Source organism: Myotis myotis, unplaced genomic scaffold (assembly GCF_014108235.1).
Source record: "Myotis myotis isolate mMyoMyo1 unplaced genomic scaffold, mMyoMyo1.p scaffold_m19_p_3, whole genome shotgun sequence".
NCBI classification, from domain to species: Eukaryota; Metazoa; Chordata; class Mammalia; order Chiroptera; family Vespertilionidae; genus Myotis; species Myotis myotis.
The window spans coordinates 1,107,968-1,252,146 of NW_023416335.1; the positions used below are offsets into that span (position 1 = coordinate 1,107,968).

General features: G+C 42.6%; 1 protein-coding gene across 1 annotated transcript; it reads right to left on the reverse strand.

Annotated features, from left to right (window-relative positions):
* Positions 1–9,149: 9,149 nt before the first annotated feature.
* Positions 9,150–92,727, reverse strand: VEGFC (vascular endothelial growth factor C). The gene is made up of 7 exons (XM_036300232.1): positions 92,250–92,727; positions 36,022–36,235; positions 34,448–34,638; positions 21,735–21,886; positions 14,619–14,725; positions 13,983–14,316; positions 9,150–9,659 (listed from the first exon to the last, which is right to left on the reverse strand). Exons 1-7 carry the CDS (start codon positions 92,385–92,387, stop codon positions 9,551–9,553), a joined length of 1,245 nt encoding a protein of 414 aa, XP_036156125.1. The 5' UTR covers positions 92,388–92,727; the 3' UTR covers positions 9,150–9,550.
* Positions 92,728–144,179: the final 51,452 nt, after the last annotated feature.

Below are 144,179 nucleotides of genomic sequence, written 5' to 3' on the forward strand. Positions count from 1 at the left end.
AACCTATGGACAGAAAAATCATCAGATTTCTTTGGTGGTAAAGAAAAACAGATATTTGAACCTTTGTATATTTTAGTCTGAAGAAGGGACAAACACAAACTTACAATCATGGTTAGAGATTTATTAAAAATTATTTACTAAAATGAAACTTGACAACTTAAGACTGCTTCAAGCATATGGTTCCATAGCCAACGTACACATCCTGAGTTTCAGAGGTCTCAGAAGTGTTCTCTGAAAAAGAGGAAAAATCAGGGCAAGAGAGAAAAATAAAATTTTAGGTGATTTCTGCTTTGGTCCTTCCTTTCAAATATGATTACTGTTCCTAACAGCATTATAGGAAGGAAAATACATAAAAGGTTGCCAGGTATCATGTTTTAAATTGACTGTTAGGTACAACGCACTTGGCTTCTGTTTAGAAAATGTAAACGGCAATGTAATGGGAAGGCCAATTTCATGGTTCAAAGAGGTCAAAGGTTCCATCCCAGTTCCTGGATTATTTCTTTATCCCGAGGAGCATAGCTTTGAACAGGCTTCGTTCAGCTTTCATTATTTTGATGTTTCCTAGGGAGAAGCTTCGAGCTGCTTCCTGCAGGGTTGAGAGGGGAGAGTGTGGGCTGGGAAGTGAAAAAAAAAGGACCAGGAAATTAAAGGTTGCAGAGGTTAGTCTGTTAATCTGGAGCAGGGCCTGAGTATTGCAGCTACTGGAAAGGTATAAAAGGAAAAAATCTAGAAAGACCACCCACTGACCCTCAAAATTACACTATTAGTTTCATGTCCCCCATTTGCATACGTTTGACTTGATACTTTTGTTTGTTTTTATACATTTGATGGAAATCTTGAAAAGTGAAAAAGTAGCATTTAGTTCATAGTTTGAAATCTTTTAATAATGCATGCATCTATTTTAGTTAAAAAAAGAATTGCTTTTTTTTTTAATGCTTATAGAATTATATGACACAAACTTGGTCATCTCCATATTGTAAGATACTATGTGAAATGCATGAATGCATAATTATTCAATGTTTTTCAATGAAAGTAACCATGGTATATGGAAAAATTAACATAAACTCTAGGAAAACAGAGGAAATGCTGTGGAAAAGCTCTGCCCAGGAGAGGCAATTACGAGCAGGGTGTCAGTTAGATCTGAGCCACCAACTCTCAAGGTTTAGGGCAAATGCAACAGAAGAATTATTTTTTTTTCAGATTGCTTTGTAAGTGACTTTAATTTCTCAGTCCCCTTTGATGTAATAAAAATTCCAAAATATACAAAGCATTGCAAGTTTTGTATAAGGAGGAAAGCCAATATCCAATGCCAATGACAAGATCTTGTTACTACAACAGCCTAGTGGATCATGTACATAAAAAGGAAATTATCATTAAAGCATGCTTAATGATCCTGAACCCCTTAGATTAATCAACCACCAACTAGAGTTCAGTTTATGCAGAAGTCTCTTCCAATTCCAATAGATTCCAATCTTCAGACATAAATTATACCACAAGCAGAGTCTGAAGACCCTTATTATTTCAAAGTCTTTAATTTTGGACCAATAAGCACCTCATACATTCCATACCTATTGCTAAAGTTAATGCCAAGGGTCTAATCAAAATTTGTATAGAGGAGTGTTTTATTTCAAGACCAGCTTATTTCCCTAATGTGTCATTATACGAGAGAGTATTATATGATTAGAGCAAAATAAAAGTATCACCTGAAAGTTGAAGTTTGTTAACAACCTTTAGACTTACTTGGGGTTTGTACTGTATGCAGGACAATCTATATTTTTATTAACACTAGAGTCCTGTTTTACTTTTAATTTGCCTATTAGCATTTTTAAAATTATATATGCACACACTCTTTGGCCAGGAGATTTCTATAGTTTTACTTTAAAATTATTACCTCCTCTCTTCTAAACTCTCATAATTCTACACTTTAACTTTTTGAGCAAACTGTTTTTTGAATGATATTGAGCCTTCTGTTGTTCATCTCTTAGAAAAGGTACCCGGACTTTAGTACATCTCTAGAAATGTATTTCCTTTCGAGGAGAGAAAGAGTAAAAAATGAAATTTGAATCTGCTGGAAATGGGTCAGAGTGCCCAACCTCTCTGGTTCTGAGGAATGTATTTTCCTCCAATGGCCGGTTAATCTGTCTCACAAGCAAGTGACATGTTAAGGACCTGTGCTGCCTCCTGTGGGAGCCCAGGGACAAGGGGCCTCGGTGGTGACATTTCCCAGATCATGTTATCTTTCCCAAATGCAGTGGAAATTCTCTATGAGTTAATGTTTGAAAAGCGCTGACTTAAACTGACTTTCTAAGTTGTTTTTTTTTTTTTTGAGGAAAGTGCATTTTCTTAAAAATGAAGGCAATTCTTGCCAAAATAGTATGAGAAATTCTTAATCAAGTAGAAATTTGAACACCAAGTTTATTCCTAACTTAATGTCATTATTCAAATGCATCTCAATTTTTTTCATGTTTCATTTTTCATCCTATCTGTATTTTTTTTTACAAAAATTTACTATGTTCAAAGTGCCCTTCATTCTCAGAATACTTACCTTGATCTTCTGATACTTGGCTGACTATACTGACAGTTGATCTCTCAGAACTTTGTTGTGATTTGTAAATAAGGCTGAATTTCTAAATTTAACTTTAATTCAAGTTAAAAAGAAGAGTTGGCATTTGCAACTACCAAACAAGGATGATTGAAGTTACTTCTTGAGGTTTCTTTGTGGATCAAACACTAATTTAACATGGACATATTTGCCAATTGTTCAATCAGCAACCAAAATATTAAATACTCTGAAATCAACAACTGTGGCTTTGACTCTCGGTCGCCTATAGAATCTCAGTGCTGACTGGGCTGATCAGCTTCTATCTTTCCCTTGGAAAAACCCGAGACAGCCACAGTTATCCCCAGGTGCCTTCTGCCAGTTTAATGACTGTCCTGTCATGTATGAAAGCACCAGGCAGCTGGCCAGTGGAAGCTTCTTACACTACGAAGTACCTTAATGTACCAACTAGGAGGCAGATAAATTTAAGACCCAAGTTGTGAGTAAAATCTGGCTTCTATATACAGGTATCTTATCATTTTTTATACACAGCTCAGTGAGGCTATTTTTCAACCAACTCTCTCAGGTGGAGTTTCAGGTATAGCTTGGCTGCTGTGGAATTAATTATTCTCTCTGCAGATCTTGGTTACTTTTCCTTCCATCCACACACAACCCTGCTTAGGTGCACTATCTGCCTTGAAATAAATACTTTCCTTGGTCTCAAAGCATTTGAATCAGAGTCAACTCTTTCTTAACAATTAACATTTGTCTATACAGAGGGGGCTGCTATGGACTGAATTGTGTCCCCTCCAAATCCATATGTTGAAGCCCTAGCCCCAAATGTCACCACATTTAGAAATAGGGTCTTTAGGGAAGTAACTGGGGTTAAGTTAGGTTATAAGCATGGGGCTCTGATTCTAAAGGGCTGGTGGCCTTATAGGATGAGGAGGAGACACCAGAGATCTCGTTCCCAGCACAGCACAGAGGGAAGACCTGGTGAGGACGCAGTGAGAGGGAGAGCTCGCTCGCACCAGAAACCAGCGCTGCTGCCACCTCGATCTTGGGCTTCCAGCCTCCAGAATTGTGAGGAAATAACTTGCTGTTACCTACGCCCACAGTCTGTGGTCTTCCGTTATGGCAGCTGAGCAGACAAAGACAGGGCAGAGTGTGTGTAAAAATGAGCTGAGTTCACACAGGCCCTCTGACAACAATCCGGCGTGTCTAGATGAGGGCGGCTTCTATTGTTTGCAGGTTCAAAGTCCTGGTAAAAACAACGAGACATAAGGGGGAAGAGAATCAACTCATGGGAATGTGGTCCAAGAATAATGCCTTATGGCGCACAGGGAGGAGCTGGTTGTAAGTCCAGCCCAGAGCATGCGTCAGCCCAGCTCATGTTGAGTTATGTTTTAGCTTTGGTCGAAGGCTGTTAAATGAGTGTAATTTAAAAAAACAAAACCTGAATCAAAACCTACCTGAATTTATGGCTTCTCCATACATCCTCTGTGGAGCATCCTTTAGCCAGGGCTCTTTGCGTGGGGGACTCTTTCCCTCACCTGGTGAGAGCTCGGTCGCCTCGCTTGGTGTGACCCAGGTTGGTTCCTGGCCAGGAGGAGGCGCTGGCACGCTCCAGGGTTCTGCTGAGGTTGCCCCCACAGCTGCACCGTGGGAGATGCTGGCTTTGGCAGAGAGCAAGAACTTGTTCAGGTAGTTTTAGAAGGTAAAGGTCATGTTTTAGAACACTTGAAAAAGGAATTGTCAAAGGGCCTTTTCAAAAGAAAATAAAATCTTTCCCCCTCAATATCTTGACATAAAACAGATCAGGTCAGGCAGCTCTGGTGGGATGAGGAGGGAAGGGCTGGTGCCCAGCCTGGGACGCTGCGGAACATACACAGGATGTCGCTGGAGAAGAGGAAGAAGGTGCCATGAACGATCGCCTGTCGTGTTGTCGTGTGGGCTCTGCCTGTCTCAGGAGAAACCTTGAACAGCTCAGGGCAACCAATGCTTTTTTCATAAAAATGAGAAGCCGACTGCTGTACCCTGTAGAAACACCTTAGGCCTAGTGAAACTCCTGGAATTGTCTCAGGTGCAGAGAAAAGACTGGGTTGCTCGAGAGAACTCGCACCCTCCAGCCCTCTTCCGCCTGTGAGAGCCTAGCTTCCCCGGAGACCGAAGGGGGAGCCCAGCCTCGGGAGGAAGGGAGACTTCTCATTCCTGTGCCGCCCACCCACATGCCACAGGGAGAACAGCGCCTGCCATTTGCTCACAACAGGCCACACCAGTCATGTAACTTGGGGGGAAAGTCACCATGACGTTGCCGTGTGATCTGAAACGGCCGATGAAGGCATCAGCTTTAAAGGCAGAAATGAGGACATTCTTTGTTTCCCCAAGACCTTCTCCAAAGCAACTGACCGCCACAGGAATGACGGTGACAGACGTGGCATTCAGAGTCCATGGGCACGAGTAAATGCTGCCCCGTGTCTTACATCAGGGTTTCCCCTTGACCTTTCCAGACAAGGGCCCTGGCATTTACCTCACCATCATCCAGGCAAGGGCTGCGCAAGACATCATCACCCTGCCTTTGCCACTCGCGGTCACAAGCTGCAGAAATGCCCCATGCACGTCCAGAACTGGCCTCCCCCGCCACCCCCACCCCTCGTCCCAACAGGTCAGGGGACATCTTCATTTTTTCTTTAAAATTCTAGTTGTCCTGCTTTTCCTCTCGATTTCCCTTCTGACCTTTTCTCATTTTTTCCTGTTCTTTCTTCCTGTTTTCACTTTTTCTTCATTCCCTTCCCTCCTTTCTTTTTCCTCCCTCTTAGGAGCATGTCCCAATGAGAGTCTATGATCCCTCATTTATTGGGTCCCTATGAAACGCAAGCCTCACAAATACCATCAAAACCAAGAGAGGCTGCTTAAACTGGGCATCAGAATGGGGGGAGCCCTAACTGGTTTGGCTCAGTGGATAGAGCATCGGCCTGTGGACTGAAGGGTACAAGGGCATGTACCTTGGTTGTGGGCACATCCCCAGTAGGGGGTGTGTAAGAGGCAGCTGATCAATGTTTCTCTCTCATCGATGTTTCTAACTCTCTATCCCTCTCCCTTCCTCTCTGTAAAATATCAATAAAATATATTTAAGAAAAAAAAGAATCGGGGGAGCGGCCACTCCCAGTCCTGTCTGCTTCCTGGGACAGCTTACCCTTGAGCAGTGACAGGAAACATATTGTCCACAGGAAACATCGGGGCTGGGAATAGGAGAGAGTCAGGGTTGAAGGTCATCGTTTAAGATTTGTAAGAGATACAGAGAGGACAGTAGCACGTGGGGGCGTTGTAGGGGGCTGTCAGAGAAAGGAGACAGGGAGTGTAAGCATGGGAGGCGTGGAGGGCTCAGTTGTCATTCATGAACTTGGGCCATGGGAAGTCTCCACACCCGGTACTCCCGGATGTGACACTGGCACCCAGGAAAAGGATTTGCTGGTTTTTTTCACACTGAATGACCCTGTCAGCCACCTAGTTGCATTCCTAATGATATCCTCAAAACAGAATTCCTACTTAACTGAAATCTGCACATTTGAAATAGAGCAAAATTAATTTTTAAAAAGATTAAGAAAATGTGCAGCTCCCTTAAAATGATGGAAAAATATGTCCCAGCTTTAACAGTGCACGAGTGTTCCAAAGTGAGACAGAGCAGTGTGCAGAGCACATGTGAAAGTTCTTTTTTTCTTTTAAAAGTGTGTATGCATTGTGTTCATACAGTTAAATATTTTGATTGAGGCAATTGTGAAGTCTCTGATCCAGCCACCCATTATTTTGTGAATTTAAAGGACGTTGGTAAGGGTGTGTCACCACCCTGTCTACCTAATCCACAGTTACTGTGTCAGTGTGGGCAGCCACGTCTTGTCAAGCCTGATGCGTGGTCAGCCCGTGGGTGAGCTCCCGGCAGCCTCGGCACCTGGCCCCTCTTCTCAGAGGCTGTGGACACCAGGCCCGGTGTGGTCAGCCCGTGGGTGAGCTCCCGGCAGCCTCGGCACCTGGCCCCTCTTCTCAGAGGCTGTGGACACCAGGCCCGGTGTGGTCAGCCCGTGGGTGAGCTCCCGGCAGCCTCGGCACCTGGCCCCTCTTCTCAGAGGCTGTGGACACCAGGCCCGGTGTGGTCAGCCAGTGACACCAGGCGGAGACCTAATGAAGCCGGGTCATCAGAACTCAGCTCTGCAGCCACAGCCTGGTCTGGACCAAGTGCAGTAGGTGTAGGCGCACCTGGCCCAGGTTCGGAGCAGGCGCAGCCTTAACTTTTGCTTTTTTATGAAACGTCTCGTTGCTGTATTTTTTCAACATATGTACTTTTTTCAGCAGTTGAAAGACATTTTCCAAAGTCTCCACAGGTGTCCCCTTTGATACAATTCCGGGGCTTTGAGCTGTCTAGACTAGTTAGAATTATGGTTACGGGAGATACTTTACTTATGAATTTTACATAGAACATGTTTAAAAGATTCATATTTCCTCTTAATGGGTCACTATTCTCAAGAACGGGGCCGCCCCGAGTTCTCAGCAGTGCTCTGTGTTTTCCTTCTCCCGCCGGAGGCCCCTGCTGTGGCCCAGCACCAGCCTGGTACCAGTGGGGCCGGGGGGGGGGGGGGGGGTCACAGGCATTTAACTCCACTCGCTCGTTCCTGAGACGAAGCTGCACTCGCCGAGGAATCAGGATAAGGACCTGCTGTGGTTCCCACCAGGTCCCTCCGTCCCCCGGCCTTTTCCCAGCACCGGCTTGTTAGCTGTGGAGCGAAGAGGAAAGCACGTGTGAAGCTCTGGTTTTTATAGAGATTTCCAAACCCTCAACGCCTCTAACCTTCCAACTGCATTTATGCAAGTTAACAATTACCCCCTTTAAAAAAGTATCCCATATACAAAAGATTCAAGGACAGAGAAAACCGGTATTAATTTATAAAGTATCACTGACTCCCTCAAACAGTGTTCGGGTGTACTGAAGGCATTTGTTTTGATACAATAATTGGATTTATTCAGAACTTTCTAGAATTTATCAACATGAAAACCAGACTCGCCAATGTCTCTCTTCTACCATAGCGAAGTGATCGGCTAGGCTCATCTTCAGTTCAAAAGGCAAAGTCCCTAAACAGCAGCCCTTGGTAAACCTGCCAGTGAAAGCGCAGAAGCTCACCCTGGGAGGTGAGCACGACCTTCCCCACGTGGGAGTGTCCTGACCACTGGCCATGCCCTACAGCACCGGCTGCCATCCCAGCCTCGCCTGTGCGTCTGCTTCCCTCTTACCCGCTGGGACAAGTCCTTCGGAGCAGGGTCTCCACCCGGAGGAAGACAGAGCCGGCCCTGCCTGCCTCCCTCGGAGAGATGCACCCTGGGTATGCCAGTGGGGCCTTCTCGTGGCCACCACCCACACTTCTGTTTGGAGTTAGCGTGGATGGAGAGAACAAAGCTATTTTTAGATACTCTAATACTGGAATCTGTTTCATTCCATCAGTCAGCCAATGTCAAAACCCCTTTCCAAAAAAAAAAAAAAAAAAGTCTGGAAGCTAGAGCTTATACCGCCGCTTAAAAAATATCTGTTCCCCTCGAGTCTTTTCAACTAAGGACACAGCATTAGGTTTCAGGGCATACAATTCTGTGTCCAAACTTCCAAGATGCCCACGTAGACACTGGTGCCTCAAACGCCCAGTGTTTTCTCGTCTTCGGCCTGCAGACTGCCCGCCTGGGGTCTGCAGGCTCGAGGCCAGTGTGTGGGCATTTTCACTGTATCTTTTAGCTTCTGCTGAGTCGGTCTTGCTAAAGCTCCACAGAATTGTTGAGCTCTCTCTCCAGTCCACCTCTTTCGCTGGCACCACAAAACCTCGGTTATTACCATGGAGGGAAGTGAGGTTTTTATGGTCCATATGAACTTGTCTGAGTACCACCGGCAATGTCTTGTGTCTTTGCCCATGTTACTTCTGCTTTTGGCCAGAATGATTACATCTCCAGGGACAAGTTAAATGTCTTTTTTTTCTGGCATGCTTCGCGCTTTAATATTTGGCCCAGTGGTTTTTTGGCTTACCCATATCTTCTGAGAAACTAATTGTCAACACATAGTTTAGATGACTTTCAAGCTGATAACTTATAACAGCTGTGGTATCAAGTTACATAGCCTTAGGGGCTCATTCAAAACTTAGATATATATTTTTTGCATTAGCTAAAAAATTAATGTATTTAAAAATGTATCAATACTAAAAATGACTCACCAGATCCAGAGAGAGATCACACCCAGAGTTAGAAGTCCAAGTGCTCCCGGTGCCGGAATAACTCAATCACATGGATGTTAATAAGCAGACTGCCTTTTTAGATGGTATGTTCTTTATCGATTCATTTGGTTATAAATTCAAGAGTATCATGTGCTAAAATGCTTATACTCATGAAAATGTTGAGATTAAAATGTAATAGCAACTGTTATCCTTGTGAACATTTCTTTTGTAGGTTTAGATTGTTATCACAAGCCCAGTCTGACATCTGGTTAGAGAAAAAGAAAAAGGGTGAGGGTTAGGGGGGGTGAATGGTCCATAATATCAAGTTCTACTTATGACGGAAGATGGTAATAGACCGAACTCAGCAGTTTATAATACAATTCTCATTTTATTTTAAACATATTTTGCATGATATAAAAATATTGATCACAGTGAGCTTTACCAATTGTTATTGCTATAAACATGAATGCAGAAACAATATTTTTAGTGGAAATAAATTATATAGTCATTTTTTTTTTTTTTTTTAAATCACAACAGAAAAACCTCGGCTGTTCGGTCCTTGGCAGAAAACCAGTGTTTATAAGAGGTCTTTGCAGATGAGCTGGGGCCCGTTTCCGTGACGTTATCCACGTGGCTCAGGAAACACCCACCGACCGCTGTCTCTGTCACCGTGGCCCCACACATGTCTCTCTGTCCACAGACAGTTTTAAAGGGGCAGCACAGTCTGCCATGGCAGAAACGGGGCGACGGGAAACAGTCCCATCTCAGTTCACTGTGGTCTCTTCCAGTACGCGGGCACACAGCGACACACCTCCTCACTGAACGCGAGGCCCGGCTCGCAGTGCTTCAGCCGGTTTGTGCACGGCCGTCTGTAACAACTAGGGAAATAGAGACACACACTCTCGTTAAAGGCCAAGGCGAGGAAGAGAGATCCCTCTTTTTTACAGCTGCACAGTATTGCATGGACGGGCTAAGTGAAATAAACCAATCTGAGAAAGACAAGTATCACATGATCTCACTTAGTTGTGGAATCAAGTGAACAAAATGAATGGACCAACAAAATAAGACCCGAAGCAGGGAGGCATGGAACAGACTGACCTACCTCGATGTGGGGTTGTGGGGAGAAGAGATTAACCAAATAATTTATATACTTACTAGAGGTCCGGTGCACGAAATTCGTGCACTTGGTGGGGGAGATCCCTCAGCGCGGACTGCGCCCTCTCACAGTCCGGGAACCCTTGGGGGATGTCCCACTCGGCCTAAGCCGTCAGTGGGACATCCTTAGCGCTGCCGCAGAGGCAGGAGAGGCTCCCACCACCACCACGGCACTCACCAGCTGTGAGCCCGGCTTCTGGCTGAGCAGCGTCCCCCCAAACCCCCGTCGGAGTGCACTGACCACCAGGGCAGCTCCTGCATTGCTCATCTGCCCCCTGATGGTCAGTGAACGTCATAGCGACCGGTCGTTCTGCTGTTTGGTTGATTTGCATATTCACCTTTTATTATATAGGATATGCATAGCCATGGACACTGGCAATTGGGTAGTGAAGACCTGGGGGATAGGTAGGGGCTAGGAGGAGGGGGGCAAAGGAGAGGGACAGAAGATATCTGTAATACTATCAACAATAAAAAATATATTAAATAAATAAATACATAAAAGACCAAGGGGAGGAATTCGTTATGCTATAAATACACTTTTGTGTTAGTCTAAATTTTAAACTAGAATGAAGTTACTCATTTGTCATAACAGTAGGTTTACAGGTTTTTAAATTGTTAGTTTGTGCTTACACTCACACAGTTTGAGGGGAATGGACCCTCACCCTCCAGAGTGTCTGGGTTGCTGATGTCACAAATGGAAGAGTGAGACACTGCCAGCATCGGTGTTTTTGAAGTGCTCTCTGCTTCGTATATGAAGAGGAAATGTTGGAAGTGATTGTTCCGGGTCTGCGATTCAGGGTGACCACATAAGCATGAGACTTTCAGGGAACCAGGGCTTCAAAGGGACCCAAGGACCCAAGCCAGTCATCTGCAGGCAGGACTGTGGTCCTCAGGGGCAGCCCCACCCTCACTCCCATCTGCGGGACCTGCAGCTGTGATCGTGGTGGGGGCTCACCCCCCCCCCCACACGCCCCACCTCGGCTCCATGTGCAAAGGGAGGGACAGTTTCCCTTGGGGGCCCCTCTCTGCCACTCCTGGACTTCCAGTTTCTAGCAGTGGTGAAAAAATTAATGATCAAGCAACTAATCCCATCCAAAGCCCTGTTGCTCTGAGGAATGGGAGAGATCTTTGAAGATGATTTTTTTTTTTTTTTTTTTTGGCATATGAGTTTGGTTAACATGTGGGAATGGGGATGGGTGTCCAGGGAAGAATGCAAATGGCCTGCCATGGAAATCCACAGTGCACTGCAGAAAAACTACACATGTGATGCTGATGCTATCATTTCACTTCTTGTGCTTTAGAAAAGGAAGCACATCTAGTTAAAATGTGATTATTTTAAACTTCTAAATACAAGTGCAATTTTGGTCCACTGTTATTCCTTAAGGAAAAAGACAGAATTCTCAATGAGCAATGAAAGTTACTGAATAAGGCAGTGGACCAAAGCATGTATATGCTGCCCACTACACTTTTGGAATAAATATTAAGAGAAAATGGGTGTAAATATTTTCAAAATATAAATTATTATTTTTTGCTTCAATATATACATGAAACCTGGAATTACACCCCTAGAAAAGTGAACATAGGGAGAGTTTCAGTAAATAAAAATCTTTATGAAGCATGTATACTATTCAGAGAAATACAATGATACAAATCTTTTCTACTAACTTAAAAGAATTCTAGAGAAAAAATATGATTACTGGTTAGGCTTTATAAGCATAAAATTTCAGCTTTTTAAATACATACGAATTAGGTTCACTCAGAAGTCTCAACATACAAAATGGCTCCATAAGATTTGATATTTATATTCTGCATTTTTTAAGTATCCTGGTAATTTGAGTAGAGATATGTGAGTAAAATTTCAATACAGTTATTGCTTAAAATATTCTAAAGAGAAAAAATGGTTCCAGTAAGGCATTCTGAAACAATAATGAAAAAATATGTCATCAAGTATATCTGTAGATTCAGTGAATCTCCTTATGCAGCAGCTAAAATGCTAGTGCAGACCGATCTTCAAATATAGCATAAAATGAGAGCACAGAACTTTTGAGAACAAAAAGGTGGACACTCAGTTTACTGAGGAAGAGAGTACTGATGGCATCAATGCAGAGATGCAACTGTAAATAGATGGAATGAAAGCGTGGAGTCCTGTGCATAGTCATCCTTGAAAGGCGTCATCACCATCCGCGAAGAGCAGATGAAAGAGAAGAAGAGAAGCCGTGAAGGTGATGAAGAGCAAACTCAGAGAAGCCAGGAGAGGGCAATGAAATGTCAGACAGACAAGGAAGAGAACTTAAAGAAAAGCTACAGAAAGGGCCGCTTACAGAAAGACCAACTTGTCCAGTGCATGTGGCAATCAAGAGTGTACTGATACCTTAAACAGAAATCTATCATGGAATTAATTCTAGGGCACAAACCCCATTAGTTGGTTGAAAATTCAGAGATGGCCCAGCGAGCGTGGCTCAGTGGTTGAACATCAACCTATGAACCAGGAGATCACGGTTCAATTCCCGGTCAGGGCACATGCTTGGGTTGCGGGCTCGATCACCAGTGTGGGGCGTGCAGGAGGCAGCCGATTAATAATTCTAGCTCGTCATTGATGTTTCTATCTCTCTCTCCCTCTTCCTTCCTCTCTGAAATCAACAAAAATATATTTAAAAAAAGAGAAAATTCAGATGAAAGAGGTGACTGTGTGGTTACCAGAGAGGCTGAGGAATGGGGTAGGGGGGTAAAATATATGATGATGGCAAGAGACGAGACAATGGGTGATGAGCACACAATGCAATATACAGGTGACATGTTATAATATTGTATCCTTGAAACTTATATAATCTTATTAACCAACATCACACCAATAAATGTAATAACTCAAATTTTAATAAAGGAAAGAGGTGGACCCAAATGCGGAAGGCCTAGCCTTGAGCATCTTTGGCAAGGAGAACAGATCTCGGTGGACAGCTCTGCATCACAGGGACAGGTTGATAAGATAGAAGACATCTGGGAGCTTTTATGAATTGAGGGGAAAGGACAACAGAGTTAAGGTGTAAAGGTCAGGAAGAGAGAGGCATGATGGGTGAAGCAATGTTGAAGGAACATGGGAGGACATGTCGAATGTCGACTCTGGCTTCCGTAGTCGACCACCTTATTCTCAGGATAGACAGGACCAAGTTCAGGACTCACACAGAAAGGATTCGGGTCCAAACGTGTCATGTTTTTCTTGGTGAAGAGGGAGCAGACTCAAGGTTTAAGGAGTAACCTCTAACAGCATATTCATTTACTCCTCTAATTCCATTAAACACTTCGCTTAAATATTTCTATGCCTAGATACAATTCTACAGTAATTGTCAATGTCTTATCCTTTGTAAATTTTGGACACAATTTTCTGCACTTAGAACAGTTGTTTAAATCTCATCTGATGGAATCATAATTGTGGTGGAGGCAGGTGTGCACTGCCCAGTTGTATGTTTTTTGTTGTTGTTAATCCTCACCCGAGGACATTTTTTCCATTGATTTTTAAAGAGAGTGGGAGGGAGGCAGGGAGAGATGGAGGGAGGGAGAGAGAGAGAAAGAGAAATACTGATGTGAGAGAGACACATAGATTGGTTGTCTCCTACACATGCACCTAAGAGGCCAGGGATCGAACCTGCAACCCAAGTACATGCCCTTGACTGGGAATCAAACCCAAGACTCTTTCGTGCAGCAGCTGATGCTCTAACCCCTGAGAACACCGGCCAGGGCCTGGCTGCATTTGGAAAATGCTCCCAGGTGACTGTCCTATGCACCTGTCTAGCTTGGGTCGAGAGCCACCACCTCAGCTTCTGGGACAAGGACTCAGAGCGCACTCTGAGCCTGGATCTGGTGTGCATTCCAGGCCTCCTTTCCTGCCTTGAAAGTGTGGCATTGGTTGAAACCTATCAGAACAACTCTTCCAGAATTTACTGGTTCCATAATAGCAACCAGCAGCTGCTGTTTGTGTTGAGAAAACTGCGTTTAGTTGAGAACACGATTTCCAGGAAGAGAAATACTCATGGTTCGTGACGACTGCTCACCTGCACGTCTGAGGCTGAAACTTCTTCCCTTTGAGGAAGCACTTCTGGGGGTTTTCTGTACATTCACAGGCGCACTTGGCTGGGTTGAGGGGCTGGCTTCTCGGGCAGGCTCTTCTGCACACGCACTGGCACGTGCTCTCGTCGAACTCCCTGTGGGGCCCGCACGAGCTGGGGAAGAGTTTGTTTCTGCAGACGCACTGGCACGAGTCTCTGTCCAGCTCCTTGTGGGGCCCACAGCTGGCCGGCCGCAGCCCCCCTTTGCAGACGCACTGACACGTCTCTTCATCCAGCTCCTTGTTGGGGCCACAGACGTCATGGAATTCATCGGCCGCGTCTAGACAACCAGGCGGGACATGGTTACTACACCTCACTCGGGGCTGGGTGGTGTTATGCAATAAAAGCGTCGACAGCAGCTTCCCTGGCATGTTGTTCATTATAGGGCTGTGCACGAACATGGCATGTGCCTCTACAGGAGCGGCCCATGCAATACCAATGGGAGGCAAGCAAGGGCCTCTCGCGTAGTGAGCTAGTGCATGTCATGACCTGAACATCGTGCGTGTGGGTCTGATATGAAAGTGTGTGCCGATCACAAGAGAGAGCCCCGGCATCTAGTCTCCAAAGCCAGCACGCTCTTACCGTCGCCAGCGGTGGAGGCAAACATGAAATCCTGCTGAGCGAGGCACCTGCAGATGTGGCTGTTCCACGTGTGGTTGGTGGGGCAGGTCTTGTTGGCAGCCTGGCACCTGGGGAGACAGATGGGGAGGCATTAGCATAACTGGCACGGAGACGGGGTCATCGCTTTCCTTACCTCTGTATCACATCAATACATACATGTAAAAGTGCTCCAAAATGATGTCAGAACATCGGGAATGAAATGTGGATGTTCCCTCTCAAACCACCTCCACCCCCATGGGCTGTGGCGCTCTCATCCCAGAGGTGAGCACTGTGAGGGGGATGGTTTTGAATCACTCCAGGCTTCCGCCTCTTTACTGCGATGCACTGATCTGTGCAAACATATAGCGTCCTCATTTGTGCAAAAATGGGACCACGCCTTTTACTCCAAAAGTCCTTTTCCACTAAACAGTCCATCTCATAAGACAGGCTGTGAAGGTCTGCTCCATTACCCGTAGAGGTTGCACAGGGGTCCTATAAGGATGTATCATTTACTTTATCAGCCCCCTGTTGACAGCTATTGAAGTGGCTTCCACCTTGGCCTCTTCAAAGGATTCTCCAGGAAGCATTCTTACACCTGTGCCTTGTTGACTGCTTTTCGGAAGCACAGATGCCCATACTGTCAAGGTCCATTAATGCAAAATTCCCACTCTATTCCCCACCACAAAGGTATCCGCAACCATGGGTTTTGTAGTGTTAGTCCTTCCTCCCTTCCTTCCATCTTATTTGTTTTGGTAAAAGCTAAACAGCATGAAGTTCTTTTTCTTAGCGTTTGATTTATGACTTTGGAGTTTCCTTTTGCAAATGAAAGAAAATAAGTATGTAGGTGTGTATACACGTATGTATATACGCATGTGTGCATGCATTTTATCTCATTCTCTTACACAGGTGATATCCTCCCGTAGATTCCAAACCTTGATTTTTCACTGAACACTATTTCCTGGAGAATGTTATACCTGCATAATAACTTCAGGTATTCCCAAGAGCAAGTCTCTGCTCATTACGTATTTTTGTTGCTATTTTGTAGGCTAATCACAAACCCATATTGATGCACGTAAAAGCTAGACAGTGCTCATCCATTTTCCAAAACAGTATCATTGTTGTTTTTTATTTATCTCTCTATTCAAAACGTGAGCATTCCTCCATCAAATAAGACAGCAGTTATGTTTAGCTATGTAACAGCAATGCAGTTAATCCTGGTTGAACCAAACTCATGTCACTCTTCTGTAAGTGCAAGTTGACCGTGGCCATGCTGCCTCAGTGCTGACGTGGTGTAAGTGGCACACCCCCTTGTTGGCACAGTGCCGTGGGGTCACAGATAGAACTTGCCAACATGCGCTTGAAGCTGGCATGACCTCAGCCACTGTGTTCCCAGCTGGGAGTTGTAACCCAGTCGTGGATCATAAAATTAACCACATGAATTGGGAAATGCATTTTTCAATGTAAAAGAATGGCATGTAATAAAACAGAAATTAGTAGAGTGCATGTGATATTGTTTTCTGCAATTGTATTTCAATGATATATATATATATATACATATATATACACATATACATATTTTAATATAAGTAATGTACATATACAAATATATATGTGTGAATATTAATATACAACCCCTCACACACATAACTCCCCTTTTCCCATGTGGTGTGTGTGTGTGTGTGTGTGTGTGTGTATGCATGTCTGTGATGGCAATGTCAAATATATTTGTTTTTAGTCACAGTTGGAAAAGTGACAAAATACCTATCTAAGCTATTAAAATGGCACAAAGAGGTGTCAAGAATAATCCGAATCACTAGCCCAAGTAAGACTGGTGAAAGGTGAGATTTCCAACTATAGGCATATGTGTTAATGTCTGTGCTTACATTTAAAATGGATACACAACTGTTCATCCTAAGTAGGTACAAAAATAAAACAATTTCCTAGCATGTAGTGAGGAAAAAATATAGAGTTTTCTCTATAATATTTCAACATCTTCAAAAATATAAACTCAAAAGTGTGAACTGGGTGTAGAAACGAATGTAGGGATAACTGTAGAAATATGTTTCTGGGAATGTCATACAAAGCAAGGAATCAAGTTTGACAGAATTAAATAATGATTTCATATGATCTGGCTACATTAACTCTTTAGTTTTTGCACATTTATGTTGAATAAAAATACAGCCTTCAGAATAACACTCAATTATGTTCTATTTCAAACACTGTGCCCACTTAAACTTTATATTGCTATATGGTTTGCTCAGAGTAAAGTAAATATTTTAATTTATAATACTCTTAAAACTTAAATTTCTAGAACAATATGACTTCCGAAGCTACCAAAAGTAAGAAACTACTCCTCATCAATGTTAACACATATTTCAAAGTTGAAATTTGAAATTCTGCTACATACAACTTAATGAAAGAAACATATATTTGGGTGAAATACATTTTCATAATTTCCTAGAAAAGTTCCTGATCTAAAAGTGAGACACAACTGCTTAGCATTTAAAGCTTCTCATGTGAAAATAATTAGAGACACAATTTCCAAAATACTGTCATTTTAGAATGAAAGGCAATGATTTCATGGTGGATAGGTTTAGCACAATCATATCTCATTTATCTTAATCTCCAGAGCATTTTTGTTCTATTAGAACTGCAAGTCATGAATATTAATGGGTGAATATATTAACGTTTACAAATTAGTTTGCAATTACTGGTAAAGTGGGTCTATGCTGAGAATCGTAGGTAAATATATTGACTTCCCTTTCCCGCCCATGAACACAGTAGGCCGCAGACACCAGTAAGATTAAGTCTATAAAACATATCGCTGAGAGAAAAAAAGGTAATGTCACCATTTTAACAAAAAATGTTAAACACTCAGAGCTGTGCTATATAACCTCTTGTGGCACATTGACTCACCCATCTATATATATAAAAGCCTAAGTGACTGAACGACCGAATGACTGGTCGACTGGTCGCTATGATGCACACTGACCACCAGGGGACAGATGCTCAATACACAGGATCAGGCTCCCTCCTGTCTGGATTGGGACTGCGGGATCAGGCCGAAACCAGCAGTCTGACATCCCCTGAGGGGTCCCGGATTGCGAGAGAGCTCAGGCCAGGCTGAGGGACCCCACCAGTGCACGAATCCGTGCACTGGGCCTCTAGTGTGCCATAAAAACAGAAAAGCATGAGTGGAAATAACACCGTTTCAGAGGAGTACCTCTGCGCATGGGGGACAAGGAATGGTGACTTGGGCCGTTGGGTTATATCGTAAGTAAATACAAAGGAAGTATTTGTTAAATTTTAAATGGGGGAGGAGGAATAGGTCATTTTTGTTTCTGTTGTTCTGTAATAAGTGTTTGAGTTTTTTTAACTTAAATAAGTTAAAAATGCAGTCATGACTGCAAACCCTAAGGAATGAACTGACTCCAACCTTAGTCTGCATCTCTGAAGTGCTCCTTGTCGGTTGTGGGATGTTGGAGAGAGTTACTTAACGCTGATGATGCTGCCCTTCATATCTAGCTGGGAATCAGTCTCTCCTCTCTCACTGTCTCTCCTACTTCCTCACACACTCTCTCTGTGCCGCATGGGTGCTAGATTATCAGTAAATGACAAGGTTATCTTCGTTCCAAGTCCTTCAGCTAATGAGTCAGTCCTGGCCATCCCTGGGCTTTCTTTCCCCTAACAGTTGATCCTCTCACCACTTCCTCTTTCCTTGAACTCTGTCGGCTTTTTGTAAGATCTTTGGAATTTTGTAATATCTTTCTCTCAGTTTTAACCCCTCATTTTTCTGCCTGCTCTTTCTCAGTCTCCTGCACAGACCATCGTTTCTCCAACAGTTTCTAAATATTGATGTTCCCACGGTTTTATTTTCTCTGCTACGTCCTGTATTTCCCTTGGTTGGGTTTGTCTCTTCCAATTGCTCTCACTACCAATGGTATGCTGGTAGCCACCAAATGAGCAACCTCGCCCCACCCCCACATCCAACTGCCTGCGGAATGGCCACTTTAATTTCTTTCAGATATCGCAAAAACTCACACTACGCACATAAAAACTAAACTCTTTTCAAACCCTCCTTCCCGCCTTTTTAAATATTATCAGTGAAACTTCTGTTATGCCACACACCTAGTTCCTAAGCCCTGCTTTCTTCTGTTTCCAATGTCTTCCCACCTCTTCTCTTTCCATCCCGTCTCCACTGCCTCAGTTCCCACCCTTATTATTTCTCTGATGGGTTATTTCAGAAGCTTCCTCTCCAATTTTCTCATCTCCTGTTTGCTTCTCTAATCCACCAACTACATTACCACCAGGCTGTTCTTTCTATAATATACCATGTAAATATAACACCCCTACATGAATCTCTTAGTGGTTCCTGGAGGACTTGAAGGAAAAGTTCGTCCTTGGTGAGATGTACGCACTCCTGCGCGCCTCTCGGGCCACACGCGGCTGCAGCTACGCAAGCAGCATCAGTGCCCTGCACCTATTCAGTAGTTCATTCCATTCTCTTTACATTTTGACACTTTATATAGAAGCAAACTGAGGGTCAGAGACATGAAATAGCCAGTCTCACAAGCTCATGAGTGGTGGGCCTGCATTCAAGCTGACATTGGCTTACTCTCAGGCCCAAGGTCTCTTTACTCTTTTTGTCTCTTCTCGCCTCAACTAGTGAATTCGAAATAATGAAAACATGAGTAAGATATGCAAATGATATGGGATAGAGATAAGGAAGCTGTTTTATTTAACAAGCACTTGTTGATAGTGTAGTGTATTGTTTAGCCCACAAATCTGCTTCACCTGTAGGATAAGGCTAATGCTACTGCCAATGTCATAGCTGACTTTGGTGGTTACTGAGACAGACAATGTACTCACAGGGCTGAAAGTATAGTGACGGCTCGATTACTCTTCAGTGTTGTTAGCTGGATACTGTGGAGGATACAAACCTGCCTCTCACAGTCCAGTCCTTGACTCATGTACAGACCCTAGAAACCCAGGCAGGCGAGGGCCAAGTAAATGCAGTCATCGCCGAGGGTATGCAAGAAGCAAAGGTGGCCGCGGTATTTGGAGGAGATGAGTGCAGCAGAAAGGCCTTCCCCTGAATCTGAGGAGGGGATGAGGCGTCGGGAAGGCAGCAGAGAAAGGACCAGGCCAGAATGGAAACGAGATGCAGAGCAGGAAGTGAGGGTGGTGATCAGAGAGTCAGACTTGGTGAGGCGCAGACGTGTGAGCAGTGGGGCACAGAAGGAAGGGTGCCAGACTGGAGGGGGAAACCTGAGCTCAGTTCGTGAGGCTCTGAAAGTCGCTGCCAGGTCCTGGTCCGATGAATGACATGGCGCCTTTAAAGCTTACCTGCCACACGATCCAGGAGCTGGAGACACATCTGCTACAAGAAAACCGGTACTAACACCGCTGCGTTAAATCCATGCAGAGCGAAGTGGGTGAGGGTGGCAGTGATGGGAATGAATGTAGGTTGGAGCAGATATTCCTCCCTTCCCCCAGTAATCAATAGTGTTTGGTGAGATATAAGGAAAAGAAGTAATTCATGGCCACTGTGTGAGTGCAAGGTCTCTAAGAACATTGTGATGAATAATATGGACTAAAGCAGCGGTTCTCAACCTGTGGGTCGCGACCCCTTTGGCGGTCGAATGATCCTTTCACAGGGGTCGCCTAAGACCATCCTGCATATCAGATATTTACATGACGATTCATAACAGTAGCAACATTACAGTTATGAAGTAGCAACGAAAATAATTTTATGGTTGGGTCACAACATGAGGAACTGTCTTTAAAGGGCCAGAAGGTTGAGAACCACTGGACTAAAGACATCTAATAAAGCTTAGATTTGTGTCCATGATAGCTCACAGAATTATAAACATGGCAATATAAGATAGATTTAGATAAAATATTTTAAGTCAATGGTACGATCAGGACTTGAACTGTAATTTGTACCCTCCTCACAGAGATGATGGCTGAAGCGCTGGGAATGGATGAGCAGCCCAGGGAGGCAGGCGCACAGACTCTCAGAGCCGCGAGGATGGACTCCCAGCTCCAGCAGCTCCAGGAGGCCTCTTCTTTCTCAGGCCACAAAGGACAGGTCTCTGTCACTCCAGTTAGTCCCTCCTCTCGTTTTCCCTAAAGTCCCTGGGAAGATAAGGCTCCTACCTGCTCTCAGAGGACAGGAGCTCAGAGAGATCCAGTGGGGAACCTGCCACCGGCGCATCACATGTATGGCCAATCCCCCAAAATGCAAGCTTGGTTTTCTTTTCAAAAGTAATACACACTTTGCCCATCAATTTGTGCATACTTGTGTTACACATGCTGGACTTGCGGTTTTGTTCAGATGCACACTCCGTATGTCCTAACGCACGAAGAGCTGCATCCTTGTTTGGGGGCAGAAACGGGCGCTGCCATATCTCAGGCGGCATTGCTTAATGGCTCCTTACACCCTCCTGGGGGTGGGGGTCCGTGCTTGACACTCCATCCGGCTCCTTCTGTCTGATCACATGACGCATATGCTACCACTTACCAAACCAAAAAAGCAGGGTGGGAAGGGAATCTGAATAACACGTGTCAGTTTCAATGTTGTTTTGAAGTAATAGTAAGAGAAAATTCTTTCAAGTAATTAATCAATATTCAATTCTTGCTGAAATAGAAATAGGAAGAAATATATGGAGGAGAAATAATTGAGAGTGAAGAAAAGCAACTGGATGCTCATAGGCAAAAGATAATTTATTTTTTTTTGTTTTGGACCAAAATCTCATTAAGACTTAAATGTTTTGGGCTTGAACACCGTTTATGAGTTGGCACACCTAACTTTATGGGTGCTGTATCTAAATGACTGCTAGTTGGATATGAGCGGGATGTATGTGATTCCACAGAAATACTTCTTTTGTTTTGTGAGCTACTGTGTCTATCAAGTGGGCTTCCCTGTTTCAGCTTAATTTCATTTTCTGGGCACACTATTACGTTTGCCTTCTTTTGTATTTCCATGCAAAGAATGCTACAGAAAACTTCACAAAACGGCTTTTAATAAACTATTTACTCGAACACAATTTTCCCTTAGAAGAGGAGGCAGAGAAGGTAAACTTGATTCATACTCACTGTGGCAGTGTTGCTGGCAGGGAGCGTCTAATAATTGAGTGGACTTGTCTGTAAACATCCAGCTTGGACATGCACCGGCAGGAAGTGTGATTAGCAAAACTGACTGTGACTGGTTTGGGGCCTTGAGAGAGAGGCACTGTAATTTCAAACAACTACAAAGAAGGGACAAAAAGAGAAACAATTATATAGATGCTGTACAGCGTGTTATGGTAAATGTTGGAGTCCACAAAGAGTGAGATGAACTCTTCATGAACAGGTAGAGTGCTGCATAACATAGGCAGAACATCAATATCCTTTGTCAATTAATCAATAGGTCCTATGCTTACCTCATATCACTGGTACAAAGCATATTAGGATTTTAATAATCAACTAATGATTATAGAGCAGAGATGTAGTAAACCAATGTGTTCAAGGAGAAGAGCGGTTTCAGAGACCTAAATTATTATATATATTAATTGATTCCAGAGAGGAAGGGAGAGGGCATGTGCCCTGACCAAGAATCAAACCATGACCTCCTGGTTCATGGGTCAACGATGCTCAACCACTGAGCCATACGGGCTGGGAGACCTAGATTGTTTTAAAGGGTAAGAAAGGGGCGCCAATGTACATTTCATTGTGATGGAAGAGCAAAGCTATTGGCCACCTCAAAACGTTTGGTTAAGTCCTATTGTATATAAACTGAATACACAGACAAAAAAACACATAGATGAAAAGCTGGTTTTCATTCCAAATCAAATTTCTACCTCGGGTAGTTTTACCTGTATTGAGATCTCTTATAAACTTATTATGTTTAAAAGAAAAAAAAAACCACATTCATAATTTAACAGCTAAAGCTCTGTTTCTGCTGTTTTGACAAAGGTATTAGGAAAAAAATAATCTTAGAGAAAGGTAGAGCATTTTACGTGACTGTGGGTTAGATCTCAACATTTAGCTTGACTGAAGTCTCCTTCAGAATGCCTTGTTTGTGGAGAACTCCAGTTCTCTTCCTTCTACCGAAATAGTGCTTTGAAACATTAAGTAAAGCCAAGTGGATTTGAATTCCTAAGGCTCTGAGAATCTAGATGATCTTCAGTACCAATGGCAAAGTAAAACCCTGTCCATTGTCTGCTCCATAAGATCAGCGAGCAGTAACTCAGCTGCAGGGAACCACGGGTGGTGTGGGACTTTTATGGCAATCTGGGCAGCGTGAAGAGCATGACATACTCCAGAGCCTCATGATTTGGCGCCTCGCTGCGATTTCATACCAACAGCGGAAGATCATTGAAAAGGTCGAGGGAGCAGAATTAGTTGCCCTTTTGTTCATACTGCGGCGAGATGTATTAAAAGGGCTTTTGAAGAATGAAATGCAGAGATATCTCAATTATAAGATGCATATTTTCTTCACTTGAAATGCATTCATTTCCAATTGCAGCTATTTTCTTAGCACAAGTGCCTCAGGAGGAATGGGCACAGATCACCCCCAGACAGGATACTTTTATTAGCGACCGCACTTGTGAGTTGTGTGAACTTGGAAATGCCATCTAACTTTTCAAAGCTGTTTGTTTCTTTAAAAACCAGTAAAATGAATATGATATTGGCCCATTACTTCATGAGACTGTTATGAAATTATAGAGGCTGAAGCATGAATGTGCTCTGTATACTGAGTGCTGTATAGATGTGGGTGTTTAATTATTTGCATATGTTCTCAGGTTTCTAGATATTCCCCAGAATACTGTCCATTCTCCATCGATAATTCCATAGGGCCTCAACATGTCCCAGCATGATGGTTTTGACCAGTTTCTTCTCTAAGAGACATGGGTGTATGCAGTTGGGCTGAAACCTTTGATTAGGTGACATGTCACACTGGCAGAAACCCTTTGTGCTACGTGTAACTATTTAAAGAAAGATAATTCTGCAGTGTCTACAAATGCTACAGTTTTTCTACTTGCATGACATCTGCGGACCCTACCTTAATAACCAGAGTGACAAAGGCAACATGAAGTGGCTTAGAAACGAAGCCATTTTAATATGGTGCATATGTAATTTTTACAAATGACTTGTTAAAGCTCGCAACAGTGGGAACAGGAGAGAGGTGTGCAGGTCAGCTCGCAAAAGCCTCGATTGTACGTATAGTAGGCAGGTAGATGTTTGTGCCTGGAGCTTGGAAAGCCATTGAAAAATCATCCGTATTAACATTGGAATTGAAGTCTGGGCATCGATACGATGACCTGATGAGATAAAAAATGTCTAATAACAGAAAGCTGGGGCAGGAACATTTCAGGGTGAACAGAGGCAGATGAGTGGTTCCCTAGCCTGGGAAGAGGTGTGACAGGTAGAACACCAGGCGGGGTGTTAAGTCCAGGGAAGGCACAGAATGAGAGGAGGGCTTCAAAAAGGCATGTGGTCACAGGCTCCAGTGTCTCTGGGAAATCAAGGATGTCAGGAGGGAGCAGGGACAGCTGGGCACCAGAGTGGCTCTAAGGGCTGTGGCAGGCCAGGCGTGAGGACAGGAGCAGCGATAGGGATGGGGAGACAAGAGGGGCCCCACAGGACTGGAGGGAAGGGGCTCAGATGGCTCTGGCCACAAGGGACACTTTCCCTGACAGAGTGCATGTAATTCTTGCAGGATCTGTCATCGTCTCAAGTGACACAAGGCAGGACAGAGCCTGAGAGGGAAGGCTAAGGCCCTGTCTGAGATAAGGGCTACTGCGGAGGAGTTAAGGGGGTTTCCCCACCCCTGGACCTCAGGGGCATGCTTCCTGCTCTCAGTGATGGTGGCCACTTCAGACCCACCCCACGTGCCTCCCCAAAAAAGAGCTCAGAGACCATTATCAGCGATCTCAGGCCACTTCAGCCACTCCCAGTGGGTAATGTCCACAGTCAGGACCCGCCCAAAGGCACCAAGTGTGTATTCAGGAATGGGGGCGGTGAAGAATGTTCCAGAGAGATGAAGACCAGTTAAATGCCCAGGAAGAAAGCATCTTCTTGGAAAAAAAAGACTGGCTCTACACTTTCAAAGAGCAGAAGAGGCCTGTGTTGGCAGACCTGCTACAAGGATAAAGGGACAGGTAAGGAGGCAGTAAAAAAAGTCACTGTTTAGAGAAGTTTGTTTTTTTATTTTTTTCTTAAACTTGAAGAAATCTTATGCCTTCAAATTACAGGACAGCTTGGGAGAAAAATCTACTCATAGTTTAGCCATTTAAACAACAGAAAAAAAATGTAATTATTGATGTTTCATTCCTCTTGTTTGAGTCTAAGTGGGCAACTGGCCAGCTGGAATTAGTTAATTTAATCAAAAGGAATAAATAGGTCAAAAATTAAAGTTAGAAAAGATATTTTCTTGAAACACTTCTTCTACCTCCCAATTTTGACCTGAGTTTCTCCAGTAGTTCAACTCTCTACCTGAGTGTCCCAGTGTGGGAAACACATAAGGGTCCAGAGAAGGATGTCTCTGACCAATAGAAAAAGGAGGAAAATGTCGTACTCATTGAGTTTTATTCATTTATCAATTTCAGAAAAAATGGGAACACCTGAGAGTGGGCTGCGGGTGACTTAGCTAATTTGACCTCCGCGGGCTGGTGCACAGAGAAGGGGCCTCTTCCCTCTCCCAATTTTATTCCCCGCTACTCTTACGGTGCGTACATTGATTGACATTTTCTCATGTAAAGTGATTAACTATTTCTACTACCTTTCTAATAAGTACAGTAACTTGTTTTCTTCACAGAACAAGTTGTGAATTTCATATAGCTCTATGCAATCCCATGTTACTAAGAATGTCCACATACCTTTTTCCCTAGTTAGATAATAGGTACTTAAAAATGTAAACTTTTTTGAACTAAAAATATTAATAATTAGAATCACATTATAAACTCACAGGTCCCGCTCCTAAAATAAATCAGTGCGCTTTTAAAATACCTGGAAGCTTCCCTTTTCCACTAGGGATGCATGAACAACCAAAAGCATCACCTCAAGGACAGGCAGGCGGTAGGCAGAGCCTGCACTTGCAGTTTGGCACCCCTGGGCCTTGGAAAAACTGCCCAACTGCCCTGAGCCTCATTTCTCTCTAAAATAGGGATACTACAGTGGCGATTTCATTGTTGGGCTGTTTGATTTCCCCTCATCCCCCCATCCTTCTTCAAGATTGAGCTGAATCTTTGGTAGAGGGATTACACATTATTAAGTGTCTCTTTAAAATTGTTCCTTGTTTCATTTTCAATAGCTGTGTATTGAGAACCTAGAAGATGCCAAGTGCCAGGTGCCTTACTGGACTGTCAAGCTAACAGCTATCAGTCTACAAGTCTTGCCTCCATGCAATTCTTAAGAAGCCAAATAAACAAAGGGAGGGAACTAGAGAAAACTTTACATATATTATGATTCTATGTTAGAATTATCAAAATATCAACTCGTTTACCACAGATGCTGTTAGTGAGCAAGAACCTCAGTTTACCTGTCTTATGGAAATGCATGCTGGCCATTATATGAAGATCTGAATCAACGCAGGACCTATAATTTACTCTCGAAAGAGTCAGTTCTAGCCATACACCGGAGTGTTTGAGGCAATAATGGATCCTTTATATTTGAATAAAATAAGAATCCTTATACTATTGTCAGACTATTTTGTGCTTCAATGTGTACACAGTAGTGTTTTCTATTTTAGATTTATGCTCATAGAATGCAAGATTCATGTATTAGGTTCAGCATTAGCTAATAATTCTATGTATATATGGGCACTTAGTCGATACTGATGGATGATGGTGACAATCATAATTTGATATTTTCAGCATGATGATTTTCCTAAGACAGTTTTATGCTGTGAAGTGAATTGTTCTTGAACAGTATGATATAAACTAGTAATTAACTTAAGGTTCCAGTACTAATGAAAGTCACCATGGAAACTCAGGCTGGCCATCAGTATATGCCTATTGAAAGAGTTGCTCATTTTAAAGAAGATCAAAAGAACTTATATCCAGGGGGCATTTAAACAAGGCTGGAAATTGGGGAAAATACAATAGTATATGCTGTAAAACTGCAATAAAAAAGGAAGTGGCGATCATTTCCAACTGAGAGGCTCCCCATTGCTATCAACTGGAATTTTTTAATAAGAATGTTTAATAGTCAATTCTCACCAACAAGAATGAACTTCATATCAAGCCACTTTTTGAAACAATAGCTTGTTTACCCAGCATAGCAACTGTTGTAAAGCAACAGTTCTTAACCCTACTTATCTGGCAAGCTATTCAAGAACAAGGTGTAGGACTTCCTTGCTGAAAAAGTCCTGGATTAACCAAAGTCTAAAGGAATGTCTGTGTGCGTACAAGTAGGAAACAGAAAAATGCCTTCCTCTACAACCTCTTTACACCCCAAATAGGGCCAGTTTCCCCTCAGAGCAGAATATCTCGCTACCGTATTTAATGTAAACATTCCCACCTTAGTCCATTAATTATGGAAATATCTGCAGTCCCTGAAGAATATGATTAATAACTGTAAAGTCAGAGGAAAACACTCTATAACATTTAAAGAAATAATCCCTAAAAATGGAAGAAGGTGAAAATTGAGGGTTTATTCTAAGTACTTCCACTGAGCATACCAACCACATACCGGCTTTCCCTCTTCTCTCCTGGTCCAGGAATTCACTTAGTACCAACCCTATCAGGGCTTCCAACAACGTTTATGGACCTTCAATTGAGTTTGGGGAGAACACGGGATAGTAGATCCTAACAGAGCAACATCTGGCTCTGCATTCATTTTAATATATTGTTATACATGAAATGTATGCACAGAGCTACAAATATAACAAAAACCCATCCAGGAGGTTTAGAAACACAGAGTAGAATTTGTGCACATGATCGGTACCTTGAGTTGAAAAAATAGTGGACTTATAATAGATGCATTAATTTTTTTTTCTTCAGGCAGCTGCTATTCCTAAAGAGACTTCTGATAACTGGTATTGGTGTAGGTGGAGAGTTCTTTCTCCACATCTGGATCAAACCTGATTTCCAACAACTGTATATGCCAAAGATGAATTAGCTAAAAATTCAAAACAAATCACATTCCACTCGTTGCATACATATGAATGCAATAAGCTAATTTTCCAGGCTGCCACAGAGTTCTGTTTCATTAATGGAAGAATTATCTCTGTTTGCAGCACAAATGGGCACCTGTGAGTTTCATTCCAGAGTTGCACATTTTTCTTGGGTTTAAAAAACATTGCGGTGAAAGACCATTTTATGAAGCGCCCAGTGTAACTCAGGTGTGACCTGGAATGCTTTTGTTAACGCGCCTGCTTTTATTGCCTCCTTATCGCATGCTCAGAAAAGGAGGCAGCCATTTCTTTAGAAGACGGCAATGCGGAATTTGAACAGGCACTGCTCGAGTCGTTCAGAATGAGCTGGAGACCTGCTCCCGGTGGAGCCGCCTTCCTCCATGGACACTAATGAACAGGGCAAAGAGGCTCCAGTTTCCAAGGAAGCCCTGTGACCTCAGAAGTCCTTTTCCATTGTCATCTTCAGGAAAAACATATGAGGTAAATACCAGCATGTAAATAGCTTTTTAATTCAAATGTTTGGCTCGAAAGCAGATGACTTTCTTCTACTGCTACTTCAGTCATCAAATGATTGATGTTCTGCAAAATTCACTGTCTGCTTTTTGGTTACATCTCTTAAATATACAACCTCTCATAAGACAATCCACTGAAAGCATATGTTCATGAGAGAGGTCAAAACCCATCCAATCAACTTCCGTTTCCAAAGGCCCTCAGATCTGAGCAGGGAGGTCTGAGCAGCTGCTATCGGATTAGGTCCCTGGAATGCGTCGTGCATATGGTTTTACTTTGCAACTAACCAGGCTTCCTCACACGTTCTGATAACATGCCTGCATCCAGCCCCATAAAAGAATTTCTATGAAGTTTCCACAGAACACGTGGGTTTTACATGACTTACAGTACATTGTCCTTACAATTTATGGGATTCCAATTGGTGACTTTTATTGCTAAATGATGTGTCTGGAACTCCTTTAACAAAACAAAACCTCTTTTTTTTTTCTCCTTCAGAAATTAGAGCAGTAGGAAACTGGCTTTTATGTTTGAAAGAAATCATCACATGCTCCCATTTATACGACATTGAAAATATCATAAAATAAACTCAGGAGAAGGTGTGACCTGAGTGCAAGCTTTTACAAGCTGCAATCTCAGTAAAACGTGAAATGCAAATGAACACACTGCCCTCAGGGGCTCCATGCCTGGCTCTCCCGTGGCCTGTAAACCTCCTGGATCCGCATTTGCACAAACCACTGCACTTCTCTTTCCAACACTGAGCCTACTTTCCATCACTTGATAACTGTTGATCTTCCTGCTAAACTATAAGCTCCTTTAGTGCAGGTCCACACATCGTGGGTGCTTCACCACACCTGGTCAATTAAATCCAAAATAAAACTACCCCTTTCGCTATAATAAAAAAATCTGAGGGATTCTTTACGCAGGAGAAGCACAGGAAATTACAAAGTCAAAGGAAGAAATGGTGGGCGGCCAATGATGAATGCTGGCTTTCCCTCTTCTCTCCTGGTCCAGGAATTCACTTGGTACCAACTACACCAGGGCTTCCAACAATGTTTAGCAACATGATGTTTCCTCCCAAATCTGCAGATGACGATCCCATCACTGCCGGAGAATTCTAGAAAGCCATGCCCAGTCTTTTCCTGATACCTCCATCTAAATACCACGCAGATTCTTCAAAATCAGCATGCTCAAGACTCTAACTTGGACCCCAAATCTGTTCCCTTCTATTTATTCATTCGATTTAGTGCCAAGTGTTTACTATGTGCCAACGACTGCACTTTGCCCTGGGGTAATAACCAAACACAAGCTTTGCTTTCACAGAGTTGAGAGCCTAGGGAATAAACCATCTGAGAGATAGGTAAGGTAATGATGCTAAAATACGGGCAAAAATGATGCTGTCACAGGCCTGGAAGTGACATATGGTCTTAGGTCTCAGGATGAGGAGCAATTAGCTAGATAAGAGGGATATGGGAATGGTGGGAGGAGGCATGTTTCGAACACAGGGCATAGTGTTGTAATGACTTAGAGGTCAGAGATGCTGATATGATTTAAGGAATCAAAGCACTTGGGTGCTGGTGGAAAGTAGTCTTTGGGGAAAAGGCAGTGACAATTGAGGCTATAGATTTAGGTAGCAGCCAGATCATGAAGGGCCCTGGAAACCATGTGTAAGGATTTAACCTACAGAAGAGTGAGTGCCATTCAAAATATTTAACAACTTAGAATGTTTGCACCAACCAATCAGAACTGATGCTAGCCTGAGCCATCCAATCAGAAAAGAGCAGCTTATCAATGCACCAGCTGAATGCAATGTTCCTGAAGAGTTGAGTGGTATCTGATATATCATTTAGAAAAGAAAAATCTCACTGTTAACATGTGGCAAATGGATTGGAGGGAAGAAAGAGTGGGGGTTTGAGACCAGTTATTAAGCTGGCCCAGGTGTAATGGTCTAGGTCAGTGGTTGGCAAACTGCAGCTCTCGAACCACATGCGGCTCTTTGGCCCCTTGAGTGTGGCCACGAAGTTTCAATCGCACTGTATGTGTGTGCCCGCACGTGGTATTTTGTGGAAGAGCCACACTCAAGGGGCCAAAGAGCCGCATGTGGCTCGCGAGCCGCAGTTTGCCAACCAACTGGTCTAGGTGATTGATGAATGTGGCCTTTGCCAGAGTGGGATCGGCAGAACAAAGGTATAGGGTGTGATTCTAGAGATGTTAGAAGGTAGATTTAGCAGGAATATTTGATTAACCTTTTAGTGAAAGGAATGGCCAGGTAGATGAACAGTGTCATTTACTGAGACAGATGTTACTGGAAAAAGAAGATTTATTTACTTGCTTGTTTAATTGTGAGGGCGAGGTGGGATGGGGAGAATATATAGGTCACAACCTCAGTGTGACACAGATTGACTCTGACCCTTCTGAGGGACAGCCCACGGGTTAAGTATGAAACCAGGAGACTGTGACCTGGGGATAAAGACTGGGGAGGAGTCGTCAGGAAGAGAAAGCATAGGTGAGGAAACCTAAGGTATGTGTGTGGAATCAGAAAAGAAGGTAGCTTAGGGAAGAACCCTGAGGACCCGGTACCTTGTTTTCAAACAACCTAAAATTTTTAATTCCAAAAATCTGCAAATCTAAAAGATGGTCATGCCAGCTCAGCCGGTGTGGCTCAGTGGTTGAGCATCAACCTATGAACCAGGAGGTCACTGGTCAATTCCTGGTCAGGGCACATGCCCAGGTTGCAGGTTTGATCCCCAGTAGGGGGCATGCAGGAGGCAGCTGATCAATGATTTTCTCTCATCATTGATGCCTCTATCTCTCCCTCTCCTTTCCTCTCTGAAATCAATAAAAATATATATTTTAAAATGCACATGCTCACATGAAAACTACTCTGTTAGTATAATGATATACATTTAAAAATATGACTGCAATAAATATTTGAAATAAAGGACCAAAATAAAACTGAAAAACAACATAAACCAACAAGAAACACCAGGTTGACTTCTAAAATTTTATAGATAAATCCTGACTCTATGAGCAGATGACTGAGAGGAAGCAGGTGAAATTATCAACACGATCAATCTATTACAGCAGAAGGAATCCTAAGTTCTCTGAGAGAAGATGAAAGAGAATGAGAGCTGATTCTAAATGACATAAAGTAGACAATTTTCTTGTAGAAAAACATGTAAGTACTAGGCTACTGACCAAATTCCATTTCATCTGCACATATCTTAGCACTAAATGCTCTTCTAACTTGGCCCTTAAGCCTTCTACCTTCTAAGCCTCAACCCCTCCGAGGCCCCCTACCTGGTTGTATGCTGCCCTGAATACACACCTACCCGTAAGTAAATACTTCTATTTACCAGTTAGGAAAATATGGGGCCCAACGAGAACAACATAGGGAAATAGAAAGTGGTGACGGAAAAACGGGTGACAGGAATGCTTAACTGAAGACTGTACGTATTTCTCTTGTTTACTAACAATGAGCTGTGTGCTGTTTTCTGAATTTAGATTTTGCCTAAGTGACTCCTGTTACCTATTTGGCCCATGTGTAAAGTAGGCATGCATTTAGCAAACCAGTAGTTGTTAGAGGATTGGAAAATTGACTTTCGCTCATTGTAACTATGAATGAAAAGAAGGGGGAGAATTTTCTCCCTGATAGGTTAAAGAAACAGCTTTTTTAAAAAAGTTGAGCTAAAATTTAGAGCATACACTTTAGTTAGGCAAAGGGATCAGTTCATTAAAAGTTACCCGGGTGAGTTAATCAGCTATTCTATTATGATTAATCTTGAAGGCAGTAATTTGAAAATCTGGCTCAACACAAATGCGTAGGTATCAGAGAACCAACTTCCTAAAACTGGGAGTGTGTGCGGAAACTTGGGGTAAATGCTGTGGATGTATCCATATCTTCATTATTGTTTCCCTGCTGAAGGACCCATAGCTTTTATGTGATTCTCAAGGGGTTGTTCACTAAATCTGTGGTAGGCACTTGGGTTGCTAGTGAACAAAACAGACTCGCTTTTGCCGTGGTGGAGGAGATAGATATTAATCAACTAATGGTGACTATATTATTATAACTATAGGATTATAAGCTATAGTAAGTGTTTCAAAGAAAAGTATGAGAAATTATTAAATAGTTAAAGTAAATGCTGGGCCTATTTCTGACCTCTTATCTCACGGAAATCAGAAAAATCTCCCAGGAGGACTTCCTTGTGCCACCTCAAACTTGAGTTGAGACCTGAAGAACTGGTCCCGTAGCCAGGAGGGGACTGGAAGGCCAGGATAATCTAAAGGTATGTGCAAAGGCTCTGGGGCAGTGAGGGTTCCCAGAAACTGAAAGAAGCCTAGAGCACTGGGAGACAGAAGGTGAGGTCCAGGGGCTGCTGCCACTGCAAAGGCAGCACAGGCAGACATTCGAGGCTGAGGCAAAGATTTGGGGCTTACTCCAAGCACCATGGGAGGTCCCTGAGAGGCCTGTATGCCTGAGACTGCCCACATCAAATGTGCAATTTTTAAAATACCACACTTTGGGCCAATGTAAAGAAAGGATCAGGAAAGGGGAAACAGAGGCAGGAAGAGCAGAGAGAATGCTATTTCATTAGTTGGAAAGAGTGTCAAATTCTTCTGGACTATACGGATGGTGGTGGATATGGGAGTTCAAGACACTTGAGGGATGGAATTAACATCTGACTTGGTGATGGACTGGATTTGTGATGATGAAGGTGCCCGAAAGGACCCTATGTTTCTGACTAGAAATGATGTCACATGATGAGAGAGGTAAGCTAGAAGACCAGGATGCTTTGTATGGTGGTGGTGGTGTTTGGGATGAGTTTGGTTTTGGGAGAAAAAGCTTGTCTCAGGAACTAGTATACAAAACATGTGGGCATCCGTATCTAAACAAGGCATATTTCGAAATATTTAAATATGAAAGTAGTATTTAATTTAAATATGAAAGTCCTATTTAATAAATTGTATGATAGAGAAGTTGAGACGTTTTTAAACGAAAATTCATTTTAAAATATTTTTTTGTATTAGCAAGGCAAAATAAAATTTATGGAAGAAATTAGTAATAAAAAGTAGCTTTGGATATTGTCAGTTGGCAACTGATTTTCACCAGGAAAATAAATTAACAATTAACAAACACAAATTTATGTAAAACTTTCAACAATAAAGAATTAAAAACAAAATGGGAATTTAAAGAAATAAGTGAACAAAACAAGAAATCCCAATGCTACAATGATTATTATTCAACTCTACATCTTTAAAATATGAGCACTTTGAAAGTGAAATTTCATCTAACAATTAAATCTAACAAGTCCTTTATAAAATGATGATTAATGAGCTCTGAATAGACAGATTTGATGGAATAGATGTTCAAAATTCATCTTTGAGTCTATCCCAGGTCATTCCATTACTAAAAGAAACATGACCCTTCAGTATTTGGAAAATGCAATTAGGATATCAATACCTTTGAAAGATCCGCCACAGTGCTATTTGATTTAAACAAAACACCATAATAATAAACAGTATAACCTAGGACATATATCATATTGCTCAACTGAATTATTTAAAAATATACACTAGCAAATGTATTCCACAAACTTCTTTTAATTCCTACAACACCCATATTTCTTTTCTTTTTAAAAATATGACTTTTTTTCCCAAGAGTCTCAGAAGGCCAAAAATGCTTTCATTGAGTTTGGCTGACTATAAAACCAGCAAAATTTTAATATTAATATCTTTTTTAAAGTAACTTTTTTTGGAGACTATCCTACTGGCCTAAGTATTTCTATTTGATAGAAAAGAGATTTTTAGTTTCAACACTTATTAAAGGATTTAAAAGTAACTCATTGTCAAATGAAAATTTTTATCCTCAAAGATTAACGTGTGTGTATGTGAGTGTTTGTATGTGTATATGCACATGTGTGCACACATGTGTATGTTTGTGTGTGTGCAAGTGTGCATGTGTGTGGACATGAGTATATGCTCACACACATTCATATGCATATTTATTTTCTTCACTTGGTTTTGATCCCACTGCGTGAGTTCATAAAACATCACTTTCTTGGTGAAATGCTCATCAAAACCACAAAATATTGAAAGCTTCACTTCATCCCCCCAAGAAAAGACAGGCCACTCGGCATGGCAGTAGGTCGCTTTAGGGGGCGGGAGTGGAGGCGGGGACACCTACCGTCTTGCTGAGGTAGCCCGTGCTGGTGTTCATGCACTGAAGCCCCTCGCTGTTGCAGCAGCCCCCACATCTGTAGACGGACACACATGGAGGTTTAAAGAAGGTGTTTGTGGCTGCTCCAAACTCCTTCCCCACATCTACACACACCTCACGTGGCATGCATTGAGTCTTTCTCCACTCATTATCAATACCTGCGAGTCATAGGGAAGGCCAGAGGTTACACAGAGCCACCAGGGGGCGCCCCCAGCAGCGGGGAACCACTTACATTTGATCTCAGATTTTAAGACTCAAGTTTCATAGGTAACTTTACAGAAATCACTGACGGTGCCTGCACTGCCCTGAGAGCTGGAACATGGTATCATGAGAAACAGCGGCGAAGGATATTTGCTAAAAGAACCAATTTCTACAGCCCTGTCACCAGCTGAAGCAGATGTGCTTCCTTAAAACAACACCGGTATTCCACAGCACGAATGTCTGGTTTTAGTAAGAAAACGAACATTTGCTATATAGAGGTTCCCATGGTCTGCAGAGGTAGCCATGCTCATCTGCTGTGACATGCATGGCTTCCCTGGGCTCCGAGCAAATAGGAAATGCTGGGTTCCTCCTTTAAGCTGAGATGTCAATGAGATGATGGCTATCGTGTGGGACTCCCTTCAACAATGACGGTCAGGCAGGCTGTGTGGCCATTTGGGGCAGTGCCATGGTGGCAGCTACTTGAAATACAAAGGTATTTGCAACTGGGAACACGGATCCTGAACTGTTTCCTCAGCAAAGTGCTCTCTCTTAGAGTTCCACCTGCAGTGACTTCACGTTTTGCTTTTAGCCCCGCTGACTCATTAAATGCTGCGTTACAAAGCGTGTACGTCTCCAATGTCCCAGTTCCTTTCCCCCTTTAAAACCCTGTTCTTTGGGGAAAGAGTACGTACACGATTCATGACTCAACCATGAAGCCACTTTGGTTGGTTTTGTTCTGAAAATGCTTTGCAACCTCAAATCTTTACAGGAATTAATATCTAGTAACTGAAGGGAATTACTTGTGAAAGGCAATGCCCCCATTTACACTACGCCATGCTGTGCAGCATCCCGATTTTGGTGACACTCTCTGCAGGGTCCCTTGGGGGCTTCCGCGAAGTCCCTCTCTGAAGCCAGTGACCGTGAGAACACAGGGCAACAAGTGGCACTTGAAAAGGTGAGCTGGAATGAGTTAGGAATCAAACACTTCTAACTCCAAACCAGAAAGAAAATGCGTGTGCAATGGTTTTGTAAGCTACAGAATGTTTGCATGGTTAAACTCACAGGCTGTGTAAAATATCCTTATGTTTTAAGATTCTGCAATGAGATATCACCTAATATTTGAAAATTCAAGTGTGTGGTAGGCATACACTCTCCTCTATTTCAAGAAATCAGCCTCACCACTCACCGTGAAATCCTAAAAATGTGCCTTTGGAAAACTGCCTTTACTCTTGGCCCTAAAAACATTCGGTGGTCTTGGTGCTAAAATTCAAGGCACGGGCTGGCCACCCTCCCCTGTGTTGCTATGGGACCCTCTTGTGTCTCTTTTTCCCCGTACTTACTTTTCAGGATCTCCGCGTTATAATGCGCGGCGGCAAATTTTACAGTGTCTTCTGTCCTCAGATCGGCGCTGGGCTGGCCTGGGCTTTGCTGCCAGCCTCCCTTCCGTAGCTGGCACTTGTACATTTTCCAGTATTCCGGGTAGAGCACACTCATGAGCTCGTCCACGCTGGACACCGCCCGCAGCTGCTCCTCCAGGTCTTTGCCCGCGTACGCCTGTCGGGGAAACACGCACGATCAATCGCCCATCGGAGTGAGGGATGTGGAAACGGACGCACTGGAAACCGGTAGGTTTCACAGCATGCAGGCTGGATCCACATTCCAATGGGATGCATGGCCCCTGGATGAGACAACTTTCCCTGGTAACAGTCATACTTTTCATTTGAATCAATAGCACCATAAAAATGAAGTTACATCTCCCTGTGAAAATATAAAATATATATTGGGTTTTCAGACAAAAGTCGTGTGGTAGGTATAATGTTTAAAATAATATCTGCAGGAGCTGGTTTTACTGACAGTTCTTTTACATAAATGGGTAACTCAAAAGTTTGGAAATTTAGTCAAGGTTGTGTTCACTTCCAACATAAATAAAATTAAACTAAAATCCACTCTCATGCTTTGCTTCATTTTTAATTATCGGCCCCGATAAAATGCAATTAAGCAGGATGCTTGAAATCAGTCTTACAGAAGCCCTTTTAGCATCAATAATCACATGAAGAATGGGATTCCGACAACATCATCACAGTAAGGTTTACATATTGGCCAACGCGCCAGTATTTCAAAAAAATTAAGCATTGAGGTTTAGTCTGGCATGAGAAAGACACGGAAGAGACCAGAAAGCATTAATTCCGCTTATAGATAGGCAACTGTCTACACTAGTGCATCCAATTAAGTGGAGCATCCTATAGTACAACCAAGTAGTTACTGTACCCGAGAAAAATACATCATTTTTCTAAATTATACTTTGAAATTATGGAAACTGGTACATTAACTTTGTCTGCAAAGTGAAATACAAGATGAAATGTTTATTTTATATTGCCTTGATTATTCCAGTTTTAGCGTCTACATATAGAATACTTCGGACACTGGGCATCGCATCTGTTAACAATGCAGGTAATCGCCTCCCACACCCCCAGTCGCACATCTTGGATGAAGAAACTACATTCCAACTAGTAATAGTTTTATCTTTCTAATTTTTGAAGAAGAAAATTAAGAAATTTGCTTTAAAATATCAGCATATTATCTAATTGAAAGACTTTTCACCACTGTTTTTAATTATCCAAGATATTCTGATGTAGGTAATCTTTATACAACATTTTGAGAAACATAATCTAATGCAGGTTTCCTATTCAGTACAGAGCCTACCCAGCAGTGGAGTATGAGATGTGTCCCTTCCTACTACATAATAAAATTGGCTGTGAATTTTGGGGTTTCCCTTCCTCCCTTTATTGTGTGAATTGAGCATAATAAAATATCACATTATGAGCATATTGATATTTCTCCATTACCTTCTGGAATATATGTGATGATTCTTGATATACCATACAGCTATACTACATTTCATTCCATTGACTACATGGCAGATGGGGGTGGAGAAACGATCTTAGCTTCAAGGAAAGTGACAACATACCCTCACACAGTTTCCTAATTAAATGTTTATGAGACACGTGTCTCAGGAAATCTCAAATATGACACAAAATGCAAGAATCAAAAATGTTTCAGAATCGAAAAGGACTGCTGCTGGAGAAAAGCCTCATTGAAGTGCACGAATGTATCTGTGGTCACTGCTCCCTGAAGGGCCATGTCACAGAGGGCTGGCCTCTGTCTGCTTGCCTCGTGCTTGCACGCATGGCCCTGTGTGCTTGGTGGGTCCCTGGGTTCTCTTCCCCAGAACTCAGCTGGAATTAAAGTCAGCTTGTGACCCAAGTTGGCCACAAGAACCTCACATGAAACAGGCATGAGTGTTCGCTCTACCAAGAGCAGGCGCACTATAACCACCCATGTTCTACAGCACAGGAAAGATGCGTACCGAATACTAAGAAAGGGTGGTGGTGGAGAGGGGCTTCCAATGAAGTGTCAGTTGAAGTTTTAAGGCAAATAAGGTCTGTACTTTAAAATCTAGGAATGGGAAATAACTAACTATATATATTAGAGGTCGGTGCACGAAATTCTTGCACAGGTAGGGTCCCTGGGCCTGGCTGGCTATCAGGGCCAATCAGGGCCTTCTGGCTGCTGGCCAGGGCCTCCCTTCTCTGGCTGCTGGCTGCTGACCAGGGCCTTCCTTCGTTCTGCACCACCTCCTTGTGGTCAGCTCACATCATAGCGAGCGATCAAACTCCCAGTCTCCGGTTGAACTTCAGAGGGAACAATTTGCATATATATATACTCACACACACACACACACACACACACACACACACACACATATTAAAACATTAAGATATCCAATAGATCAACAGGAGAAAAAATAATCATAATAAGCATACAATTCACAATAAAATATAATATTAAAAAATGGGAAAATACTATAGAAAATAAAGGTTATTGTACATATTTATATTCTTAGGCAGAAAAAAGGCCTCTCTAAGGGTGAATATAATAGTAAAATATAAACTATCTGTATGGTAGAAAACACTGTAAGCAAAAGACAAACAGTAAAGTTAGAAAACCATTTGCTATACACATGAAAGATGGGCAAGGACTAATAATCTTAAAATATCGCAAGAACATGTTAATGAGAAAGAATAAACAGGCACTTCAGTACAAAGTGGGAAAAGAACTTGAACTGAATATTCACAAAGACTAAATATAAGTTATATATATATTACATATACATATATATTTTTTTTTTCAGTGATGGCAAAAGTGAAGAAAAGTAAAATTCCTTCCAATCATGGTGAGTATATAAATTTGTACAGCTATTCAAGAAAAATGTGCTATTTCAAGTCAAAGGGGCTTAAAACAAGCTCCATTTTAGACAGCAAATTCACTTTGGAATTAAATTTTCTATCCAACAGAAATTATAATATAATTATAGTTATATTATACTAGTTATAATATAACTAGTATATTCTGCCAGATATACTAGTATGTACAAATTTATCATGAGGCTGTTTATAATAGTGAATTTAAATATCTATACAGATAATAATAAAGAATTGATTAAATAATGTGTAGAATAAAAAGAAATTAGCACAGAAAGTAATGCCAGGAGAGTATGAAATAATGATAGAGATTTATAATTTAGACATGAAAAGAGTATATTCTATGCAAACGTAGAGTACCCAGTTTATACACAGTATATGCATACACATAATATTCATTACGTAGTACTTTCTGTGAACCCTGAGAAAAAAAGACGCCTATTAAGAAGGGCTCCTGGTGGGGTGGCTAACTGGGATCAAATTTCAAAAATCAGAGCCTAGCAGCCATTTCTTCCCAGGGGCCTCTCACACAAACCACACTTCAGGGAGAAGCCGGCACTCAACTGCCTGCCTGCACTGTGTTCCTGCCTGCTGAGCCAGCCCTTACACAGGAGTTTCTGGGATCTTATTTCCACCAACCAATAGAAGCTGTGCAGGTCTGACCAAACACAGTGGCTCTATTCTGACCAATCAGGATAGTACCTTTTGGACCAATCAAACATCAAGGATTTGGAGTCCTCATTTGCATGAGGACAGACCATAGAGCAGTGATGGCGAACCTATGACACGCGTGTCAGAGGTGACACGTGAACTCACTTTTTTGGTTGATTTTTCTTTGTTAAATGGCATTTAAATATATAAAACAAATATCAAAAATATAAATATTTGTTTTACTATGGTTGCAAATATCAAAAAATTTCTATATGTGACACGGCACCAGAGTTAAGTTAGAATTTTTCAAAATGCTGACACGCCAAGCTCAAAAGGTTCGCCATCACTGCCATAGAGGGAATAGGGGCAGGGACTTTTGTCCATAGAGGCCAGCTCCCCTCAGGCTCTAAGAGCACACTTTCCCTTTCCATGGAAGACTGAAGCCTGCACGTCCCTGGCTGAGCTGAAACACGGAAGAGATATCAGACGCAGAGCGGAGCAGCCCAGCACGGACCAGCAAGGAGCAGAGCAGAGCAGTGCACAGCAGACCATCCTAGAGCAGAGCTGTCTCGCTGGGAGTGGCCTGGCCTCAGGACCACCTGGCCCTGCCTCACAGTGGAGCTGGTTTGCACTGAATGAATGAAGTTTCCTTCTTCACTGGACCTCAAACTGGGGATTCCTGCTGGCATGGAATTGATGCCTAGGATCATCGGTTGACAAATCTTTTCACATATGTAGATACAGTCTTAAGAGTAAAAGATAATGCAGCAAAAACAACAGTCTTATTCCCCTAACTGCAGTATTGAGGTAATTATTATGTTCTTTCTATATTTCTATATTTTAAATTTTAAATAATGAACATATATAACTTAACACATTGTATGCCGGAAATGTATTTATACGTTTTACTTATACGTTTTACGTTGACTGGTAGTAGAGCGCGGGACACGTATTAATACGTTTTTCATAGACTAGCGGTAGAATGCGGGTAACGTATAAATACATAAACTAAAGTTATCGTAATTTTACCGAACGTTGCCATTTGCGCAAAAAATTAGCAAAAATGGCCCGCGCCACCTGTTAGCGCGCGATAAAAACTACCCGCAAACAATGTGTTAACATATTTAAGTAATCGTGTCTAAGCATATTGGCAGGCAGTTCATAGTATTTGCTCATCTTAGTTTTTTATATACTTTGTTCTTATTTCTGCATAGCGCATGCCTTCAATGTGCTATCTATATATATAAAAGGCTAATCTATATATATAAAAGGCTAATATGCTAAATGTCCCTCCATCTGACCAGTTGCTATGATGCACACTGACCACCAGGGGGCAGACACTCAATGCAGGAGCTGCCAAGCTGCAGTGACTTGACATCAGTGGTTCTTGGGTGATGCACCCTGAAACCAGAGAGGAGGGAGCCCGATTCCTCGCGGGGTCACACGATCCCACCTTCATGGACGTGGGTTATGTTGTTGCTGGGGCACTGTCGGCCCCAAATCTGGTTTATTGCACACTGGGTTTGTGTTCCACACCCTGTACGACAGCAACTTTGCAGAGTGCCCTCTTGCACTCTGGGACCCCTCAGGGGATGTTGGAGAGCTGGTGAAACCGATCCCCGCAGGCCAGGCCGAGGGACCGCACCTGCCAGAGGGACCCCGCTCACTCCACAGATGCCTTTCAAGCCACAGTGCCACCCCAGGTGTGGCTGGCCAGGGAGGAACTGCAGGAGGTTGGCTCCAGGGTGTGTCCGGTCCATCTCACCCAGTCCCGCCCTGCTGGCCACCTTCTAATTAATTTCCTTTCAATGTGCACGAATCCATGCACTGGGTTGCTAGTTTAACTCATAACAATCATTGGTGAAAGCTATCACAGACAAAAGGCTTAAAAATAGCTTGATACTGAGCAATTAATTTACTTATTCCTACTAGACTTTAGTTATTATACTTGTGTGGAAGAAAAATAAGCTTTACTAGTACTTGTCAAAAGACCCAGTTTTCCATCTTGGCTATACACCTTATTTAATTGAGTAACATTAGGTTTCATTTCTTTGAACACCATTTCACTCTGTAAAGTGGGAATACAGTGGACCCTTGACAACATGGAAGGGGGTCAGGAACACCCACCACTGTGTAGTCGAAAATCCACGTATAACTCCTGACTCCCCTAAAAGTTAGCTTTCCCTCAGTGTCCACGGGAAATTGGTCCGGGCCCCTCCAGCAGACACCACACTCTGTGGGTGTTCCAGTTGCCTATGAAATGGCACAGAACAATGCACACCGCAGACTGATAACAGGACAGGCATTTGCTGAAAAACATCTGTGTATAAGCGGACCTGCACAGTTCAAATCCACTTTGTTCAGGGTCTACAATAATGACCTCTGCCTCTCCTCGGAGGTTTTGTGATAATTCAGACAGACATTTCCTATAGACGTGTATTAGAAATTTTGTAGTCAGCAGTGGGATTAGTCCGACATCAACAGTCCCTTTAAACAACAATCAAGTTCATGGCTATGCCGTATGTCAATTTCACACTCATTTAATAGTTTTATGATGGGGACAATGCACGGGGAAATGCACATGGTTGAATTAAGGAAAATTTACTCTCACTTAAAAGCATATACTCTTGCCAAATACTCATAATCAGAACTAAAAGAATAGGCAAGAGTCCACTGAAGAAAGGTTTGGTCACACTACTTCATTTTCACAAAGTGGCCAAAAAGGGCCATGGGCAAATCTGGCTAGTTGTCCAATAAATCTATGTTTGGGAGAAGAGGGAGGAAATAACTTAATGTTCAAAAAGGAAATAAGTGACATTTATAATTTTCTTAAAATGCACATACATTATCTTTAGAAGTCTGGCTTAAGTAATATTTTATATTTGAAAAAAATGTATATTGTTATGAGTAATCTCATAAAATGTAGGAAAAGGATGATTACTTGGTCAAATTATCAGTTTTATAAGATAGGAAATGTACTAAAAGATTTTGTGTGTAATTATTTTATTTTTTAATTAAATTTATTGGGGTACCATTGGCTAATAGGGTCATATAGGTTTCAGCTGTACATTTCTATGGTACATGATCTGTATATTGTATTGTCTGCCCACCACCCAAAGTCAAATCATCTTCTGTCACCATATGTTTGTCCTCCTTTAACCTTTCCAACCCCCACCCCCTTCCCTCTGGTAACCACCATACAGTTAGTTATCTGTCTCTCTGAGTTTCAGTTTTATATCCCGCATACGAGTAGAATCATATGATTCTTGTATTTTTCTGACTGATTTATCTCATTTAGCGTAATAGTCTCAAGGGTTTCAAAAGGAAATATTTTTCATGTTATTCATCATCTTTGTCATCTCTTTGTCCTAAAAAAACAAATCATCAGGAGGAATCAATGTATCATAAGGCAGTGGTCAAGGCCAATAGCTACACGACCATTAGTTTTTCTTTCTTTGGAAAGAGAGTCAGGGCCATTATTAGAATCGGCGGTGGCTGAGTTATTCTTCCCCTGAAACGTCAACGGGCTCGCTGTTCATCCTTCTTGCTCAACCACGGTGGTTGCATGGCAGATGAGCTGTGGTTGCTCTGTCTCCTTCCGCTAACAGTCCTTGCTGGGCAAATTTGCACATTTAATACGAATACCCTAATGACTTAAAAATCCCCTTTTAAAACAAAATTTGGGCTCAGTAGCAGAATGAAGAGGATTTTGGATTTGAAAAATCATCCAATACACTGTGATAAAATTAAATATTAAAATGACCCTTTGGTAGGGAATCATACATGAATATGGGAAACCCAATGAGTATTCTCCTAAGGAATAGAAGCATGTGAATGCTTGCAGAACCTCAGCAAACCATTTTACCTAATGTTTCAGTGACGGTGTCAGGGCAGGACCCTTGTGTCCACAGGGCACCCATCATCCATGACTACCCCCACCTGACGTGCCTCAGACAGAGAACCCTGGAGGCAGAGACAGATTTCAGTTTAATGTTGGACGTGTTTGATTGGAACTTTTAAGTTTTAAATTTTAATTTATATTGCCTAATCCTCTGAAATGTTATATTGTAAATGCTGAAAATAATGCCATAATAAAGAGTGAATTACCAGCATAAATTATTTATTTTTAAAAATAAAAGTCACTTTTTAAATTTATCACATATATGAATTAACTAAAAGAAAATCAAAATTATTTAATCCAAGTCTGAGTTTAGTAGACTCTTAGAACATATTTTAAATATTCATTTTCAATTATGTTATTGTTTTAGATAAGTTTCTAATTTAATGCCAAAGTAGATAACTGGTCATATCTGCCTATTCAACGCAACGGACAACGAGATTCTATACACACTGACTTCTTGCCCTGGACCCTGAAAACCACTCGCTTGCCTCTTGTTCATCTATGGAATTGACTTCCGTTCCTTGCAGAAGGGCAAAATGATCTCAGAAATGTTAATTCCCACTTTTTCCCCAGAAATGATTGCTAAAACAGCACCAGGTAGGTGAAGCCAAGAATAACAAGCACATTTACTGCCTACGAAGGAAATGCCAGGGAACCAAAGTAGATTACTCAAATATTCCAACGTGCATCTCTGAGAGTGGGCTCTGCGGGCATGACTTCCCCCCCGCCCCACACACACACACACCGCCCCCTGTCCTGACCCCCAGCGTCACTGGGCGATGTCTGCGGACATGTTTGCTTCCAGACTGCGGGGGAATGCTCCGGGCCCCAGTGTGTAGACCAAGGAAGCTGCTCAGCATCCCGTACACAGGAGGCCCCAGGGAAACAGCGTGACCCAGGCCCGCGTGTCCACAGAACTGCTGCTGGGAGCCCTGTAGCTGAGGAAGGGCAGGCCCTGTCACTCGGTAGCCTCTTGGGAACAAGTGACAGGGTTCAAAATGTGCAGGAGTTTCACCTTGTGAAACGCCCAGAGGCAGCAGGAAGAGGGAACGCATGGCTGGAAGACACAGCGTCTGGGCTTACGCTCCAGGGAGACTTACTTCTAGGCCAGGGTAACCCAGTGCTTTGCTTTTTACACGGGCCTCTTCTCAACAGCGTTTCTTCATTTCATGACAGACGAGAATGGGGTTTAGACACAGGCTTCCCAGGTAAGTACATCGGAGATGTTTCAGAACTATTTTTTCTTTCATTGCTTGTAATCATTTTGCTGAAGATTCAGCTAATTTCAAACACAACTTTTACATATTCTTTTCAAAATTGCTTATTCAGAAAATTATTTTGAAATTAAAAAATGTAATGGGTTATTATAATACTAGAGGCCCGGTGCATGAAATTTGTGCACGGGGTGGGGAGGGTCCTTCAGCCCAGCCTGCACTCTCTCCAATCCAGGATCCCTCAGGGGATGTCCGACTGCAATTAAAAAATGTTACGGGTTATTATAATATTTCCTTCTCTGATGTTTTAAAGACCAATTTTTGTTAATGCTGTTTAATACTGAAAGCAATAATGATGCTTTTTAAAAAAATCTTTAACCAACAAAGTATATTCACACCTATAAGTGAGCGAATCACAAGAACACAGTTTGATGAATGTTTACAGGTTGAATGAACCCTTGTAATCACACCTGGACCAAGACACGGAGCACTGATCACATTCTAGGATCCTTCTTTGTTCTTAGTCCTAACTCTAGTTCTAACTCTCCACCACATTACCATTGGTTTAGTTCCGTTTTCGACCAACATAATTCGTTTTTGCTCCTTTCAAATTACACATAAGTGTCATCTGACAGCATGTCATAGTTTGTGTTGGCTTTTTTTCCTCAAGTTAATCTTTGTGACATTCTTCTCTGTTATGTGAAGCAGTTGGTTTCCTTGCTGTCTCCTTCTCTCCTCTATGAACTACTGCAATTTATTGATCTAGTCTACCCTCTACATGGCTTCCCTCGACATGGCTTTTGATGGAAGGAGTATACATTCCGGGGTGGGTATATAAGTAGAAACAGAATTGTGGTTCCTGAAGTATGCATATATTTACCTTTACACATATGGCCAAACCATTTTTGCAAAGTAATTGTACCAATTTACACGCCCTAGAGTTGTATATAAAAGTTTCCTCGCTCCCTATCTTTGCCAACAACTAGGAGTGTCGGTTTTTAATTTTAGCTATTCTGACAGATATATGGCAGTATCCCACTGTGACTCTAGTGTGTAGTCCTTGCATGACTGCTGATATTGAGCACTTTTGTGTTACATGGACCTTGGTTGTCGTCCTTAAAGAAATGCCAATTAAAAGTGTGCTATTCATTTCTGTTGGTTGTCTTATTTGTTACTTGTTTGTAAGAGTTCTTAATGTACATGTATGTTCTTTGTTGGGTGTGACTATTGCCAACATATTCTTCCACTATGAAACCCATATTATTACTCTCTATGGTGTATTTTGATGAATTAAAGTTCAGATATAAATGATGTCTGGATTTTCTCTATGGTTAGTGCTTTTGGTACATTCTTTTAAAAAATCTTTACCTATGAAAAAAGTCATGAAATTTTTGTCCTATGTTATTATCTTCTAGGAATTTTATTATTTTACTTTTCACATTTGGACCCACAACTAACTTAGAATTGATTTCTGAGTGTAGTGTTAGATAGAGGTAAAGATTCCGTTTGTTCTCATATGTAATTGATGCAGGACTGTGCATTGAGAAGCCCGCACTTTCCCCAGAGTGCTGCAAAGTCCCTTTGCCGTGAATCACATGACTATTCATGCTGGGCTTTTGAACTTGTACCATTGGTTTTCTTTTGTCTACCCTGTACCAGTATCACACTACAACAGCTTAATAATTAATCTTGAGATTAAGTATATTATTTAGTTTATATCTCTGATAACCCAAATTTTATCATTGATGGACAAAAATTAATTGCAATTTCATTTCCTTCCTCTTCTAAGAGTAATTTCAATAATGGTTTGTCAACACATTTGAGGTTCTCGATGACATTGAATAACATAAGTCAGATACATTGCCAGTGTCTGCATGTACTAGTACTAGGCACTCAAGGAGAGCAGTATAGCGTGTCAATAGCAGTAAACACATGGACAATAATTATGTTACGGGATATTCACTAAACTACATAAAAGGTTCAATTCTCAATTCTCAAAGCATACTTTGATATTAACTCTTATTCTCTTAAAACCTCATTTTAGCCTATCATATGTACATGTTACTTAAAGCCACACAATGCATACACAGAGATACGTTGCTGATAAAATGACTAACGGGCTCTGAGTTTTCTAGCGGAGGTCATGTTTTGGAGAGTCACATGTGTACGGTACAACACAATGCTGAGAGCATGGGATGGGGTGTTTGAATCTCAGTTTCCCCACTTGCTCTGAGTGTGGCCTCTGAGGATCATATCCCCATATGAAATATGAAGATTGCGCCATAGTGGATAGAGCATCGGCCTATGGACTGAAGGGTCCTTGGTTCGATTCCGGTCAAGGGCATATGCTCAGGTTGTGGGCTCGATCCCCAGTAGGGGGCATGCAGAAGGCAGCCGATCAATGATTCTCTCTCATCATTGATGTTTCTATCTCTCTCTCCCTCTCCCCTCTTCTCTGAAATCAATAAAAATATATTTAAAAAAAGAAATATGAAGACTGCTGTAACAATTACATGAGCTACTTTGAAATAAGGTATGTAAGTAGCCCAGAGATTTTTTTATGCTAAATTTTTAACAAGTGTAGATAATGATATTAAAACCTCAAGTCTATAAAATGTAGATAATAAAATATATCTTATAAAGCTACTGTGTTAATACTTGTAGAACACGTAGGAAGAAAGCTGGTACACTAAGAATTCACCTGTCTCTGATAATTTAATTTAAATAAATAGCAAAGGAGGGACATTTTTATGACTTTATGACATTTATTGAAGGATTCCTATGTCAGACTGTCCTAGGCATGCTGGTTGTAAACAAGGTCTCTCCTTCCATTGAGTTTACAGGTTAGAAATTATATAAATTTATTTTGAGGTTGGAGAATATTAATTACAAGATTCTTAAAGTTGTTCTTTCCATGGAATGTGTGAGTTTTCAGGCATACCTGTTTTGTGTATTGCAATTAATTCCAGATGCACTTGTGTCTAAAAGATTCCAGATTATGTATTAAAGGGGCAAGAAGTGGAATTGTAATTTGTTGCTATGAAACTATGTTGAGAAAAAAACAAAGTTGAATTATTTAACCAGAAGCACTGTTGTCTGAAACACAAAAATTCCAGTTTGTATTTTTACTAGCCCTTGAGCTGTAAATTTTCTATTTATAATTAAAACCTATTACAGAATTTATTTCAAAGTTAGCAAAAGCATAAATCCTATATGTGCTTTTATTTTAAATTCATGTACTGGTTGTATATGCTACTGATTTTGGAACACAAGTGTACTCTGGAAGGGGTGTGTGTGTGTGTGTGTGTGTGTGTGTGTGTGTGTGTGTGTTGAATGGCTGGAGTATCCTGAGGATATTGGAATAACTCTATAAACAAGGATACTTGTTTACACTCAGTAAACAAGTAAACTAGAGAACGATGAAAGGTTAGCACCTTATCTAACCCACCACTGAGGAATTGGCAAGTGTTTCTTGGGGCAGAATCGCTTGCTAGCTTTGGGGAAAGCACAGACACTCCCTCATCAAACCACTGACCCTGAACCCCTAACTGTTTACTTTAGGAACAACTCTGCTCAACTGGACAAAGTCCCAAAGCACAGACTTCCTTTGGCATTTTACCAAGTATCAGGATGGTTTTTCTTTAACGTTGTTCGCTGCCAGTTCATTTGCTCTATGCCAATATGTTCCGTCGCTGATTTCACATCATCTCCGTCCTCCATCCCTCATCTCTGCATTGGCTGGATAAACCTGACTCATCCGCCATGAAGACAATAGAAGATGTTGGAGGGCAACTCACTTATACACACACACTCTCCCAATCTGTCTTCCTCCCTCAGGGAAAACTAGTAAAATACTTCCTCTCATCCTCTCCAAAGCTGGAAACTCCAAGGGGCTGTGTCCTTTCTGTTCTGTGTAGAGCAACTCGCTAATCCTTTACCTTATTCTTTTTTAAAATATATTTTTATTGATTTCAGAGAGGAAGGGAGAGAGAGAGAGAGAGAGAGAGAGAGAGAGAGAGAGAGAGAGACATCAATGATGAGAGAGAGTCATTGATCGGCTGCCTCCTGCACGCCCCGCACTGGGGAACAAGCCCGCAACCTGGGCATGTGCCCTGACCAGGATTCAAACCATGACCTCCCGGTTCATAGGTCAACACTCAACTACTGATCCACACCAGCTGGGCTCTTTTACCTTATTCATTTCCTCTCCTTCTCTCTCTCCCTCCCTCTCCCTCTCCCTCTCCCTCTCCCTCTCCCTCTCCCTCTCCCTCTCCCTCTCCCTCTCCCTCTCCCTCTCCCTCTCTCCCTACCCCAATTTTAGTCTTCCTATTAGCATACAGACCTGCTGTTCTCTCAAATTAAAAAATACAAACATGTGAGCCCACACCCCTCCTGAGCGCCACCATCTCTGCCCCTCCGTAGCTTCGTGGTCTGGGGTGCTCTCTGTATCTGCCCTGTTCGGCACGCCCCAGTCACTTGTCCACACTCCGGCGCTTTGTGTCCACTGTTCCAGGAGAACCAGGTCTCACAAGCCCCCTGGAAGCTACTCTTGGCCCCACCACCCTTCCTTCTGTCCTGTGACCACCTTCCTGTCACTGCATCACAGCCAGGGGCTCTCTGTCCCTGTCACCACACTTTCTGCTTTCCCTTTTCTAGAATGGCCGCATCCTCAGTAACCTATGCCGACTTCCCTTTACAGAGTCCTCATGTTGGAGCTCTCAGTGCCCAGAAATCGTCACCCTCACATCCTTCCTGTGCCCCTTCAGGGGACCTTCATCATTCCCTCTGCAAGGAGGGGCTGCATCTGAGGACTGACACCCCAGCTCGCACATCCAGGCCGCCTTCTCCTCCAAGGAACCGGCGTCAGTCCTCAAGGTCCCATTGCTAACACATCCGAACTGGGATTCACGAATTTCCTCTCCAGATCCATCGCCACCTCAGCTCCTCCCGCTTCGTTAACCAAGGCTCTGGGAACTCCACCCCTCGCCTCCTTTTACCTTGTTTCTAAAGAAGATCCACCAGCACGTGCTGAGGATCTTACCTCGAAAATACAGCCATTGTCTCCAGGTGCACCCCTAACCTGGCTGGAGCCTTTGCTACCTCCGGCCTCATTCACTGCATCTCCTTCACGCCCTGTCTTCTGGGGGGCCCTCTGACTCTCCAGGGGACAGAGGATCCTTGGGGACACTCGCTCAATGGTGCCACTTTCCCATGGAATCTGCTCAGTGGCTTCAGAGGGTGAGGCTCCAGCCCATAGCATCCCGCCGGCACTCACAGAGCACGGGGTCTCCGAGGCTGTAAGCCCTCTGGGAGAATCATGTTGTCCTGCACAACACGTGGTGGTGAAGTTTCCACGGAAACGCCAGGACTCCCTGCCGCTTTCTAGCCACTCCGCCCAGAGGACCTCAGCCTCCTGCTCTGTTTTAGCCCCTCCCCTGGCTTTCTTTTCATGTCATTCAGGCACTGTACACACTAACTTACTGACTCCAGCTCACTCCCCACAGGCCCGCTTTGTTGCCTTCTGTATGCTGTTCTATGGCAGATCTGGCCCCGCTAAGAGTGAAGGGATAAAGGTGAGCGCAGAAGGGGTAGACGCAGTATTCCTGTCATTTTCCATGTCATGGAATAACTCTAGAAAGAACACTTTCCTAAAACCAAAGGGAAACATGAGGGGAAAAAAAGTTAAAGGTAATTTCACTCAAATTTGATTAAAATTGCCAAAAAGTAACTACTGCTAATGATGTGCTTGTTTTCTTAAGGCGACTAAGGTTTCATTTAAGAAGCTGTTCCTTGTTTAGTCTGAATCAAGAAATAAGAAAATAAACACAATTTTCTTTTTAAAAATAAAAACATTCTAAGAGACAGTATAATACTTGCATTTTAACTAGCTATTTTATCGTATTAATATTTAAACTCTTTGACTAGGTGAAGTCCATAGTAGATATTGTAAACACAGAAAACTCACATCTCTTTAATCTGAACATTTTTCTCCATTTTATTTTCACACTAAAGATATGGATAGTCAGCTTTTAAAAAAAGGTTTTAAAATCCTATCTTTAAAGAAAATAGAATGCAAGAAAGACAGGAAAGAAGGAAGGAAGGATAGAAAGAAGGAAGGAGGAAGGAAGGAAGGGAGGGAGGGAGGGAGGAAGGAAGGAAGGGAGGGAGGGAGGGAGGGAGGGAGGGAGGGAGGGAGGGAGGGAGGGAGGAAGGAAGGAAGGGAGGGAGGAAGGAAGGAAGGAAGGGAAGAAGGGAGGGAGGGAGGAAGGGAGAAAGTCTCTCATACAGACCTCATGAAAAGTAACAAAAGAAGTGATTATTCCTGCCAAGACTAATTAACATGGAATTCATGAAGATCCCCTGCATTTTGTGATTTAAGTGAAACAATTTTATACACGTACTTGCATTTTACTTCCTTTCTGTAAGGCATGGTGCATGAAAGCGTTGGTCTCAGAACTATATTCTGAGGCAATCGTTTGGGACATGAAAAGGAAAGGCCGCTCCCTTGCAAGTGAAACAGTACACCTCTAGCTCCTTCCCCCACCACGAAAGCTGCACATGGCTGCGAGCTCTGTAAGGGAGAGCCCTTGCTACCGCCTCTTCCTCAGACTCCACAATCTGAAGTCCAGGCCCTCGAGAGTCGCCTTCCTGGGCCCATGCCTGTGTCTGCAGGACGCAGGGCCTCACTGGACTGGCACGGACCTCTCTTGGCCCCTATCTCTTATCAGGTAAAAAATAACAGTTTACACTTATTTTGGAATGTCTGGGAAATATTTGTGGTAGGGACAAGCAAACAAAAGTAAAAGTTAGTTCCAAATAACTCCTGAAAAAAACTTGTATTAAAAAAAGAAGTTACTCAAGAGTAAATAATAGAACCTCGTGATAAAATAAATAACAAATACATATTTACCCACAAATTCAGGTATGCCATACCCCCCTTAGGTGAAAGATGGAGAAGTGTGTATATGGACTGAGGGGAGGTAGAGAAGAATGAGTAGGTGGTGATAGGACAATAAAAGGAGGGATAAGAGAAGGGATGCAGGCCAGATCCTTGTCTCCTATAACAATAAGCCAATAGATTAAATCTAAATGTAAGAAAGTCAAGAAAGTACCAAAATTATAATATGAGGGTAATTACAAAAAGTGACCATTAAAAGACTAGAAAAAGGTTGTCCCTGGAACCCAGAACTTAAGGACAGGAAAGGCTGTGGTGGGGTAATACTATTATACTGTTAACTATTCTCATGTATCATTTAATTACAAATGATCTAATCTTCAACAATTCAATAATTTGTTTGACATGCATAACCCAATATTTTCACATGTGTAATTGCACAATAGTAGGAAAATTTTAACATCTTCCATAATTAAGACCGGACTCTTTAAACAACTTATCTCCCCCTGTTCCCAACATGCATCTGTGGCAAACAATTCTCACTGTCCACATGTGTAACTAGCTTTTTTATTTTATTTTAAGGGGATGCAATCTCTTTTATTTTTAAATTAAATTTATTGCTCTAGCCGGTTTGGCTCAGTGGATAGAGCATTGGTTGGCCTGCAGACCAAAGGGTCCCAGGTTCAATTCCAGAGAAGGGCATGTACCTCGGTTGCAGGCTCCTCCCTGGCCTGGGCCCTGGTTGGGGCCCTGGTAAGAGGCAACCAATTGATGTGTTTCACTCACATTGATATTTCTCTCTGTCTTTCCCTCTCTCTTCCACTCCCCCTAAAAATCAATGGAACAATATCCTCAGGTGAGGATTTAAAAAAATTTATTCCCCAATAAATTGTTTAATAAGAGCACATACATTTCAATTGTATATTTCCAGAATACATCTCTATAAATTGCACGGTGTGTGTACCACCAGATACCAGCAATCTCTGTCTCTCTCTCTGCTAATGACTTCATTCCTCTTCTCATCCATCTATCAAAATGGTTCCCCTTGCTCAAGGCCGTGTTTACACAGTCATTTCCGCTTGAATTTTTCTTTGGTCATTTAAGTCATATTTTGAATTTCATATCGAGGCCCTTGATTATTCACTCTTTCAGTAAGTGGCAGTTTCCATCATCATGAGTCAACGGGTTCCTCTTCTGTGTGAGGGACTGTTGTGTGTGTGGACATGGAGACTGTAAACAAGCTTGAGGGCTATACACAAGAATTTCTAAAACAAACATAATGTTTATATTTTTTCAAACTAAAATCAACTACTTTTATGGGTTACAAAGCCTCATGTGAAGGCAGCATTAGCTAACTGCTTTTGGGAAAACTGCGTGAAAGGAATTTGTAAAAAATTGTGAAAGCCAAGTGGGAGAAACCGAAAAGCAAAAGTATTTGAAAAGAAAACGTTTAGAATGAATATGCCTCTGTCTGTATGCATAGATACATATTCATTACAAATTACATATTCACGCTCTTTCAGGTACAAATGAAAATGTCTCCCGTTCTTCCCTTCCCTTCAGATACTGCTCAGACTTTCTTGTATGAAGCATTTTTATCCATATTTAATGGTACATGATACATACCGTCTGGTACCTCCCTTAGATGTAATGTAAGATGGCTTTGCAGTCTTGTTACGTTACCACTGCAAGATCAGTGTCTGAGTATGGTTTTATTTCAACAACTTAAAGTTTGACGTTTAGAATAACTTTTGTCCATTTTTATATGTAAAAAGATAGTCTTCTAACTCGCAGTTGACCCAGTTCTATTTTTTACATGTTACAGAACAGGAAAGAAAAGAAAAAGAAACAAAATCCCAGTAGATATACACCACTACCTTCTCTTTTTTCAGCACTAGAGGTTTTGGACAGAGGCTCTTCAGGCAAATCTTCCCAGAGATGAAATAAATGCTTATCTTTGCCTATAATCTCTGCCCAGTTTGGTGCATAGGAAGAGTTTCTTGGAGCAAAAGATTGTGAAAAGTCACATTTAAGGGGATGCAATCTCCTTTATTTTTAAATTAAATTGATTGCTCTTACAGTGGTTCTCAACTTTCTGGCCCTTTAAATACAGTTCCTCATGTTGTGACCCAACCATAAAATTATTTTTGTTGCTACTTCATAACTGTAATGTTGCTACTGTTATGAATCGTGATGTAAGTATCTGATATGCAGGATGGTCTTAGACGACCCCTGTGAAAGGGTCATTCGACCGCCAAAGGGGTCACGACCCACAGGTTGAGAACCGCTGCCAGGTTTGGCTCTGCTGAACCGATGCAGGCTGAATGGTGACACGCTGAGCCGAACACCGCCAGGTTTAACCTTAGAGGACCTAACGCTGACTCACCAGTATGAGGGGACACTGGCCACGCAGCATCACGCTCACTGCTGCAGACAGGTGCCCGCCATTTGCCACACGGTTAGCATCACCTTTGGAAAGGACTAGGGAACTGTTTCAATGAGGTACATAAAAATCTTTCTTATAATCTTCTGAAATCTATCTGACGGAAACTGGCTCATTTAAATACCCCCTAAAATGTCTGAAATAGCAATGGCTTTGGAAACTAATTGGTCTCAAATGAGATAGATGGACCTGCTCATTCAAATATGGATTCATGTCCATGGTTTCCTGCTAGAAAAAAAGGCATCAGCTCCACTTTGGACCATCGTCCATCTCCATGGAAAATCATGCCTTAATTTTTGTAAGCAGAGAATTCTGTCAGGGCTCCAGGCCTGAAAATTATTTCTTAAATAAGAAGGGAAATATGGGAATAATTTGCACCTAAATCACTCACACAGAAATAAAAGGCTGCTTGCTTTGGACGATGATATCTCTGGATGTCATTATTTGTTAAGGTTCACCCATATTTCATTGTTTGCGTGCTGCTTTCTCTTGATTTGTAACGTTACACAACTCCTCGTCTGCCTACGCACTCCATATAGAAGGCGAGAGTGTAGTTTGTAGATCTGGCCTCCGAGGTAAAGCTCAGCGGCAGGCACATTACTTAGGCTCCTTGTGCTGCAATTGGTTCTGCTGTAAAGAAGGTATAATAAACGCACCTGCCTCACACCGTCCGGTGATGTTTCTAAGAGATCATGTATGCACAGAATTCAGTACAACTCCTGGTGGACATAATGAATACTTCATAGGCATGAAAATATCTTCCCCGAGGCTCCAAGAAAAGCAAGCATTTACTATTACTTTTATTTTTCAATTATCATTTCCTTTCAATATTATTTTGCACTGGTGTCAGGTGTGCAGCCTAGTGGACAGATGCTTACATCGCGTATGAAGTGATTCCCTCCGATAATTCTCGGACCCACCTGGCACCACACATAGTTATGACCGTCTTACTGACTGTATTCCCTGTGCTGCACTTCACACCCTCAGGACTGCTTTCTGACTGCCAATCTGTGCTTCTTATCCCTCCCCTTCTCCAGCCGGGCCCCCAACCCTCTCCCCTTCAGTCCTCCCTCTGTGTGTCTGAAGTTAAATTTGTACACATACGAGGAATGAAAGGCTCTAGCATCATGTCAGTGAGAATATCTTTTGTGATTTTTAAAATGTTTCTTTTTTTAAAAAAATAAGCATTTCCTAATTGCTCCAATGTTTCTCATATTTCTAAATAGGGTACTGTTCACCAAATTAGAAACAATTCCTAGTTAAACACAGAGAGATAGAAACTACAGACTAAATATTTACCAGTGGGCTACATGGTGAAGCATAACCCATTTTATTCTTGAGGATGCATTTAAAAGTAAGAATCCGTCTAGTTTAACGAATGATAATTATTTTTAAAACACTATCCTTAAACAAATATCTGATGCATCAGCATCTGAATTTTAAATGGTTATATAAAACATGCACTACTTACAAACATGAGTGGGGATATTAACAGATTCCCCATTTACTCACATTATCTAATAAACAACCTAAAATAAAATGAAGAGCAACATTAAAGAGGAAATGTAAACGACCATGAAATTCAGAAATATGTTTTGTTAAAGGAGGGAATTATTATAAAGATGTTTGTTTGGAAATATTCTAAAAATATTATATATTTGTTCGTTTAATATCAGAATGTTAAATGCGAAATGTTTCCAGATAAAAAAGATAAAATACAGCCTTCATTCAATGTTTCTAAAAATAATTTGTCTTTTAGTGTTCATATAATGTGATGCTCAGAATTAAAAATTACCTAAGAAGGAAAATATATGTTTCTTTACTTGATAAAAAAGGGCCCCCAAAACTATGTACAAGTGTTCTGAACAGAATCATCATTAAAAAAATAGTCTAATTATAAAACTTTTAAAGGATAACTATGCTTTTACCCACTAAAACTCTCCTTGGAAAAATCACACAATTCCTCATAATTCATTTCATAACATGTTATTTCTTAAAATAACCCATGGATCCCATTATGCATAATTACCAAATTTAGCTTAAAAATCTCTTTATAAATTGTTATAAGCTGCAGACAAGGAAAACAGAAAATGAGCAGAATATGTTTTGCAAATGCTCAGAGGTTGTTCTACCTTCTCTAGTTGCCGATGAAAGGTTTATCGTTATGAGGATGATAAGCTGAATAGAAGATTCTAACATGACAGAATCCAATGCTCAACCCAGGCAAGAGGTGGGAATGCACTACAGCTTAAAGCCACGAGGGAAACATCTGAAATCTCCTAAAACATAATATAGGTGAGACAAAGTAATCGGTTGAAGCTTTTGAATCCAGATGCCAGGCTAACTTGAGGCGATGTTTTGTGATTTTGTAACTCGATGGGCAGGTGACGGGGAGAACTGCACGAAGTCAGCTCTGGGCCCTAATAGCGCCTCTGCATGTAGCTGGAATCACATATTCAAAAATGTAGAGCCACGCTGTGGATCAACTTATCAACACGCAACAGACACGAGAGTTTGGTAAAAACCAGTTAAATGATGGGGTGACTGGGTCGTTTCCACACTGATGTGTGGCCCTCACTATTTGCTCATGGCCTGCGGACAGTGAGGCTGGCCCTCAAGGCTACTCATCTTGTGCAGAAAAATGTACGTGAGCCCCCAGCCAGCAGCAATGACCCCGCTGAGAAGTTGTTTGGGGGCACTGTCCTCAGGCTGAGAACAGGGCCAGGGACATGCCAAAACCATAGATCTGAAACTGTTTTCACAAGAACACACAAAATGATCATTTCATGGCTACATAGACACTTTAATCAAAACCAGCCTTCTCTAATAATTGGAATCCTCAAAATATTTACCAGACTTGGCTCCAATGGACTCTGGCTGTTAAAATATTTGGCATCTCTTAGAATATTCAGAAGAAGAAACTGCTACAGACCATGGAGACATTTTCAGAAGTAAATATTCCCAAAATGTCTTGAGCAAAAGCAAAAACTTCACATTTGTCCAAAGTTCAGGTAAATTTTTTTTTCATTGCACCTTAAACAGTACTTTACATCTAGTAGGACCTCAATTAACACTGACTAATTTAAATGAATAACTCAATGATCAAGGAGTCAATAGCAGACATTCAACAAATGTTTGCAGTATTAAGTTATTTGTCCATTAATTAACAAGTCAAAGAGAATTCTCTAAATTCGAATGATAAATACAAAAAAGGAAGGTAAAGAGTAGATATCTGGTTTTACATTCTTTTTCAAATATATATTTTTACTAGAGGCCCAGTGCATGAAATTCGTGCACTTGATGGGGGGGGGGTGTCCCTCAGCCCAGCCTGCACCCTCTCGCAGTCCAGGAGCCCTTGGGGGATGTCTGACTGCTGCAGAGGTGGGAGAAGCTCCTGTCACCACCACTGTGCTTGCCAGCTGTGAGCCCGGCTTCTGGCTGAGCAGCACTCCCCCATGGGAGCGCACTGACCATGAGGGGACAACTCCCGCATTGAGCGTCTGCTCCCTGGTGGTCAGTGTGCATCATAGTGACTTGTCATTCTGCTGTTCGGTCAATTTGCATATTAGCCTTTTATTATATAGGATTGATTTCAGCAAAGAAAGGAGAGGGAGAGAAAGATAGAAACATCAATGATGACAATCATTGATCGGCTGACTCCTACACGCCCACAACTGGGGATCGAGCCTGCAACCAGGCATTTGCCCCAACAGGGAATCAAATCATGACCTCCTGGTTCATAGTTCGGCGCTCAACCACTGAACCACACTGGCTGGGCTACCTTTACATTCTTAATGTATCAATGTCACTGACCAATATCTCCTGTGTTGGCTCATTTGTGCCCCATGGAAGAATCTATGTACTCATTTTTAAACCAAAAGCTCTATTTGGATAGTATGTCTTTCCATAAAATCATCATCTTACAGAAACTGGAAAGTTCTAGAACACAGGGAAGGTCGTGTTTACTGGACTTAAAAATCTAACATTGTTGCATGGAAACATCCTTAATGTAAAAACACAGAACAAAAGCTTATGCTAATTGCAGTTGATTTAACTGTTGAAGAAGTGACTTGGTTTGTATAAATCACTTGAGTGCCCAGGGCTATGGCAGTTGGACAATCAGAGTTGATGCAAAGTGTATTGGGACACTCTGTAGGCACATTAAACCTGACGAATATTCCAAGAGATGCCAGGCCAGGGTCTCCTTGGGGCTTGATTTATCGGGTGTGGTTGCCTTTCGTATCACAGCCATTGAGAAACTGTCAAGTGGCAACTGAATTATGCTGCCATTGTCATGCCTTAGACCTCTAGTTCCTAAGTTCAAAGTAAGAAGGTACACAGTGTCCCATACACCCCGAAACACAATAGGTTGGTGAATCATCAAAAATATAAAGTGTAACCTTTACCAGAAACACCACTAATGCGCAGTTTAAATAGAAATCTTTGGTGCAACTGTTACAGGTGTGCCGTTTATTAGGGAAAAAAGATTCTGGACTCTTCCCAATATCTACTCAGGAAAGGGTGAACTGCGGAGACCATGATGCTTTTTCGGGGCTTCTGTCCATATCCACGAAGAAAAGCTATAAATGATGTGGTAGCAAATCAATCCCCTGATTCAGTTAAGTGTTCCTTCATTTTCTTCTCTTTCTCCATCAACTCTAAGTGCATGGCTTGAGGGAAGATCATGAGTTTGGGATCAGACAGACCTTGGTTCAAATCCTAGTGTCACTTGCCTTTGTTTGTTTCTTAATCCTCACCTGAGGATATTTTTCCTTTGATTTTTAGGGAGAGTGAAAGAGAGAGGGAAAGACAGAGAGAAACATCAATGTGAGAGAAACACATCAATTGGTGGCCTCCTGCATAAGCCCTGACCAGGTCCAGGCCAGGGAGGAGTCTGCAACCAAGGTACGTGCCCTTGATGGGAATCAAACCCGGGACCCTTTGGTCCACAGGCCGACGCTCTATCCACTGAGCCAAACCAGCTAGGGCTCCACTTGCTTTTTGATTTATCTTTAAATAATTACGAAGAATCATTCTGAGTATCAGTTTTGTTATTCTTAAATGTGCTTCATAATAACTGTTTAGGGTTGTTCGGAAGATGAAAATGCTCAACGTGTCCCATACCCGCAATCATGCATTTTCTTGGCACTAGTTCTTAAGCTGTCAAACTCTCAAAACAACTCTCATCTTAAGTCTGTTCAAATCCTTCTATGATTGGCGGTATACATCTTGTCCATAGAAATGCTAACAGGCCAAAAATTAAGTTTATTCCCACAAATATTGGGCAAGAACTGGACCAGGGGCTGGACATGGCAGGTGGACAATGGGTCCTAATTTGCGACGGGAATGATGCTGCTATCAAAGCAACCAGGGTCAGCTAACCGCAGAAGACTGCCCAGGTGGGTGCGGGCTGAAGGGAAGAGAATCAGGCACCGCGGGCTGGATTTGATCAACAAGGACTGGCCACCCACGGGAAGGAGAAGGGTAAGATCAGATCCAGAGGGAAGTCAGGCGGACAAGGGCCACAGACTCACCCCCATGTTGAGCCCGGCCCATTCTCCTGTCCTGCTCTCCTTCCTGTGCCCGGAAGCCCACCTGAACCCAAGGACGGAGAGCAGAGCATCAGAGTTGGTTTGCAAAGTGTTAATTTTCATCCAACAAAATACAAGTGCTGAAAATATTTGGGGGGAAATCTGTAATAAAGTATATATGCAGTATTGATATGCCCTAAAAATTGAAATGATATCCAATAAAAATTATACAATAGAATTGTAAAATAAGGCTAAATGATGAAATGTCTTATAATGACAATAGAAATTGGGTGTATCATGAACAACTTTGGAATTATTACTAATTTTATATAATACATTATTTATATTATTTATATATTATATAGAATTTGTACTGAATGATTATGAAGAATCATTCTGGGTCTCAGTTTTATTATGGTTAAATGTGCTTCATAATAACTATTCTTTGTAATTATATATTATAAAGTAATACATAAAATATATATGAAATGATATAATATGTAAATAATACATACAGTATATAAATCATATGTAGTTGAAAAATCTTCCAGCAGCATGGGATGTTATCTTACACTTATCTTTCTACTGTTTTATTCACACACATGGCAAATGTGTGTAGGCATGTAATAGTGTATGCTATGCAGAGATTTTCAAACATTTACTCTGCAAGCTAAGTGACTAGCACCTTTCTGCACTCCTCCCTGGGCCTTAGCAGCGTAAATGTGGAGCAAACGCTACTTCTCACCTGTGGCCTCAAACCTCTACACTACACTTACTAGTAAATCCACAAAGACTTCTCAAAATTTAGAGTTCCAAAAATGCTGGTCACCTCCAGAAAGGAAAAGATAGCCACAGTTTCCAGAAACCTTTGTTACTTTTAAAAAATATTTGTTATCATGACAATACTTTCCATGCATAGGGCATTAATAAAATTTACACGTAATAAAAACCCCACCCTAAGAAAGAAAAACCACTCTCTGTTAGATATGTCTGGCAGTGAATTGATCTTGAAAACTCATTGCTGTGAATTCATTGGCTCTGTCTGGCCATAAAGTCACTGGTTATGTGACTATCTTAATGAATTAAGTTGTCCAATCCCAGCCTCTACATTAACACATGCTTTCCTGTGAATGGGTGGATCCGGGATGAATGAGGCTTTAAGCTGGAACATAAAGAACGATCACACATCGAGAATCAGGGAAGCATATACATAATTTAAGAAGAAAGAAATAGCGCATTTTCTAAATGAAAAAGTAGCTCTTCATTCTCTTTACAACTTAGGGTCCCCACACGAGGCAGAGCAACAGGCCTGCGGGGGACAAAGAGCAGTAAGACAACACGACTTTTAGGGTCAAAGGTGATGCCTGCAGGAGCGAGTTCAGCATCAACATCCCAATAGTTTGGTGATACACAATAAGGACAAAGCTGTTGATGAGCCAGAGGAAAAGCAGCATCTTGAGTATCACCTGGGCGTTGGGGGCTGTGCTAAGACGAAGACTGCCCAGGCCAGATCTGAATGATGGGTCACATTTTAGGGTCACATGTAAGAGTAATTTTACTGTAAGAGAAGACTCTCTGTCTTTCAAAAATAGCTCTTCAGTAGCTGTTGAGGTGGCGAATAATTCCTTTACGGTAACAAATTACTAGGCAAATTGAGCTTGTAGGGAGAGCAGGTTCTGGAACGCACAAGGCCTGACTCCCCGTGGGAGCTTTACCAGGCTGCATGCTGGGAAGCCCACTCTGTCCTGCTCTTGCCTCACTTCATTATGCCTCAGTTGCTTTAACCATAAAATGGGGACAATATCCATAAGCAGGAGTGACTCAGATGTCCCCTGGCCTCCCCCTCCCGCCTCCGCCCGAGCCCAGGGAGCTATGTGACAGCTTGCAGCTGTGGCGTTGCGATGGGCTGTTTGATGGGGGTGCTGCCTCGAAACCTAACAGCCATTGCTTCTTCTGCTTGTGTTCGGGGGTACTGGGGAGGGGCAGGTCATAGCGGGCGGTGTCCCAGAGTGATGCACAGCCGCTGGAGAGAACCTGACCGCCCAGGCTTGGGCTGCAAGACTTCAGAGAGAAGTGGCAACCACACCTCCTGGGCTTGATCAGCGGGGATTCCTCCCCGGTGACTGCGGCCCGGACCAGGGCTGCACAGCTGCCCGGCAGGCAGCTCGCCCTGATCAGCGGAGCCGACACTGTCATCAGAGGGGGCTTGTTTGCTCTGGCCCCCAGAGACTCTGCGGAGACAGGTGCGAAGGAAGGCACTGCTTTGCCAGGGAGAGCTAGAATCAGAACCTAGTTCCAGGGCTTCTCCGAAGCAGACGATGCAGGGCCGAGTCCCCAGCGGTCACTGCAGTGACTGTATTCCCACCTCAGTGAGTGGCCTAAGGCATCGCTAAGCAAGGGGCAGAACAATGCAATTTCAAGTGCGCGAGAGACAGAAAGAGAACAAGGCCCTGTTGACTCTCAGGCAACCTTTCATACGGAACGAAGGCTTCGTCACTGTAAATACAATACATCCCTGCTCATTTGATTCAGAGAAGCTGAGAAATCTATCAACTGACGAGAATGATGTGGCCTGACCTCTGTCTTTTGAGTTTGGGGTTTCTGGGATGAACGCTTTGGCAAGGCCATTAGCTAACCAAGCCAATGAAGGCTGCACGCACGATCTCCTGGCCTGGAGAGTGCTTCCGCTCGGACTATCTCAATGGACTCTTACCACAAACTCCCACGAGGAGCAAGACAACCCCATTGCCCCTCCGTTGCAGAGGATGAGCTTAAAGCGTAGAGATTCAACCGCGACTGAGATCAAATGGAGAGCCATTAGGCAGGATGCCAGACCAGTTCCGCTTCCCCAAACCCCAAATTCCTTCCAAAGTTCATCACCATGTGTTTAGATTGAAAAATTTCTAGGATTTTCTGTGTCACTCTTTTTTTAAAAAGTAGCGCTGACACACAATATTATATTAGTTTCAGGTGCAGGGCATACTGATTCGCGTCATGTGTGACAACATGGAGGGCCTAGCGGCACAATGATAAGTGACATGAGTCAGACCCAGAACTCGCTTATATGCGGAATCTGGAAAACAAACCAAACAATGAATGAACAAACAAAACAAAACAGAAACAGGCTCACAGACCAGAGGGCGCACTGTTGGCTGCCAGAGGGCAGGGTCGAAGGGGGCTGGGTGAAAAGGTGAGCGGGAACCAGATGTGCAAACTCCAGTTTTAAAGTGAAGTAAGTCAGGGATGGAATGTCTTCTGCAGGGAATCCAGTCCGCAGTCTCACAGTGTCTTCATACGGTGACCTCTACTATGGTTTTGAAATACAGGCCAACATGTTTTTACCTGGTGACCTGGCATCTCTGTGTTTCATGTGAGGTCCATGCATTTCATTACAGCCCTTCGTTCCCTGTTGCTGCGGGAGGAAGTTACCACAGACTTAGATGCAATGTATTTATATATTAGCTTACATTCTGGAGGGGAGAAGTCCCACGTGCCCTCACTGGGCTAACACCAAGGTGTTGGCAGGGCTGTCTTCCTTTCCGAAGGCTCTGAAATAAAACCCATTTGCCTTTTCCAGTTTCCAGAAGCTGCCACGATCCCTGGCTCATCTCCTCACTGTCTCCAAAGCCAGCAACGGCCAGGGGAGTCTTTTCACGCCACATCACTCTACTATTTTTAAAAAAAATATATTTATTGTTTTTAGAGAGCAGAAAGGGGAAAGAGAGAAACATCTATGTGAGAGAGACACATCGATTGGCTGCCTTCCCTACGCACCCCAACCAGGGATTGAACCACAACCTCGGTGTGTGCCCTGACCAGGAATCGAACCCACAGCCTTTTGGTGCACGGGATGATGCTCCAACCCTCTGAGCCACCCGACCAGGGAACACCCCACATCACTCTGAATCTTCCTCTCCCACCTCTTTCTTCCACTTATCAGAGCTGTGGTTACACTGAGCCCCCTCAGATCATCCAGGAGAATAATCTTTCCGATTCCAGATCCGCAACCATATCTCCAAAGTCCCCTTTGCACGTAAGGTAACGTATTCTCAAAACCTGCGAACAGGACGCGGGCATCTTTAGGGACCACTATTCTGCCTACCACACAGGTAGGTCTGAGTTATAAAAAAAACAACTGTTTTTACCTCAATGGGACCTGGGGTGGATGAACATACAGGGAGTTATGAACGTTTGTCAGGGGCCCTGCTGATATTTTGTACTAAAGAGGGCTGCTACATGAGTAAATAACTTAGTCAGGTGTTCCCACAATTCCTAAAATACAGACTGTCACCCGACTACACCAACATGTACATTCAGAGAGCAACCAATTTACTGAGTATTCCCTGTATTGTCTACTCCTACTATTACAGCTAAGTACTTCCTAGATTTTACAGTTTGCCCTTAGCTGCGTTTCATCTGTTGGTCCTTAATTCACAAAGACATAAGCACATATAAATGCATATAAATGACCAGATGCAAATGAGTACTTTGGAAGACCCTGTCACTGCCTGGGCCATGTGTCCCTGTCCTCACTACATCGGTCACTTCCAGTCCAGCTGCATGTATAGCTAGCCGCCTGCTCTGAGGGCCAGGGCTCACTCCGCACACCTACGGCCGGCCATGCTGGCATGCTGCTCCCAGACAAGCCCTCGCCAAAGCCTAACAAGGCAGGGTGTGCACATAGAAACAGCCCTGTCCCCTTCCCCTCAGCTGGGGTAACTGAGGGGCACGCTTTAGGGTGAATCCCAGGGGTCCCTGGTGGAATGAAACACCAGATGCAGTGGTAGCTCGCTTGACAATGAGCCATTTATTGGGCCCTATTCGATCCCATTTCATCTTATCACTTCCTTACTAATACACCTCCCTTACTTCAAATCCCCGCAATCCTAGTTAAGGGATTCAAAAATAGCATGATGCCATCGATACACATATTCACAGTCACATAACGATGAGTACCCAACCCATAAGTCTGTCTCTCCATGAGAATATGCCACAGCACTCTTGGTGGCCAGCCTGACATTGTTAGGTTGGGTGCTGGACTACACAGATGGAGCATGTAGCCAGGTAATTTGTGCTGACTTAGTGTAGGACAACTACATGCCCGGTCCCAAAGGTTATTTGGTAGATGTAGTCTTCATGTGTAACTTGCTAGAATAAGGCAGCTCACCGGGGCATCCTGTAGCGCAGGTTAAAGACTACAGGTGAGGTTCCAATGTCAGCAGAGCCAAGTTCAAAGTCAGACTCTGCCACTGAACTCACTGAATCACCCTGGGCGAGGTGCTGACCTCTCAAATCCTGCATTTTTTATCTGCTAAGTAACAATAGCAGAATTACATTTATAATAGTATTCTGAGAATGATACGACATAATATTTTCTTAATTAATGAAGTGTTCTAAGTGCTTATGAATGTCTTTTGAATGTCAGGCATTATTAGGTTCTGGGAGTTCAGCTATGAATAAACACCCCAAAGCCCCCCGACTTTCTAGTAGAGAGAGAATCAATTATGAAATAAAGCAATAAATAGATTTAAAAACACGAGGCAGGGATGGCAATAAACTGAGGCTCCCGATAGGCTCTGGGTGGCCACTTGAGAATAGAAGGTGAAGGAAGAGAGGTCCCTAAAGAATTGGTATAAACTAAGAAGCCCAGAGCACCAATTCGAAAGAATATATGCACCCCTATGTTCACTGCAGTGTTATTCACAATAGCCAAGATTTGAAAGCAGCCCGAGTGCCCATCAGCAGATGAGTGGATGAGAAAGCTGTGGTACATGTACACAGTGGAATACTAGTCGGCCATAAAAAAGAAGGCAATCCTACCTTTCGAAACAACATGGATGGACCTGGAGAGCATTAGGCTAAGTGAATAAGACAGTCGGAGAAAGACAAGGACCATATGATTTCACTCATAGGTGGAATCTAATGAACAAAATAAACTAACAAATAAAATAGAAACAGACTCATAGACACAGAGAACAGACTGACAGCTTCCAGCGGGGAGGGCGTGGGGGCTGGGTGTAAAAAGTGAAGGGGAACAAAGAAAACATAACAATTGGTATTGAAGCTGGGATTTCCACCAAGAAAAGGAGCCAGCCATGCTTGTCTAGAGAACATTCCAGGCTCTATGGAAAGAATGTGTTTACGTGGCAGACAAAAAGGGGGGGGGTGCAGTCTTTCAAAAAGGTGGGGGGTGGTGGCACAGTGTAGTGGGATGGAGCCAGAAGCACTCAGGGCCGGATGGTGACAGGTCTTACTCACATTACAGTCCACGCAGGGGAGTCTGGGTTTTAGTCTAACTGTTATGGGAAGGAGCCATTGGTGGGCTGACACTGAGGAGTAGTATTATCTCTTTTACAATTTTGAAAACACGCCCTGGCTGCAATGAGTAGATCAGAGGCCAAGGGTAGAAAGAGTGGAAACAGGACAGTTAGATTGTAATAGAATTGCCGAAGCAAGGGATGGTGCTAAACTTAACTAAGCTTTTCTCATTAAGGTTTATTCCTCATCCCGTAAGAAGCTACACTTTAGTTGTCATGCTGATCTGAAATCCTAAATAAATACCCAGCAGTTAAATTTCCTTCGCAGCAGTGAGTTCATATTCAGATGCACCAGGACCAAGCATCAATCACAGCAGACCCCCTCTGGGGCTGGGCCCAGCGCATCCTTTCAGCCTCAGCAGCAGGAGCTGGGAGCCCCTCTTGCTGACTAGCCTTGAATTAAGTGTGGCTATCAATCCCCAGCCATGCCACCCAGATGTCACGCACATGAGTGAGTAGCTTCCCAAGGAGGCTCCATGCAGGACTTGCTGCTTTTTTCTCACTTTGGGTGACCTGTCCCGGAAAATGCCCTCCTCTTCCAATCCTGGTTATTAGCAGGTGTAGTTTGCATCTACAAGTCTGAAACATTTCAGGATGTCCACCCGTTGCCTTGCACTGCATCAAATAGCAGACTTTATTCCTATACAAGCTGCCAATCTCTTTTTCTCTGTAGATTTCCAAGCTCTAGCCCTTTCTGCACTCACACTAGCACAGGGCCACGCCTGAAACAGACACTGGTTTCTTCATGCATTTAGTCTTGGCTGGCCCTCGCTGGGAGTCCCAGCTCTTGTGAGCACATCCCACTGCCATCCACGCCCAGTGACTAGAGCCAACATCAGCACCTTCAAACCCACTGTTAAGTTAAATGTTAAATACCAGAGTTTCCCTTCGATATGACTAGGAGACTTCCTAAAAACGCTATGAAACTCCCTCCAGAAGGCAGTTTTCGTTGTTATGAAAATTATCTCACTTCCTTAAAAAAATAACACAGTAAAACATCACAACTGAATTGTAAAAATTCACAAATAAAAAGCTAAAATAACATCTCACAGAGGTAAAAACTCAATGACTATGCTATACTGCTTGCTGAAATTTAAAATTATTGAGATACATTTTCCATGTATACTTAGAAATGAACGTTAATGGCTTTCCCTTCGGAAAGACTTCTTAGACTTGGCATTTTGCAGGTTCAGCCAATTCATCTAGGAGAGTGGAAAGAGGTACTTGTGGAAAAATCTAAGCATTAAGATATTTCAAACATTATTTTTAAAAGAGTGGCATATGGAAACAGCCCATCATATTGATACCTAGTTTTTTGCTTTGTTTTACTTTTGCTTTGCAATCCTATACATAACATACATAAATGGAGGCTTGAGTACATATTTCTAAGTCCATTCATTCAAGATTCTCTTTGATATAAAAATATATATATATATGAGTTTTAATTGCAAAAATATTGTACATAAAGCCAAAAGAATTCAAACTCCTTCAGCTGTTTTGGATGTAAAATGTTCTATCAGACAAGCACTCACATATCCTCTAACAAAGTCCACCAAACATCTACTATTGACAATTTTCATTCACTTATAAGGATGGGAATCATAGAAAAATCACCAGCTGTGAAAAACACAACAGTTGCAAAAATTCACTTTGAAAGCTAAAATAAATTAATTTTTTTTATCAAGTACTGCACAAGATATTTATTTAAAAATTCCACAAAAAGGGCCAGAAACAAAAGATAAATGAGAAAAGTTGACATTGAGTTAAGTATTGGACTACTTCATTTAAAACTGCTAAAGAGGTACACTGTGCAAAAGATCAGTGAAGTAAGAGATAAGCCTTGCAATTTCTTCCAGAATTCCGAGGTCTTTCAAAAGAGCAAGGCTATACAAATAAGAAAAAATTAGAACAATTAGGAATAATTCCAGGAGATTCAACACAGAGGGTAGGAATTCCAGAGGAAATAAGAGGGGCTAGAGGAGAGAACCAGGTCGGCACCATGTAAACTCTTTAGTGACTCTGTGCACATGAGTGTTCTGGGGAGCAGATATATATATAGCTTTTATAGGTACTCCCTAAAAAAACTTATGTCACAATTAAACGTATAGAAATTTGTAATGTTGACTGTTGCATCAAGGAGAACAATAAATGTGTGTGTGTGTGTGTGTAGTCTGTCTTTGTCGGTCAGCTTTCCTACGCTCATTATCAAAGGCCCAAGTAACATTAGAGAAATAAACACCTACTAAGCACTTCTGTTAATTTTATCTTACGGGACACAAAGGCAAGAGAAAGGAAGTACTTGCAGGCCCAACACAGGTAGATGGAGGGGTCACAGAGGAGAGAGAAAGGCACAGAACACACAGTGAGCTGGCAGAAAGCACTAGAATTCACTCCAAGTAGAAGGAAGGCACCAGCCTGGGAAGGAAATCTGGCCAGAGACAGAGCAAGGTAAGAAAGTGGTAGGGAGCAGCCCCTCTGTCTCTGACCTGCTTGTTAGTTTTATTCAGAATAAATGTATTCACTATGACCAAGCAACTGTCCATTCTTCTGTGCCAGCCATGCTCGGGAGGAAGTGAGTCTTCTGTTTCCCCCTGTCGCCATGACTACATGCCCTTGACTGTGCAGCCTGTACCACTGCAGCAGACGTCAGATGCAGACCCAGGACATGAGACCTTCTTGTCACCAGGTCGTAAGGACAACCCTAAAATCTCCTGTAAAGCATGCTTTAGTTACTTCTGTTTCTAACAGCTTGCTGGAAGAGATTCTTCCTGAAAAATGTTCCTTTATCTATCTATCTATCTATCTATCTATCTATCTATCTATCTATCTATGCTCTTGTGTGTGTATGCATGTATGTATGTACCTACACACTTGTGTATGTATGTATCTATCCATCTATATTTGCACTTGTGTGCATATGTATGTATGTATCTATGCACTTGTGTGTGTATGTGTGTATGTATGTATGCATCTATCTATCTATGTATGCACCTGTGTGCATATGTATGTATCTATCTATGCACTTGTGTGTGTATGTGTATATGTATGTATCTATCTATGCACTTGTGTATGTGTGTATGTATGTATGTATCTATCTATGCACTTGTGTGTATGTGTGTATGTGTGTATGTATGTATCTATCTATGTGTGTGTATGTGTCTCCATGTGCAGTGAACACCTAACCTAATCAAGTAAAGACCCTAGGATGCCCAAAATGAAGTGAATGAGGGAAGCCAGAGCCTAAGCAAGCACTCAGTCATACTCAGCTTGGGAGCAAGAGCTCTGACATGGACCTGTCACAGGAGAGGGAGCTCAGAACTCCCCTAGAGTGGGGCATCTAATAGAAAACCCATGTATTTAGCCAGAACCCCCAAATCTACAGTGTCTTCTCAAACCACACACAAACTGGGGGGCGGGGGGAATCTCATGTCCACAGGAAACAACAAGGAAATTGGACGTCTCCACATTGGGTCTAGGGCAGTGGTCGGCAAACCACGGCTCGCAAGCCACATGCGGCTCTTTGGCCCCTTGAGTGTGGCTCTTCCACAAAATACCACGTGGGGGCGCGCACGTACAGTGCGATTGAAACTTTGTTGCCCATGCGCAGAAGTCGGTTTTCGGCCTGGGCGAGGCTATTTTGAAGAAGTGGCGTTAGATGAAGTGGGGGTACGTTCGCTGAGGTCGACCCCTCAGATTGAGGACGTTTTTAGCAAAGGCCAGCTTAGGAGCACCCTAATTAAGTTAATAACAATGTACCTACCTATATAGTTTAAGTTTAAAAAGTTTGGCTCTCAAAAGAAATTTCAATCGTTGTACTGTTGATATTTGGCTCTGCTGACTAGTGAGTTTGCTGACCACTGGTCTAGGGGAAGAAGGGAAGAAATCGCCTGCTTGTGACATCATCACACGGAAGCTCTCAACCCGGTCTGTGTTCTGAGATAATCTGCCTTGTGGTTCAAGCAGGCTTAAGCCAGAAATACCTTTGAAAATGGTATGTGTAGGCCCGCAGGTGCCTAACACAGCAATATACCTGGGCTCTAGAGAAATTCACCTTCAACCCACACAAATACAGTTCCAAGAAGAAAAAAAAAAGCCCAAAGTGAAAGGTCAGAAAACGTACCCTTTCCACTCATAGGAGAATACGTAGGTGGGTAATATATGGACAATGCAATCTTACTATATTGAAAAGTGAGGGGAAATGAAGGAGCTACAGCTCCAAAGTATCCACATGGATGAATCACAGGGACTGGATGTTAAGCGAACAAAGCAAATTGCAAAGGAATGCATAAACATCATTCCAATTATATGAAGTTCCAAAGCCAGCAAAACTCAACAAAATACTTATAAGGAGCACACATATTCAGCACTCGAAGGAACATGTTCTATTTTTAACTTGAGTGGGGGTACACTGGTAGTCTTGTTATTGTCGTAACATGAAGATACACACCATAAAAAGTCTTTTCAAATGTAGTCAATATTTAAAAGAAACATCTTCAAATGAGTTTGTAAATATTAATCCATTGGGACTAAACTAGTTATGCTATTTCTAATTTCAGAAATGTATTATTTAGTCTTGTAGATGTCATAAGGTTTCACATTATTTTATCACATTTGTTAAATTTTTTATATGATGCTTGCTATAAAAAATTACTCATGCACATTTTTTCCAATTAATCCTCACAAACATCTTATAAAAAAGGCCTGGTTTTCCGACTATAGATGATAAAACTGCATAGCCCATGTTCATAGACAATAATTTGGTGAAGGCCTAGGAGGGGCAGGGGTAGGTTGGAGGGAGGTGAAGGAGGGGATGGGGCATATCTGTAATAGAGTCAACAATAAAGAAAAGAGCTTTCAGTGGATAAGTATCTCAAACACAGTAAGTGAAATTTAAGCCACAGGCCTACCCCAAAACCGTGCCCCCGTAGTCACTAAGCCAGGCGAACCCCGCCACAATGATCAAGATGGCTTATTTAGGGAATCCCACTTCTAACCACGATGGAGCAGTTGGTGACGAAACAATGCTTCCGCTGAGAACCGGAAAATATGAGGTAAAATTAAAACAACAAACACCTATTTGATGATATAACTGTAAGAGACAGCCAAGGCTTTAGTGGCCAAGATCTCGGATAGAAAAATAATCTCAGAAAGGTGACATTTGAGAGCTATATTTTTTCCTTAGGCCATATGCCAGTCCTTGTGTGGGCGAGAGGCTGGGATTCAGGCAAAGAACAACAAAGGGGTTTTTTTAAGTAAGACTTCCAGCAATCTATGGGGCTGCAGACACAGAGCTTTGCAGCTTGGGGCTGCAGGTCAGTTAGGGTTTCAGGGGCTCTGGTCCTGGACAGAACGTAAGGCAAGAGATGCAAGACAGACACTTACGTTTTCCACTTGAAGTGTTGGCTAAATGTTCAAACTGTCCAAGGAAAGAAGCAAAATAGTCACACACGCTCACATACACATACACACACACACACACACACACACCAAAAGAAAAAAATCTGAAAAGTACAAAGATGTTATCAGCAGCCTCAGAGTTCTGAAGAAACAAAAATTGGGGTACAGAACCTGCTGAGGAAGAAGAATGGCATAACTTCATAAACTTGTGCCCCTCTTGTGTCTCTTGTGGCCACACCTGACTGACCATCACATCATCAGATGAATCTCTGGAATGACAGCTCCCTGGGAACGTGGGTGAACCAGAGCAGACTGTCCATACAAAGATGCCGGACAAGCCACTGGTCCTGCATGCTCAGGCTGAACTGGGTGACCTGTCCCCACCTTAGCTGACTCTGGGAGGGTACCGTAAGCCCTCTCTGGGAGGACACAGCATCACTCGGGCAGTGATCAAGTCTCATACACAATGTCAAGCACTCAATCAGATAGTTTCTGCCATGCAGATCAGACCAAGGGAAAACAAAAATGAAAACAAGAAACTCAGAAAATAAAAAAAGAGAAGGTGAGTCAGACTCTGAAACAGGTATTGGGAAATACTGTGACTGGTATGTTTAAGAAAACAGAAAGCAGATGAAGAATGTTACCAGAGCAATGGAATTTATTTAAAAAAAGAAAAGACAAGAGAAATTTGAGAACTGAAAAATGTCATGACTGAAGATAGATCTCCATAGATTGGACGAATAGCATTAGACAGGGCAAAAGAGAGGATTAGTGAACTGGAAGATAGGTCAGTAGGACATGTCCACAGGAAACAGCATAACAGATGGAGACAATGCAGAAAAGTGACCCAAAAAGACAATGAAGAGGTCAAATATCCATTCAACTGGAAGACAGAGACAACAAGACACAAGAAATGTCTCAAGAGATAGTCTAGGAATTTTCAAATTAATGAAATCATCAAGCAAATAGTTCAAGAATTGCTATGAACTCCAAGCAGAATAAACACAAAGGAAGCTACACCTAAAAGTGTAATCTAACCACTAAAATCCAAAGACATAAGATGTTAAAAGCCAACAATAAAAGTCATTTATTGTTCAACGGAGTAATAATATTGACAGTGAAAACAATGAAAATCAGAAGAGGATAGAAACAAATCTTTAAAATAGGGAAAGACAATAAATGCCAATCTAGAACACTGTTACCCAGAAAACAGACAATGAAATGCAAAAATAATTACCCCTTGCAATTGCTTAAAAAATGCCAAATACCTAGGTACCCATAAGAAAGACGCACAAGGCCTCTACAGAAAAAGAAAACTTAAGTTTTTATATAATTGAGAGAAATTATAAAAAAAATCATGGGCAGTGGAGAACAAGAAAGCCACCAGTGAGATCAAATGCTGCTAATTTAAGGTACAGAATATATTGCATATATCTTTTGTCTGTGTATTAGAATACTTTGACCTATTAAAGTTAAAACAAAAACAAACAAAAACCACACCCTTCTGGCCAGGGAGAGACTGGCCAGTATTTGGAGATAGGGCTGAGTCACTGGGAGCAAGCCTTTGATGAGCAAACTGCCCATGGGAGCCACACTCCTCTACGGGGCCCCTACACCTCAGGGCACAGTGCTCCTCTGCCTCAGTCACCCCGAGGCCAGGTACCAGGCAACAGGAGGCCACCCTCTAGCTGAGAGCCCAGGGAAATGATGCAAACTCCCATCCTGAACTTCATCCTGCCCCAACTGTCTCTCCCTGGGAAACCTCAATAAAGACTCCTAGCCTCCACTTCCCCCTTGTTCCTGCTCTTTCCACATCTTCACCAATCATTCCCCTGTGACCCTGTGTGACCCCTTCCTGGGAAAATAAGAGACTTTCTTTTGGTTTCCCTTTTTTTTTTTTTTTTTGAGACTTTGTTTTCTTGTGTCTCTTCTTGTGGCCATACCTGACTGACCATCACATAGAACACAGAACAAGGAGTTCTGAGAACTGTTCCCTGGTTTTTGCAACCCTGAGGTCACCACTGTCTTGAAAAGAGCCACGTGCTAGTCAGTTTTAACCCCCGTGGATGTAGCTGGCAGATATCACATTGATAAATGGATTTAGATTAACTCTATTCCATCGGTGAGTTTTGGATCACAGACCTGAACTGAGGACTCTGAAGGCAAATGCGTGAGCCACAGCGAGGGACTCAATGGTTCTGACAGGCCCCCAAGAGGGAACGGATGCTTTATTAGGAGCTAATGTGAGGCAGCACTTTAAATGCATGCTCTTCCGCCCTGGCTGGTTTGGCTCAGTGGATAGAGCGTCAGCCTGGGAACTGGAGGGTCCCGGGTTCGATTCCAGCCAAGAGCATGTACCTTGGTTGTGGGCACATCCCCAGTGGGTGTGCAGGAGGCAGCTGATCGATGCTTCTCTCTCATCGATGTTTCTAACTCTCTATCCCTCTCTCTTCCTCTCTGTAAAAAATCAATAAGATATATTTTAAAAAAAGTAAATGCATACTCTTCCGATGCCCTAAGACAGACACTGTTTTACCCAATTACAGTAAACTCACTCAGAAACATTGAGATCACGCAGCTCCCAAAGGGCAGGGCTACATTCAGGTCCAGTTCCGACCCCAAGGTCCATGCTATTCCAACTCCCCTGTGCTCTCTAACAATAAAGTAAAACTAAAGGACTCAGGACGGCTCACATGCATATCTGGGGATCCATCATGGGCCCCTGTGCTCCCTGAAAGACCTTTTTCTGAAACCCATGCTAATGAGACAGCAACAGAACATATTCCTGCAAAGCTTAAGAAGAAACATCTATTTAGCAGGAGGAAGTTATCAGACAACTTAACAAATATCTGATTGTGATGTTTGATCTTGAAAACAGTCATTCTGAAAAAAACAGCATTCAAGTAGGCTAACCACACCAACTTCCAACTGTGGCTGGCTCTTATTCCCCTTTCCCATTAAACTGAAAATGTTTTTAAAAAGTTACACTAACCAAGAGTAGGTTCACTCACTGCCCTCCCCAGCTACCCAAAGACATCAATCAATATTATTGCTTAAAATGAATAGTCTTGTTAAAAAAAATTATATTAGCCAAAATCTTTCCCAAACACACTTAGCAAGTATAATTGGCTGCCCTGTCCAAGCCTCCCTTCAGACTCGGCAGGTCAAGGCCGCTGCAAAAGGGAAAATCCTGTTACCCACATGGTTATTGTGGAAACAGTTGAAGCTATTACTCCCTGGAATGATCTTCTAAGCATCATTAGCGGGTTTATTTGGCTACATGTGAACTCTCTTTTCAAACCTGACGTGTTGTTTCCAGTGCCCTGAGCCGGGCCTTTCCCTGAGAAAGCCAAATGGAATAACGTCAGTGCACACTTTCCAAGCCGGATAAAAATAGAATCTCAGACATTTTCACCTTGGAAATGATCTATTTCCACCAGAGTGTCCCCTGGACCACTGCCCCCGAAAAGTAACTGAGCTCCCGTGTTAGCCACAGGCCTTCCCCGGGTGGGTTTAAAGCGAAGAGGAGACAGAGTTCACTAGAGGCTGGCACCCACTGAGGCCTGTTATGTAATCTTGGTTTTCTGTTGTTGTTGTTTTTGGAGTCTTACCTCCTCTTTTTTTATTTTTAATCTTTATTGTTAAAGTATGACACAGGTCCTCCTCTTCCCCCATTAACCTCTTCCAGCCCACTCCCGTCCTCCCCCCACCCCACCCCACCCAGGCCCTCACCACCCCACTGTCTGTGTCCACGGGTTATGCATCTATGCATACAAGTTCATTGGTTGATCTCTTCCCACCCAGCCTCCCCTGCCTTCCCTCCTAATGAACCAAATAAACTGCTAATACAAAATAGACCCAGAGTCCCAGAAGCATGAACAGACTGTAATCTTGGTTTTGACACCTGGGGCACCTCCTCCCCGCTACCATGCAGAGTGGCTGATTCTGATTTGGTTTCCAAGGTACCCGTGGGGCTGTCCATTTCTTCCCCCCCTCTGCCCTAACACAATAATGCTCTCACCTTTCCTAAAAGTGAAAGTTCAAATAACCAATGAACATGCAAAATTCACTTTTTTCAAGGAAATTTACCTAAAAAATTAGCCGATACTTGAAATCCAATGCATTCTATGTGAACTCTGAAACATCAGCATATGTGACAAGTGCCTGAGAGGTGCATTCAGAAGAATAACTCAAAAGATTAAGGACAAATAATTCAGTTGCAAGGGAAAAATGTTACGCAGTATAAACTGATCAAATCTGGTTAGTATATAAGATAATATGGAAGGTAAACAAGGTCGAGCTCAAAGTTTAAATGCTCTTGTCATAGCTGCTTCCCTCCCTCTTTGAAATGTCTTTTCAGGTCAAATTTCCATGAAGTCTGAGATATGGACAAATTACTGAAAAAATATGCTTAACATATAGGGTGCCCCCTCCCCCCCAAATGTACACACACTTTAACAGCTGATAGCTCAATTTTGAAAACAAAATGTATTTTAATAAACACTGCCTTTATAATTACTAACAGTGTGTGTACACATTTTTGGGACACTATATATGATTACACATTTGAATAATAAAGTCAATAGGATGAACTATTAAGGACGACAAGGGAATAACAGAAATGTTTCCACTAGCATCAGAAATGTACTAAGTACATCTTTTGAGTGGCTCACCTTCCCCATTCTCCTGTCTCCGTGAGAGAACGTACTAGTATAAGACACAGCAGGAGGCCAGGCAGGGCACTGCAGAACCCAGGTGAGGACAGGTGCTCCCTGCTGGTAGTGATGCCTGGGACACTCCACCTGGGCCACGACAGAACCTGTAGTGCGTGTTTGATTGGTAGTGTGGAGACAGTTTAACCACTCATCTCCCTCTTCTGCTTAGGTTTGTCTTTATCACATGGTGTGTGGTCTGTTAATCAACACAGGGAAGTTAGGACCACCGGATTCTCTGTTATCAGATCCGACGACACTGTTTCCTCACACGTGTTTCATCCTAGACACAGGTGAGGAAAAGGAAAGGACATCTCCAGAAACACCAAATTGGTCTCACAGAAAAGCACAGCCCATTGAACAGGAGAGGAGCATGGTGGCTGAAGAAAGCCCTGTTACCCTTCACATGTTAAGCAATGGAGACGAAGCCATTAGAAAAAAATAAAATCTGAAAATGTTCTTTGTCCAACTTTACAAAAAATAGAGAGTAAAAGGAAAGTTAACACCCATATATTAAAGACAAATTTATAAAAAACTTGAATGTTCTATTTACTTATTTGATATTATTTCATTTGTCTTAAACCAGAATCTACATTACTCAAATACTTTTCAAAAGCACTAGCTTACCCAAGGTTTTCTGTTCTTGGTGACTGCACTTAACTTTGACACAGTAAAATTAGCAGGCTTGAAAGTCTCATGTTCTATAAGTGTTCTGTGTGAGAACTATATCTCCAAAGTAGTCAGGTGTACAGCTTGATAATATGACATCTCTCTACTCTGTGGTGTGCTCACCACCCGAATCCTCGTCGCTTTCACCCACCTTGTGCTTCTGACTGGATGGAGCAACTGTGCTTAGCCACACCACGTAGTCCACGTGTGCTGAGCTTGCCCGACACTGATTTTTGTGGCAAACAAAACATGATCTCTGCGTATATCAGATGGCTACAACACGTAAAAACACATGATGAAACTGAAAAGTTAAATATTAGAGAATCAAGAAATGGAAAAATATGGCCAATTCTAGAAATAAAAATGATCTCCCTATAGAAACTCACTAAGTAAAATTACACTTGAAGGTCCAGATGATGTCTTTTTTTAAAAAATATATTTTATTGATTTTTTACAGAATGGAAGGGAGAGGGATAGAGAGTTAGAAACATCAATGAGAGAGAAACATCGATCAGCTGCCTCCTGCACACCTCCTACTGGGGATGTGCCCGCAACCAAGGTACATGCCCTTGACCAGAATCGAACCTGGGACCCCTCAGTCCGCAGGCCGACGCTCTATCCACTGAGCCAAACCAGTTAGGACCAGATGATGTCTTAAAAGGAATATATTAGAACACATGCTTTTTAAGTCTTGCAGCCTGCACATGACATGTGCTGATCTGTACTCTCTAGACTGTAGGGAAGAATATTCTAGAAATCAATTGCTCCAGCCTCAAACTAGAACCAAATTTCATATTTACTATTTGACAGTGACTCTCCCCTCCCCCAATGTTAAGCACCAGTATGGCGGAGGGATTGTGTACATGCACATTTTGTGGTGAACAGAACATTAAGAATGACTCCTCTGTGTGTTGGAAAATCACATTTTTGGAATCACAGATAAACATTCCACTGAGTTTTACAATTGCAGTTAAAACAATTCGAGGGGCATCTGCAGCAACTTGTTGACAGACGAGGAGATTCGTGTATACGCCATGTATTCTATCTAGTCCCAGCTGTTTTACATCTGCGCTAGCTTCTCTCCCAGTTTCCCATGCTGATACCACGATGGCAGTTCAGGCTCTGCAAGCCTGGAGTCCAGCACAGCGTGCGGTCCAGGTGTTTACTCTTTAATCTGTCTGACGATAAACATATCTTCTCGTTTGCACACTTTTTCCTGTCCTTCCTGAGACTGCTCATCGAACTTTCTCTCTAAATTCTAGGAGGATTCTCTTTCTCTCTGTTCTAGTTACCATTTTCAAAATAATTAGAGCTGGTCAGGGGTGGCGCCTAACGTAGTAACGTTTTTAACAGCTAAAAGGGACAAAATCTATAGTCTTCCTAATAAACAGAACTTTCATTTATTTGAAATGTGGCTACTTCTTAACATCTTTACAGAAGATAAACAGAGAATTTTAAAAGGTTCCATCAGCTGGCAAAGAATGTTGGCTATAAAGATTGTATCCGACTTGGATATTAAATTATTTTAACTCGAGGGGCAACAGATTAAATACAAATTTAGAAAGGCGTCTCATATTCACTGGCTGCCATTAACAACTATAAAAATCTTAGTCCACATGAGTCTAAAGGTGTTCTTTTGATAAGCATAAAGTACTTTGTTTAATTAGAAGGGATTTTCTGATTTCCAGGGAAGAAAATAAGATAAGAAAGGCAGTACCGATGAGAACAGCAAAGTTTCCCCATAAATCCCTACTACGTTTTGCCTTGTATTTCATTGGCCAGAGCTATCCTATGGCAGCACTAGCTGCAAAGACAGCTGGGAAATCAGCTTTGTCTCTGACTGCACACGACTTCAAACCCTGCTTGGTCGCAACTACATTTAAACTTTCCTTTGAACCCTTTGAATCACACTAAGAAGATGAATAGCAACCGGCAGAACCCAGGCATGATCACAAGCACAAGACACACACGCGACGGGTCTGTGCGGAGGGAGAAAGCAGGACGTCCGTGCCCGGGGTGGGCTACGTCCCAGGTGCCGCCAAGGCCAGGAGCTGCAGCACCAAGGACAGGGGAACCTGGAGCGACAGAGCAGCATCTCTGATCCTGACCCCAGCGGATCAAACCGGAACCCCGGGGCTGTCTTTTATTACATAAAACGTGATGCTATGACCCAATGATTAGGGAAAACATAGAAAACTGCTAACATGCACAAGGCCTGGGTTTTGCCTTATTTTGTCTTTTTGTACATATCAAATGAACAACTTGGATTTGTCAAGCTATAAAAGCTTCATGAAGTATTACTTTTGATAGTTATTAGATTATCTTTAACTAGAGGCCTGATGCACAAAATGCAAGAGTAGGCCTTCCTTCCCCCGGCTGCCAGCACCGGCTTTCCTCTGGCACCTGGGACCCTTGCAGCCTTGGCATCATCTGGAAGGTCATCTGGAAGGACGTCCGGTCTAATCAGCATATTACCCTTTTATTATTATAGACTAGAGACCTGATGCACGAAATTCATGCAAGCGTAGGCCTTCGCAGCTGCAGGCAGCTTCCTGGATCCCTCCCTCGCAGCCATGGCGGCTACAACCCTGGCTTAGTCCGGAAGGACGTCTGGTCTAATTAGCATATTATGCTTTTATTATTATAGATTAGTGTTTTAAATTATAGACAACCCAGTTAGTGATCTTAATCTCATTCAAAATGTCATACTTCGACATGACATTTTGGCCTTAACAGTAATGGAGTGGTTGTAAATTCATTGACTTTTAACAGCCACTGCGTGAGCTTTGTAATAGCTTTTTCACTGGCCTAGAGAACTAGTTGCATGTCGCTTAAGTCTAAGTCCTTGTCTATATCCACATCCCATAAAAATTAATTGCTATTATATATATAAAACTTTAAAATATGTACTGGTAAGACACTTGATATCTTGGAATTTTATACAATTGTTTTCCTCAGATTTTATTCAATAGTTTAAACACTAACAGACAGAAAGCAATAACTACTTGGTAAAGAAATAATGTTATAAAGACAGACACAAATATAAAAGTATAGGACCTAGGACTTCCTAGACACTGATGGTCTAGCTGTGGCCAACTCCGTTTTCTCTGGGAGACATATTTTTGCTGGTAAACTTTGATAACTAACCAAGCTAGAAGTTACAAAGAATTTCCTATTGATATTTGCTCACATTTATAATTGGAAGCAAGAAAGACAATGCCAAAAAAAAAGGCATACCTATAAAAAAAAAAGCAAATAAATAAAGGACCTTCTTCTAGAAAAGAATGCTACTGAAGGGAAAAATGTTCCTTAAGATGCCTTTAAAGTAAATAAAAAAATAAATATAAAATAAATATTAAAAGAATTAAATAAATAGTAGTGTCTCTCCAACAGTTAATTGAATGCAAAGGGAGCATGTTTTCTTCTATGTGGGTGCGTGGCTGTCCTGTGATGTGAGCTGGTCCTATCTTGTGTGCAGTCCATCTTTTCTTTTTAATATGTTTTTATTGATGTCAGAGAGGAAGGGAGAAGAGAGACAGAAACATCAGTGATCAGAGAGAATCATTTATCGACTGCTTCCTGCATGCCCCGTACTGGGCATCAAGCCTGCAACCTGGGCATGTGCCCTTGACCAGGGATCAAACTGTGACCTCCTGGTTCATAGGTCGATGCTCAACCACTGAGCCATGCCGGCGGGCAATATGTCTATCTGTACCTCCTAGCCTAGGCGGCACAGTGTGCAGGATGACAGCGATGTGACCACGCCATGCGCCATGACTCAGGGTGCACTTTCTGCAGCAGCACTGGTCCCCACCCGAGCAGGCCTCCTTGCTGCCAATGTGTGGGAGGAAAAAAATGTGTCATCTGCACTAGAACTTATGACATCATCATATGCCCAATCTGCATAGCATAAAGCGCCTTCAAATGACCCAACTTTAAGTGTGATGCCGCGACCCATGGGTAATGCAGGCCTCGATACATAGCACTCTAATTTGGCACGGACAGACACCAAAGTTAATAGACCCAGGATTCAAAGAGAACAAACAAGGAAGGAATCACTGCCATCCCCAAAACGGGAATCTGGCTCTGAGACAAAATCCTTTGTTTTTTTAGGGAAGTCATAAATATGGAGACCATAAGCAAACATGAAAACCTAAATAAGTGTTCGTTTTTCAAAACACAAACTTGGGACAGTGCCTCGGCCGTCCCAGATCTGTCTCCTGCTTCAACGGTGTTTGGACGGAACAGACCCAGGGACACCCCTTCCTCCAGCCTCTGACCACCCTCCACTCCCCACCTTCGGGGCCACCTCCCAGACCAGCCAAAACACCTTTTTTTCCTCCCTTAACTCCTATCGCCAAACAACCAGGAGCTCCCAAATTTGCCAGAATTACCAGTATTCCACCGAGGTGGAGGCTGGGGTCAACCTGCATCTGAGGGCCTCCCACACCCACCTCCCTCTGGGCTTCTGTTTCCATGGCGACCATGGTACCTGGAGGGCAGCCCCTTCTTTGGAGAGCTGTTGGAGGAGAGGCTCCAGGGAGTCTCTTAAATGAGATGCAAAACCAGCTCGGTGGCCGAATTCTCTTCCAGGACTCCAGGAGCCTCCCCAAGACAAGTGGGTGAAGCTCAGGCCGCCCGCCTTGGAGAGGAGCCTGAGCCAGGCCCTTTTGCAGCTGCAGCCCCGGGTTCTACTCTCAGCTCTGTGACTTCCTGCAGAACCACTTCCGGGGTGAGGAGGGGAAACTCATCAAGAAGAGGGGCCACACCTGACTCACCTCCGCAGGCGGCCGGCCCCAGGCTGGGCTGGGCGAGCTCCTCTTGGAAAGGCTCACCCTCGAGCAGGACTAGGAGCCTTTGGAGCCCGAGGCCTCTGAGGGGCCCTCTGCACCCCCTGGTGTCTGGCTTCTGCCCGAGCCTCTCCCCGAAACTACTAGCCATTCTTTAACCACCCTGGAGCCCTCTCCCATGCATGGGGCCAAATGGAAACAATAAAGCTTTTTGCCTCAAAAAGAAGCAAACAAACAAACAAAAAACATAAAATTGGAAGAGGACTTTGAAAAGATAAACTAAATACACACAAGAGACACAAACAAGAGGAGAGAATGAAACGTACACGGTGGAGGCCAGGGTGCTGCAGTAACGTGAACTGTAGCGGCTTCCAGCAGCCTCACGTCTGTCTGTGAGGCCAGTGGCTCCTCCCAGGCACGCTGAGCACTGAGTGCCAGGACACGGCAGTTCCCTTAGGGGTCCTGGGGCTCCACGCCAGGTTCATGGGCGCTGTGCTCACACCAGGTGAAAGCAAGTCAAGACCATTCCCTTTTTTCCCAATGTCAACCCAACAAATTCCACAAAAATTAAAAAATAAACAAAACTAAAAAAAAAAAAAAAAGAAAGACCACCCTAACCAGTTTGGCTCAGTGGATGGAGCGTCGGCCTGCGGACTGAAAGGTCCCAGGTTCGATTCCGGTCAAGGGCATGTACCTGGGTTGTGGGCACATCCCCACTAGGAGGTGTGCAGGAGGCAGCTGATCGATGTTTCTCTCTCATCGATGTTTCTATCTCTCTCCCTTCTTCTCTGTAAAAAAATCAATAAAATATATTAAAAAAAAAAGAAAGACCATTTTCTTAAAGATTTCAGTCTGATTAAATTTACCGAACTTACCCACTCTTTGGTGTGTGTGTGGGTGAGGGTGCGTGTGTGATGTCACCGAGGGGAAGAAAAGACCCTCTTTAAGCATCAACAAAGAAAAGAGAAGTAGTTTTCTTGAGAAAAGGTTAGAGGCCGTGACCAGCACAAGGCAATTATTTTTGCCATTTCAGAAAGAGGCGCTCAAGCTTGGAGCACCAGTCGGCTGAGGCAGCACTAAGCAGTCGGTGCCAGGAGGGAGGAGGAGTGGCTGTCCCAGTGCCCCCTCACGGGGCAACGTCTGCCTTTTGGGTGGGAGAGGGAAGGGGAGAGTGGGATTTTTCATTCTTTCTAAGTATTTTATCAAGTTGGAAGAAAAGTAGTATTAATTTCATGAACATTTCCTCTATGCACAAAATAATATTAAATAAGCAATGTTATTTTAATCCTGTTTCTGATCCCCCCATAATAAGTACAGCACAACTATTTAGAAAAAGAAATTAGTATGAGAATGAGAAATCACTGTGAAGAAAATCACTTTATATTAAAATTCAAACAGGGGAACCATAACAAGCACTTAAATATAAAGCTTCATTTTATATAATTACATACGGTTCTAATCCTGAAATAAAAATATAAAAATCATTTTAAGAGAAGATCATACCAGTATTTGCATGTAGATTCGTATGGTTAATGTAAATGGATATGTATAAATTTGTATAGAGAGTGTATTACCTATATTATCCGATTATTTATTCACTTACACATTAGCAGAATATCAATTTAGTGTTCAATCATTGTTCCAGATTCAGTCAGGAAAAAATTTCTCTGTTTAGAAATATGTTATCTGATCAAAAGTTCCTAAAATGCTCCAACCAACATCTATATTGGACTCCTAAGGAAGTGAATACTTAAAAGGTGATTCTGAATAAAAAATGTTGTTTGCTCTTATAGAGCAGGGAATTGTGTCCACCACTTATTTTGAATTTCCTCCTCGAGTCTGCTCAGGCACCTCCAATGCAACCTGCCTCCAATGCATCGCCATCCCATGCTCAGCACCAAGAAATTCAGTGTCACTGGCAAACAGAACCATCAAACAAAATCAACCGTGGTAAGCACACCAGAGCACTCAAGTGACCAGACTTACCCTAGGGGTAGGGTGTTTCTCAAGGATAGCACAGAACATTCTGGAAAAGCACCCCAACAGAGCAGCGCAATCCCATTGTTGTCAACAAGTTTACACAAGTTTAACTCTTGCACAAGACATTTTACCATTATGTTTTCTTCTTTATCCTCAACCAAAGGATGTGTTCATTGATTTTAGAGAAAGGGAGGGGGAAAGAGAGAAACATCAATATAAAAGAGGAACATGGATGAGTTGCCTCCCTTATAACACCCGACTGGGGATCAAACCCACAAGCTTTTAGTGTGAGTGTGAATGCTCCAACCAACTGAGCCACCTGGCCAGGCCTACATTTACATTTTCTTATATTTAACTAGAGGCCTGGTGCATGAAATTTGTGCATGGGTAGGGTCCCTAGGCCTGGCTGGCAATTAGGGCCAATCTGTGGGGCGACTGGTGGGGTGATGGAGGGGGGGGGGCTCCCACTGGCACCTGCCTTGGCTGGGCCAGGGCCTGCGGGCTGGGGGCAGCTGCTTCATTGAACATCTGATCCCTGGTGGTCAGTGCACATCATAGTGACGAGTTGTTTCATCAGCAATTCGGCTGTTCGGTTGATTTGCATATTATGCTTTTATTATATAGAATTCAATGAGAGCATGTTTTCATCGTTTAGCTATTCTGGGGTGATTTCACTGTAAATTTAGAATGCGTATTGTAAGCCACATCTCTTTTAACGACTCTAAGGTATCTGTTTCCTCCCCACCTGTCCAAGCAGACAGGACTGAAGCTGAATGTGTTGAGAAGTTGGCCTTTTACACTCTGAAGTGTTGTTAGTTGCACCCAGCTGCACATGGGGGCATTTCCTCTTTCAGTAGGTCCATCTTCTCCTAGATGTCCTTTGAGTGTGAGTATGTGAGAGTGAATGTGGCTGTGTGTTTGTGTGAGTGTGAATGTGTTTGTGTGTGTATGTGTGAATGTGTTTGTGTGAGTTTGTGACTGAGAATGTGTGTGTGTATGTGTCAGTGTGAATGTGTTTGTGTGACTGTGTGTTTGTGTGAGAGTGTATGGCTGTGTGTGAGTGTGTGAGTGTGTGAGTATGGCCACTGTTTACACTGCTTCGTATGGAATGCAAGCCAGACATTTATGAATACGCTTTATAAATGTTTCCAGATAGGAGGGAGCTGGGTGTTTGCATGAGTCAGAGGGGCTGTCACTGTCACCCTCAGGACCAGGAGCCCTCACACACACTCACACCCACCGGGGTGCTTTAGACGGCTTCTGACCTGCTTGTGTAGACACGTCTGCACCGGGAAGCAGAAGCAGCCCTTCCACCGCTTCCAGCCTCTCGTCGGGGAATCTCAGAGGCTCCTGGCGCTTTCAGCCTGAACTCTGACGTGGGTCTCAGGGTCTCCCACTATGTCCCGTTTCCCTGGAAGCTCTGTCCCCAGCCCCCCAGCACCCTGACCGCACCCATCACCACCTCTGGGCTTTGCTTTCACTGCCTGCCTCCCTGGTGTCCCTGACCTCACATCTCCCCGCCTGGCCCGCACCTTGCCCTGACCTTTCCCACACCTGGCCTGCACCTGACCCGCACTGCCCGCACCTTGCCCACACGGCCCAGGCAGCCTGGCCAACAGCTCTGGGAGATCAGGAGACTCTTACAAAATCTCTGACATGTTGGGGCATATAGTTAACTCATCTCTGGTACTTGAATGAGCATGTTTCTCATGAAGGATGAGATGCTTGCTATGGACAGGACTCCTCCCTGGACATCCTCTGCATCGCCCACCGCCTCGGCATTGCCTTCCTGGCGCTGAAGCCACCACTGGTGAGAACAAATTAAAACACCCGCGTGGAAACGGATTGCAACGGGAGAGTTTGGATTTGAAAGAACAGAAACCAGGCACTGACAGGTGGGGGGAGTTGGCAGCATCCAAACGGTCGCCTGCTGGGCCCCTCAGCTTCCCTCCCAGGAGGTCAGGGGACTGAGGCCTGAGAGCCGCCTTTGCGAGCAGGCCCTGCAGGCCTCTCCTTGGGACCAGGGGGCACTCAGGTCCCAGTGCCTCCAGGGCACCCAGGCCACACCCATCTCACCACTCACCCGCCCCAGCAGGGCCAAGGGCAGCATCTCACACATACATACCTGGTATTTAACCAAAACACTCGGATGTGATGGATAAACAAAGACTGTAAACAGCTCTAAGTCAGATCAGATCAGATCAGGGTGATAACCCCAAATCATTCAGGAAAAAGAGCTTCAGGGTTTCAGGACCCAGGGGAGTCCCGCTTCCCTCTCACAGGGGGGCCTGGGGCACAGTCAGCAGGGGCTGTGAGAGTCCCTGCAGAGCGGGTGAAGGCCCATCCGATGGGCTCGGAGGTGGATGCCAAGGAAGCAAACCGAGGAACCACCTCTTCTCTCCAACAGGGAACTACAGACCCCAACAGAGTGGCCCAGCTGAGGGCGGAGCCCCCGGCTGCTCCCTGTGAGAAAATATGAGAAGGAGCCATTGCTCTGCCACATGAAACATTGGTGGAAAAGTTTAGAATCACCTTGCAAATCAAAAGCACCGGCATCTCCCCCGGGTTCAGGTGCTCCGCTACTGACACCCTGATTCACGAGGGATGCAAACCCGTCACAAACCTGGTTCCGCAACACCGTGGAGGCGTCTGTGCATGTGCGGAGCGTGTCTCCACCAGGGTGAGAGGTGAAACCATAGCCGCATGCAGGTGGGGGAGGTGTGAGGCTGGCACCAAGCAACGCGTGTTCTTTCCAAGCCCCATTGTCTGTGAAAGGTCCCTGGGCACAGGTCCCACCAGACTTGCACTGCGGCTGGATGAGTGCAACCGGGAGAACGCTGACTTGCCGCCGGGAGTTCTGGTGGGCCCTCCTTACGTGGCCACCCTTACAATGGCCAGGGAGAAGCCGGTTCCGACCTTCCCTTAGGAAGGGGCTCCGTGTGCAAACCTGGCGGGGGGCGGGGTCCCAGTTCACTGCAGACCGTCCTGTGGGACCTGGGATAGAAATCAATGTACCGCAGGGGCCGCACTGCAGGCAGAAGCCGCGGCCTGCACAGCTACCGCTTGTGGGAGGCAGGAGGATGGGTCACGGGCGTCCGAAAACCCTAAAGGCCCAAATGCATGACACACTTTTCTAAAACGGATGCTGACAAGGTTTTTTAAAAGGGGTGAGGGGGTGGAGGGGGAGAGCAGCATTCTTGTTCCTGGCTAAGTCCTTGGAGTCTAGGTTCATTGTCTTTAATGACATGTGATCGCATCCATCCCACGGAGGTGCAGTGACAAAGGAAACGTCAACTTGTGACGTGCAGGGCACACGTGCTCAGGGTGCCGCAGGTGTAACCTACTTATTATGGAAGCACCTGCTCAATACACGAAGGTGTGCCTGGTATCTAGAGGCGATCTGAGCCTGCAGAGTCCCCTCGGGCTGCCAGAGGTGACCCTGCTGGGAGCACAGGGACCGCTCACCGCACTCACACCAGCTCCCGTGTCCCACGGCACCAGGTGAGAACAGGAAACTGCACACCACGTGGACCCAGGCTGCCCACAAGGAGGTCCAGACACCCCCTCCAGAGCCCCAGACTGGGAACCCAGAGTGAACTCTCCCAACCCAACCCCCTTCCCAGCCCAACGCAGAAGGACAAGAGGAGATGCCCACTGGGGAGCCGCCCAGACCGGCAACAAGCGGCTTCCTAGACTGCAGTGTTGATGATCACCATCTCGTGGATAAACGGCCGCCAGGCAGGTGTTCAAAGTTGATAAGAAAGAACATAAAGAAGCAGAAACCAGAACGAAAGATGCATAGAGCTTGCGATGTCCAAAGCCACCCACCCCAGCATCTTTCAGAGTTGGGGTCAGAGAGCTCTTAGCAGACAGGAGGTGGACCAGGCACTCATCACACCCGCTCAGGAAAAACAGTAACCGGGGCCTCCACAGACTTGCTGTGGAGGCATCAGATCCGCGGGGGCGGGGACAAGAATCCAGCCCTTTGGTGGCGCAGAAAGGGCTGAGAGGGGGTCAGATGCCGAGGCCCTCGCACGGATTGATGCAGAATGAGCTGAAGAGGGTTCCACTTCCACAATCAGGGCACCTTTCCCTGACAGTGACCCTATCTTCTGAAGATTCATGGTTGGTCGCTGCCCAAAAGTATGGGAATTTGGAGTACATCAGAGAAAGGCCCCAGGTACATACCACCAAGCCAGAGGTGGCTGCGAGTAACTAGCTAAATACTAGTATCACAACCCATTTTACTGGAATAACACTTACCTGCTTATTTCTAATGCCTTGTAATGGGGTACGCATTCTGTTCATTTTCCTTTAGGGATTGTAATAACGCTTGTCAAACACTTAAATACTTTTGCTCTATTATGCAGCTTAAGTCCGGCTGATCCTAGACAATTCTTTCCCTTTAGTGAGATGGATTGGTAGAGCTTAATTTGCTTCTCCAAAGATGGCTTCGTTTAGTAAAATCTTGTGATTTATGGGACAATGCCTTCATCTTCCACCACGCGTCCATGAAAACCAGTCTCATCGCTCTCTGAAGTGCCCTCATCCTACAAGTAGGCTCAACATGTCCTATTACAACACTGATGTCAAGGTCGTTTTCTCCCACTCCCGTGTCTTTCGTGTTAGTCAGTCACCAGATCTATGGATTCTTCCTCTAACAGTTTTTCTTCTGTTATCACTGCACCTGCTGCACTATTCACGGCTCCCCTTCTACACTGTTGCTGTTGCTTCTTAACAAGACCAATGCCCGCCCCCCACACACCCCAGCCAACGTCCTGAATTATCAACCCCATACACGAGTTAAATAACCTTTTTCCTAGCTGTCTTTCAGGCACTCAGATCATGCACAAACAACCCCCCCCCCATGACCACAGCATGATGGTCACATTCCTGAAACTGGCCACATACAATGTGACCCCATCCATCTCTACAAACTTGTTCTTACTTAAGAGCCTTCACTCTTACCCTACAGAACCCTCAGTCCTATTTGCCTTCTTGCCCCTTCTCTCCCGTCTAAGACACAAAAGGGGCCCCTGTGCTTGATGGAGTCGTCTGCTAGAGCTCTCATTCAAGTGACAACTCAAGTTCTGCCTCATGTCCAGGCACCCAGACCATTGAGGCCTCACAGATGCGTCTCTCGCACAACTTCCGCACCCAGAGGAAGCTCTGGTGCCGTTCCCTGACAGCTCACAGAGGGGCTGTGCTTAAGCCTCTCTCTGTTTCTACCTGAGCTGTGAGCTCCTGGAAGAGAGAATAAACGGCTTCTGTGCCTGAAGTTCCCCATGCCTAATGCCTTCCCTCACTAACTCGACAATCATATAATGAAGATGATAAAAACCAATGAAAGTAATCATTGTTACATGCCATAGATTGGTGACTCCAAAACTCATTGTGCATGAGAGTTACCTTGTATGCTAGTTAAAACAGTATATTCCTAGGCCCGAGACCAGAGATTTGATGAATGTCAGGTAAGAATAAAAGCAAGTCAAGACCTCCAAGGAATTCTGCTGCAGTCAGCACACAGATGGTATTTTGAAAAAACATCACTACAGATGGATTTGAAGCAGTAAATAAAAAAATAAAACAAGCCTAAAAGTATGCAGAATTATAAGTGGTGGAGGAAGAAAACCTGGCATGCTGCAAACTACTTGTCGTTATTATGAAGTTTTCTGAGATAATCACCATAAGCTATATGTGCTTTTATTAGAGTAACTAAAAATAGCTATTCTCATTAAAGCAATTGATGTTGTTAATATTAAGCTAATCTACGTAGTCCTTTTGCATTTAAATTATAAATGTAAAGATATTTGAAGTTGTGTAAAATAGAAAATAAGACGCTATATTTGTGTATTCAATATTTCATTTTCCACATTATTCACTCAGTTGACAGAGGTTGTAAATTTTATGTTGAGTTTGATCTTTTTTTTTTAAAAAAAAAAATACGTTTTTACTGATTTCAGAGAGGAAGAGGGAGAGAGAGAAACTTCAATGATGAGAGAGAATCACTGATCCCCTAACTCCTGCACGCCCTCTACTGGGGACTGAGCACTCAACCAGGGCATGTGCCCTCCGGGGAATTGAACTGAGATCCCCCTCAATGACTGGATCACACCAGCCTGGCTGAGCTTAACTTTTAACATAAGTATCTGCAATGTAAAATATGCTCTCCTTGCATGTATTACTCTAAAAACATATAAGGATGTAGGTGTTTATGCTCCAAGTCCAACCCAATTCATGGAATAAAAGTCCTGTAAAGTATAAGTTCCATAAGTATATTTCACATGACGTAGTTCTTCCTTTTTGTTGTTTCTGTAAACCAACTTTTCTCTTAAAATCAAAGTTCTCAAATCCAACCAGCCAGAGTGCACTCTCCCTAATCAAGGTGGGAACACGATCGTAGATAACCATCTGGTGGTTTGCTAGGATTTGCAGTGTTCTTCAGTGGGATGGTAGTGTTAAATATTTCCTCTTTCCCCCCATCGTGTCCAATTAACTTTAATTGCATGATAGGCAACACGTCACTTGCCTCACTTTGCTGATGCGGACTTGGTTGCACTAACACCCTTCAGAGCAACAATTCAGGATTTTTGAGTTCGTCATCCAACCAGATAACTAGAAAGAGGGACCCAATACCACATAGAAGGGGAAGAAAAGGGTGTCTGTTTCCAGTTGTGATTTTACCTCCAGTTTTTTGCATGGCTGGGGGTGCGGGGAGGAGAGGATTGGCCGGCTAACCTTGGTTCATAGTTTATGAGCTGTTTTGCATTTTTTGAATATAAAAAAAAAAAGCATTTGAAGTGTCAATTACCAACAATTTGCCTTTTTTGGAGGTGGAGATTATATCTACTTAGCACCTTCTTTTTACCTTCTCAAATCTCCTCTTGGGGCTCACGTAGTTCACAGAAAAGTAACCGTCAGCTCCTCATGAGGGCTCATGTCTAAAGGAGGCAATTGTTTGGGCCACAAGGGAGAGACAGAGAGTCTGGATCTTGTCTCTAGGCGATTCCATGGCAGGGACACATGACACACGCCTCGCCACGCCTCTCCTCACCCCCTGGGGACACTTCAGTGCAGGGATAACCAATGGGCTGCCTTGTGGTCTATGGAACTCAGAGACTTAACCTGATGCTTCATCGTGTGGCAAAGAGTCCGTGAGGGATGCAGAAAACCACCCCACGTTCACCGTACAGAACATGAAGGATGGTGAGCTATGAAGAGCGAACACAGAAGCCATGAAGATTTTCAAAGGGGAAATGTGATTACTTCACCAATGAAGACAATTTTGAAATTAAAAATGAATTACCTTGTATCGTCCAACAGCACGCCTGCCTACACATCACACACACATGCGCACACACACGCACACACACACACACACGGGGCTGTCCAGCAGTGACAGCCTCCCAGGGGCGCTCAGCTTATCAGGAAAGACCTCTCTTTTGACCTCCTACCTCCCACGCCCCTCCTGTGAGCCGAAGGGAGTTACCACGGGCCATACTGCCCATGGTTTGACTTTGCAGAAACAGGAAGTGAAACAGCAGAAGTGCCAGTGGGCCCCCTGCTACATTGGGGTGGCATTTAAGGACAGGGAGCCACTCTCGCAACAACAGTGATACCTGTGTAACCATGTGCGTTAAAAACTATCCTACAGTTCACAGAATGCACCCTGTTCTGCAACTGAACACATACCTTTTTATCCCAAAAGTGTTTTTTTTCCTTGACCCCTTATATTCTGTATTTGAACATCCCCCCCCAAAAAAAATGTAAAGACAGAAGTAACCTCGTATTTAAAAAATTAGTCTACTCAACCTTAAAACGTATTCCAAAATGTAACTGGGAAGGCAAGTTAATTTCCACCCGTTCAGTGTCTGTGAGTCAGTAAATCAGTTCCAAGCGGACAACTTCCCCTCTGGCCCTCGCAGCGATGAGGCGACGCGGTCCGGGCCCTGCAGGGACCACCGCGTCGGAGGAGCTTCCCAGCGCATCTCCCGGGCGGCCTCCGGGAGGTCAAGACCGCGGGGAGCAGGCGGCCCACCTCCCTCAGACCCGAGCTTTGTCGGTGAATATTCACCCGAGGGAACACGCACACGGCTCCTTCTTGCGGATCCGAACGTCTCACACGGCTCTCGGCAACATTTTAGGCAAAGAGTTAAGACGTCGCTTATTTGAGAAACAACAGCCGCGCACGATCCACCTTACTGCCCGGCGCTCCCGGCAGGTTTCAGAACCCGGTCATGGGGATGGGCGGTCGCGCCGGGCTGGGCCTGCGGGACCCCCCGTGGCACCTCCAGTTTGACCACCTTCACGAACTGGCTCACGTCCCGGCCCCCCAGCCCGGTGGCCAAGTCCCCGCGTTTCGGAGAGCTGCGCCCCGCGCTGCAGGCTCCCTGTGCCGGGGCTGTGCGGGGAGACACCGCGGGGCTGCGTCCCAGCCCGGGCTGCGCGGCTCCCGCAGCCGGTGGGGGGTCCGCCCCGGCCCCAGCGAGGCCGGCTCTCCGGGCGGCGCTCCCCGCGCAGGTTCCCGACGGCGCGGGACGGGTCCCAGCGGCTCCGCGGTCCCTGTCACCGGCCGCTCCGGCCCTTCCCGCCCGCGCCCCGCGTTTCTCCCGGCACCAACTTTCGGTGGAAACAGCGGGAAACTTTCCTCCCGGGCGCGGGCGGTCCGCTCCCGAACTTCGGGTGCCACCAACACCCGGTGACCCCGGGACGCGCTCGCCGCTCGGCGCCGGGTCGGGGTCCTCCGCGCCCCGGCCCCCTGACCCCCCGGCCCCCCGACCCCCCGCCGCCCGGCCCCGGCACCCACCTGGGCCTCGCCCGCGTCCGGCTCCACGTCCGAGAAGCCGAGTCCCGACTCGAAGGCGGCGGCGGGCGCGTGGCGCGGAGGGAGCAGCGCGGCGGCGAGCAGGGCGCCCGCCAGGCACAGGGCGCGCAGCCGGCGCATGGTGGACCGGCCGGGGCGCGGCTGCCCGCCGCTCGCCCCGCGCCCGCCCGAGAGCCCCGCGCTGACCCCCGAGGGCGAGCCGCAGGCGGCGATCCCCACGGCGCGCGGCGCGGTCGCAGCGGGTGCCGGCGAGAGGCGCGGGGCCAGGTCCCCGCCTCACAGGAAACCGGACATCCGAGCCCCCCGCGCGCTCGGGCCGCCGAGGGGAGGCCGGGGCGAGGCGGACGGCGGCGCGGCCCGCGTGGCGCTGGCGCTGGCGGGAGAGAGGGGGCCGGGCCCAGAGCCCCCGCGATGGTCGGCCCCTCCAACTCCCGGGGGCCCGCGTCCCCTCCTCCCCGCCCTTCCCAGGAGCGGAGCGCGCCGGGCGGGCGGCGGGCGGCGGGCGGCGGGCGCGGGGCGGCGGGGCCGGGAGGCGGCGGCGGGCGCGGGCGCGGGGCAGGGCATGGCTGATGCGCCCTCTGCCTGCGCTTATGTGAGAGAAAGGCCGAGGGAGGGAGCGTGCCGGCCGGCCGCCCTCCCCTGCGCTCGCCCTCGGAGCGCGCCCACTCCTGCCCCCGGCGCCCGCGCCTCCCCCTGAGCCCCACCTCCCACCCCCGGGCCCCTCCATCCCTCCCTCCCCTCGGGGGCTGCGGGCCCAGGAGCCGGCTTAGTCCCGGGGCTCGCGGGCTGCAGGCCCAGCCTCAGGCGACGCGACCACGCTGGGCAGAGTGGCAGCGGGAGAAAGTACTTATTGGGGCGCGGGGAGCCCCTTTGCCCTGGGCAGCCCCGGCCGCCTGTCCGACTCCAGCAGGCCTGGCCCGCTGCGCCCAGCGCAAGGTCTGGAAATAGCCCCAGAGCGCTGACCTGTCCCTGAGAAAGTCATCGCCATGGCGGGGACCCAGGTCCCCCTTTCCAGCCGAGGTCCCCCTTTCCCTGGGAACTTGGTGTTGCTGGTGAAGCCAGAGCTACGGGGAACTCTGCGTGCAGCGCGGACCACTGGGGTGCGTGCCTAGGATCCTTTGGGAACCCCAGCTTCTGGCCAGAGGCGCCATGGACTACAAGAGGCCCAGTACTCTGCAAGAAGTCAGGTTAAAGCGAGAAGGGGCTGATAGAGAGACATGTGGCCAACAGATTGTAGGAAGTGACAGCAATGGAGCGACTGCGTTCCCCCCAAGGAGCACCACCCAGGGGCTGCGTGGCGCTGCTGCCCCGGAGGTCCCCCTCCAGGGGGCGGAGGGGACAGGTCCCAGACAGGGAAGCTGAGGGTCCAGTAATGTACCAGATGAGAAGGTTCCCTCTCGCTCCCCAGCTACTTCTAGAAACGCCCATTTTCTGCATCTAAGATCCGAGATGCAGAGGACACTCTCTTAATCCGAATCAACTCCACAAGTTGGGAAAGTGCCCGCAGCCACCAGTCACTAGGAGGCTTCAAGGCCTCCTGGGACAGAGGCCTTCTGCTGCCCTGCCCATTCCCTGTGTGGATGGCCAAGGCTGCTGCTGAAAAGCTCCTTCCATCGCCCCATTGCTTCTGACTTCTGGAACTTTCCACGATGAATCGACGCTCACGTCCATGTGTGATTCTTCAAATACTTTGAAAAATGTGTTACGCTCCCCCTGTACTAGCCTTCCTCCCAGTAAAACATCTTTTCTTAGGACAACTCCCAGGCCCCTCCTGGGCCATGATCTAATCTTAACTGGTTCTACATTTAGCAAACCGCTCAGCACAGGACTCAGTCGGTAAAGGGTTCCAGCCAGCACGGAGAGAGGGTCTCCCTTGTCCAGAGTCAGTGCATTGGTTGGCGCAGCCTCAGATGGAGTTTATTCTCTGGCAGCAGAATCAGCGCTGACTCACATGGCACTTAAAATCGACTGCATTTCTCAAGGACACTTCCTGTGTACGCTGGTTAGTCAGGCCTGCGTCACTTACCCCGCATTCGTGAACTTGGTGGACTGTGCCCGGGATGTGAGCTTTGACATGTATCTTTATTAAATCTGTCCTCCCAGAGACAGTCCGTCGTCACAGCTTGTTGGAATGAGTTGGGATGCGGGCCCTGCCAGTGTGTTAGTCCTCTTGCTGTCTTTCTGTTAGATGCACATTTGATCAATTTGCCATATTTGTCTTCAGTATGATAGAGGGAAGAGCTGAGGACTCGCTGGGGAAGGATTTAAGTAGAAGCTGAGCTATTTTAAATATATATATGTGTGTGTGTGTGTGTGTGTGTGTGTGTGTGTATTTTAATTGATTTCAGAGAGAGGAAGGGAGGAGAGAGAAATAGAAACATCCATGATGAGAATCACTGATCAGCTGCCTCCTGCACGCCCCCTACTGGGGATTGAGTTGCAACCAGGATATGGGAATCAAACTGCCTTCTGGTTCATAGTTGAAGCTCAACCACTGAGCCACACTGGCCAGGCTGGACCTTCTTTTTTAACCACCCCCTGTTTCAGTGTTTCTCCACTTCGATTGCACTTGGAATAACAAAAGGAGATTTCACGGGATTAAGAAGTACAAACTGGCAGTTTGAACATAGTCCCGGGGATGTAAAGTACTGCACAGGGATGACCCTCGCTTCCCTGAACCAACCAGTCCTCAACTACTTCCCCAGGACCTTGGCCCAATCCTACTCAGCCCCCCCACTTGGAAAGACCTACCTGACCCTATCTGAGTCCAGACCCCAAAGTCCTCCGGTTATTCTAACTCTGACTTACCTCTTCTGAGACACAGTAAGACTGTCAAAATGGTGCTCTCCTTTCCTGCAGAGAGTTCTGCTAAATATACGTTTGTTCATTACAAGGTTTTCTGGCAAGACTTTGGGGAGTTCCACAACCTGCCAGTCCCACCAAGAGCCTACTGCCACCTCCCTTGGTGCTGTAACCAAGACCCTCAATTCAGAACCTGGAAGCACTGGGGCCTGCAGGGATGGGGTGAGTCTCAAAGTAGGTCTCTGTTCCGATTTCTTTTTATCCAGCTGCCAAACACTAAGTGTACTTTTCCCCTAAGATTTTGATTTTTTGATAGATTTGAGAGCACCCATGCCTGGTAGGAGGCTGCCTTGTTACCAGCAACATTGCTTTTTGTCCTTACTCATGGGCACTTTCTGTTGGTACTTGACAGCAGGAAGTTCATGTCCAACCCTTGTATTTACCCGGAACTTCAGATTTGCCATTGGAGACTGCCCAGCCCTTAGGATGGGGAGCCTAGGACACAGGGGGAACCAACCACTGACTTGACCAACCACCCCAGATGGTCACGTGCCTGTCTCAGACTAAACCCTAGTGCATGTCTCCTGCAGACCAGATTCCAGCCTCGTATGTGTATTTACACACTAACACAAACGCATCTCTTTCTAAATGGCATAATTGGCCAACAGTAGTTTAGAATTGCAGTGGCTATTTTGGGAAACTTTTTATAAGAACAAAATTGTTCATTTGCAAAGTGCCTTAGAGTGAAAAGGGAGGAACATTGCAACCATTCGATGACCGGTGTTTTCTTGGTAGATAAGAGAAAGCATGTGAGAGAAATTCAGATTCCGCAATTGCCTCTCTCAGTATTCTGCGGAAGAGACACGTGAAAAATGTGAAAGGCTGTCTCTCTTTTAGATCTGCCGGCATCCTAACTGGAACCTACAAGCTTTTATCTTCTTCCACCCTGTGGCCCTCTAGCGTCCCTGCCCCAGCACTCTTTCGGACTAGCTCCCCTTCCTCTGGGCAGCCAGAAACTCTGAATGTTAGCCAGGTCAGAACAAGACCCTGGTGGTAGAATTTAATCCCTGATCGTGGTCTGAGCTGAGAGTGATTTTTGAAGACTTTCCAAAACCTCTAATTAAGGGTAGGTTAGTACTTTGCAGTAGTTCAAGGAACATTTAATCCAGGGTTTCCAGATATACATCAATGTATTTGTGTTATTATGAACCAATAAAATTAAATGGAAAAGGCTCTGTGACTACCCTCAGTGTGATTTGACCCTAAATTCCATAATAAAACCAGAGGAATTTAGAATAACTGTAGCTATTAGACAATATATTTGGAGACCATGCACCCAAACAAACAAAAAGATGGCTACGTTGGAGACTGTAGGGATAGGCTCTTTACCACCTTCAGGAAACATACGGGTGCAGAGCTTGGAGCAGGTATGACTGAAGCTCTTTCCTCACTCTGTCTGAATAGCCTGCAGTCAGAAGTAGGGGGTTAATATACAATTGCCAGGCAATGCTCCAAAGGATGGTGGTTTTATAAATTTCCATCAAAGGAGGAGACATATGTGGGTTACATGAAATCCATTGGTGATCGATTAGGGAGGCGGGAGAAAGCAGCGTGGAGATACTTCTGGAATTGGATTAAAGTGAAGTGATAGACCTATGCTTCTTTTACACATGTGGGTGCAGGATAGATAACCGTCAACAATTAACAAGATGACAATAACAATGAGGGAGTTTGTGGTTTCAGTCCTGGCACCATTTGTTGTGCCCTGAGGGGTCCGAAAAAAGGGAAGTTCCAAAAGTTACCCTGACAGTCCACAGGTGTGCTATCTTAGATGCAAAAAGACAATAGGCTCAGTAAAGATCAAAGTTGATCTTTGTCAGGGAAGATACTAGCCTAGGACATGACTACCCACCATAAACTGCTTTTTAATTAGAGATTTTGATTTCAGACCATCCTATGAGGTTACTTCAGTCTCTTCAGTTTGCAAGGCCGCCACGCAGGCCTCCCCTGAGATAGTCAGGTTAGCAGGTGGCCCCTTTTCGTCCACAAGATCAGATACTGGAATGGAAAGTATTCAAACCCTTGATAAGTAAACTAAAGGGGGGAAAGGAAGGGGGAAATCCAGGAGGCTGCTCCAATCAAGGACCAAGCACTCACTTCCTCTGGACCCTTGAAGACTTGCTGAGAAATACTCTTTGGGGCACAACACCTGTTTTGGAGTTTGAACAGAGTTACTGAGAACCATGGCATGAGGATGGCCTCCCCCTTTGGAATGGCTGCTTAATGCCGCCAGGAGCCTTTAAGTGGAACCTTGCAAACATTGTATATGGAATTCCCCACCCCGAGGGGGACAAATTGATTGCAATATTTTATCAGTGTTGGTGAGAAAAGTTTATTAAGTTTGCTGAGAATGTCTCCAGATGCGTGTTCCACCTGACCCAGATGCATCCTGGTAACTGCAGATGGGCATGGACAAGAACCCAAGTCTAAGGCACATTTGAACACTTACAAATGGGCTCATACACCTACATTTTGCGATGGAGCTTGAATATCGCAGTCAATGCATGTTAGTTTTCAAGGTGGAACAAAACTTTTGTTTGTTGGAAAGGCATGATTCTGACAGTAGCAAAACCTTTCTTGAATTCCAACCTAACTCACCACTAACACAGGTATTCCTTGTGCTGGGATAGGTACTAGAGAAGTTTGCAAAGCTTTGCTGTTTATTCAGAAATTTTATTGTCCTGAACTCTCTCAAACTTCATAAAAAGCAAAGAGTCAATGGTATTTTTAAAAAATATATTTTATTGATTTTTTACAGAGAGGAAGGGAGAGGGATAGAGAGTTAGAAACATCGATGAGAGAGAAACATCGATCAGCTGCCTCCCGCACACCCACTACTGGGGATGTGCCCGAAACCAAGGTACATGCCTTTGACTGGAATCGGACCTGGGACCCTTCAGTCATCAGGCCGATGCTCTATCCACTGAGCCAAACTGGTTAGGGCGGTATTTTTAAACTCGAATGAGCAATCGTTGACTCTAACCATAAGAACATGGCACAGGCCTCCCTTTAAGCTTCCATATTTCTCCTCCTGTCTGGGACTCTACCTGGCTTTGGGCAGGTGTGGCAGGACACCACAAGGGAGTCATGAAATGTAATCGGTCTTATCACCGACAGATAAAAGTTGCATTTCCTTCATATCCTCCCAAGCAGCCTCTGCATAACTAAACAACAGAGACATTATCATCGCAAAAGACACCATTAAAAAATGCCAGGGAAGCACAGTGGAAGGAGCTCCCGGGTAATGTTGACCACCAGAACGGCAGCCAAACTCCGGAGAACCTGAGGGAGTGACTATCTACATTCATGTGTCCCAGCGAAAAAGACACAAGGTTTCCCCTCCGACCATCCCATGGACATTCCTTTAGGAGATTTAAAATGAGGGATTCTTAAGAATTCTTTAGAAGTGATGGTCCTTGGGTAGAGAGAGCGTCCACCACAGAGCTCTGTGTCCAGATGGCAGCGGTAGGTCATGGCCAGTTCCACCCAATCTGCAGAACTAGATTTAGATGACAGTGCACATGCTTGAATCTGCATGCTTTGTTTTGTTTTTTTCTCCTTAGCCATCCTCCCCCCCCCCCCCCCCATGATTGTAGGCTTAAGGTTCTGGGTGGTTGACAAATGATTGTTGTTCCTTAACCAGGGAAAAGTCAAGGCCTCCAACTCTAATACCGCATTATCTACCTGTAGTCATTCTTTGCTGTGACTCAAACACGGGAGAACCAGGTGCAAGATCTGTCCAGAGAAACAACGAAGCTCTGTGTTCTGCACACAGAGTGCTCACCAGCTAGTGGAATATTTGGTTTCATTCACAACTGGACTCAACCAGGAATTGGTGTTTTATGTGAAAGAGAACGCGACAGGACAGGTAACCAACATCAAAGCTCCTTGGAAAGAAAGGGCTCTGCTTGCACTGAACCCGCACTCAAGGACCCTTTCTCAGAGATAAGGTCTGTAAACAAACGTCCATGGACTCCCTCCCAGAGACTCAGAGAGGGAGCCAGGACAGATGGTTTGGATTTAAGGCCCATCTCACATTCACAGGCCTCACAAAGAAGGCTTACCATGGAGGTCACTCTTGTTGCCTATCAGCTCCACCCTGATGACCTTTGGTGGACCTCTCTTCCCCCCATGGGGCTCATGTGAATACTAAATGAGCTAATACACATAAAGAACTTAAAAGAGTACTTGACATTTAACCATCTCTCAATACACTTTGCATAGAGCATGACAAGTAATTACAAATTAATACTAATATCTTTATTAATCTTTATTTCTTCCTTACATTTATTATGTTTTTTTGTGTTTTATTTTTTTTCAATCTTGTATTTATTGACTTCAGAGAGAAAGAGAGAGGGAGGAAGAGAAAGAAACATCAATGATGAGAGAGAATCATTGATCAGCTGCCTCCTGCACACCCCACACTGGGGATCAAGCTCACAACCCCAGGCATGTGCCCTGACCGAGAATCGAACTGTGACCTCCTGGTTCATAGGTCAATGCTCAATCACTGAGCCACACTGGCCAGGCTACCTTGTATTTAAATGGTTATTCAAATGGATATGAAATTCTCATATCAACTATCTTTCCTTAAGCAAGCACTTTGACAATTTTATTCTATTGTATTTCTCCACCAAATATTGCTACCAAGAAATATGAAAACAAATATAGTTTATAGTCACAGTGTGCCTATTATGTATCTGGCTGTATTTTGATGGGTTTTACATATTTTATTGCACTTAGTACTCCCAACACTCTTATGGCAAAAATATTAGTATGATCTATGGGATGTAAATGAGGAAGCTGAGCGATGGAGGAGGTGATGATGTTGTTTAATGTTCAATGTTCTAGAGCAGTGGCTCTCAACCTTCCTGATGCCGCGACCCTTTCATACCGCTCCTCATGTTGTGGCGACCCCCAACCATAAATTATTTTCGTTGCTGCTTCATAACTGTAATGTTGCTACTCTTATGAATCGTTATGTAAATATCTGATATGCAGGATGTGTTTTCATTGTTCGCGACCCACAGGTTGAGAACCACTGTTCTAGAGCTCGAGTTTGGGAGACCCTGGATTGAGAGCCATATGGATCCAGTGCTCCGTAGGTAATGCGCCCTCTGCGGCCTCTTTCAAAATGTTATGATGCTTTTCCTCTGTAGACATCCTGCCATTTTTTGTTGGAGAATTTGAGAATGTTCCTTTATCTTTGATTTTATTAAATTTTGCCACAATATGTCCATACTGATTTATTTGTTATCTCTGGCACACTTTTGGTGTTTTTGATCTGAGTTCATGTATGTTTATCTGTATGTATGTGTTTGTGTGTGCAATTTCTGTGAAATTATGGGTCATACGTCCATATAATTGGTTGAGACTGTCTTTCCCCTTATGTTTTTTTTGGATTTCTTGTATACAGGTATAGACATTTTACCTTTATTTTCATATGTAAACTTTTCTTGTATTTATTCCACGTATTCATTTTTTCCTAATACATTCTAGAATTTCCCTGATTTTGAACTTATTTTTGTTGTTTATATCAATGATTCTTCTCTTTCTCTTTATGCATATATCACATATGAATTTTCTTATGTGATACATTTACATGATTCACTTTTTTGACACTTTTCTGTGATTGCTACAAGGATTATGGGAAGTCTACCACTCACCAGTTGTAATTCCACATCCACATTCTACCTCCTGCCTCTTCGAGTTTCTCTCCTCCTCTCCAGACCCACAGGAAGTCTAGGAATATTCCAGATCATTTTTTTTTAGCCATAGGCATTACTCTATAAACTTCTTCATCCATACCATTGCAAAACCCCATGTCTGCTTATGTTTCTCTCTTGCTTAAACCCTGTCAACAGCTCCTTATCACACACAAGATAAAATATATGCATGTTTGCATGGCTGTTTCCTCCATAGACACTCTCCACTCTCCCCAGCATGCTCTATCTTCTAACGATATTCAACCACTTGGAATTCCTTGAATAAGTGTTGCCTTTGTTAATGTCTAGCACATTTTAATGTCCTCAGAAGTGTTTCTTTAATGACTAAATAGGGCTATAGTTTAGTGTGTTAAAATATAAACAGTGAGATTTCAGCTTGGGCTAATGGTGGGTGGCTTGGTTAGACTAAGCCTGCTGCAGATAAGAGCTATAAAATTGGTCCCATCCCCTAACTCCCTCAAAAACCCCAACTATTTGAAGTCACTCAGAGAATTGCCAAAATCAGACAAAAACTGGAGGAATGTCTACACTTGAACCACAAACGGAGACGGACCTACATGACAAGAAATGATAACAGAAGCCTGTCAGACTGAAAGGAAATTACACAATAGGTAGGAACCTGGATCTAAAGAGAAGGATAAAGATTACCAGAATTGTAAATATGTAGTCAAATATTTAAACATTTAAACATACATAAATGCATATACATTATTTACTAATTTCTTTAAAACACACACCACAATAATTATAACATATTGAGGGATTTATAATGTGAACAGTTGTAACATATATAACAAGAATAGCACAAAGAACTATAGCAAGGTTTCTTTATTTTATATGAAGTAGTACAATATTAACACTAAGTAGATTATGTTCACTTAAAGATGCATATTATAGTCTCTATCGCAGCCACTTTAAAAATAATGCAACACACTTAAATGCTAACTGAGGAATTGAAATTAAAAACTAAAAAGGAATTGGATTTTCACAAAAGAAACCAGGAAATGAGGAACAAAGGAGCAAAATAACAGATAAAACCAAAAGAAAATGAATAGCAACATGGCAGAGCTAAATCAAACATGTTAATAATTACATTAAATATAAATGACTAAACACGCCAATTAAAAGGCAAAGATTTTCAGGTTGATTAAAAAAGTAAGACCACCACCACCCCCCTCAAAAAAAAAGTTTAGTTTTCAACAAAAAATTATGAGACATGTGGAGAAACAGTAGAGTATGGCCCATACACAGAAAAAAAAAAAAGCCATCAGTGGGAATGCCCCCTTAGGAAGGCCAGAGGTAGGGCTTACAAGACAGATAACGTTCCCTTTATTATCTTTTCTATTTTGTACGGTGAGTAGTGATGGAAGTTCCCTTTTTACTTCCAGGTTTTAACTGCTTTGATTTTTTTCTTCCTCGGTCTAGCTAAAAGTTTGTCAATTTTGTGATACTCTCAAAGGCTATGATTCTTTTGTTGATTTTCTTAATTGTTTTTTATATTTCCCATTTATTTTATTTTCACTTAATATTTATTATTTCTTTCATAATAGATGAATTTCTTATCATTATAAAATGTTCTTCTTTACCTCTAAAAAAAAAGTAAGACTCAACTATGTGTTTTCTATAAGAGAGATACTTTAATTACAAAGACACAAACAGTTGAAAGTTAGAGTTTTGGAAAAGGTATACCATGCAGACTCTATTAATAAGAAGCTGGAATGGCTGCTTTATATGCTTGGGAAAAGCCACTCCTAGACAGCAAGTTTACCAAAGGCAAAGAGGACATTGAAAACGGTAAAAGTATCAGTGCATCAGGAAAACAGGAAAGTTATAAATATGTATGATTATAAAAACAGCTTCAAAATACATGACAGAAAAAATGACTGGCCAAAATAAAAACAGACACATCTACAGTTACTGTGGAAGGCTCCAACACCCCCTTTTCAGTACAACAATTAGATAAAAATAATGAATAAGGACATACAAGATGTGAATGACACCACCAAACATGCTGGGTAATTGACCCTATTAACCATGTTGATAGCTATATCTATATCTATATCTATATCTATATCTATATCTATATGAACTTTTTTTTAAAAATAAACATGGAACATTCACTAAGATAGACCATAACCTGGAACCCTAATTTATTTTGTGTCTCAATACATACATTTTCAAATATTGAAATTTTATAGTGTGTTTTTTCATCATAATGAAATTAGATTAGAAATCATTAACAATTGATATCTTTTTTAAAAAGTAGAAAAGTCCAAAATATTTGGAAATTATAAAAAATGAATTTTATAAAACCTTTATAAGAATGGCAGATTTTTACAATTATTGAAACTGAGTAATGATAGGTGGAGATTCTTTATATTCTATTTATTTTGTATATGTATGATATTTTATATAATTAAAACATATAAACAATGGAGAACATATAAACAATGACAATCTCAGACTTTTTAACACCATTCAGTAATTAGATCATGAGAAAGGTATTCTCAAAATTAACACAAGGGAACTTTAATGGCCCTTTTAGCCCCTAAATTCCTTCTATGGGCCCAGGCATTTTTCTATTTTGTTTCAGGAAGCTGTTTTGTTTCTGGGGAGTTGAGGTAAGATTCTCAACAATAACAACAACAAAAGCTAAGTTAATAACCTAAGGATGAACTATCCAAATTTATGTTGAGATATTCCAGAATAGGCCACATACACATTATATACAAATTCACCTGTACTTCACCCACTATTTTATAAAGCTAAGCTGACCCTTCGGAAAGTTCTGTAGTAAACTGTTTTTATTACCCTTTTTCCATTTAACAGAGACTAGTATATGGTACAGAAATAAAAGCTTTGTGAATGGTTGTGTCAAGAAGTATTGAATTTATCACCGTTGTTCAAGCCCTCTGGGTACTTCCTTTAATTATGGAAGTGAATTAGATTATACTGACTTCCTTGTCCCTCACAATTCATAATGATTACTGCCCAGTGTATAATTCTGTTACAGATGATGTCTAATTGAACATATAATTCCAGTTTGCAAATTTAAGAGTGTGTTGCATAGTTTTTGATTTCTAACTGTTTATCTTATGCTTTAGCCACAACCACTACTTGATACCTTATGACTAAGGACTAAATTGTAACTTACCTACCAATGACCCACCTGATATAAGACAGGCATGCTATACAGAAAAAAAAATAATAAATTAGCCTATAACAGAACCAGAAAAAAAAATCAATGGGTCATCATTTCTGAAACAAATTGTGAGTCATGCTCCTTATTTGCGAACTTCCTCCTTCTCTCCATGTCTCCTGTTTGCTTTGCCCTCAGCATCCCAGCTGATCAGGCTTCCTAACCTAAACCTTCATTCCAGGAAATTCTGAGCATCGTTGGTCCTCCCTGTGTGGAGTTGAAGTAGTCTTCAATGAATTTCTGCTTTAAGGAAAAAAAAAAAAAGACTATTGAGGTGGGGAGCAATTTGAGCCTTACAACAAAAACAAAGGATGGCTCAGAGATTTCCCATCAACCCCTGTCTCCACATATGCATTGCCTCCGGCGTGATCAGCATCACTCATCAGAGTGGTACATTTTTCACCAAGGATGGGCCTGTATTGACACATCATAATCACTCAGTGTCCATCGTTTACCTTAGGGCTCCCTCTTGGTGTTGTACGTTCCATGGATTTGGACAAATGTGTAATGACATGGACTCACCCATTACAGCACCATACAGATTAGCCTCACTGAAGGTTTAGGTTATGAAGCCTGATCAGCTGGGATGCTGAGGGCAAAGCAAACAGGAGACATGGAGAGAAGGAGGAAGTTCGCAAATAAGGAGCATGACTCACAATTTGTTTCAGAAATGATGACCCATTGATTTTTTTTTCTGGTTTTGTTATAGGCTAATTTATTATTTTTAGGTAAAAATCCTCTGCTCTTCCTGCTCATCCTCCACCTCGCCCCACCCCTGGAAACCAATGACATTTTTCTGTTTCCATAGTTTTGCTTTTTTTCCCCCTTCAGAATTGCCATCTAGTAGGAATCATACAGTATGCAGCCTTTTCAGATTGGCTTCTTTCACTTACTAACTTGTATTAAATTTTCTCCATGTCTTCCTGGCTTTTAGCTCATTACTTTTCAGTGCTGAATAATATCCCATTATCTGGGTGGGTGGACCACAGCTTACTTATCCATTAGTTACCTCCAAATGTTGGCAATTATGAATAAAACAGCTATAAACTGCGTGTGCTGGTTTTTGCGTGGACAGCATTTTATAATTCCTTTGGGTAAATACTAAGGTATGGTATCTCTGGATCGTCGGGTAAGGGTATGTTTCAGTGAATTTCTTTCCCCAGGTCACATTTACTAGGAGGTGCCTTAGAGCTTTGCTATCCAAAGGGGAGTCCTCCAACCAACAGCCTGATCATCATGGAGGAGCTAGTTAAGAGATTTGGGATCCCATGCCCTGACCCAGACCCACTCAGTCTGACTCGCATCTTAACCTGGTTCCCCAGGTGTTTCATGCCCTGTTGTCTGTTTCATAAACTCGGCCCATAGAGAATCACCCGTGTCCTTCAAGTTGACTTCCCTGCCCCTGTTGCACTGCAGGTACCCCGTTCCCCTCCGTAGTCCTCGTACACCGTACCCAGCACCACAGCTCCCAGAGCCCCCATTCACTTTCCGCTTCTGGGACACCTTATGCAACATAGAGGTTAGTGGAGCTTCTGGTCAGAGGCAGAGGGGCACCCCTGGAGGTGGGGATCTCTGAGGGGTTAAGTCTTCATGCGTCCCCACTGTCTCTGTAGGAGTTTGTCATCCCTTTTGCTTAAGGGGGTGGTGTTGAACCAACACTCTATAAATGCTGGGGTGTGGCTGAGGGTCCTCACAGAGGGCGAAGGTCAAAGGCAGAGCAAAGGCTGGCTGGACTCCAGACCCCCCAACCCTTAACGTGGGCAGCTCCTTCTGTGCGTCTGAGACATCAGGGGCCCACTTTGCAAAATAGAGAAAAGCAGTTTTTGCTCCATAAAAGCAAAGCTTGACGTATAACCAGAAGCCGTTAAGTTAATCCAGGTCTCCGGAAAGGCCACTTATTAACCCCTTATCACTTACTGCTTCCGGGAAAGGCTCAGTTTATCAGATGAGTTACTTAGAGAGACCAGGGTGCTGAAAAGTTAGTCTGGAGAGTTAATTTTTAATGGGCAAAGCATGATAAGGCCGAGGCCACTTTAACATGGGCCAGGGAAATTGAACCATCGGAGAATTATTTGTGTAAGGCCAACAAAAAGAGTGATGAGGGGACTGTGTGTGCGCGCGCACGTGTGCTCAGGGATGTAGATATTCCATTACAGATTTTTAAAAACGAAATTCCTCTCGGAATCAATAAACAATATCACGTAGTCCGTTCCTTTGAAAGAACCACAGCAGGGATCACTCTTCAGGCTTGCTGCTAGGAAAACACATAGTTTGCCAAGGTAACTGGTTTATTCTGCTCTTCCGGTCACTATGAATATTCCATTGGACTGTGTTCCCTCTTTTCTCTGGGGCTGTAAAGCTCCTTGCCAAGTACCTGACCCACCTCGAGCGGCGAGAAGTCAATCATGGAGGACTGGCCAGGCTTCTCCTCGGTTCGCTTCCTGTTGTTTCACGACCATTGTTTTCTCCCTGCTTCCTTGTCCTCCTTGTCTGGCTCTTAAACTGATGGTGCCTGTCACTGTAGGTTTCAGTGTGCCTTCTGTTATCAGTACTTACCGCTAAAGATATGTCGCCACACAGAAAAAGGTGTCTGCTTCAGAGGACATCGTCTATGAAGCTATTCTTTGTGGAGCCATGCTTTTGTCTGTAGTACGGAAGCGCATGTGTGAAGAAAAATCACATCGGTGTGGTTGAGAGGGGGGATGTTCTATCCTCTGTGAATGTGAGGCATGACTCAAATTGGGGGAGTTGTTTTAAAAGAGTGGTTTGGCCCAGCCAGTGTGGCTCAGTGGTTGACCTTTCACCTATGAACCAGGAGGTCAAGGTTCAATTCCCTGTCAGCATTTCAGGCTCCATCCCCAGTGGGAGGCATGCAGGAGGCAGCAGGTCAATGATTCTCTCTCATCGCTGATGTTTCTATCTCTATCTCCCTCTCTCTTCCTCTCTGAAATAAATGTTTTAAAAAAGACTGGTTTGTATTAGAGGTTGCAGCTTAAAGTCTTCTGACATCCCAAATCAGACATGAATTCTATTACACCAGTTGAATTGGAACTGTATACGTAGTAATAAATATTATTTATAACTTTATTTTTTTTTAGTTTAAAATATCATATTAATATATAAAATTATCTGTCACATGATGTGTGACCCAGCTTGACACCCTCCTCCCAGGAACCTGTGTGAGGACGAGGAAGCAGGAAAGGGATGAGTAGTGTTCATTGTAGCTTCACAGTAATCCCGACCCAGACTCTAAGAAGGGGTGGGGGGCTGCAGCTTGGTCCCAATATGAGTTCCTCGCCAGCACTCATCTATTTTTAATAACTTCATGTTTTCTTCCTGTATAACAAGACTCCAAATCAAATCTATGAACAGAACTAGGTCCGGCTTTTATGGCTCAGCACCGAGGAGGAAGAAAGGATGGAGTGATTATCTGACATCCTGTAAGCTTCTAGACTAGCTCTGACCATGGAAATATAACGTGAGCCACATGAGTGACCACAAAGGAAATTTTAGATTTTCTTGTAACCATCTTCCAAAAAAGTAAAAGAAGCAGGTGAAGTTCATTTTAATAATATACGTATTTTACCCAATCTGTCCAAAATATCTTTATTTCAACATTAAATCAATATAAAATCGTTAATTGGATGCTTATTTCACAGCCTTTTTATTGTACAAAGTCTTCAGCACCTGGCATGTCATTGTTATTGACACAGCTCAGTGCACCTTCCTCTGAAGTCCAAGTGCTCAGTAGCCATGGGAAGCTGGGGGCCACCAGAATGGACAATGCAGTTCTAGACCATCATTCCATGCCCCGTGGTCAGTCCCACACCATCTAGCAGTCTTTCTTTTTCTCACCGCCATGTACCATTTCTTAGGGAGCTCCCCAATGCTGAAGGACCTTGCTTACCCATAATCCCAGCTTCAGCTTTCATTCTAACTCTGAATTAGATACGTGTGGACAGCAACTCACATGCTCATGTTCAATCCCTTGGTCTCTTCCAACCAAACTCACGTCACCTGCCTTCCGCTTCTCTCCTCTGTGGGAACCACACCTTGGACTTTGCATTCAGATGAAACCGTTATGCCCTTGAAGTCTTCCACTTCCCAGGTGCTTCTCTCAGACTATAGCCTCCCATCTTTTCCACTTGGCCAGCCCCTCATCTTTGCTCCTTGGCCACACTGGGGGCACAGCCCCTCAAATCCTTCACGTTCTCCCTTTAACCTCTCTTTTTTGCCCAGTCACACTGATTTCCTGACTAACTGGCACCAGCACACAGAGCCAGGTCTGAGGGTGGTTTAAGGAACACAGGTATTGCAGAACTCAGAATTGCCTCCAGTGATGTGATGGTCCCTCAGAATGGGTGCTTAGTCTGTGTTCTTTGTTTCCTCTTTATTTTTTTTAAATATATTTTATTGATTTTTTACAGAGAGGAAAGGAGAGAGATAGAGAGTTAGAAACATCGATGAGAGAGAAACATCGACCAGCCGCCCCCTGCACACTCCCCACTGGGGATGTGCCCGCAACCAAGATACATGCCCTTGACCGGAATCGAACCTGGGACCTTTCAGTCCGCAGGCCAACGCTCTATCCACTGAGCCAAACCGGTTTCGGCTGTTTCCTCTTTATTAATAGACCCCAAGGAGACCTGCGTCACAATATTTTACATCAAAGGTGCTCAGACACATCGACATGCTGGGAAGAGCTCACCCTCATTTCCAGCTGCCTCGTGCCTCCATTCATGCTGGGGGATTCCATCAGCTCTGTGGTTTGGTGTCAGCATCTCCAGTCCTGCCTCATCGCTTGAGCTCACATATTTCTTCTCTTACTTGAATTCTCCAGATGCTGTTGCCTCTGCTTGCTTTTTGTGCATTTTCTCTCTTGCTAATGTCTTCACTATCAAGAAGTTAATCTTTACAGCTCTATCCCCTCACCCCTGACCTTGTGCTTTGTTGCTGATTTCAGCTCCCTCTCTAGCAGGATGGGGTCTCCCTTAGGAAATCTCGCCTACTAATCTCTGTTGGGATTTCCTCAAAAGGCACAGGAAATGGAAGTGTGATCTCCTCCACGCTCCTTTGCGGAGTTTCCTTGCTCGTTCACAGTAAATCTTGGGGTGCTCTGTACACAAGGAGCGGGGCGGTCGGCAACCTTTGTCAACACCAAAAGCTTGTTCCTTTGGGCTGACACACGTACCTACCATTGTTCTTGTCCACGTGATTGATTAGTAATTTTACACTCTGTGCTTGGAAACTATACACTAGAGGGTGTACTATATTGTCTATAAGTGGACATGACTTTTCTTTCCAAAAAAGATTGAGCATTAAGTTGGACGTTTGATTTTTGTCATTGATTTAAAATAAATATTCTAAAATAAGGTATGGAGTCTTATCTCAAAGAAAATGAATTTAAACAAAAGCAAGGACTACATCTTGCCTCTAAAAGCAACTGCTGGCCTGCTAAAAGCAGGGCTAGTTTGACCTTTGGCCCCTAAATGTTCCTGCAACTAGAAACAGTGTACCTGTCATCAGTGCCCATGCTTTGTGATGATTTAAATGGCAAAATATGAGAATGCGATGTGCCTGCTTCGCAATGCCCATTATATTTTACTCTTCACATGTATGTACATGGAGGAAATGGAGGAAATGGCACCTGCTGGTAATCACAAGGATGCATTTTAGGAAAGACCTTAGGGCACTTGTCCTGGTCCTGATTAGGTCATGTTCATGGTGCTGGACCAGCCAGTGACATTCACGTCAGGTCACTTCCCATATGTGTAGCGAGACAATGGAACCATAGATGAGGAAAGAGCAGAAATCCTTGTAGTCTTCTCACCTACAGTTTTAAAGGCAAAGAAAAAGTGGAATTCTCTAAAACTGTCACCGCCAAAACATCTGAGCTTAATTCTTGTTAGTAAAGGTCAAGCGAGGAAGAGTAATCTTGTTGTCTAGACACTCAGCTCTCTTTTTCCTGGGCATCTTTACTTCCTATTTTTGCCTGAGAGTTTCTTAAAGGGAAAATCATAGTTCAAAGTGACTATTTAGCGACACAAACACAATAGTCTCAAATACATCAGTGTCACGGTAATTGTGTTCAGAAGTGAAGATAAGCTGACCGCTACAAAGCATGCTCTGAATTCCTTCCCCCGAGTGGCATTAATACTCATAAAGCCACACTCTTAGTGACACAGTCACTGGTATTTATCTACAGGCACCATCGAAAGACAACCCGGTGGAATGGGAATATGAAGAGATGCATCACGAATAAAAATCGGAAACATAGTATTTTCTTAAACATGTATGGGCATCAGCGATGTTCCATGAAAACGAAAACTGTCCATGTACACACTCCGTGTGCGCAATGGGAACAGAGATCATTCCTTACTGATGACATTGACATGCTTTTTCCATTCTGCTGTCTTCACTAGCATTTTTTTTTTTTTTACTCTCCTAGGACTTTCCCAATCAGTGGTTTAATTATTTGCAGAGGAACTTCCCAAAAGACCCTTCAGCTCTTCAAAGAAAACCACTCTAAGGTTCTTTGAATCCCTCTCCTCAAAACCTGAGTCTTACTGTTTCTAGCAATCCTGGACTATAGCAGCTTAATATATACCCAACCCTAATCAAAAGTTTAAAAGTTCAGGTTCTAGAATGAACTCTAGACCAGGTCATATCTAGCCATGAGTACAAGATACAGTTAATTTAATTTAAGACTGTTTCTTTCCCAGCTCCACCCTCACCCCACCCCCCCAAAAAAGGAAAATTCTTACTAGAAAGTGCAAATGCTTGCCTTCATGAGTATATAAGAGATCATTATTTTTGGATTAATAGACACTTCTACACATACACAAACTACAGTGCACCAAGTGTACAGTGCAAACACAATGTACTCTTTTTAGTCATTATGAAACTTACTTTGTGTGTGCTGTTTTGAATTTAGTATTTTCAATTTTGTTTAATTCTGTACCAAAATGCTTTAAACATTTGCCAAAAATTCTCATCTTGAAAGGTGTGAACCAAAGACACTGTGTAGAGAACCACTTATGAAAGTATTGCAATGCATGGCTTCAAAAAAATTTAAAAACAACACCTATAATATTGGGTCTGATCATAATATTAACTCCAATTATAATACATTTATTGCTTACTGTATAATGAGATATTGAAAAAACAGGAACTGAATTACTAGAATTCTAGTAACTGAAGATCACTTTTGCATGTTTATACCAACACATTGTATTTGTTTTTTATCCATGAAAGATTGTCAACAATGAACTATTGTAGTGAGCAATCTAGGCCAAAAATTTATTTTTGGCATGGTTCTCAGGTGAGAGTGTGTTGCACACTTTACATACAATCATGCTAGAATTATTTATTTTGTGTCACATATTTTTAATAATTTTTAGAAGGTCAGTGACTGATTTTAGAAAAATGAGTAAATTGTTCTATGCATTGCTATTTTCTCTAAAGTGTTCTGTAAAATTCAACATTCTTTCTTGACTAATAAAAAACAAAACAAAATCATAGGATGTGAGTAAAACAACAACACAACACTTTAATAACTCACATAAACCTCTGCTTGGCTTATCCATGTGTAGAGATTTTGCTTAGAGAATGTCAGAGAAAATGGTGCAGTAAAAAACTAAAAAGTTGATCCTTTCTAAAAAGCTGCAAAAATCCTGGCAAAACCTGTCAGAATCAATATCCTTGGAAATCTGGAATATAACCAATAGCTTTCAGTAAGCAGTGGAATGCTTAAATTAAAAATTAAAAAAAGGTTGAATCTCAGTAAGAACACAGAGCTTTGTGGTGTTTTAATTTACCCTGGTCCCATTCCCTACTCACCACCCTGGCAGTGGCCTTGAAGATAACAGCCCACATTCCTGGTACAGATGCCAGTACTGAAGGGAGCAGAATAGACCTCATTTGCAAAGAACTGGAGTTGGTTATTTTTTTACTTGTATGGTGGTTCCCTGGAGAACTGGCTAAAAGAACAATGTTTGTCAAAAACATTTATAGGCAAGTGTATTATTTGCTGCTGCCTGGGACAGTGGATGAAAGTTGAGGTAAAAATAGACTAAGCAAAGAGCTTAGGAGGCAAGTCAGGGGAATGCGATGCTTTGGGGAATAGGGACTTTAAAAATCTCTGACATATTCCTGAGGATCTATAAGGCCATTCGTAGGTCCAGAGCTTTGTACTTACTCTCTCTGGAGAGTCCTGAAAATGCCATAAACTCTCACCTCTGGCTGACCTTCAAGCTCTGCAGAAGTGGAAAGTGAAGGCGAAGGCCAGGTTAAACTGCCTCGCGGAGTGTGAAAGGCATGTCCTAATACACACACGGAGTGGATCTAAAAACACTGTCTAATCACTACATTCTTTTTTGACTAAAAAACAAAACAAAATAATAGGATGTGAGTAAAGCAACAACAAAAGCACTGTTATGTTGGTGACCACTAAGCTAACAGAAGAGAGACTTCAGTGGCCAAATAAGACAAACATACAGACTTTACACATTTAGCTCAAATATCTAAACAAGCTCAACAACCACAGTAACTAGCAGAGAACAAACCCCGGGGAGGGGAGAAAACCCGATTTCCAGGGTTGCCACATTACAATATTTTAAATGCCCAGTTTTCACAAAAGCAGATGAGGCATCCAAAGAAACGAGAAAGAATGGCCAATACACAGGAAAAGAGCAATTAATAAAAACTGCTCTGATGAAGCCAGTAGTTGAACTTAATACATACAGACTTTAAGTCACCTATTTTAAATCTGTCAAATAGATAAAGGAAACCATGGCCAAAGAACTAACGGAGGTCATGAGCCTAAGGTTTCACCAAATAGAGAATAGCAGTCAAATGACAGAAATTATAAAAAAGAACCAAACAGAGATGTGGCCGGTGTGGCTCAATGGTAGAGCACCATCCCACATACCAAAGGGTGGCGGGTTCATTTCCCAATCAAGGGGACATACATGGATTACAAGTTCATTCCCGGCCCAGGTTGGGGTGTGTGAAGGAGGTAACTAATTGATGTGTCTCTCTCACATAGACATTTCTCTTCTCTTCTCTTTCTCCCTTCCAATTTCTCTACAAATAAATGGAAAAAATATCCTCAGGCAAGGATTAACACTAACAAAAAGAACCAAATAGAAATTCTGGAATCAAAAAGTACAATAATTAAAAATTCACTAGAAGGTTTCAACAGCAGATTGGGATAGCAAATGAAAGCATCAAGAGCTTGAAGATAAGTCAGTTGAGACTATCTAATCTGGGCAATAGAAAGAAAAAAAATAGTGAAGAGAAATGAACAGAGCATAAGAGACCTGTGAGATACCATCAAGCATATAAGCATAGTTATAATGGGAGTCTCAGAAGAAGAGAGAAAGGGGGGCAGAATAGATATTTGAAGAAGTAATCATGGAACACAAAGATATATACTCAAACTGTCAAAAACCAAAACAGAGAATCCTGAAAACAGCAGTGAGAAATTAAGCATATACTAACTGAAATAAAGAATAATTTACAGGGATTCAACAGTAGAGTAGAGGATTCTGAGAATCAAATAAACCAATTTGGAACATGAGGAAGCAAAAAACACCCAATCAGAAGAGCAAAAAGAAAAAAAAAATCCAAAAATCTGAAGATAGTGTAAGGAGCCTCTGGGACAACTTCAAGCGTACCAACATTCACAGTATAGGGATGCCAGAAGGAGAAAAGAGGAAGAGCAAGATACTGAAAACCTATTTGATGAAGTAAAGGCAGAAAACTTCCCCTACCTAGTGAAAGAAATAGACTTACATGTTCAGGAAGTGCAGGAAGTCCCAAACAAGAGGAACCCAAAGAGGTCCACACCAAGACACATCATAATTAAAATGCCAAGGGTTAAAGACAAAAGGGAGAATCTTAAAAGCAACAAGAGAAAAGCAGTTGATTACCTACAAGGGAGTGCCCATATGGCTGTCAGTTGATTTCTCAATTTGTAGTAAATGAAAGAAGCCACAAATAACAAAGTCTAAGCCACAACAGGTCACATACTGTTAGATTTTGTTTATGTGAAAAACCCAGAATGAGCACATCCAGAGATAGGCAATTCCAAAGCAATGGGAAGTGGTTGCCAGGGTCCCAGAGGCGAAGGGAATTAGGAATGATGACTTACTGGGCATGTGGTTATTTTGAGGGAGGATGAAATTTATTCAGAATTAGATAGTGGGGATGGTTACACATTTTTGAATGTACTATAAACCACTGAAGTGGTACACTTTAAAATGGTTCAAATGATGAATTTATGTGAGTTCTATCTCAATTAAAAAATAACAACTATTCTGCTTAGAGGAATGACCTTGCCCTGGCAGGTGTGGCTCAGTTGGTTGGGTGTGGTCCTGGGCACGATAAGGTTGCCGGTTCAATTCCCAGTCAGGGCACATGCCCAGGTTGTGAGTTCCATCTCCAGATGGGACGTGCAGGAGGCAGCAGATCAATGCTCTGTTCTCACATTTGTCTTTCTCTTTCTCTTCCCCTTTGCCTCCCTCTCTAAGAAAATCAATAACAATATTTAAAATAAAGGAGAAGAAAATGCTCTGTTCATTTCTCTTCATTATTTTTTTCTTTCTATTACCCAGATTAGATAGTCTCAACTGACTTATCTTCAAGTGCTTGATTCTTTCATTTGCTATCTCAACCTGCTGTTGAAACCTTCTAGTGAATTTTTAATTATTGTACTTTTTGATTCCAGAATTTCTATTTGGTCCTTTTTGTTCTTGTTAATCCTCGTCTGAGGATATTTTTTCCGTTTATTTTTAGGCGTTCCATCTTTTTTCTAGGTCCGAGGCCCTACAGCCTCCTCTTCTGAGTAGTTTACATTTTCCTACAAATAACTTTTGAGAAACGAACTGCTCATCCAAACATCGTTCAGCTAAAATTCAAGGAAGTGAGAGTTTCGTGTTTTGCTTTGCGTCAGCTTGGAGGTATGTTGTGACGATGAAATAACTTTGAATATTCCTGCGAAAATGACTGTAAACCAATGGCCTGGTTGTTGATTAGATGCAGGGAAATAATGAACTACATTTGGACCCGGAAAGCGGCTCTTGGTGCTAGCTGCCAGACTCGCTAGTCATGTACCATGGCTCCTCAAGGTTTCTCTCTTTTAGTGAAAGATGTTTTCCATCCTCTGATGTAAGCGCTGCACCTGACAAAGGCCTGTGTGCCTGGGCCTCGTCCCGAACACCTCCCTTTCTGCAATGTGGGTGGGACCCTGTCATCCTCTAAGCTACGCTCAAAAGCTGCATTCAGGCCCATGGTCAGCTGGGCTTCAGCCAACAGATACACCGGAGTGGAGTGCTGGGAGCAACTCACCCTGGATGACTTCCAGGTGAGCAGCGCTCATGCTCGCTGCGCCGACTCTGTTTAGCTCGCTCCCGATGGCACAAATGCCTGTTTGCCTTTCTTCCTCGTGTCCTGTGTCTCTTCTTTCTCTCTCATAGGCCAAACCATTCTGCAGATTTCTTTTCCACGGTGAGACACGATCGTCACTATTTGAAGTAGAATTCTATTGCTGTAGATTCATAATATATTTTTCTCAATACTCAGAAAAAGTAATGATGATAAAAATTAGTGTAAAAGATTCTAGTCACCATCTATGTAAATTTCTCTCTTTACACCGAATGGCTGAAGTGGTTTTTTTTACTCCACTTGCCAGCCTCTCAAATGCTTGAGTCTTTTAGCTCCCACAGAGAAATTGATTGAGCCATCAAGAAACAGGTTATATTTTATAAAAGTTTGAACTTGACCTTCCTATTTTATTACCAAGGAAGATATGATGTAAGTATAAATTCCTTTTTTAAAAATTATTTTATAAAGAGAAATAACTGTTTGATTTAAAATTCAATTTATATTGTAGCAATAAAAATAACAAAGTTAAATGTCATATGGATATGTAGGGATAGCATGGAGTCTTAAGTAATTAATGAGCTGTTTGGGAAATAAATAGCCTTTTTAGATTAAATATTCTCTTTTGGAACTAGTTCAATATTATCTTTTAATACCTGAAACGGAGGGGTCCCAGAATATTGCTGAAAATATCTGGGGACTAGACTTCTGCTCAATATTAAACAGTCAGTAATAAAAACATATTCTTTTAAAAAATTCTCTGTATATGTTTTTTTCAATATTTAAAGGAACTCTATTGCATACTTATTTCTAATATTCTGTACATACTACTCCAGCTATAGTAGTAGGACAGTTAACAGTTACGTGTAAATTCAGAAAGATCTCTATATGCTATTCTAAATCAGATTCTACTGTCTCTTCATTAAATACCTCACTCCCAACTACTTACATGTAAATTACCTTTATTGTTTTTTGTCTGAATTTCTCAGTCTCTCTGTGCTTATGGTCTTGGTAGCTTGGGACCATCATGATAGTGAAATTACCTCCATGAAGGGGAGATAGTGTGATTGCCTATTTGTGAGTGGATTTTCCCTTGCTTTTGATGATCAATTTTGTTAGCCAAGACATTAGAGAAGTATTTTACAGCAGTAAAAAAGTATGTGCAAATATTCTCTTTCATCAACGTATTTGTAAACTTTCTCAATTCCTTGATAATGTTACTTACTTCCACTGATAAAAATCTATTGTTTGTAATTGACTGAACTAAAACTTTTTTTCAACTTCTATATATAATTTTTTTACTTGTCGATTACAGTTGACATTCAATATATTTTACATTTATTTCAGGTTTATAGGATAGTGGTTATTTGCAATTGAAGTCAGTGTGTGATTGACAACTTTATTTTCTAAGCACCCCTATAGTATTAAAAGTGATTTCTAAGGGTTTTATTTTTACAGTAAGTTAGCTTAGTCACTAGACTGTGAACTACTTAAGAATGTTTTAGACATCTTCATAATCTCTAGATTGCCCACAGTCGGCAGTCAACGTTTGCTGAACAGAAGTTACACATTTTATAATCACTACACACTATATGCTTGACATAAATGGACTTTCATATGTTAGAACCACTTAAAATTGCATTCAAAACAAGGCTCTCTTTTTGCGTCACATAGAGTGAGGCAGCTTGCTTTTTAAAGATTATCTTAATGACGCCATTCTGCCATGTCCCAGCTGAGCCCTGAAATCCATGTTCCAGCCTGCTCATTGCCTGCCCGGCCTCCCTGGAGGACAGGGGAATTCTGTCAAGTCTGGCGCACACTGTAAACACACTCCTGTTTATCCCAGCTAATGAGAAGCAGGCGCTCTGGAAATGTGGCTCGGAGGAAATCTTCAGAAAATAGAACTCTCTAGATGGATTGGAAAGATAACATTCGGTAACATGTAAGCCAAACATAGTACCAAGCGGAAGAGAAAGCAAATCAGATAGAAAATGTGCTTGGATGTGTCAGCGTGGGCTTTGGACTGAGATTTCTGCATGTCTGCAGGCATCGTCCCTTCTCCTTCCCTGGCAGTGAGTTTTATGGCCACCTTGCCCTCACCGCCTGCCCCAAGTTTGCTCTCCAGCTGGGAATCCCATCTGGTCTTGTTATCTGTCCCTGGGATCAGCCGGCTGTCTCTTCCTCTCTCTCTTCTGTTTTAAGGTGTCTAATAGTTTATAGTCTTTAATCTGTGGCTCTTCCTGTAGACAGTTTCGAATAGCTTCTGTGGCTGCTTCAGATCCTTTCATTTGAAAAGCACTACCTTTTGACAGTCCTCATTATTGCAAAGTTTGCCAGGTTATGGCATACTGAGTATTGAGGTGTTTCCCCCTTGGAGAATACTTTTATCCCAAATATAGATGATTTCACTTAGAGTGGGCTGTACAATAGTAAACAAGGGAAAAGGTTTGTTTACTTTTCCATGGTTTCTCATCAAATTTGGAATCTCCTGAATCTCTCTTCTCTATCATCTACAAGTCCTCCAGCAGACATGAGCTACCTACTGGCCATTGGTTCATGCGAGCGTGCATGTTTCAGGTACATTCACTAATGCATTCTCAGTCTGCTTCTGTCCTCCGTCCTCTCTGTCATGTGCCATCACTGAAGGTTTGTTTTCCTGGTGCTACCACAGAGCAGTATTGGCAGTGCCCCACATTAGTCAGATCATCTTCCTCTAGAATATATATATATGCGTTTTATTTTTCTATGGGGAGATTAAAAAGCCCATATCAAACTTCATTTAAACAATATTATTATGTTTTCCTCTTATTAAAAATACCATGTGGTATGACACCAATTTTCACTGATTTAAGATTTTTTCCACTTTTTAAAAAATATATATTTTTACTTATTTCAGAGAGGAAGGGAGAATGTGCTTCCTACCTTTAGTTGCTCAAATAATGCTTTTACTTCTACCTCAAAAAATGTCTCACAATTTGTACATCCTTTTATTCCCATCACCACTGCTATGAACAGGTCCTTGCTATGAACTGAATTGCGCCCCCATCAATTTCACATGTTGAATCTCAAATTCCTAATGTGATGGCATCTGGAGGCAGGGCCTTGAAAGAGGTAATTAAGTTTAAAGGAGGTCGTAGTACCATATTGGTGTAATCAACATGCCTGGTATCCTTATGTGATGAGGAAGAGACGCTAGGATGCGCCTGCACAAAGAGACGGTCACATGAGAACACAGCGAGAAGACGGCCATCCTCGAGCCAAAGAGAGAGACCTCAGGCTACACTGCACCCACAGATACCTTGACCTTGTGCTTGCAGCCTCCAGAATTGCGAGAAAATACACATCTGCTTGAGCCACTTGGTCTGTGGTATTTTGTCATGGCAGCTCTAGCAAACTAACACAGTGCTCAGAATTTATCATCAAGGAAATGAAAATCATCTCCTAGATATTCATTCTCTTTATTTTATTATTAGGAGGGAACGTCTAATTCCTCGGTCTCCTATCTTAGTGAGGTGACCTCCCATTGAGGAGCACAGCTGGATGCATATTGTTTGATGATCAATTCTTTATCCCCTATGACCGTTTCCAGGAAGGGCTCAGCGCATTCAGAAATACTGACTCAGGGGCATAGCCCAAAGTCTTCTAGATCACTGCTAAGATCAACCTCTTCCTGTGTCTTTTATTACAGTATCTTTCATTGACATAGTAATTGTGTTTTTAAAAGCATCTGTATGCAGTTGTCGCATGTGACTTGATTCAAAAAACAAATCTGTAAGATAGACCATATATAACCCTGCAACGCATAACTGAGGAAATATATTTTGAAGATGAGTGATTTGTTCCATGCCTGACACACACACAGTGCTGCCGATTCAGAGCCCATCGCTCTTTGCACTCTATCGCATTGGAGAATGACATCAGATTAGAGTCATTTGCTACGCACAGTGGAGTTTCAGCAAACATATATCTAATTTATTTGAATTAAACTGCAGGAAAAGGCCCAAGGTAGAAATCATTTACATTTAACTTAGACAATTGTGTCAGACATCTCACTCAACAGGCATGCATCCCAGGCAATGGAGTCAATGAAGCTTGAAAGAGTAATTTGAGTTTGGTGAATCCTAGGTACAAAAAGCTTTGATTCATTTCAAGGGTTTCAACCATTGATAAAGCATTAAAATGTCTCACCCAACCTTAAGTAAGTTGATGGTGACAGAGAAACTGAATAAATTTATTCAGGGCTATAGAGAATCATTGATTAAGGAAAAGATATTGTGTAATTGGTCAAGTAGAGCTATTATTCTCTCATTATAAATTCCCCTTAGAAAATTAATAAATTGACATTCTGACCTCTATATCTTCGGTTTCTTTTGAGTGAGACTGTTTGAATAGTTTACATAGACAGGTTTTTCTGGTGCTTAAACACCTCCTCCTGTTGAGCCAAAGTAACAGTGATCAAATTCTCACCCTACCAGCCCAAGGACTAGACTGGCTTGCTGTTAACTTGCCAAGACATACATGCCCCTATGGTAAGCCAGAACTCCTCTATCATATCTACTGTAATCAATAAGCCTTTTGTATAGAGAAGTTTCCAACCAATTTTTTTCTTACAACTTGTGATGATTAATTTTACATGTCAGCCTGACCGGGCTAAGGGATGCCCAGACAGCTGGTAAAACATTACCTCTGGGTGTGTCTGTGAGAGTGTTTCCAGAAGAGATTAGCAACTGAATCAGTAGACTGAGTGAAGACCTGTCCTCACCAATGGTGGATACCATCCAATCTACTGAGGACCGCAGTAGAACAAAAGACAGAGGAAGAGCAAATGTGCTCTCAGAAGTTCATTTTCTAATGCCTGTGGACATAGGAGCTCCTGGTTCTCAGGCCTTCAGCCTCAGACTGAATTATAGAATACTGGCTTCCCTGGTTCTCCAGTTACATTCAGCGGACTTCTCAGTTCCCATGACCATGTTAACTGATTCCTATAATATCTAATGGATAGCTCTGCCTCCGTGTGCTATTGGTTCTGTTTCCCTTGGAGAACCCTACTATCCTGCTTGTTATTCCAAAACTATTGCTAGTTTGTGGTACTTATCTGCTGTACAATCTAGTCCTTGTGTCTTTGACATTTGAGGTTTTAATATTATTGTTTCAATAAATAACTAATGAGAACAAAAATAGAGGGAAAAGCCATATTATGAATTTCTAATTCTTTAAAAGGACATGTGTAAACATATAAAAAAACCACTGGATGGTATTAATAAGGATCTAACTCCTTTTTACATGTCATCTATTATCTTCCTAATTTTGTGTGTGTATAAAAGCACAATTAAATTAAGGACAACAACAAATCTGTATCTTAATCTACTTTGAAAATATGTAAGTTTTTGTTATGAAGGATTACCTTATAATAGACTTCTCATTATCTGAGGGTGGTAGCCAAGGAGTAAACATTTTAGTGCTCTTTAATAACCCATGTTTTAGAACTTAAGGCATGAATTGTTCCTAAGCTTCCATGGAAGACAGTCATGACATGTCACTTATTTCCAGTTGAAAGCATTCCACTAGAATTACTCTGTTTTTCTTTGTGGAACAACCAGGAGAAGTTCACCTCAGGGTAGTGTGGTAAGTGTAGAAAGTTTTGGCTGATTGCAGTACATGGGGACTGCATTTGGCCTCTCACAAAAGGACGGCGTGGTCCAAAAGTTTCAGCACTCAGCATCTGGTACTCAGGATAGCATCGTGTTTTTCTAAAAGCCCTATTCTGGCTGAGTAGCCTCCGGAGTATTTGCAGCACTTTTGCCAGCTTTTCAGCCTACACTGCACTGTCATGCCAAGGATGCCCAGTTAATAGTCTACTCCTTCTGGTAGGCTTGAGAAAGCGAGGCCTTGGTGGGAGAGGACTGGTGATGAACAGAAACTATAATTAATTAACAGCCCATATGGATTGCCATGAACATAATTGGACTTGGGTCCTCAAATCAAAGCTGACAACAATCTTTCAGGGCCGAAGCAACCTCTTGGAAGCAGCTTGGGTTCATTTGAGATTAGATAAGTTAAGGCAAGCATCTGAGCTTTCCTTTTACTGAATATAAATTCCAAAATGTGGAAAAATGACTTTCCCCATGGTTTTTGTGATGGGTGGTCACAATGGAAAACAGTTCCAAGGTATTTACTGATTCAATGATGGATCATCTTTGAAAGCCTATAGTTTTAGTGTTCCGTAGTGAACCCAAGTTTCTCATTATTCTTAAAGAAGATATATGCACAAACCTTTCATTGAATTCAGTGACAGCAACAACAAAAAAGGCCTCTGGATCAAGACAGGCCTGGTTTTAAATTCTGTGTCCCTGACTTGTATTAACCCCTCTAGGTGCCCTATATTAACTCTTCCTAATATTGGCTTAATACAGGGTCACTGTCCTTTACTCACTATTCTGAAACCCAAAAACCACTACTACTTTTTTTTTCATTTGGCAGCAAAACCTGGCTTGACATGAACCCATTGTCTGCAAACCTGATCAGAACTGACATGAGTTTATTTATAGCCTTTACTTATTTCACCCTGTGTAGTTATGCAAACATTTCACTGAGGAAGTATTAATGTTGATGGCAAGGAGATACCCCAGACCTAAAACTTGAAGATTTATGAATTCTGAGACATATTTAGCCCAAGGGATTTCATGCAAGGTATTATGGGCCTGTAACACCAACTACGAGTGTTGATATGCAGAGTAAGAAAGCAATGGATATTAATTAGTAATTCCTGGCACAAGATAGGTATGCTACGAAGACTTTTTCCTTTATTCCTTCTCAGAGAAATGCCCTCTGAAAAATTATATTGATGTTGGATGATTTACTTCCCTCCTTATGGATTACTCTAACACAACATTGCAGTGAAAGAGAGGGCTAAGGGACAGCCTGGCTAAAGGAACCAGGCAGCCTCGATTGCCTGCCTCGTTAGGCTTTTATTGTAGCAGTAGTTTGAGATAAAATTTATCCTTTAGATACAATCAACAGGGTAAGTAATCTTGGGAGGACACGTGTGTTTGTGGTGTCTTTTAAGTAAGGACACCCAAAAGATTAAGCATAGGATTCCAGTAAACACCCTGGGTCTGCTCATGCACAGACTTGTTTGGAAAAGTTAAGGAATAATTAGGAGCACCACCTTCGGCACTCCCCTAAGTCAGAATTCTCATAAACAGTGCAGGCGGCCTTCCACACACTTCTCTTTTCTTAGAATGTCCTCCTTAAAAACTTTCCAACCAAGTCTTGTGTGCTCCCCAACACATTATAGGTTAAAAATATACAGAGACACTTTGAAAGGAAATTAAAGGAATATTTTCTGGCAATTCTTTATGATTTCCAGATAGACTATTGCATATAGCAATTGTGTCAGTAGTATTAGTGTTTGGCCAATTAACACTTCAAGAAGTTCACCAGAAAATCAATATAGAAAATTTCAGACTCAAGGAATGGGATACATAGGCTGCTATCTCTCCCCATAGATGAAATGAAACATTATACTGTACATATAATGGGATTTTCACTGAAGATTATATTTTTAACTAGAGGCCCGGTACACAAAATTCATGCACTCGGGGCGGGGGGAGTCCCTCAGCCTGGCCTGCTCCCTCTTGCAGTCCAGGAGCCCTCGGGGGGTGTCCAACTGACAGCTTAGGCCCACTCCCCTTAGCGCTGCTGCAGAGGCAGGAGAGGCTCCACCACTGCCTCTGTGCTTGCCAGCTATGAGCCCGGCTTCTGGCTGAGCGGTGCTCCCCTTGTGGGAGCACACTGACCACCAGGGGGCAGCTCCTGCCTTGAGCATCTGCCCAGTGTGCTTCAAAGCAACCGGTCCTTCTGCCATTTGGTCGATTTGCATATTAGCCTTTTATTACATAGGATGTTAAAAAAATGCTCTTTTTTAAAAAAAAGAACATTGACTTGAACAAATAATCCAACTATAAGAAAACAATATTAACAAATTTTAGTACAGTGAACATTTGACAATGGCATTTTATACCATAGAGAAAGGATGTCATGACATATTCTTAGTTTTCCTTTACAGAATATCAGGAAATCTTATTGTATCTTTGTAGAGAGCAGAAAAAGAGTAAGCTAGATGCCTGCTCATGAGGAGATCAGACTTGGTCTAAAAAGAGAACGGAAGTCAAATGCTTGTGGGATTAAAACAATACAAGAGGACATCAGTCTATCTGAAAAGAGATTTAAAAAATGCTTTCATGAATACCCATCAGTTCTTTAACTTGGTGACTCTCAGACATCTAAATAGCTTTCTTACATACTCCTAGGAATGTCTTAATCTGTACTTTGAGAAATATTGCTCTGAATCAGTGTGATGCTTAGTTTTATGTGTCAACTTGGCTAGGCTATAGTTCCCAGAGATTTAATCAAATGCTACTCTAGGTGTTGCTATGAAGGTATTTTGTCCATGTGGTTAATATCTACAATCAGGTGACTTTAAGTAAAGGAGATGACGCTAGTGAAATTGCGGGGATCTCATCCAATTAGTTGAAAGCCTTGAGAGCAAAAACTGAGATTTCCTGGGGAAAAATAAAATCTGTCTCAATACCACAATAATGCCTGAGTTTCCAGCCTACCACCCTGCCCTACAAATTTCCGTTCTGCAAGCCCTTCCCTCCTATGAGGCAATTCCTTCATTCTGTATCTCTGGAGAACCCTGACTCCAATTACTTTCAATCACTACCAATCATTTCATTATATTTTGTGTTTAGGAACTGTATAGACAGAAATCATAGCAAATTTCAAATGCTTGGCAGTAGCACTATACTCAGTCTTTTATATTATTGATTAATAGCTTAAAATTATACTACATAGAAAGAAGGTAGGTGTACTAGTCATTCTGACTGATCACTGAATAATATTATTGAGGACTTACTTATCAATCAACATTATCTTTTGAACACATGAGAAAATTTCTTCTATTAGTTATGGCTTTTTGTGTGTTTTTAAATGGTGACAAAAACTGGCAATGCAAGTTCCTGGCTACATGGATATAATGCCAAGCATCTGCAAGAAAACGAAATACTCAATGCAGGTACATTGCACTGACTCAGCATCCAAATAATATAAACATTGCTACAATTAATTTAAGGCAAATTAAACAGAAACACATTTTAAAAAGTAGTTAGTCTACTTTCCAAAAGTTTTCTTATTCAACTTTTCTTAACTGTTCTTCAGCACAAATCATGCAATAACACACAGACTCCCATCTTGTCATTGCTCTGTATGTGACCATTAGAGAAAGTTTTGAAAGTAAGGAGGCCCAGGATTTAATTCTAGGTGGCTATTTTCATCTGAGTAAACCAAGTGAGACAATTAGTTCAGGCTCAGTTCTCTCATCTATAAAATGGAAATAATAGCACCTACCTCAAGGTATGGTTGTGAGGATTGATGAAATAAAATCCTATATAATAAAAGCCTAATATGCTAAGTGTCTGGTTGTCCAGTCGTCTGTTCAACCAATCAAAGCATAATATGCTAATGATATGCTAAGGCTACTCAACCGCTCGATATGACGTGCACTGACCACCAGAGGGCGGATGCTCCAACTGGTAGGTTAGCTTGCTGATGGGGTCTGGCTGATCAGGATTGAGCAAGATGGGCCGGACATGCCCTGGAGCCCTCCAGTGATCCCTCCCCACCTTGCCAACCTCCCGCGGACCTCCTTGACCCCGATCATACACCTGTAGGGTCCCTCGGCCTGGCCTGCACCCTCTCGCAATCTGGGACCCCTCGGGGGATGTCAGAGAGCCAGTTTCAGCCTGATCCCACTCAACACAGGAGCTGTCCCCTGGTGGTCAGTGAGCTCCCACAGGGCAAGCACCGCTCAGCCAGAAGCGGGCTCACAGCTGGTGAGTACAGCGGTGGTGGCGGGAGCCTCTCCCGCCTCCGTGGCAGCGCTAAGGATGTCGGACATCACCCGAGGGCTCCTGGACTGCGCAAGGGCGTAGGCCGGGCTGAGGGATCCCTCCCCGCTGAGTGCATGAATTTTGTGCACTGGGCCTCTAGTATGCAATAAGCACTTCATAATGATAGCTTTTACTCTAGTGTCTCACTCTGTATTTGCTAATTTTACAACCTCTGTCTAAGGCTTTGACATATGAGTGCAGTTCCCTTGGGTGGACTCTTTTCCTGCCCCTTGTTTTGCTTTATTCATTTGTTGTTATTATTCTTCCTGATATGATGCAGCTGAAATGTAGCTCAAGATGCAAGACATTTTAAATTTCCATTCAAGATTACGAAATGAAAACTTAATAGTCTTAAGTTATTCTTGCTTTACATTTCATTATGAACAAACCCTAGATTTTTAATATTTAAACTAAATGGAAAATCTACATGAGCCAAGCACAAATCATATGTGTGCAGTAAGGAGCAAGTATGTTCAGTGTAATCTCTGCGGTGGTCACGTACCATATGTGCACAGTTGTTCTAATACATAATGTTTAAGTTATATATATACATGTGAATATATACCCAACACACTATTCTTTTTAATAGCTATGTAAAAACATCATTAGTCATTTCAACATGGACGGTATTCCTTTTCCCCCCAACAAATGTCTTCTTAAGGTGAGCCTTTTGCTCAATGTGGCTAAAATACTACTAATAAACAAGCTATTTAAGATATGCAGCAACCAAGAGATTAATGATTCTTCATTATTCCCTACTTATTTTTTCTCCTTATATATTCTTCTAGCATTCTTTTTTATTTGAAAATTCAGCCCTAATTAAATTAAACATTTCCCAATCACCTCGTCCTCATAATCCTATGCACGCTAGCCATATTAGTCCAAAAAAAAGTAAAATTTTTCTTCGGTGAAGGGGTTCCAAATCTTAAACCAAAAATGTTATATTAAATGTTAACCTTTAGCATTCAATATTTCATTTTGATAGAAAAAAGTAACCAAGAAGTTCTTTTCAAAGGGAAATAAAAATATTGGGGGTAATATGAAATAAAACATAGCAACATAGCTGAAATCATTATTTGATTATTAAAATTTATTGAAGAGGCCAAATGTTTATGTCTTCAAAAAATTATTTTTTCTGGGTCAAGTGTTATTAGGGCCTTTGGCCTCCAGGCAATAGATTAATGTGAGGTTTGGGAGATGGGGTTTTGATGGAATTCAAACAATGATGGCCAGGACTCAAGAGTAATTGAATTGTATCCTGCCAATTATTCTTTTTCCCAGAGGGTTCCCCCAGGAGTTAGAGTATATAGAACATATATGACACTAGGGACATAAGATTTATAAAAAACAATTATATATATATTTTTTCATCCCTTCAAGACACAAGCTGCAGAAATGAAAACTGTAACTAAAACTAAACATAACGTGCTCCTTTTCATATTTGAGAAAATAATTGATGATGGACTATTTTGCCTCACCAGGGTACTGTCATTAAAATAATAATAATAAATAATAATGATAATTAATAATAATAATATGTGCATTTCCATTGCTGGCCATGATGCAGTAATGAGGACTGAATTGTCTCTTCTGCCTAAAACAACCATTAAATGGACAAAATGTATGGAAAAATGCTTTGCAAGACACTGGACATCAGACAAAAGACAGTGATCTCTGAGAGACAGAAAACAAATAAGGAAATCCATGCAATTAACTCAGTTTACTGCTCTGATTGAGTTTCTGGCTGAGTGCAAGGAGGAGAAACCAGGCAGAATGCTGCGAAGTCCCTCAGTTGAGGAGAGCGAGCTAAGGGTCCATGGAAACCCAGGCACCTAGAGTTTCCAGACCGAGTACTAGAGATAGATAACTGAGTCAATAAAGAGCCCTGGGGTCCTGTGGGGGTCTTCCCTAGTATTCAACTGTAGACTGACCAGGATGAGCTTGCCTGTGAGGAAAACTGGGGAAAGGTCATTAAAGACCTACAAGTGTTGAAATAGTGCCCCTTCACCAAGCACACTGAAAAACCTCAGGATTCCTGGGTTATTGGGTAGAGTACATACAAAGGCCTTGGGTCTAGAGAGTGAGTAATCTAGTTCAGTGTAGCTCTGGTTCCAACTAAAAAACTTAAAAAACCTGAAAGGATCAAACTGTTTCCAAGTAATACAACTGTGTCCCATAAGAATGCACAAGTACATTTAGAGGATTATAAAAATGTCTAGCCTTCGATAAGATAAAGTCACAATCTCAGGCCATAAAAAATTACGAGACGTGTAAAAAGTAGGAAAGTAGGAAACATGAGAAGAATTAATTAATCAAAATTGCTCAGAAGAGTCAGAGATGTTATAATTAATACAAAGATATTAAACAGTTGTTATATATTGTATTCTATTTTAACCAATAAAAAAGTTAGAGAAATGGAAGTTATAAAAAAAATCTGCAGTCTGACATGAAAAATTATACTGGAGAGTATTAAGGGCAAATTAAAATTTTTAGAAGGAAAGATTAGTAAATTTGAAGATATAGCAATAGTAACTACCCAAAACAAATACACAGAGAAAGAGAATTTTAAAAAATAAACACAGGGTCAGTGAGTTGCGGCACAGTTTCAAAACAATGTGATTGGAATTCCTGGAGAAGAGAAGTGGGTAGGGAAGAAAACTATTTGAAGAATTATTGGCTGAAAATTTCCAAATTTGATAAAACTATATACTCATATACCAAATAAACCCCAAATATGGAAAACAGTATGAAAGTTCTTCAAAAAATTAAAAATAGAGATTTTATCTCAGAGGCAAGAACTAACCATGTCAGCAGATTTATTGCTAATATCTGACTACACTTTCACTTTTAGGTACATCCTAAATGTAGCCTGGAATGTGCTTCATAGATTGGAACTGTATCAGTCAAGTGACGTGTACATGCAAGAGTAAAATCCATAATAATTGATGGTGATTATGAATGCTCTGAATTTTAACTACAAATTATTGAGAAATTTCAAGTAGTCAAAAAAATAGAAAAGTATACTGACAGTTAATTGGTATATAATGAAGGCAAATATACATGGAAGTTCAGTTTTGGTTTTCATGAAATCCAATTTCATTGCTTCTGTGCAACATTGCTACATCCAAGATATATTGGTAATTTTTTCCAAGTGATTGTGTGACATGAGAAATTCAAGAAGAGAGTAAGATAAAAATAAACAACCTAAATGAGAACTGTAATCTTAAATCTGCTGCTGAAAATACAGTGGGGCCTTGACTTATGAGTGTCCCAACTAACGAGTTTTTTGAGATACCAGCTGTCTCTCGGCTGATTTTTTGCATTGAGTTGATAGAGTAATTTGAGTTAATGAGCTCCTTAACGAGCTCGGTCTCAGAACGAATTAAACTCGTAAGTCAAGGCCCCACTGTACTTAAAAAGTATTTTCCTCAAACAGGGCAGATAGTCTTAGTGTGTGGTATAGCAACAAAGGAATACTTATGATCATCAACTTATTTTCAACTTCCAAAATGAGAACAGAAATAAGTCTACACTAGTCACTATTCTTGTAGAGAGAAAGGCAAATACAACATCTGTATTGAAACATTACTGAGAAGTCTTGTGGACTTGAAGATGTATGACCCTTGGAAAGTTACTAGCTCACTTTCTGCAACTGTGATAGGGAAAGAATAATTTCCTCGTGAAACCCGAGGTGTCCCTGTGGGCTGACCCTCCCTCAGCACTTAGCCCATCAATACACAGACCAGATTAGCCATATCATTCATTGTCCAGAATCTCTCCTTGTCCAACCACGGACCAACAATTTAGCTTTTATTTTCAATGAAGACTTTAATTTAGAGACAAAAAGATTTTCATAGCTCTGTTTTCTTATCAAAACTACTTCCAGACCCTCACCTCATTATGTCCACCCATCTAAACGTGTATCTGATGAATTTGTCTTATCTTCATTAGGTCCTTGAATGGAGAGACTCTCCCTAAACCACCTGATCCTGGACTTCCAAAGCCTGTATTAACCCAACTTAGTCTTCCTCCTTGAGACACAAACAAGGCTCTGTCTAGGCGATGCTCTTCCTTACCACAGTAGGTTAATAAACAGAACTTTGCTTAACCACGGGTTATTCTGGAGGTCGTTTTAGAGCAGCGGTTCTCAACCTGTGGGTCGCAACCCCTTTGGGGGTCGAACGGCCCTTTCACAGGGGTCGCCTAAGACCATCGGAAAACACATATATAATTACATATTGTTTTGTGATTAACCACTATGCTTTAATTATGTTTAATTTGTAACAATGAAATTGGGAGTCACCACAAAATGAGGAACCGTATTAAAGGGTCGCAGCATTAGGAAGGTTGAGAACCACTGTTTTAGAGAGTGAGCAGTCCACGTTCATAAACAGAAGAATCACAATCACGGGCCACCCATGCTAGACACATAGTGTACACCTGTCTGAACAAGACTTTCAGGTCAGGCATCCTAACTTACTTTATACCTGGCTGATGGGCTTATGAGAACTGAGGCCCCCAGTATCCATTCAGCTTCACTTTCAGGACTGAAGACTGATGTCACCATGTCAGCTTTACCACTTGTTCTAGAAAATAATACATGAAGAGCTTCACTGTTTGATACAGAATATTCTTGAGAAACAAGAATATTCTTCCTCAGGACAGTATTTTCCTCACTAGAGCTAAGAGCGAGAAGCAAATTCAGGGCATGGTCTTGGCTGCTTTTGCAGGGTGTCCTCATGAAGGTGGACACTTACCTCTACTTTCCATTTGCTGTCTCTTTTCTCCAGCATCTCAGTCCCTTTGCCAAACAGGAACCCTTGCTGGTCATTGTCTGGTGGAGGAAACAAACTCGTCAACTGTCCCCCAGAACGCCTTATTTCCTTCTCACTCAGTGAGTGGTAGCACTATTTACCCGGGCTCAAGTGACAGACTTCCCAGCATTGTTGCGATGATTAATTAAATGAATATGTGTCAAGCTACTAGAAGACGGGCAGTAATAAAGAGTGTTTGCTATTGTAATTATGCATAGCTAATTAATGTGTTTCAGTTCTGATTTGCATAATCCCACCCAGAAGTCAGCAAAGAAGGGGCAAAGGGAGACGTTTAATTATGGGTGAGCAACTATTCTATTATTTTAAAAATAATTAAGGTAAAATATATGAATGTATCTTGCCCATGTGGCATAACCCATGTTTCCATATAATGGCAAATAGGATTTAAAGTCAGAAAACACAGTGTGAATTCCTGAATTTTGAGGCACTACACACACACACACACACACACACACACACACACACACAATTAATCTTTCAACCTCATGGATTTCCTGTGAAAGTAGGAATAGTAACACCAAATTCATAGACCGGGGGGCCAGGGTAAATGAAATAACACATACAAAGTAAAAATGACACTACATGAGTGAAAGATTCATTTCATTCTCTTCCTGACATTCTTAAACACTTTCCTTGGGTCATTGAACACGTTTAATGTATTCATCGAAAAGCATAGCAAGGGTGCGCTGTTCCAAGGTCCTAGTGATGGATTGTAATGAAAAGTATAATGGAGACGTCTCCAGGGCTGAGCCTCCAGCAGGAGATAATAGAGTGCAGGCGAATCCATAAAGCCAGTCTCCGAGGCTTCACACCTTCTGGCTTAAATGCTGTTATATCATTTTATTCTTACTCCGGCTCAGTTAGAAATTTCTCATTTCAAAAGTGACTGAGGTTGGCATTTTTGATAAATCGCATATTATCTCTTACTTCCTAACCTTTCTTTCTAAGTTCAAAGTCATGAAAATGTAAGAGATAAAGGATCAGCCTTGCTAATAGGTATAGATGATATCTATAGAAATAGATGATATAGATACAGATGCAGATATAGGTATAGATAGAGACAGAGGAAGAGATACATATGGATCTAGATGACACAGATACAGCAGAGATATAGATTTAGGCATAGATATAGATCTATAGAATCATTTTTGACTATTTAAACCTGGGGGAGAATCTGGGGAGGGAGGATCAGGGGAGTGGTCGACTTCAGATTTATTACCTTTAACCTTGTACGGATACTTCCCTCCCACTCTCACTGTTTCAGAGCTTAAATATGAATCTTGGATCTTGTACATCATGTGTGATAGCTAAATGGGGTAATGAATCATACTATATAGCAACTAACATTTATCAAAATAATTATTAAAAATAATACAATATATCCATTTTTTATTATTTGCTTACAAAATTATCACAAAATTGTAGATTTGGTATAAGGCTGTTACAGTTTCCTAAAAATTCTTTGAGATCAAATAACCAGGAGTATCACCTTAAATTAAACATCCGCCTGCATGTGGAGAATATTTTGCGTTTCATGTTGTTTACAACGTTCCCAAACTCTAAGGTTAAAGGGTCTCACCCAGAACTCTTAAATGTATTCTTCCAAACAAAAAGTAGAGTTAATAAGGTGGCCAGAGCAGCACAAGGGAGTCGACTGGGGGGTTAGCCAGGATTGCAGGAGGTAAGGTGGGAGTCCTGGGGGACATCAGTGAGTCATTGTAAGCATGTGGGGACAGAGGACAATTTCCATGGAAACATGAGTCACCTGCATGAAGGCCTGGAGAGCACAGAGAGTATGACGCTGGTGAGCACCCAAGCAGGTATAGGGAAGTTAGAGCAGCGGGTGTCAGTGGAAAGAAGCAGGGGATGAGCCCTGAGTGGTTAGCAGGGAACTGATCCATTTCCAGCTCTATTAAGAGACAACCATTAGGAGTCATTTCTATTGTGAGCAGGGGAGTGAAAGCACATGAAACCATATTTTAGGAAGATCACTTCATGTGGACGGTGGGGAATGGGGTGGAGGTGAGCAGGCTGGGGCAGGATGCCCAGTTCAGAGACGATTGTAGTGACCCAGGAGAGAAATGACGATGGCCTAGTCTAGAAAAATGTCAGTGAGTTGGGGGAAAAGTGTCCCCAGAACCCCGAGATGTTTGGGTGGTGGGACGAACAGACTAGGTGATGGAGGCTCCGTGAAATTGGAGGAGGTAAAGGAATCAGAAATGCCCATTTCTGGCATGAATGACAGAATACAGGACGATGCCTTTCCCTGAGACAATGAAAGGCCCAGTAGGAGGTTGGGGGCAAGGAGACATGATTTCTTGGTTGGACTTGTGGCACGTGAAATGCCTCTGAGGCATCTAGGTGAGATTGTCTGTTCGCGCAGATGCAGATGCGAGTGTGAGTGTGAGAGAGAAAACCAGAGGGCATATAACAGAGCCCCGGAAATACCAGCGTGACAGGAGTCTGCTAACAGAGAATGAGGAGGCTTTGAGGGAGTATTCTGGAAAATGACTCAGACATTAAAGTCAGAGGCTGATGTGTGTGAACAGAGAGTGAGGAACTTCTGGAATTCTCTTGCTAAGTCAATAAGACAAAACACATGATCAGTGGCTTCCATTAAGTGGACCTCCTGCTTAAGGAACCACAGCTTGCTTTCTCAAGTGTAGTTTTGAAAGGGGGTTTCATATGGTGATGCAGGTCATTTTATTTTCCAGTCTTATTGTTGGGAGTATCACCGAACTCCCTCTCTGCTTTTTTCCCCATTGCCCTCCTCCACCAGGATCCTGCCCCACCCTATTGTCTGTGGCCATGGGTTATGCATAGCTGCATATAAGTTCTTTGGTTAATCTCTTCCTGCCCCCTCCCACCTTCCCGCTGACATTCTTCAGTCTGTTCCTTGTTTCTATGCCTCTGGTTCTATTTTATTCATCTGTTTATTTGGCTCATTATATTCTTTATTCATTTATTTTTATTTTTAGATTCAACTGTTGATAGATATGTATTTATTTGCCATTATATTATTTTTATTTCTTCTTCTTCTTCTTCTTCTTCTTCTTCTTCTTCTTCTTCTTCTTCTTCTTCTTCTTCTTCTTCTTCTCCTTCTCCTTCTCCTTCTCCTTCTCCTTCTCCTTCCTCTTCTTCTTCTTCTCCTTCTCCTTCTTCCTCTCCTTCTTTTTCTTTTTCTTCTTAAAGGAGACCTTTTAACATTTTATGTAATACTGGTTTGATAGTGATGAACCCCTTTAGCTTTTTCTTGTCTGTGAAGTTCTTCATATGACCTTTAGTTCTAACTGATAGCTTTGCTGGGTAGAGTAATCTTGGTTATAGGTCCTTGCTACTCATCACTCCTGTCTAATAGAAAGTCAATAGTGCTTGTAATTATAGGAGAATTAGCAGAGACCTGTCTGAGGCAGAAAAGAAGCTGAAATTGGTTTGCACTTGCAATCCTCTTGTGTAGATTCATTCAGTAGATTAGAGAAAGATCTCAAATCCCTGAGATTTTTAAATCTCTATTTACTGTTAGTTTTAATAGGGAACAAATTCAATTCCCGTAATTAATATGCCAAGTCTGTAGATTTAAGACAAATAACAAGTTTCCAGTTTTTATGATTTTTTGGGGAGACATTAAAAAAATGTTTAACAGGGAAAAACAAAACAGCAACCAAAAATAATGAGCTTCAAATCCATTTTCAGCAACAGAGATTGCATTAGCTCAATCACCTTCTGTGTAGTGGAGTCTAAACTCAGTGTTCCTTTGGCATGCCTTGCCCCGGATTTATAGAGTTAATGAATGTCAGATGATGTAAGGGCAGGCAGCTCAGCCCTGGAAGCTCAAGTATTAAGTAAGGTTGTTTGAAAGACTATTTTTATGAGCTAAAGGAGAAAGACCTTTTCACAGGGAGATCTAATTTCTTTTCATCTCACTTATTTGGTCCCTCCTAGGAGTTTTTTCTAGAATTACCGTCAGGTCAGGTTCTGTTTGTCTTACACTCCTTTTCTTGCTTTGATTTGTCCATCTAAATAATTGGATCTTAACAACAATAAGTCCATTTTAACCAAACTCCTTTTTTTAGAGTCTTCAACAACAGGGTAAAGAAAAAGAATTGGCAATGCTTTTAACTTTAGAAGTAGCTCTTTTTAGATGATAAGCTAGGAAAAGAGGTAACTTCAGAGTATAAATCGGGCTTGTTACAGGTCCACTCCTATCCAGTAGACGGATTCTTCCTGACGAATCCTCCCACCGCTCCCTGCCCAGCTTACACAAGGATCCCTGGCTTGCTTTCTGTCTTCACTTCGGACTTAGACACTTCCCAACCAAGTAAAATTCACAGCAAAAAAGCATTGCCTTCAACTCATTGTTCTGTCTTTATTTTGTCACCCTTATATCTGCTACCACCTTCTCTTCCCTCTAAGTTTATTACATCATGGAAATTTTCTTCAGAAAAAGAACATCTTCTATAAAGCATCCCCTATCTCAACAGAAGAAAGACCTCGTTCAGAATATTAAAAGGCGCACACAGCGTGTGCCTGCAGTTCCAAAGCCCAGGCTGAAGAGGGGGAGTCCCACCCAGCCATTTGGAAATCTTTGCTGGTGTTGTTTAATTTTGTTTTCATTGAGTTGGAGGATTTGGCAAATTATTTTATGTTCTAGGCGAGGCTGTGTCTCTGCATTGCCAACCAACTGGTCAATTCATTAAGCAGCGGTTTTCAACCCTTTTCATCTCATAAACCTAATTACTAAAATTCTGCGGCACACCAAAAAATATATTTTTTGCTGAATTCACAAAACTTAGGTATAATTTTGATTCATTTACACCAGATGGCTATGGTTGTGTTGGCTGTTGTCATTTTTATTTGACAATCTAATGGAAAAGAGGTCAGTGCCCCTGACTAAATAGTCAGAAATTGAATGTTTTAAAAATTCTTGTGGCATACCGGTGGAAAATCACTGCATTAAAGAATCACTCTGATGGGTTTGTTATTGTCACAAAGACAAAATAATTTGTTTATGAGCCCCTTTATTTTTAAATCAAGGTGCTGGATGTCATATTTGTATCAAAAATATGTGGAATGCTTGCTTTTGTTATAACAAAAGACTTTTTAAGCACTGGTCTAGCTGTCACACAAATTTCTTTGTACCACTGTTTGTTTGTAGTGTTTCATTTTTTATAACTGTGTTTACAAACAGCATAGCACACCTAGTAGATGCTTACTAAATATTTATTAGGGTGACAACAATATGCCTGTCATGCTGCTCTGACCCACTGTGGACTTTAAACTGCTAGACTGTGTCTGTTAAAACTGCTTCTCAGACTCCTGAATAATAACCAAATTCTCAGTCTCCTACCCAGAAACGTTTCATTTTACACGTTTCCGATGATTCACCCAGAATGTCTTTGACAAATGTTGATTACATGAATGGAAACTTTGCCTGCATTATATTTTACTAATCTTTTTAATCCCTGCATGTCACAGACATGCAAACTGAGGCTCAGAGAGATCAAATGAATTGTTCACTGTCAAATAATTGTCTGACAGTGATGTGTGTGAGCTTGGGTTGTCTCCTTGTAAGTGTAGAGTAACATGGGCATAATAAAGCCACAGTGTTTCTTGATTTCAAAGCAGAGAAGACCTTGTCATCTCCGTGAAGAAAGTGGCACTATTTAAACTGAAGGGCAGGATTTCCAGAGACTGGGCAGCGTTTGCATATGTTTTATAGGTCTTTCCTGGGAAGATAGTGAGGTATCAAGACTCTTGGCCTTAGCAACTGGAAATGCTCTCCTACTGAAATGAGCAAAACCTCAGGAGGAAGAGGTCTTGAGAAAGGGCTTCACCCAGAGCTGTATAGAAGACTTTGAGATGGAGAAGGCTAGTAGACACCAACATGAGTCTGGAATTAGAAGAGAGACGGGGCCTGCAGGTAATGTTTATGCTGTGCTGAACGTCCAGGTGGCATTTGACATGGAATCTGGATACAATCACTTAGGGCCTGAGTATAGATGGATAATAGAAGATGGGTGAGGACTGTTTCCTGGGGAAGTCCAATATTTAGAGATTGAAAAGATGGGGGGGGGGGGTCGGGGGGGGACAGATCCAGAGACAGAGAAGCATCCATCAGACCGTCAAACCTCAGAGGGAAGGTAGGGGAGGGTGGGGCTAAGGGGGAGAGATCAACCAAAGGACTCATATGCATGCATATAAACATAGCCAATAGGCACAGACAACAGGGGGTGAGGGCATGAACGGGAGTGGGGCGGGGGGGAAGGGGGATAAGGACACATATGTAATACCTTAATCAATAAAGAAAAAATTATTTTTTAAAAATATATTTTATTGTTTTTTTACAGAGAGGAAGGGAGAGGGATAGAGAGTTAGAAACATCGATGAGAGAGAGACATCAATTAGTTGCCTCCTGCACACCCCACACTGGGGATGTGCCCGCAACCACAACCAAAGTACATGCCCTTGACCAGAATCAAACCCAGGACCCCTCAGTCCGCAGGCTGACGCTCTCTCCACTGAGCCAAACCAGTTAAGGCAAGAAAAAATTATTTAAAAAAAAAAGATGGGGGGAGGCTAATCTATATAGATGTTATTTCCTTATCTCTCCTGATTTATTAATTCTTTTTTGTTTTGTCACGGGTGTGCTGAATGCCTGGGTATCATTCCTCTTGGCCTCTGTTTTCTCAACTGCCAGATTAATAATAAAAATGAGTCATCCTTACATTTATATAGGAATTGATCATCTTCTATCCACTTATGATCAACATGATTTTTAAATCCCTTTCAAATAACTATTAACGATACCATTAAAAATAAAACATGATTGAATTATTTCGAGAACTAGCCATGCATCCTCATGACAGTAATACAACTCAGAAGTATTCCCCCCCGAGATCTCCTACCCTTGGGAGGAGCCTTTCAGTACAGCCACAAATCCACTGAAACCGGATGCAGTATTTTGTGCTCACGGGCATTTTTTAGCGGCGAAGGGCCGCAGAGCTTTCTTCACATTCTTAAAGAAAACCATAAACCCTAAAACACTATAAGCTACTTTAAACGTATATCTTTTTGAAAAGTTTCCTATTTCTTCAAGTATAGGCCACTGGTAACTTTGAAAAGTAAAATTTCTATTCAGAGGACACCGTGCATGAGGGAACAAAAGGAATGAGTTCGGTTCTTACTGAATTTCAACAACAGAGCCATTCTGAAAAGCACGATTAGAGCTGTTGTTAGAGGGGCAAACAATTCCATCCCACAAGGGGCTGGGCACAGCCTTCGCGCCGGCATTCCGTCTGTTACCATTTCAGTTTCGTTTTTCTTTTTGAACAGGGACTTAAGTTTCTCTTCAGTTCATTTTAGAGCAACCTCAGTAAATGTGGCAGAATGTGAGAAGTTATTTTGAAGTTTAAAAAACTATTCAAAATGCTTCCAGTCTAACAAATCTTGTTTCCCCCCCTTGATATACACATTGGGGTGACAGCTTGGAGCAGGGTGGAGCTTATCTCTTGACAGAAAAGATCAAAAAACGAATAGGACAAATGTGAAGCCGGAATCTCTGCACAGTTGTATTTGTTCTGTGCTTTGCATCCAAGGGGGATCTGCCACTAGATCCTTCTTGCCAATGTTGTCAGAACTACATTAAAAACCACAGGTGCTAAGGACGCCTTCAAATGTTGGTTCTTTTGGAAACTGAGTTCTGACTTTACCCCATTTTGCTCTTTTGGAAGACTTTACATTAGAAGAACACTCCCAGTTTCACAAATGCCTGTCCTCACGCAGCGACGAGAGCACTAAGCTAGTATCTGTCAAAGCCCAGGAGGTGGGCCAGCTGAGCGCCGCTGGCTGAGCCCCACAGTGCTCTTCCACTGCATCAGCAGATCATCTCTCAGTGCCGTCTTTGGGATCGACTGTGTTTTCGTTCTTCTTACATTAGATCAAGCACTTTCACAACCCAATATTTTTTTCAAGCAAGAAATATGACTACATTTCTGGAACTCCTTAAATGTTTTTAAAGTTGACTTCGATATCTTTTACAAAAATTGAATGTATTTTATCTTGATTTCTTTAGAATCTACTGTAAGGTTTTTAAAACTGGTAACTGCATGAGTAAAGTTATCTGTGGGAATTCAAGTGTTTTGTTTTGTTTGTTTTTTTACTGTCATGATTCATGGATATTCGGGCACGAAAATAAATAAATAGGTTCCAAAAGAAACAAAACATATCTAAAGCACAAAAGTAGTCAATAAACTTAAATGTTATCTGAACTTTGATACCAATACCAAGATGAGAACAACTAGTTAGGCCTCTTAAGTGGATCTTGGAGTATACTTTTTAATCCAATGTCAATTCATTTTGTAATATGAACAGTAGTCTTATTACAAAATGGAAATAAATGAAAAACTAAATCCACCCTCCTGGCAAGTGTTCCAAAGTCACTTCTAATGCTGAGCCCTTGAATGGTTCTGAATGTTCTCTTAATGGACTTTCATTCAGAAATAAATGATTTGGCAGATAAAATATTTTGACTCTTGGTTTAATATACTATATTTCAGAACTGTTGTTGGTATGATTCCTTTTTCCATTTTTTGTAGATAGTAGCAGCTGTAGAATTAATTAATTTGCACTAGTTTTTGAGCCAAAATCATATTAAAAATGGAAACTATAACACCTACATTCACTTCTTTAGCCAAATGGAACATCTAGAACAATGCCAGAAATGGAAGTTAAGCAGAAAAGAAAAATAGAAATCAAATGATCTAAGGAGCTGAAATATTCATTAAATGGACATTATGTTATATTATTGCTTTTCTCTGAAAGTCTTTGGGACACATGGTCTGGATACTAGTACATGCTTAGCAAGAGCTAAATGGATGGTACATTACACCCGATGCTAAAGGACCCTTTCATTGACTTCCTGGTTCACAGAAAATGAACAGCAAAAGGTGTATAAGGAGCTTAGGGAAGAACCGCATTCTAGGAAATGTGTCTTTAGTGGGGTTGCCAAAGGGAGAAAATTCATTGACTGAGAGCAGGGAGAAACATTAGAAAACAATAATAATTTTTTAAAATGAAATATATTTAAGAACCTTAAAACCAACCAGTTTTGGGTCATTTAATATCACTTGAAAACACTCCAGTGTCACTGGGAGTAGCACAGAATAAAAATGTCCACTCCAATGATGTTTTTAGTTCATCCTACATTTTGACCATATTCGGTGTTTTTATTTAACTCAAAGACAAATGACTAATATAAAGGAGTCAAACATCAGCCTAGTCTTGATAGAAATGACCAACCTGGGACAGACAGACAGGCTAGATTTACCAAGGCCAGCCATATTCTATGCCAGTGCTGCCCAGTATAAATATAATGGGAGCCATACACATAACTTCAAATTATCTGGTAGTCACAATGAATTAAGCAAAATGAAATAAGGGAAATACTTGATCCTATTTAAACTCTATAACATTTGCAGGTGAACAAGTAGACTCATGTACTCAAATTGTTCCAACTACACTCATCGGTTTTCTAGTAATTAAATGGAATTTGTATTAAATTACTAAATGCAATTAAAAATTCAGTTCCTTCGCTGCCCTAGACACATTTTAAGTGCTCAATAACCACATGAGGCTCATGGTCACAATCTGAGATGGTGCTGTCCTATGTGGAAGTCTTGGGGAAAGATTCTAAAGCAGGGGTCCTCAAACTTTTTAAACAGGGGGCCAGTTCACTGTCCCTCAGACCATTGGAGGGCCGGACTATAGTTTAAAAAACAACTATGAACAAATTCCTATGCACAACTGCACATATCTTATTTTGAAGTAAAAAAAAAAATGGGAACAAATACAATATTTGTATTTGCATGTGGCCCGCGGGCCGTAGTTTAAGGACCCCTGTTCTAAAGCTCTAAGGCAGTGGGACAGCAAAACCAAGGGTTCAAGGTTTGGGAGAATTAAATACACATGAAGAGCATATCATATACTTACTTTTAATTCATCCTTGAATTGAAATAATTTAAAAATCTAGTTTTAAAGAACTGAATTTTATTTTATGTAAGTTTCACTTTTCATGGGACCTATTGCCCTTATTACCTGATGAATATGATGATAATATACGTACTAAATGTCAGGTGATAGTGAGAAAAAGGTATCCTATCTAATAAAGACAGAATATGCAAATTGACCATCACTGCATGACAAAGATGGTGGTACCCACAGCCAATAAGGAGGAAATATGCAAATTGATGTGACAAAGATGGTGGCGACCAGGCCAGGATGCTTGTGTCGTCACCATGGCAACGATGCAGGCGTTCTGCCCTTCCCTGGCCACTCTGGGCCCCTGGGCAGCGCACGAAGGTGGAAGGAGGCTCTGGCTGGTGCGAAGGCGGTGCATTGAGCCTCTAGTTCAGGGGTGGGCAAACTTTTTGACTCGAGGGCCACAATGGGTTCTTAAACTGGACCGGAGGGCCAGAACAAAAGCATGGATGGAGTGTTTGTGTGAACTAATACATGTTAACACTGCTGCTGGTGAAGGAGCAGAGGGGAGAGAAAGAGAACTCTCTGCTCTTTCGGCTCCACGGGCCGGATAGAACAGCCGAACGGGCCGGATCTGGCCCGCTGGCTGTAGTTTGCCCACGGCTGCTCTAGTTTGAGAATAAGGCACTACCTGATTAATGATTAACTATGTCAAAAGGGAAACTATTCCATTCTACTTTAAGTTAGGAAAATAGCTAATCAATTCCTTCATATGTGATATTTTGTACAGTGACTCTTAAAAATATATTTCTGGACCTAGATGTGATGTTATTTTCAGTTCTTGCACACATATATGGTGCTTTACTATTGAATGGTGGATTTTTTTAAAGCTATTTTGAATTACACTTAGAAGTTGCAGTAATTCACTGTGAGCATGCCTCTTGTAACCTCACCTGCCTATTTATTGCACATCCTAGCTTCAGTGTAAAATCACGCAAGGCAGAAACTAACATGGACATTTCCCCAAGAAAAATGATTTTCTAAATGTGCTTCTCTTTTGTTTCCTACATCCTAAAAACCAGGCATATCTTTGAAAATAATGCCCTAAGACATTACATAATATTTGCAGTATTTAAAAGTTAAAAAGAAGCTATGAAGAAAGTTCTTCTCCACATTAACAGTATACTTTATCAGCCTACCTATACACAGATTTCTAGATAACTTCACTGTGTGATTTCCAAAATAAATATTTTGTGTATTTTTACATTTGATCTACATCTCATTTTTTTATTATTTTATTTTATTAATTCTTTATTGTTGAAAGTATTACATATGTCTCCTTTTTCCCCCATTGACCTCTCCCTGCCCACTCCTGCCTCTCAGCACAGGACCTCACCCCCCCAGTGTCTGCGTCCATGGGTTATGCTTAAATGCATGCATACCAGCCCTTTGGTTGATCTTTTACCCCCTCCTCTCACCCTCCCCTCCCTTTTCTATGTCCGCAGGGCCTCTGCTATGAGGGTGCTTTCCTGGACCCCAAGATCAGGGGTGGGAGGTTAAGTGACTTGCCCAGGGCGGCCTGTTAACAATGGAGCTGGAGCCAGGACCCAGCTCACAAGCCAGGATTTCTCCACAATTCCTTAGAGTCAAGTTGCAAAGTATTTTTAGTATTTCAACTTACTCCACCTCATTTAGAGCCAACAAATAATGATTTGCATAAGGCGTAAAATAATGTATTCTACAGAGAGAAAACCGCACTTGGGTAATTTTGGAGAAAAAATAAATAAATTTCTTAAACTGACTTCATTATTTGAGCTTCTTCCCAGGACACTTTTCTATATGTGTTATTTTCCTGAGGCTGCTTGGACAGCAGGGTGGCAGTGGCCTGGCGAGTGTAGCCTTTGTAATGTGGCATCCATCACTGCCCTCAGACCACAGTCACGGACCTCACCCTGTGCCCCAGGCTCATGTGCCCCAAAGGCAACCAGAGTTGAGGAGAACTGCTTTGCTAGGCCTCATGCTGGTCCTCTTAAGAATCCTGTTGGGCAAGATGGCTATGGCTTCAAGCCAACTCTTCTTTTTTAGACCACCCCCACCAGATACCTGGCCCTCAAATTCGATACCAGCTCTTAACCTGCTTCCAGGACCTGGACTGGCTTCTCTGAGTCTATCCTTCATGCATAGATCACACCCCTGAAGTGAGCTCCTCCCAGGCTTGAGATGCCAAGGATGGTTGTGGTGTGTGTGGGGGCCAGTGTGGATATGACAGCTGCGATGCCCATGGGTGATGCAGGACAGAGGGAGGACTGGGAGGAGGAGAGGTGGGCTTTGTCCTGAGAACACCAACGAGTCAGAGATCTGAGTTTGCATGTGGTCTTCTAGGGTTTTAGGAGGCAGTGTTTGTAATGGTAAGAATATATGAGTTGTTGTATTTAACATCTGATTAGCTTGATTTGGTAAGTATGTAGATGTATGGTCTATGAGCCTCCATTTGTACTTTTGACCCGAGTCTTAAAAAATGTCAGAGGCAGACCCTGAAAGTGGAAGAGAATGTGAAACCTAGTTCAACTATTTAAGTAACTTCATCAGTTAAAGCAAACAGCCTCTAGAATTTTCTGTTGCTTCCTCTGTAAAGGGGGAGAGATGAGAGTACTGGCCTCTGGAATTCAGTACACCAGATACCCGGGGAGACGTGCATGCTTAGACATGGAAGTTAGTGCCAAAACACTGAAGTGTCTTCTTCCCCCAAAAAAGAGGTTATCAGTTTTCCTTCTCCTGGGTTTAATGCTGTTCAAAGTTAAAGCTAGAAAGAAGGTTTTTTGTTTGTTTTTTAAGCACCAGGCATTTAATCAAAGTCATAGGTAGAGAGAAGGCAAAGCAGACTCCGGTCAGCCTAGACTGGATCATTCCTGGGCTGGGAATGAGCTGTTAGCTGAACATCGATCTTACCTGCAGTTGGCGGAAGGAACACTCCTCTTCATCCCACTGGGTGGGTGATGCGAGCGTGACTTCGAGTTTCCTCCGTTTCTGGAGGAAAGAAGAGCATCAAAGGCCGCAATGGAAGGCGTGGAAGGTTCTTTCCTCAGCACTGGCTCTCAAGGGCTGTTCCTTCCATCAGAGCTCCACACCTCCTTCTCCCCCCACCCAGGGAATGTGGGAGCTTCTGGGCCCAAGATCCCAAGGTCACAGGGGAGAGGAAGAAGGCTCCTATGAGGTGGCGGTTGAGTGCCATAGCCAAAAGGAAGACCGATGATTCTCAGGAACGCGAGACATGAAGTCAGGGGGTGGCTGAGGGGTGACCTGGAGAAAGAGGGGGTGCCACTGAGTTAACCTCCGGGGAAAAGTCACCGGGTCCCTCTGAGGGAGTATGACGTGTGTGTGTGTGTGTGTGTGTGTGTGTGTGTGTGTGTGTGTGTTCAGAGGCCTCCAAATGCAGGTATAGAATCTGGTGTGGGTAATAGCTATTTAACATTCATGGTTCCACGGGGTGGGGGGGGGGGGACTTTAAAAATGCAATTCTTGTACAAAAATCTTCACAAGAAAATTTTTTATTTTTTTATTTTTTTATAAAGAAATGTTCAATGCTGGTGGGGAAAATGTCAGTTTTAGATATTTCCATATAGCTGTCACCAAAAACATTTTAATAAACCCTTTCTGTCATCTTGGCATTTTTCTCAATTTCATTGACCTCTCATTTCAAGAATACTTGTATTTTGAAACAAGAGGATCCCTGTGTGACTGCAGCATTAATCAGTGTCATGCATTAAGGTGTTAAATAACATTTTAAGCATGATCTTTGGATTAAAGATCTGTATAACAACCCACTTGGGTTTGAGAAACACTTGCTCACTGTTACGCCTGGAATTTAAACTTTAATTTTCATGAAACTGGGCAATTCTTCAAGATGCCTATTATTTAGAGTTTTCCCCACATCTAGTACATCACATGTGTGAAATTTGGTTCAGGACATTGGCCTCATT

Coding starts and splice junctions, on each gene's coding strand:
- VEGFC (XM_036300232.1), bottom strand. CDS start 92,387: ATGCGCCGGCTGCGCGCCCTGTGCCTGGCGGGCGCCCTGCTCGCCGCC. Junction 21,887..34,447: donor CGGGCTACCTCAGCAAGACG/GTAGGTGTCCCC, acceptor CCTTCTTTGTAG/TTGTTTGAAATTACAGTGCC. Junction 14,317..14,618: donor TGCCTCCACCGCTGGCGACG/GTAAGAGCGTGC, acceptor CTGGTTGTCTAG/ACGCGGCCGATGAATTCCAT.